The 126,568-nt window shown below is 32.4% G+C and overlaps 1 protein-coding gene across 1 annotated transcript; it reads right to left on the bottom strand.

Moving 5' to 3' along the window:
- Positions 1-53,639: 53,639 nt before the first annotated feature.
- On the bottom strand, positions 53,640-121,254 carry LOC127734850 (arrestin domain-containing protein 3-like). The gene is made up of 7 exons (XM_052244889.1): positions 120,986-121,254; positions 108,785-108,925; positions 64,428-64,651; positions 59,563-59,745; positions 57,886-58,065; positions 56,513-56,705; positions 53,640-54,586 (listed from the first exon to the last, which is right to left on the bottom strand). Exons 1-7 carry the CDS (start codon positions 121,101-121,103, stop codon positions 54,426-54,428), a joined length of 1,200 nt encoding a protein of 399 aa, XP_052100849.1. The 5' UTR covers positions 121,104-121,254; the 3' UTR covers positions 53,640-54,425.
- Positions 121,255-126,568: the final 5,314 nt, after the last annotated feature.

A 126,568-nucleotide genomic window follows, 5' to 3' on the forward strand; every position in this document is an offset into this window, starting at 1 on the left:
AACTTCCTTATCAATCTCATGTTTGTCCCAAATAAGTGTAAATTAAAGAATCTTTGTGAGCACGCTCACATACCCCACGCCTGCATATTGTCACTGGGCAAACAAAATCTCACTTTACAAGTACTATTAACACTAACAAAGGCTTACCTTCACATCTTAATCCTTAATTGAATGGCAGCATGTTGGGAATATGGAACAGGGATTACTCTAGCATCATATACTTTGTCCTTTAGTTTATATATATATAAAGTCAATACAGGAGCCAGATATATGAGTTGATGAATGCACAACTTGACAGAAATCTTTTGTAGCCAATGCTTTTATTAATAAGTTATTTGATTCTTTCAAAATATTGATATTTAGGTCACCTTTAATCAAAATAGGAAGGCTATCTATTTTGTCAATAACTTGTAGTAAGTTTCTACTGAAGTCTTGAAGAGCAACCCATGGAGGTCTATACACATTAAGTACCAGAATTGACGGTGAATCCCTTTCTGCCTTGAAAAGTTCGTTATCAAGTCCTTGGTTCTGATCATGTAATAGCTGTAATGCCCATTGCATTGAAGTGTAAGAATAAACACCTCCATAAGAAAGTTTTCTGCTATGTATCTGATAACTGTTGTGACATGATTCTCTGTCAACTCTTAGAATGATGAATGAATCCATCCTCAAAGAGGAATCAGAGTGTATAAATTATTCAATATTTCTGCCGGTAGGGGACACTGTATTGAATATTCAATACCTTCAGAATTACACACTATCTTAATTTTCTGTAAGGAGTTAGCTTTTTGTTCATGTAAAATTGCAAGATCAAACAGAAACTATAGCTGTGTTTTTTGGTATATTTTTTGTTTCCTAATTTTGCATGACTTGTTTAATGTGCACCCTTACAATAGTGCATCCTTTTCGTGTATATTTACTTATGACTATTTATTCAGTAAAACAAGTTTGTTTCACCGTGTTACTGTTTTTGTTAAGAAAATTCCAATATTTAGTGGACATGACGGTTTGAGTTACTGTTCTTTCTCCACACAGTGACACTTTTTGTGTATACATGTATATCAACGAAATATTAAACAAACAAACTATCCAAGTATGTGCACATGTATGAGATAATTACATGTATAAATGAAAAGGTAATTATCAAGGAAAAGAATTCCAAAAAATAAACTCTGATGCATGATTAACATTACCATATATCTGATCTTATTCGGATTGACACAAAAAGATAAAACTGATATTTCTATATTCACCATTTCCATGAAAATTTAGGGTATTACAAAATCGGAGGACTGACCCACCTGTCATTTATTTGAATATTTGGTTTTTATTTGACTAAACTATAATTATCTCCAGAGACGTTTTCATTAACTTGTTGGGAGCTTTTATACAGGATGAATGCTGACACAAAGTAAAAGCGATAACAGCAAAGTCTTAATGTAGTTACAAGTAAGGGACAAGAGAAAAGAACTAGAAAACTGCTCACAACGGGCATCTGTGTATGGGTTCCTATAAAGTGCGAAACGAAATAGAAATCAAAAGAAATTAACGGAAATAAAAAATAAACGTAAAAAGATTCTACAAAACGAAACGAAACGAAAAGAAATAAAATAAAATTGTTAAAAATGCTGAACGAAATAATATAAATCAAAATGTAGCGTAACGAAATTTTGTAACCATGTACATACATGTATGCACTAAAAATAAAAGTCCAATTATCGGTCAAAATACGGACCATTATTTTTTTCTCACATCCTGTCGATACTTAAATTTTTGCACTAAGCATGGTCATGCTTTCTCAGTCGGACTGTCTATGACGTCTTTAGACTAAATCCGTTGGTTGTGTACTGATTGATAATTTAGGATATGAAAACATAAGTTATTCGTAAGTTGTAACGCGTTTAACTAGCAATAAGTAATTTATAACTGCAAGTACGGTAACCTATAGTTACTAACATCCACATCATTTGATTTCTGGTGGATAGCTGTCTCACTGGAAATCATGTTATTTTCTTCTTATTTTTATATTGAGGTCAATTCATGGTTCATAAATTGATGGATTTAGGCTCACGATATTTCGGACCTTATTTATTAGGATAACAAATTTCGCAGGGAAGTGTTATTGACAATGTTGAGGTCTCCGATAATAACGTGGCCAGCCGGATTATATGTGAATTGGGAACTAGCACAGGTGCATTCAGGAGGTTTAGACTTGAAGTCGTCAATGTTGAGATCCTGCAAAATGTGTTTGTAATTGAAAATTTTAGTTGCAATTGGTTTGGTATAGGTATAAGAAATTATTGGTACAGACTGATCATTAAAAAAGGAGGTATTTTCGACTGAACTAATTTATGATGAAGGATATTGCCTAAGTTGACGCCATCGAGACCTTTGTTGGCAAAGGAAAGTTTAAGAAAAGATCTTTTCTCTTTTTCATCTTTTCCAATGCAAACTGGTTTGAAAAGTCTGTGACTTGCAATATCCGAAATGATAGCTGTAAGTTTGTATTGGTTTGAATGAGGGTTTGTAACAGTGGTTTCCAAACATAAATTGAACAGAGAATGGAGTTTTGAAAGGGGTAATGAATAAAGTTTCGTGCGAATGTGATGAATACCTAACGGCTTTTGTATAAATGGCAGCAAGTCATTATTATTAACAATGAAATTATTGGACAAAATATGGTAGTATTTGTTAGATAGCTGTGCCCGTTATAGTCTATTCCTTTTTTGTGATATTATGCAACACATGTGTATAAAATTCACATATATAGAGACATGTATCTATAAATTAGAATCCTTAAAAAAAGAGACCGTCTTTGGTGAGTTATGAAATATGAGCTTTTGTTCTTATGTCTTAAAGGTCTCACGTTGACTTTAAATTTGAGACGACAAACAGCGGCAAAAGCGCTGTTACTTTCCATTTGGGTTTGTCAAGGTCTATAAGGATTTTTGGAATTAATACGAATGATTAAAACGCCCGAAAAAAACAAAACTATAATTTATTTCGACTTCATCGCAGGCTTAATTTAAATCTAAATAACTACAGAAATGCAAGAATAAACCCCAATACAAGTTTTTGTCAAAGAAATGTAAGACAAACAAAACCAAATACAGAAAAAAAACGAAAATTTCAACACGTGTTGTAAGAACAGAATCCGAATCATACATTTTTGTTATCGTAAATATCAGATTCTGGAAATTAAGTTTTGTTGATTTTATACAAATCTTTCAAAATAAACTTTGTATGTTTTAAATTAATCTCGATTTCGAAAATGAACACAACATTTTGGAAAAGTTGATATGACGACAGAGTACATAAAAAAATTAGAATTATTCGGAAATCATGATTCACGCAGTGCATTACGCCAGTGTGAGTCTGTTAAGCATTTTCTGATGGTTTAAAGAAAACAAATGAATGCTTACACGATACGTAGAGTCAAAAAGTACAACAAATAGATTTCTTCCTTTTATTGTTTTTAACATGCGCTGGTCAGAGATCATATACTGCTTGATGATAAATATGAATGAATTAAAGTTAATTTGATATAACCTGGCTTGATGCATATCGTAGGTATGTATGCATATTTTGACCAAAGTAAGGTTTCCTAGGCTGAGTCAACAAAGTGAAAATATAAGTGATAAGCATTCTGATTAAGGATCCATGGGTTTGTAGTTGCATTATCTAGTTACTTCAATGTTTTAATTGTTATACCACTGCAGGCGATCGGAGCTTGTGTAATTGGCTTGAAATTGAAAGCATTAATGATGAATGTATATATAAAATTAATCCAAAATTACAGTGTCAGGTAATTACTTAAATTGACGATCGTTTTATAAAATCAAATTCTCTCAAACTCGTAAAATAACACATAAAAGGACGAATAATATCATTTCGAGTAAGAGCCTTTAAAACGGATTTTGCACAATCTATGAACGTTTTATAGGTTAAATCAATTGAGATTGCCCGCTTTCTCTGTTATAGACAGTCGGCATCCTATAGGAACAAACGTCACACCCTCTTTTTTGAACTCATGGGTTAAATGAGGTATAGAATTGTAGTCACCCTTGGACTTCTCCAGGCAATTAAACCCATGTCCGTTTGGCTGTGAGGGATGTATAGATACGCAGAAACGTCCAGTCTAAGTGCGGAAGTTAAATCGTATGCCTCGTGTATGGAAAGTGCCACGCTCTCTGTGTTAAAATAAACCTTTGAACAACTCGTTGATGGAGTTGTCGTTGATCTGATGCAAGGCTTAACTTTTTACCTTTACCAACACCTCAATTTTCCGGAGGCAGTTGAAATGCCCGCCCTTCATTACGGTTGATCGACCTTGTAGCAACTTTAATTTGTATTTGACCTGGATATACATGAAATATTTGCCACTATACGTCAAGAAAACAACAACCAATCAATCAATCTTTAACTCGTAAGAATTAAGATTTCAAATATGAATTTCTCAAGAAGATTGAAAATAAGTTATTACTTTCTTTTTAATTAACGTTCCAATTTACAAATGAATCATTTCACTGAGTGTTTCAATGATTTTTGCCATTAAAATCGCTTCTATCCCATTTAAATTCAAATAAAGGATGCCTCAAATACACAGAAGGCCGCTTTCATTCCTCAATCAACAACTGGAAATTGATAGTGAGGGAAGGTGGAGAAATAATAAATTGTATTATTTATGTATATGTAAGAGCGATCATTCAAGCTACATCGCTCAGTTGTTCCTCTATCTGATGCTTTTGTTTCCTTTTAGGATGTTGTTGGATAAGATGATAGAAATTTACAAGGAAATTTTAATCAAGTGTTTTATCAGTTCTAAAAAACACCACTTGGTTCACAAAGGGAACTTTTTTCTGGTATTTCTTGGTTCCAAATCAACACTGCAACTACTGGCATAACTGAAAAATAATCTCGACTATTGAAGTGTGCAAATTTCTTTTTTTTGTTCGAATATGAAAGGCGCTTTTAACCATTTGAGTGGAAATTGTGATATTGTAATATGTTTTTAATTAATATTTATGTCTTCATTCTTTAGCAGTTTAATGTTTACACTATTTTAGTTTCTCAACTAACTTGAGATATTTGACTCGTCCGTTTGACACCATTGCCTGAGTGAATATGATGACGAATGATGACGTGTTAAGCCCACCGACGCATCTGGTCACATCCCATTTGAAGTTCAAGCAATTCCGATTTTTTTTGGCTTGACGATTGTCTGTTAAGACTTGGTATTTCAAATAGCTTCAACATACTGTGTTCATTTAAAACCTTGGTGACTTTCTAAACATCATCTTCGGCGACGTAAAATGATATGAAAAAGCCACTTGAAAATATATGCATCTTTAAATAAATATTCTAATCCACCGCTCAATCGATAAATGATAGAATGAAAATAACCAACTGTACGTCATCAGAAACAACTCTTTCCCAATACGAAATGAAAAATCACCGAACTTCCTTATCAATCTCATGTTTGTCCCAAATAAGTGTAAATTAAAGAATCTTTGTGAGCACGCTCACATACCCCACGCCTGCATATTGTCACTGGGCAAACAAAATCTCACTTTACAAGTACTATTAACACTAACAAAGGCTTACCTTCACATCTTAATCCTTAATTGAATGGCAGCATGTTGGGAATATGGAACAGGGATTACTCTAGCATCATATACTTTGTCCTTTAGTTTATATATATATAAAGTCAATACAGGAGCCAGATATATGAGTTGATGAATGCACAACTTGACAGAAATCTTTTGTAGCCAATGCTTTTATTAATAAGTTATTTGATTCTTTCAAAATATTGATATTTAGGTCACCTTTAATCAAAATAGGAAGGCTATCTATTTTGTCAATAACTTGTAGTAAGTTTCTACTGAAGTCTTGAAGAGCAACCCATGGAGGTCTATACACATTAAGTACCAGAATTGACGGTGAATCCCTTTCTGCCTTGAAAAGTTCGTTATCAAGTCCTTGGTTCTGATCATGTAATAGCTGTAATGCCCATTGCATTGAAGTGTAAGAACAAACACCTCCATAAGAAAGTTTTCTGCTATGTATCTGATAACTGTTGTGACATGATTCTCTGTCAACTCTTAGAATGATGAATGAATCCATCCTCAAAGAGGAATCAGAGTGTATAAATTATTCAATATTTCTGCCGGTAGGGGACACTGTATTGAATATTCAATACCTTCAGAATTACACACTATCTTAATTTTCTGTAAGGAGTTAGCTTTTTGTTCATGTAAAATTGCAAGATCAAACAGAAACTATAGCTGTGTTTTTTGGTATATTTTTTGTTTCCTAATTTTGCATGACTTGTTTAATGTGCACCCTTACAATAGTGCATCCTTTTCGTGTATATTTACTTATGACTATTTATTCAGTAAAACAAGTTTGTTTCACCGTGTTACTGTTTTTGTTAAGAAAATTCCAATATTTAGTGGACATGACGGTTTGAGTTACTGTTCTTTCTCCACACAGTGACACTTTTTGTGTATACATGTATATCAACGAAATATTAAACAAACAAACTATCCAAGTATGTGCACATGTATGAGATAATTACATGTATAAATGAAAAGGTAATTATCAAGGAAAAGAATTCCAAAAAATAAACACTGATGCATGATTAACATTACCATATATCTGATCTTATTCGGATTGACACAAAAAGATAAAACTGATATTTCTATATTCACCATTTCCATGAAAATTTAGGGTATTACAAAATCGGAGGACTGACCCACCTGTCATTTATTTGAATATTTGGTTTTTATTTGACTAAACTATAATTATCTCCAGAGACGTTTTCATTAACTTGTTGGGAGCTTTTATACAGGATGAATGCTGACACAAAGTAAAAGCGATAACAGCAAAGTCTTAATGTAGTTACAAGTAAGGGACAAGAGAAAAGAACTAGAAAACTGCTCACAACGGGCATCTGTGTATGGGTTCCTATAAAGTGCGAAACGAAATAGAAATCAAAAGAAATTAACGGAAATAAAAAATAAACGTAAAAAGATTCTACAAAACGAAACGAAACGAAAAGAAATAAAATAAAATTGTTAAAAATGCTGAACGAAATAATATAAATCAAAATGTAGCGTAACGAAATTTTGTAACCATGTACATACATGTATGCACTAAAAATAAAAGTCCAATTATCGGTCAAAATACGGACCATTATTTTTTTCTCACATCCTGTCGATACTTAAATTTTTGCACTAAGCATGGTCATGCTTTCTCAGTCGGACTGTCTATGACGTCTTTAGACTAAATCCGTTGGTTGTGTACTGATTGATAATTTAGGATATGAAAACATAAGTTATTCGTAAGTTGTAACGCGTTTGACTAGCAATTAGTAATTTATAACTGCAAGTACGGTAACCTATAGTTACTAACATCCACATCATTTGATTTCTGGTGGATAGCTGTCTCACTGGAAATCATGTTATTTTCTTCTTATTTTTATATTGAGGTCAATTTTTTTTAGTTTGAAAAAGTTGGACAAACATTTAACTCCATATATCAGCAAAAACACTTTTGATTCTGGATATAATCTTATGAACTTTAAAAGCTTTTGCGAAAATATTTACAAGTTCAATACGATTTGATACATGTGTTGAAGTTCCAGAAAATACTAACTGGAGGTCTTATCAAATGTGAAGCAGCGACGACCAAATTTGCTTCCATGGTGTTTACTTCTGTCGCATGCGATGAAAACAGCTAACTTTCTGACGTACACAATTTTAACCTGGTATCTATGATTTTTTTTTTCTCCATTTTTGGTAAACTTGTAGGGTTGTCTACTTTTTTGACGTTTTTTCGGGAGCACCTGGGATCAACGCCGGTTTTTGGTGATGTCCGTTGCTCAGTCTTTAGTTTTATATGTTGTGTGTTGTATACTGTTGTTTTTCTTTTGGTTGTTATTTGGTTTTTTTTTGCCATGACATTGTCAGTTCGTTTTCGACTTATGAGTTTGAATATCCCTTTGTTATCTTTCCTCTCTCTTTTTCATTACATTTTTCTTTATTGATATGCAAATAATTTAAGTTTTTGTTAATTGAAACAAAAAAGTTGATCATTATACATCCATTTTTTGTGTACAGGGATACATGTTTATGTTCAATAGAAGAACCCAGAGAAATCTTTAACTCAGTGATTGATGTATATTATAACCTTGATAATTTTTTATATAACTTTACTATATTTAAACAGTCATTGTGTATCTTGCTTTGACAAATATTCCTTATATTTGATTTTTTCGAAAAGCATATGTAATATTTATTTCAACTTAATGCCTGCAATAAGCAGCTTGTTCTGACCAGTTCATGTATAATGTGTTTGTTCAACGGCAACTGTCAATTGCGTTCTGTCAAATCTATATACCTTTTTGCAATACGTGTAGTTTTGAAATGAAAGTAAGCAAACTTGGATTTTGTTTTCTTGGTGCCATGCAAAGTGTATTCTCTTTGACAGAAGTGACGCACCCCAAATCATTTTGCTTCTCTTCTCTTCCGAATTTGGTATGGTAACGGTTGCCTCTCTAGATCTTCAATCTAGGTTGGTTTAGTTTTGTCCTGCCACCTTAAAGCTTTTGGTTTGTTTACCTTCCTATCTTTTCTGAACGGATATCCCCAATCAATAAATTTATACTGTCAACATGATGTATTCTTTCGTGCGCGATTCCAAAATATTTTAATTCTCACATTTTATTTTCAAGAAGTGCTTGGTGCAGTAACTAATTGCGGTTCGATGTTCTCCATCTTTTGAGAATGCCGAACATATCTTGTAAAGCGGATTTTTAATCTTTCGATTGTAGAATTATATCCGCCGTTTAAAACTGTTACAGCTCTTTCAGTAAGTTCATCGATACACCATGAATTTCTAATTAGGAGTCACTGCAGGAAATTCCAAGTTTGAAGAGTTACCGTTTTTTGTAATGTCGGCATTAAGCTATCAGATTTACTCCTTTTTCAACATGATTGCCAGTAAAAACTAAACTAACATTTTCTTCCTTAGACATGGACTTCAAAAATTGGTTAATAATTTCTTTTTGTTCTTCAGTCCATTCTAAGCGTGTTTCTCCTTTCTCAAATAAGTATGAGTAAAACCAACATCATTGGCATCTTTGGCCATTTCGAATTCCTGTTGTTGAAACGTTACATATTCCTTTACTTTACTATAAAAAAAAAACCGACAGTGTGACTCTACCTGATCTGCCAACCCAGTCCTTTTGTGATTTTTATACTCGATTATTACAGAAATGAACTTCAAGATGTGGTTGGTCAGTAACTTCTTTTAAAAGGTGTGATTTGAATTTGTCAGACTCGTTTGCCACAAACCATGTGGGGAATGTAGAGATACAATACAGTCCAAAGAGGCTTTCAGATCTCCTACGTGACTATTAAATTCCCATGTTGTCTCACTATCAATAAGACCTTTTCGTACAACATTCGTGCCAAAGATGTTGGAAAGATATGCTTTGTGGTTAGTGATGTTGTTTTCATTTAAATTAGTTTATATGTGAAGGACGGATAGAATCTGCAAATGAATGTACAGAAAAAAACAGACAAAACGCATGCTTGAGATACCCTAAAAATATTATGGTAATCGTCCAGGATAAGACTGTAAAAGGACATTGCATGGCTTCAAAACATGGACATTTGGTGGCTGATTTACTTTTTTTTAAACTTCAGATGTTTCAACTGAAAATGAATATATCTCTTTACGTGCGGATAAATCAAATTCAAACCGCGAAGGGTCATGTTTTTTTTAAGTGTCAGGGTTTCTATCAATCAAATTTAATCGATTACAGCAAAAATTGTAATGTAATCATCGATTACTTTTCGATTACATTTCGATTACTTTAGTAAAATAGTTTAATGAAATATAACCTAGTTTAAAAGAAAATATACAACTGCATTTTTGCATCAGACTATGTATAAATATGACTTGAGAGCTCTATCAAATGCCTTATTCAGATCTGTTGTCTGAAGCTGCATTATGTTCAACCAGATCTCCTAGCAAATTTTACTGTATTTCTAGCTTTTGAAATAAATTAAATAACTTTCAATGTTTGTCAATAGATTAAGACCTTTTATATTAAAACTAAGAAATCAGATTAAGATAGAATAGATAAACATTTGATTAAGATGGATTACAAAATCCTATTTACAATGAACAAATGCATTGAAATTCTTGTTCAGTAATTGATACATGTATCCAATTTTGACACTAAAAATATGTATTGTGTATGATTTTGAATAGAGTATAAAGAATTCTTAACTGCCATCTTGTCTTTACTAATTAGATGATCAAATACTTCTAATCAATGCGATGCAGATTTTGTTTTGATTTCAATTATGTCTTAGTATATGTAAGAGAATGATAATCCCTTCCTGCATGATTAAGTACGAGCGTTAGCGAGTACGTACTTATCATGAAGTAAAGGATTATCATTCTCTTACAAACTTAGAATATTGTAAAGTGCTCAAGGCTCAAATGATCTCTTGATTGGTTGTATTCAAGAATTAGTTTCATTGTCAGTGCAATGTTTATAATTGATGCATGACTTCCTTTTTCGGCATTTCATGTATGGATTAGTTTTAGTGATGAAAGGACTTTCTTATAATTTGGGAAATATAAAAAAAAATGCGTTATAGACATTAGGTGACACAACAGTACAAAGAAAAGGTAGGAATATGTTTCCTCATTGTGAGTATGATTGTAAATCATGTAATATTTTAGTGAGGAATTATCCTTTTTTATTTACAGTTTAAATCAAGAAATACATTTGAGTTACAACTAATTTTATTCCACAGCCAATATTTTGGTCCGGCTTTTTAATTCAAATACAATTTCATTGTGTCAGGGGAATGTTCAAATAAAATGCCTTTAAAAGTTTTAAATATATTCAAAACTTAAATTAAATTCCTGTTTGTTTTTTTTTTTTTTATTTTATCGGAATATTGGAAATAAATATTCTTCCCAACCGCTGGGCCAGTAATCAGAGTTTTGGAAAGCTAAAGATTTAGGTTATTTTTTATTTTGAAACTCTTTTTTATCTTTTTTTTTTTGCATTGCTTTGATATTATTTAATTTTTTAGTAATTTGAAGTAATTATATTTTCATAATAACATTAAAGGTACCAATTTTACTGCACTAGTAAACTTCAACTTATTTTTATTTTTTGTTTGTTTCACAATTCAACTTTTAGACAGTTTCAATCACGGCAAGATATTTATCACCACTCACTCATGTTGATGAAAACAAAAATTTCAAGAACTTTTAAGATATTTCGGAACCTTGGTGGGAGCTTCCATCTAGAAAACAACTGTCAACATAACATTAAGAAACTTTGCTTTATATGCTGTTTTTTGTAAAGTTCTGAATTTCCATTATAAATATATGTTGAGCAACATAAATGTGTTTAATCTTTTTATAATTTTGTAGCATGTAATGGACAGTAATCGAAAAGTAATGTAATAACTTTTGATAAAGTAATCGATTGCATCGATTACATAAATCCTTCAAGCTAAGGCTATTTTCGTCACTATTTTCAATGTAGTCTTTTTACTGGCGAAATCCCAACTGTAAATATGTCTGATTTACCCTACAGAATAAACATTTGATAAAGATTCTAACCATCAACGTCAATTTGATATAAGATAAATGAAATTTAAACAGATTTTTTGCTGTCAAAAATTATACATTTGAGTTTAATTTTTAAAAGCAGATGCAGTTAAATTAAGTCTATACAATAATTTTCTAGAAGGTACTAAAAAGGTATCGTTACTTTTGTTTTGATAGAAGTCCAATATCATGATTTCACGTGGAAAAGGGGTAATATTAGTGTTCTTACTATTGAAGTACTTTAATACTATCTTTATTATCCGATTTTTCAAATTCTTGTTTCTCAAAAACAAGCATTCAGACTTATACTTACTATGCCGTATTTTTAACGTACACCTCTGTAATATACGGTAGAAGTAGTTCCTAACCCAATTACATATTCATACATCTACAATGATATGAATGTTGTATTAAATATTGTATCGATTCCTGAAACGTAGTCTCAAATGACAGACACATAGACACCTCGACACATAGACACCTTGACACCTCGACACCTCGACACCTCGACACCTCGACACCTCGACACATCGACACATCGACACATCGACACTTCGACACATCGACACATCGACACATAGACACATCGACATATCGACACATCGACACATCGACACATCGACAAATCGACATTTTAAATGACTATTAATTGTATATTAAACAATACTTCAGAGAGTTGAAGAAATACGGTGGATTCATTAATATTCGTTGGATACCAATTTTCGTGAATTTCGTGGGTACAGTGGAACCACGAATTTAACTGTTCAACGAATTACAAGTTTTCTAAAGGAATGTATGCAGACTTTGCCAAAACAACGAAATTAAATATCCACGAAGAAGCTAGTTTTCCTCAATCCACGAGAATTGGTATCCACGAAAATAAATGAATCCACAGTAATACATCTTTATTTTTTCTGTTAACCATGCCTACATTTGCGTTACTCATTGAGCAACTGGAATGTCTGACTAATTAATGTTTTTGTTAATCTCAATCTGATGGAATGACTGTAACTGGCGAAAAGGTAGCAACGTCTTCAATAAAATTATAAAAAAATGTCACCATTTGAAAATCCCAATTTGTATCGGTACATGAATTCATCTAAATACATTGGAATTTTCGATGGTAATATTCCTTTCATCTTTTTCATCCTAAGCTTAGCCAGTCCCCACAGACCTTCTATTGCGTTGGTACAACACCCCTCATCGCTCTTGAACTCTTCACTATGGTTAACAGACAAATGTTTATAACCATCTTGTGATAGAGTATCGTACGCTGCCCATTTGTCGGAGAAAATGGTTGATCCAGGTTTTACATAGCGCTTTATAATAGGAAGCAATGTATTACGATCTCTTCTTTCCACTAATTCAAGAACACTGTTTCTTGTACCGCGCTCGGTTATTCCAAATACCCAATACTTTTGGTTTCCTGTTCCACTATGATACTTCCGCTTCTTTCCCAATAAACTCTCATCTATCTCAACTATGTTGGTGTCAAAACCCATCTGTTGCCTCACCAAGGACAATCGGTTTCCTCAACATTGCTGATGAACATACATCTCTAAATAAACAGTACCATTCTATAACGGTTTTTTCATCCAGCTCTAGAACCAGTTTTAAGCATTGATAGACTTGAAAATCCAGACTAAAGGCATATAAAACTTGCATTATATTGATGAGAGAGAGTTTACTTTTCTGGAAAAAAAAATGGAAATCAAATTTATGATAAATTGGAAAAGATGTATTTGAAAAAAAAGAAATTTTCTGTAATGTCAAGAAATGCCATCAGATAAACATATTAAATAAATCTTACACTGTAGAGGGACTTATTTTCGTCATGATAAAATTTTGCAAATTGAGGAAAAAATGTTTTCGCGAGTTTTTAATTTCTCGTTTTCAATGTTTATGCCCGTTTTTCACATGATTATTGCATTTTTTCGCAGTGGTGTGTTTTCGCGTATTTATTGTAGTTGCGGAAGTAGACTCTTGACAGTAATCGTATTTCGGCTAAGTATGTTTATAGTCTTCAAAGATTATAAGTGAGTGTGTATATCTTTAACATATAGGTTATAAAGAGAATAACATTTACTGTAATTTTGTATTTCAATAGTTCCTTTATAATCTACGAAATCAATGTTTGCTTAATGATGACACGTGGGTTAATACAAGGTTTTTACACTTGGTAGTTTAAAGGTTGTCTCATCTACACATTGCCAATTTCATTCTGTATTTGCTCATATTGTTGTGGGCTTTGTGTAAAAAAAAATGTTGTACAGTTATAGTACCTCAAAAAAGCTTCCAGTCCGTATAGATTTTCTTTTAAGGCAGGTGTTGCAATTCCAACCTTGTCCATCACTGATGTCTTTACGTTTGTTGGTTGTCATCTTGGTTCCGCATTCACAAGTAATTTCTGGCTTTAACAACCCATATTCCCTCATACATGATATTCAAGTCTCTGTTGTAAGTAAAATGGTGCTGATAAATATCCTCATCCCCGGTGCCGCTTCGCCCTTCATTTTCTACAGTTTTGAATCAAAGCAAAACGTCATTGACGGCATTGTCTTCAAATAGCACCGTCTGATTTTCCCAGAAAAAAACGACGTCATAGGGCTTTGTAATAACAACGTTCATTTGAATCGTGTTTGAATTTACCGTCATGGCGTGTTCAAAGCTTTCACAGTGCGATGAATTTGAAACATACAGATCTGCTTATTCGTCTAGAATTGATTGGTCTGAAATATTTGAAGATGACTTCTGAACTGGCTAAGATTATTTGAAAAAGGAAAAAATTGTTCTTTGTTTCTAACTGTTCCAGCCCTTCTGTCCATGACAGCAGCTCTTCTAGGACCAAAGACAAGAATAAAAGGACAATCCAATGGTTTTACAACTAGCACGAATTTATACCTTTTAGCCGTTTGTGATCCTGGAGGTGACAAAAGTATAACATATGAAAATGTAATAGAACCGGTAATGAATAATATCTTGGAAAAAACTGGAAAAAAGTTATCAACAGAGTCATATACGACAGCAGGCCTTCAAAGGCACCAAATAGCCTCTGGAGGTGTAGGTTTAATTACAACAGATTAAGGTCACAGATTCCTGGCATCTGTGAATGCTAAGCAACTAAAAGGGGAATCCGAAAGATCCTATCTTTGTAAATTATGGAGCGGTAAAGGAGATTTTGTCGATTTGTCAAATGGGAGTCGAGGGTTCAAGAGAACTTCTATGTCCTTGTGTCTTTTCATACAGCCTCACCCATTGTTGTCTGAAATGGCTTGTTTCACAGGGATGGATGGTTTCCTGGACAGATTTCTTTTCATGGTATCAAGGCCATTACTGTTCCCCACAAAAGTTGTAAAAGAGAATTTTGCAGAACTAAGTAAAAGTGGAATGAAAGATTTTGATGAGGTATATTACAAAATGTACCTCAATCATCAAGACGGGAAAGAGTACTACTTGTCAGAAGATGCACAAAAGGAATATGATGAAATGGTTGATTCGTATGCAGATTTATTAAATGACAAGTTCATGGAGGTGTCAGGTAAATATGTTATATGTGTTTATTAAAAGTAACTTCTGTAAAATGTTTATATTTTCCAGGGGCGTTTCTAGTATATTTGAAAGAGGTAGAATGAATTCTGGACTTTTTTTTGCTAAAAAAACATAACAAAATTTTCTTTTGAAAAGGAGGGGGGCGTAGGACCATTACGCCATCACCTGGACCTGCCCCTGTTTAGGACTGCTAACTTGACTTCACAAACGGATACCGGTTATGTCCTTCAAAATTTCAAATACCTACTTTTTTCAATAAATGTGCATTGTCGGAAAATATAAAATTTATTTGTAACAGCTTTAGAAACAGAGCAAAAACGAGGCTCTTTATTTATTTGTCGGATCTTTAGAAATAGAGCAAAAACGAGGCTTTCCGATCTTTTTTCCTACATGTACATATAAATTGTTTTTATTCAGAAATTTACTCCCAACACCTGAATCTGTATTCTAAATAATTGTCTCTTATTTCTTTAAGAATTCTACATAGTTTGAACGCGTACCGCGAAGAGAACCACAAAATGAACTGTTACTGAAAAAAAGAAATATACACATTACCGCTTGTTTAACATTGAAGCGGGGTAACAGGAGACTTTATTTGTAATAAAAGTAAATATAAAGCAAACATATATTTGTATACCTGTAATTTGTACGCTATGTAGCTAATTCCATGATACAAATAAATGCATGCCTTTTTGTAAAGGAAAAAAAAAAACAAATAATTTAAATGTAAATTATATTGTTCATGTTGTTAATTGGAATAAGATAAACATGTAAAAGGATTATAATGTTCCTTTTATAGAGAAGATGTGGCCTTTTTACATTAAATGTTATAAAATATTGTTTCAGAATTAGATGAAGAGGAAAAAGAGAATAATCACTTATCAGCTACACAGACTAATTTATGCATGACCACTAGCAAAGACACAATACATGTTATAAGACTGGCAGCCGCCCTACAGATTACGTCATCTTATATCAGAGCTACCTTAACTAAAACTGAAGTTGTAAACGATACTAAAATAACTGTTGAATCGTTGAGGTGTGGAAGGAAGCTGTATTGTTTCATGGCTGGCCAGAAAGCAGTATTCGCACAGGTATATATCCTCTATAAATGTCCCAAATATAAAACATACAAAATGTACAAATACTTTTGCGGTGTAGTTCTTTAATGTCATTAAAAGGAACCAAACACACGTCCATCGTATTCTTGTTGTTTAGTCATAGAATCGTGTGCAAAACAGTGTAGCCGAGACCATTGATTGGCGCGCTAAAATATCCCATTGAATGGGTCAGATTAGGTGAACGTTCGTCTGTAACGCCCACAACTCACGACGTATTTATTATAAACATTTATACTGTGGGGTTGCCAAAGGGTCTCAGTATATATACGAACTAAGTGCACAGTATATTATATACATATTTTATTTGCGATCATAAAATGTACGAAGTCGTCCATTACTATGTAAATTGGGTCGATTAAAAAAAAAGCTGAATATGTTTCTGTTGCGTTGAGACCCTTTGGTGACCCCACAGTTTAAATGTTTATAATAAATACGTCGTGCGTTGTGGGCGTTACAGACGAACGTTCACCTAATCTGACCCAGTCAATGGGATATTTTAGCGCGCCAATCAATGGTCTCGGCTACACTGTTTTGCACATGATTCTATTAATTTCCATGGTTAACGATGTTATGTAATTAGCGATTTTAACAAAAGTTCCATAAACATGTATGTAACTATTGTTAGCTTAAAGCCAAACCGTAACACTAAACACCCACCCTAATCTATGTCGCTAGATGGCCTGAAACACAGCCTACGATTTATGTAGATCCCTCCAACGTTGGAGCACACACAGGTAGATGTGTTCCCATAACTGATTTGTTTTTTAATAATGTTAAAGTATTCACAAGTTATTCCAATTTAAAATGTTGAAAAGTATCTTAACCGGAACGTTGCACAGGCACAAAATTTATTTACAGAAATGTACATGTTATATACACGGAGAACCTATACGTTCTCCAGGATGTAGGTTCAATGATAAAAGCAATGTCTAGTTTTGTGTTATTGAATGTAGTACGGTTTAATAGTATGTATAAATTAATGAATGTTGCGTACATGAATATATTTCAGGCATTGAACACGCTTCAGCAGACTGATTCAGTGAAATTAAAGAAAGTGATGTCTTTCAAGATCAGAGTGATTAAGGCTATTGTTTCCAGTGAGGGACCTGTGATTTCTTTGAGGTGCTTACAAAGAAAACTGTATGGATCGTTGAAGGATAGTGTTATTCGTAAGTGTTGTATACTATTTTTTTTAATTGTAGTCATGCATATAGAAAAAGGTAAAAATAATATCAACAATCCTGTATACAAAATGATTTAATGTTAATAAATTGCTGATTCTGTACCAAATCGTACGTATTACACGTTTGGTTAATATGAGTAACGTGAGGGTACCCAAATTGCACCTATTTTGACAGATTTTTCACCTACGTATATTTATGATCTAGACAAAAGTTTCCATTCTGTGATTATTTTGTAGATGTATCCTTATTTACTATATAGTTCCACCAATTTAATTTTGAATCCATATTGAATCATAGAAAAATGGGTTTGAACAGACCTCCAAACGATCAATGATTCTGTAATGAGGAGTACCCAAATTGCATCCATGCTTAAATTCACATCCTTAAAAGTCGAATAACAGATGTTTTGTTTTATTTCTTTAAATATTTAGAACAATTTGACATTAGTCCATGCTTACTATTCATTTCTTAAGAAATGAATGCTTGTAACATATTTTATTTACTAATTTTTAAAAGGTGACTTTTTGCGGACGTCGCATGGCGACGATTCCGTACATTTTACTTTTTACAGTGAACACTTCATCTATTTATATATACTGTGGACTTTTTGTGTATATCTAAATATGTTTACCTATGTTGAAAGACGTGCATAGTGTCAAATCATAAAAATACAAATTGTTTTGTCTCTAGGAAAACTTGTAAGATTTCCTCAGCTTTTTTCATTAAATAGGTGCAATTTGGGTACTCGGTGCAATTTGGGTACCGTGACGTTAGATGTATTTAATTCCTATTTACGGTCAAGCTAATTTTAGCATATTATAGGTCATCTAAAACATATCATTTAGTAATCAAAAACCTTTGTAACTGAATTAAATATGATACTAAATAACCTAAAAATTACAATTGGAAAACTGCGGAGTACATCCTGACTAACAAAAATGTAGGAGAATGTGTTACAAATAAAGAAAAAAACAAAAATAAAATATTGTAAGTTACTGTAGTTTATACAATAAATTTCTACTGTGTTTTTTTTTTGAGATAATAAAATAATCTAAGTTCGAGTAATTTCTGTGTTTTTCAAAGTCAACCTATTACATGTTAAATTTGTACAAACATTTGTAGAAGAATTGGAAAGAGAAGGTGCTGGTATGCTGCATAAAGTTGGAAAACCTAGGAAAGAAATTTTCTTAAAAGCATTCCCAGGACAAATGCCAAATGAAATTCTTAAAAAGGTGGACATTTCCGTAGATGATTATATGATTCGTTCTAAGTCGAAGAAGGAAACTGATGGAAATCTTATAATGATGTCTCTTCCTAGTCATCCACAGCACGATGAAATTGTAGACTGGTTTTGTTAAATGCAACTTGTATGTCATATATGTACTGAAACCAAAATGTAATCCATTGAAATAATGTAAAATAAATATTGGAATGTGTCAAGGCAATGTGTTTTCAAATCACATTGGTGATATTATGTAACATGTGTAATAAAAGATTTGTATTGTCTTTTATTTGTTGCAGTTTTCCATATATAATTCGTCGTACAGCCTGCGGTGCTAGATTGATGTGTGATACAGCATATGTTGATAAATTGCTCTTTAAATCAGACGACGCCTTTAAATTGATGTTTGACGTTGATACAGCCTACGGCGTAAGAATGCCTATTGACACAGTATACATTGTTAAGATATCTTTTCATAACATTAATCCTAAATTGTAATCATAAACATATCTTAACCATAACCTTTACCACTAACCGAAATCGTAACCCTTACCTTAAACCGCTACATTAACTATATTTCTCTTTGACACAGCCCAAGGCGCTAGATTACCATTTGACACAACCGACCTAATTGTATGTAGCCTACTGTGGTACATTGCTATTTAAAGCAGACTACGGCTTACGATTGATGTTTGACACAGCCTACGGCGATAGTTTGCGAATTGACACTACCTATGTAGCAAAACAAAACAAACAAACTAACAAATATTTGAGATATAGCTGTATTACACTTTGAAAAAACTAATGGTACAAAATAACGCTAAACCCTAACATGAACCCTAACCCTAAACCTAACCTGAACCCTATCTAAGATTGCTCTTATACACAGCATACGGCGCTAGCTTGCTCTTTGGCACAGCCTACTGCGATAGATTGCTCTTTGACATAGCCTACGGCGTAAGATTGCCATTTAACACAACCAACGTAGTTGTATGTAGCCTACGGCGTTAGATTGCCATTTGACACAACCAACGTAGTTGTATGTAGCCTACAGCGTTAGATTGCCATTTAACACAACCAACGTAGTTGTATGTAGCCTACGGTGTTAGATTGCCATTTGAAACAACCTACGTAGTTGTATCTAGCCTACGGCGTTGGACTGCCATTTGACACAACCAACGTAGTTGTATGTAGCCTACAGCGTTAGATTGCCATTTGACACAAACAACGTAATTGTATGTAGCTTATACGGCGATAGATTACTAATTAACACAGCCTACGCCGTAAGATTGATGTTTGTCACAGCCTACGTCGATAGTTTGCCAATTGACACTACCTACGTAGCAAAACAAAACAAACAAACAAACAAATATTTGAGATATAGCTGTAGTACACTTTGAACAAACCTATGGTACAAGATAATGCTAAACCCTAACATAAACCCTAACCCTAACTTGAACCCTAACTAAGAGTGCTCTTATACACAGCCTACGGCGCTAGATTGCTCTTTGACACAGCCTACGGCGCTAGATTGGTTTTTGACATAGCCTACGGCGTTAGATTGCCATTTGACACAACCAACGTGGTTGTATGTAGCCTACGGCGTTAGACTCCCATTTGACACAACCAACGTAGTTGTATGTACAATGTAGCCTACAGCGTTAGATTGCGATTTGACACAATCAACGTAATTGTATGTAGCTTATACGGCGATAGATTGCTAATTAACACAGCCTACGGCGTAAGATTGATGTTTGTCAAAGTCTACGGCGATAGTTTACCAATTGACACTACCTACGTAGCAAAACAAAACAAACAAACAAACAAATATTTGAGATAAAGCTGTAGTACACTTTGAAGAAACCTATGGTACAAGATAACGCTAAACCCTAACATAAACCATAGCCTAACCCTAATCCTAACATAAACCCTAACCCTAACCCTAACCCTAACCCTAACCCTTTCTTTAACCCTAACCTTAACCCTAACTAGGATGGCTCTTATACACAGCCTACGGCGCTACATTGCTCTTTGACACAGCCTATGGCGCTAGATTGCTTTTTGACATAGCGTACGGCGTTAGATTGCCCTAACATCAACCTTAACTAATATTGCTCTTATACACAGACTACGGCGCTAGATTGCTCTTTGACACAGCCTATGGCGCTAGATTGCTCTTTGACACAGCCTACGGCTCTAGATTCCTCTTTGACATAGTCTACGGCGTTAAATTGCCATTTGAAACAACCAACGTAGTTGTATGTAGCCTACGGCGTTAGATTGCCATTTGACACAACCACGTAGTTGTATGTATCCTACAGCGATAGATTGCCATTTGACACAACCAACGTAGTTGTATGTAGCTTACGTCGATAGATTGCTAATTAACACAGCTTACAGCGTAAGATTGATGTAAGTCACCGCCTACGGTGCTAGTTTGCCTATTGCCACTACCTACGTAGCTAAAGTACAATTTGCAAAAACCTATGGTGCAGGATAAGGCTAAACCCTAATAAGATTGCTCTTATACACAGCATACGGCGCTAGCTTGCTCTTTGGCACAGCCTACTGCGATAGATTGCTCTTTGGCATAGCCTACGGCGTAAGATTGCCATTTAACACAACCAACATAGTTGTATGTACCCTACGGCGTTAGATTGCCATTTGACACAACCAACGTAGTTGTATGTAGCCTACAGCGTTAGATTGCCATTTAACACAACCAACGTAGTTGTATGTAGCCTACGGTGTTAGATTGCCATTTAAAACAACCTACGTAGTTGTATGTAGCCTACGGCGTAAGATTGCCATTTGACACAACCAACGTAGTTGTATGTAGCCTACAGCGTTAGGTTGCCATTTGACACAAACAACGTAATTGTATGTAGCTTATACGGCGATAGATTACTAATTAACACAGCCTACGCCGTAAGATTGATGTTTGTCACAGCCTACGTCGATAGTTTGCCAATTGACACTACCTACGTAGCAAAACAAAACAAACAAACAAACAAATATTTGAGATATAGCTGTAGTACACTTTGAACAAACCTATTGTTCAAGATAATGCTAAACCCTAACATAAACCCTAACCTTATCCCTAACCCTAACCCTAACTTGAACCCTAACTAAGAGTGCTCTTATACACAGCCTACGGCGCTAGATTGCTCTTTGACACAGCCTACGGCGCTAGATTGGTTTTTGACATAGCCTACGGCGTTAGATTGCCATTTGACACAACCAACGTAGTTGTATATAGCCTACAGCGTTAGACTGCCATTTGACACAACCAACGTAGTTGTATGTAGCCTACAGCGTTAGATTGCCATTTGACACAATCAAGGTAATTGCATATACCTTATACGGCGATAGATTGCTAATTAACACAGCCTACGGCGTAAGTTTGATGTTTGTCAAAGCCTACGGCGATAGTTTACCAATTGACACTACTAATATGAACCCTAACCCTTACCCTTACCCTTACCCTTACCCTTACCCTTATCCTAGCCCTAACCCTAACCCTTACTCTAACCTTAACCATAACTTTGATTGCTCTTTAAACACAGCCTACGGCGCTATATTGCTCTTTGACATAGCCTACGGCGTTAGTTTGCCAATTGACACTACCTACGTAGCAAAACAAAAAAAAACAAACAAACAAATATTTGAGATACTAGTAATTCAAAATGTCGATGTGTCGATGTGTCGATGTGTCGATGTGTCTATATGTCGATGTGTCTATATGTCGATGTGTCGATGTGTCTATATGTCGATGTGTCGATGTGTCGATGTGTCAATGTGTCCATGTGTCCGTATTAGCCATTAAATGGAACGCCGATTCACTCATAATAATCCGCTGATGAGAACTATTTCTTCCGTATACTCCAGTTGATCCCAAAATCTTCCGTTTATGGAATTATTTTCATTCCTTTTCCTAAAAGCAAAATCCTAAAACAAAAGCAGTCTAACCAATACATCGATTCCATCCAAAAAATCTTATTTATCGATGAAAGTTATGTAACAATGTAATATATATGTATGCTTCGGGTATGAAATTCATGACAGCAACCATTAAACATCGGATTTATTCAATGTTTATTATTATCAAATAATCCAGGTTTTAATATCATTGTTTCCTAGTTAAAATTATGGGAATAGACTATTCAGACCGACCAGACATATCATAAATATTTGCTTAAATTGAAACACAATCTTTTACATCTCTGAAATTTATTGCAATGCAAATTCTAGGCTCTTAGAACTAACATAATTTTACAATAAAATGGATTGTATTTTACCGTGGCAATACATTTTATTTCAAAATTGATTTACTGTTTAATTATTTTCATTGAAATTTATATTTCAAAACATGTTTAATAAAGAAGAATCAATGACTATCAAACAATAGTCCAACATTTATTGTTGAAAGGAGGTCGTAAAACGTCTGTACTTGATATGCATACTTTATTTTACAGTACTTCCAGACATGTATTTATTCTTGTGATATAAAACGTAAAATAACAAAAATACCGAACTCCAAGGTAAATTCAAAACGGAAAGTCCTTTATCAAATGGCAAAATCAAAAGCTCAAACACATCAAACGAATGAAAAACAAATTTCTCCAATGCAAACTTGTCTAAATCTTCCTCGATTATAAATTAAGAAATGATTTACAAACTAAGGTTTCAACTCCCTCAGGTAAAGTTGGTCATAGATGGATTTTGTTATTATCTTATGTCGGTCATATAGCTCTTCAACTGTTTCGGATCGTATACATCCATGGCTTCCGTGTGCTTTTAACGTTTCTGATGAAGGTAAATCCAAATCTAGAAAAGCGCTTCGAAAACATTAATTGTAAAAACGTTGCTTTCATTCTTTTAGGTGTTCATCCTTTTATTTTCACGTTAAATACATACTTATTGTTGATATAAGTTCTATGCGTACTACTTCGCTGGAAGTGTCCTTTCGTTTTTTTTTTTTGTTAATCAAAACGGGCATGCTCTTTTTATGTACTTATCTAACAGACTGTTGATTTATCCCTTGGTTGTCTAAATGTATTATTATTAACAATGAAATTATTGGACAAAATATTGTAGTATTTGTTAGAGAGCTGTGCCCGTTATAGTCTATCACTTTTTTGTGATATTATGCAACACATGTGTATTAAATGCACATATATAGAGATATGTATCTATAAATCAGAATCCTTTAAAAAGAAAGAGTCCGTCTTTGGTGTGTTATGAAATATGAGCTTTTGGTCTTTTGTCTTGAAGGTCTCACGTTGACTTTAAATTTGAGATGACAAACAGCGGCAAAAGCGCTGTTACTTTCCATTTGGTTTTGTCAAGGTCTATAAGGATTTTGGAATTCATATCTTTCCATTAAGGTATCTGGTTACATAGAAACAAAAAAAAAACATGTGTATTAATAATCATCATGTCATGACACCGAAAGTTGTCGGAAATACAAAAAGATTGCGGAAGATACCAGTTGGCTTATGAGTTTGAATGTCCCTTTTACATCTATTTGTTCCAAACTAGGATAGTAAGCAGTTTCTTCAGGATTATCACAAACCAATAGGTGTAACAACTCAAAGTAGTGAATAATAGTATCATCTGAGAATACAAATTTAAACTGAACCTTTTTTTGTGTTTAATCTAAACAAAAATAACTTAGATTACGTTTTACACATTTACGTTATTATGAATCAGGGGCCTTTCTGGCCGAATGCCAGCAAATGGTCCTAGTAGCTCGTCTACAGTGATCACTACCCTGCCAACGATGAGTTTGAAACCCGGATGTAGCAGCTACGCCTGACTCCGATCTTAATTGACAAGGATCGCCAATTATATTCCGAAGGTCGATGGTTTATTCTAGTTACTCCGGTTTCCTCCAACAACAAAAACCTGACCGCTGAGACTTAGCTAAGAGTGTTGAAAGTGGTAATCAACATCTGAAATCAATTAATATGAATGATTAATGACACTCGAAAAAAAAAACTATAATTTATTTCGACTTCATCGCAGGCTTAATTTAAATCTAAATAACTTCAGAAATGCAAGAATAAACCACAATACAAGTTTTTGTCAAAGAAATGTAAGACAAACAAAACCAAATACAGAAAAAAAAACGAAAATTTCAACACGTGTTGTAGGAACGGAATCAGAATCATACATTTTTGTTATCGTAAATATCAGATTCTTGAAATGAAGTTTTGTTGATTTTATACAAATCTTTCAAAATAAACTTTAATTGTATGTTTTAAATTAATCTCGATTTCGAAAATGAACGCAACATTTTGGACAAGTTGATATGACGACAGAGTACATAAAAAATTCAGGATTATTCGGAAATCATTATTCATGCAGTGCATAACGCCAGTGTGAGTCTGTTAAGCATTTTCTGATGATTTAAAGAAAACAAATGAATGCTAAACGATACGTAGAGTCAAAAAGTACAACAAATAGATTTCTTCCTTTTATTGTTTTTAACATGCGCTGTTTAGAGATCATATACTGCTTGATGATAAATATAAATGAATTAAAGTTAATTTGAATCAGATATAACCTGACTTGATGCATATCGTAGGTATGTATGCATATTTTGACCAAAGTAAGGTTTCCTAGGCTGCGTCAGCAAAGTGAAAATATAAGTGATAAGTATTCTGACTAAGGATCCATGGGTTTGTAGTTGCATAATCTAATTACTTCAATGTTTTAATTGTTATACCACTGCAGGCGATCGGAGCTTGTGTAATTGGCTAGAAATTGAAAGCATTAAATGATGAATGCACATATCAAATTAATCCAAAATTACAATGTCAGGTAATTACTTAAATTGACGATGGTTTTATAAAATTAAATTCTCTCAAACTCGTAAAATAACACATAAAAGGACGAATGCACTTATAAACTTGTAAAATTGCAAGATCAAACAGAAACTATAGCTGTGTTTTTTGATATATGTTTGTTTCCTAATTTTGCATGAGTTGTTTTATGTGCACCCTTACAATAGTGCATCCTTTTCATGTAGATTTACTGGTAGCAAGTCATTTCGTACCTTGGCCATTTCGTACCTCTGCCATTTCGTACCCACCATAAAAACCATTTCGTACCCTATGGGCCAAAGGAATCTACCATTTCATGCCTCATGGCCTGAATACACATAAATTTTATTACAAGGAAAACGAACGCCAAAATGATATGATTTCCGTATGCAAAACACGTGTTTATTGAACGACCTTCATCAGATACCTTGTGATCAAAGGTCGAAATCATGTGTTCTAAATACGGAAAAAGCAACATGACAATTGTAATGATAAGTTAAAGAAAGATATACAACGTAATGTTCAAACAAATATATAAAAAAACGACAAGCGTATAACAAAAATTTCAATTAGAGGAAATACTAGTTTACCGATGTTCAAATATTTTAGATCCATATTAAGAAGATTCAAAGCAAGAGCGTAAAACAAAAGTGAGGGAATTTCATGAACTCTTAAAGAACGAAAACGGGAGCGTCGATAGTGTAAGTGTGATCGTCCGCCACACGAATCCAAGCTCAAACAAAATGTCAAAGACGCAATCGGTAAAAGTACAGATCAGGCGACTAAATATATAAAGGTCTAAGATCTCGAAAATATGTCGCTAGAAAGTTGGAACAAAGATACGTCCTATCGCTATACCAATTTGTGATATGACCGTAAAATGTATGTATTGTTTATTTCAGTCGTGCTTTGTCATTTCTGCATTGGAACAGTTTATGTGTCAGATTTACACCTGTGTAAAAGAAGTCCAGATAGGTAAGTGAGATAGGTAAACGTCATACAATGCGGCAGAGAGTGTGCTACTGTTGAGAAATGGGAAGTTGACAATTGGAAAGTTGAAATCATCACGTTTATTATACATTCTAGTTTGGCATCATCTATCTGTGTCAATATCAAAGAAAGGATCAAAATATGGTGCTGAAGTTTTAGTGTCGTTAGAATCATTAATTTCAAGCTACTGGGATAGAATCATTAATCCGAAGTTTACTTGGATATAAGAGATGCTAGCACTCAATGAAATAGAGGTTATTAAGTGATAGAACATCTTCAATATATATGAAAATGAAGTTAAAGAACTTTGCATGATGTATGTATGAATATTGCTTCATACATGTACACGTATGAGTATAAAAACAAGTCGGCGAGTAGGATTACACAATTTTTACCCTCAGGAATACCGACTGTCTGTTGAAATATTCAACAACTATGCCGTCGATAAAAAAGACAAGTATTTTGATGATATTTTCTTCCATATATATATATTTGTAGTTGGAAGCAGGAATAAATCACAAAGTAAGATTTTCATGAACTAAGACAAGGAATTTGTAAGAACAATTCCCATTTTTGTAGAGAAAAAGCACGGTTTTACAAAGTACTATCAGTATGAGAAGGACGAATGTCTGTTAAGAACGTAGAAATACTGAAAGTTTTGACACTACTGATAAATTGTAAAAGTTGTGTTTGAAGAATTTTTTGAGAAAATCTGTAGAATTTTGAAAAAAATCATACCTGATTGAATCTACCTCATCACAATATTACTGAAAGTCATCTTTTACAGTAGAAAGAATAGTAGTAAGACCTTTAGAATAATGTTTAGTCGAACGTGTAAAAGGGCACAAAGTTCATGTTTAGCTCGTGGCATCCTTGCTGTTGCTCGCAACAAGTAAAACATGCTGGTTAACAATGTCGTGGTACAAAACAATGTAGCACAAATATGTGTATCCTGAATAATGAATTTGTCGTAGATATGTGTGTACTGAATTATACTGAGGACTAACCTTGTTTGTATTAGATACCTAAGATTCACAAAATTCCGTACAAACAACGGTAAATTGCCGGCTCATCTGCATGTTCTACAAATGAATTGTTCATTAGATTGACAAAAATTCTGTTCGCAGTGAAAGAAGGTCTCCAGAAATACTTGAAACTTTATTCGCGTAGTGGTATTAACCATATGTGGATTCTATAAAAGTCTAAAGAAACTTCTGGATAATTCAAATCTCGACCTTTTTCTGAAATTAATTTAATCAAAACCTTTGATTTATCAACCCTTTATACCACCATTTCCCATGTGAAATTGAAAAATCGTCTAAAAGAAATGATCTACAATGCTTTTCAATATAAAAATGGTAGCATATAAATTTATTGCTTTGGGATACCATACGGCATATTTTGTTAATAGTGAACAAAGAGGTAAAACATGCTACACAGAGGAACAAGTGATCAGTATGCTAGATTTTCTTTTTGACAACATGTTTGTTGGATTTAGAGGTAGATGTTTTCAACAAATTGTCGGCATTCCTATGGGAACTAACTGTACGCCTCTCCTTTGTCAAAAAAGAAGATTTAATTTCCCATTCACATATATTGATGATGTTTTTTCTATTAACAATCAAAACATTTCAGGTTGGGTTCCATTTATGTATCCTCCATAAGCGGTCATCTCAGTACTAGAATATTTGTATACTGAATTATGAATTTGTCGTAGATGTTTGTATTCTGAATGTTTGTATACTGAATTATGGATTTGTCGTAGATGTTTGTAATCTGAAGTACGGAATTGTCGTAGATATGTGTTTAGTTAAAAATAAACGGTTCTAATTCTATTATATCTTGTCTCGCCCACTATAATTTAGCTATCCCAAAACGTCGAAAGAAGGAGATATTATATACACGTATAACTGCTAAATGTTTAATATCATCAGCATTTTTTCCATTCCCTTTCGTCTTTCTAATCAACACGTTTGTCACCAAACTCTTTTATAACAGTGCTACTCATAATCAGCCACATAGCTCATCTGTCTGCAATAATCGATTTTTTTATCCGCTAAATAATAAAAAAGAGACCGTTTTACAAGCCCTGTAGCTCGTTTACTATATGCATTTCTTTAGCCTTCGATACAGACTTTCATTTGAGTCAATAATAACCTTTTTACGATATTCCAGGGCTTGTAATTCCTATCATGATTTCCTTGATAGAGGGTTGCTGCTCACAAGGAACCTATTAAACCAAGAGTTCTAAGTGGTGAAGTTGAAATCATCCCTTCGTTAATGTTACAATCCCGTCCTCTTTTCCCCGAATGTGACCTACCGAATTAGACTTATTACCGGGTTTGTACTAACATGAACAACACGATGGGTGCCACATGTGGAGCAGTATCTGCTTACCCTTCCGGAGCACCTGAGATCACCCCCAGTTTTCGTTGGGGTTCATGTTGCTCAGTCTTTAGTTTTCTATGTTGTGTTTTGTGTACTATTGTTTTTCTGTTGGACTTTTTCTTTTTTAGCTATGGCGTTATCAGTTTATTTTCGACTTATGAGTTTGAATGTCCCTTTGGTATCTTTCGCCTCTCTTTTAAACATTAAACGAAACCAAACGTAACACAGATAACAAAAATAAGTTAACCTAGAATTGAAGGTATCATCTGCTTTGATGATAGATCAACGTAATAGCTGTAAACTTCATGACATGCATAATTTACACATGAAGAAAAGAGACAATCTATTTTTCTAATTTCTACAAATCATAGTATGTTCTTATAGAAATAATTACCAATGGTATAACATTAACATTAATTTTTAATAGTAATATGTTGCTCTGTTCGATTTTTATTTCCATTAAAGATATAAATATGAATATTTGCAATATCAAATTAAGAATATTTTTAAACGCTATTGTATGAAATGGTGCGTATACATGCGATCAATTACAATTGGAATAACTAATAAGGGAAAGGTGAACATTAAGCCTGAAAACTTAAATTACAAAAAAAAAACAAGTGTTGCTATTTCAACCGATCTTTATGGAACGCCAAAGCTGTCTATTTATGCTCATTTTCATTATATGATGTGCATTTACCTTTATATGATTTGCAAAGTTTAGGTTTAATTGTTGGGTCTACACTAATTAGGCTAGCATACGGTTAAAGTTATTAAATCATGGGTCATCGACTGTGTATTGAGCACCTGGAGTTCAAATATTTGATATACCAGAGGATATTCTGCATTTTTTAAATGCCAGTTTACTTTTTCTGATCTAGCAGCTCCAGCCTCGTATCTGTTTCCGAAAGTGCATTTTATAGAAAAACTGCGACAGTGCAATTTAACAAAAATCAACGTTTCAAACATACATAAGTATACCGGTATTGATGATTGATTGATTAGTTGGTGTTTAACGCCACTTTCAACACTATCGTGCTATTTCCTGGCGGTCAGTTTATATTGGAGGAGGAAGCCGTAGTGCCCGGAGAGAACCACCAACCTTCGGTAGGAAAACTAACACTTCTAGTCAATTAATATTGGAGTCGAGCTTACCTGCCTTCTTGTGCGGGATTCGAACTCACAACCTAAGTGTTGACAGGCTTGTGATACTGTAGTTCAACTACTTAGCCCACTCGACCCCGGTATGGATGAAAGGAGATATGGGATGAACTTCAACTTGGTGCATTACATTTGCGCACAGCTTTTTATTACGTTTTCGTGCATTTATTCTACAGCTTCAACTAGACAGTAACCCGCAACATAAGAAGTTTTCTCGAGAAGCCGCTCATATACACCTCCAGACTCCAGAACTGTAAACAGGGCTAAGGTACCGACCATTCATCTTTTTTTTTGGGGGGGGGGATGTTTTTAAATGTTTGATTCCAAATTTCTTAAAAAAGGACGTTATTTGTTTCAAAAGGGAAGCAAAAAAAATAGTTTGTTTCCATTGAAAATGTCTTTCCTATTTAGAGGCAGTTTCTTCTCTAAGAAGTTGATACATAAATTTCAAGTATGTTCATTTTTTGTAAATTTTGCCTTACTGATCATTTTAGCTGTTCAAATTTCTCTTTATATATTACTTTTCTAAAGATATTAGTAAAAATAGACACAAAAATGGGCAAAAATCGGACATTGAAAGGGCAATGACTCCTTTAAGGGACCGGTCATTTGTAACCCCAAAAAGGGGGGATAGGAAGAAATTAAGGGGACCTTGATTTTTTTTTTTTTTTTGAATGGAAAGGTGGTATTGAATATTTTATATTTATAAATTGCGGCCGTATAATGGTATGGCGATGTCGTCGTTGTCCGAAGACATTTGGTTTCCAGACAATAACTTGAGTATAAGTGTTTGGATCTCTATCAAACTGTACCACAAGGTTCCATACTGCAAAAGAAAGTTTGGGATTGATTTTTGGGGTTATTGTCTTAACTGTTTAGGAATTAGGGGCCAAAAAGGGGCCAAAAACAAGCATTTTTCTTGTTTCAGGACAATCACTTGTGTATAAGTGTATGGATCTCTATGAAATTGTACCATAAGGTTCCATACCAAAAAAAGGAAGTTTGGGATTAATTTTAGGGGTTATGGCCTAAACCGTTAAGGAATTAGGGGCCAAAAACAATACTTTTCTAATACTGTATAAATTGCTTATTTCTTGACCAATTTCAAAGGGGTTTAATTCAAAGTTTTTTTTATTTTGTGCCCCGTTTTCAAATTGGTCCACATTAAGGTCCAAGGGGTCCAAATTAAACTTTGTTTGATTTCATAAAAAATTGAATTATTGTGGTTCTTTGATATGCCGAATCTAACCGTGTATTTAGATTTTTTATTTTGGGCCTCGTTTTCAAATTGGTCCACATTAAGGTCCAAAGGATCCAAATTAAACTTTGTTTCATTTCAACGAAAATTGAATTCTTGGGGTTCTTTGATTGCTGCATATAACCATATATTTAGATTTTGAATATTGGACCATATAGGTAAATGTCGTTTTGACTCGAAGACATCTTTTTTTTTATCCCTAGCTCCGCTCGCCTCAATTGTTAAGACCTAAATCCTCAGTTTCAACATGTTCTTCCAGCAGAGTATTTTTCATATGAAGCTAACATTGAATGCAGGTGTGGTAAATATCAACGAGACCATAACCGGCATATCCAAATTAAGTTTCCTGAAGTTGCAAACAACTTCCACATTTGAAGTTCTAGATCCACTAATGACGCAATATTTTATACTTATAATAGCATTTTATTTGTTATTACGAACAAAAGTATTGAGAAATGTGTGTGTGTGGGGGGGTTGAAATGTTTATGCCTATGGAAAAGGGGGGGGGGTCTTGAATTTATTTTCCTTCTTCAAGGTGGGGACTTGAAAAAATAAGAGAAATTTCCATGTTTCCTCCCACGTCCCACGCACAATTAAATAAAATTACCCTGAGTAGTTGATTTATGATTTCAGTCATGTTTAATTATTTATTTGTAAATCTGTTCTTGTCTATACCATTTAGCAAGGAAATGTTTCTCTATAAATAAATTATCAAGATAATCGGCAATAAAACAACAAAACTCAAAAAAGTCCAAATTGCCCAAATGGGACCTTTACTATAGAGCATATTCAGGCTGTTTTCATTGCACTATTCTTTTTTTTAATCAATTGTAGTTTTCAAGATAAACGAAAAATATTAAAAGCCGCCGCCGCAAACTGAATCTCCCCGAACTGAACCTTTATCGAAAAAAACTTATTCAAGGGTTCAAAATTCTAGAATGCTTGGAGCGACAAATAATTACAAAGCAGTTATTTTTTTACTTGAACAAATGTGTTGAAATTAAGAATAAGATACTCGAGTCTTTATCCAAAAACAATATGAAAGGTAGGACTAACTATTTGGACATTACTCTAGATCGTGTATTGCTCACCATTTAAACTGTTTACAGTTTCTACCTAAAAACTATTATTTAAAACCAATTACTCCTACAAGGATTCATCGCCGGAATAAATTTGGTGGACATAGAAAGTACATGTAGGTATAGATCTTGACATTCTGCGCAAGTTTTTAATGAAAAAGTGGTTTAATAATACTATTTCCGTTTGTTTTTCAATGGAAACTATGTGCCACTGTGAACAGTATTGGCAATCTATCAATAGTAAATGGTAATCGTTGAAAGGGGTTTACTCATCATTAATCATATAGAGTTTCCAAATATATGGCTTTGCAGTTTCAGCGAAGGGGATTTTTAAAAAGTTGACCTGTCAAATTCAAAGATTGACTCTGGTGGTATTATTTTGTACCAATCGGAACTAAATGACGATCTTTTGTATAGGACTTTAAATACATTATTCTTGCAAAAATTTATTAAAATTGGCTGAGTGGTTTCAGAGAAGAAGGTGATAATGTGAAAATGTGAAAGTTTATGGACGACGTATGCTTAAAGACGAGAGTAGCTCACATGGCCTTACAGGCCTGTATAACAATAACAGTTACTGTTGGAAAACTCGACTTTATTTAAAAAAAGATATTTTTAATATCCTCAATTGCAATCCTCAAGCTTTAATAATTACGAAGCCTTGATGGTCTTGAGATGTAAAGTCCAGCGCTGGATGTAAAGGAAATTTATATCTACAGCGCTTCACTTTAAATCTATAGCGCTTGAGTTTACTTCTGCAGCTCTTCAACTTAAAAATAAACAACAAAAACACAACTCTCTATCTGTGTGAGACCAACAGGCCTCAGTAAACAATAAATTAATGCAGTTTTTTGTGTTCATTTATACACCAATCTGATTTAAATCAGATCTTGTGTGTCCAAGCTTTGCTTACAAGGATCTGAAAACGCTACATTTTATTTTTCTGTTTTAAAAACCATTTGCTGATGTAATAATTACCAGAATAGAGAGTAATGGAGTGGTGTCAGATCCTTGTAACCAAAGCTTAGACACAAGATCTGTATCTTAATCAGATTGGTTAGGTACCGACTATTTATCTTTTGTGGGCGGGAGAATGTGTATTTGTATTTCTTTGTGCTCAGGACAAACATATTTTCGACTTTGATAAAAAATAAACTTTTTTTAAATTTTTTAATTTCATTATTGTTTTATTTTTTCCCTCATTTTCAATGGAAACAAACTATTTTTTCGCTTCCCTTCTGAAATGAATAAATAGATATAGGAAGATGTGGTATGAGTGCCAATGAGACAACTCTCCATCCAAGTAACAATTTATAAAAGTAAACCATTATACATGTAGGTCAAGGTAAGTCTTTTTCAAGAAACTTTTGGAATGAAACATTTAACCCCCCCCCCCCCCCCCAAAAAAAAAAAAAAAACAAAAACAAAAACAAAACAAAACAAAACAAAAAGGTGAATGGTCAGTACTTTAGCACTGTTTACATACGTATATACAAAACCTTTTATATTGCGGGTTACTGTCTAGTTGAAGCACCGCCTCGGTGGTTTCGTGGCAGCGTGTTCGCCTCGAGTGCGGGAGGTCGTGGGTTCGAACCCCGAGCCGGGTCAAACCAAAGACTTTAGTTTAAACAATATTTATTCAGATAAATCAGCACATAACGATATAATACAATTAAAATAAATATTTAGGATTTTCCCGCTAAGCACACGACATTAAGGAGTAGTAAGGTCTAGTCTGGGACATAATATATTAACATATATTAGTATAATAGTCCCAGATCTAGTTGAAGCTGTAAAATAAATGCACGAAAACATATTGAAAAGCTTCGCGCAAATGTAATGCACCGAGTTGAAGATCATTCCATATCTACTTTCATCCATACCGGGGGGCCTCGGTGGCCGAGTGGTCTAAGTAGTCGAACTACTGTATCACTAGGTTGTGAGTTCGAATCCCGCACAAGAAGACAGGTAAGCTCGACTCCAATATTAATTGATTAGAATTGTCAGTTTTCCTACCGAAGGTCGGTGGTTCTCTCCGGGCAGTACGGCTTCTTCCTCCAATATAAACTGACCGCCACGAAATAGCACGATAGTGTTGAAAGTGGCGTTAAACACCAATCAATAAACCAATTAATCAATTAATCAGTCAATCAATCAATCAATCAATCAATCAATCAATCATCCATACTGGTATAATTATGCATGAGTATATAATGTTATAGCTATTGTTATGAAATACTTTTAAAAATGACTGTGATTTAATGGGTGTCTTTTACAATAAAAGTTGTTTTATCATATTTTCGCAGCAGCAGGGAAATTCTTTAGCTAGCTCCTATATTAATTGGACTTAATCTTCCTCCGAAATGTATGAAACGTTCTTTTTTGTTAAAATGCACTTTCGGAAACAGATACGAGGCTGGAGCTGCCAGATCAGAAAAAGTAAACTGGCATTCAAAAACAAATGCAGAATATCCTCTGGTAGAGCAAATATTTGAAATCAAGGTGCTCAATACACAGTCGAGGACCCATAATTTAATAACTTTAACCGTATGTTCATTATTGTAGACCCATCGATTAAACCTAAACTTTGCAATTCATATTTTGACAATTTCCAACAATTATATAAGATGTGATGTTTCCGTCTTTAAAACGAGGTTTCAACGTGCCAATGTATATCTCTTTTAAAATTTCAATCATTTTCCAAACGATAGCTACAGATTTGAGCCGGGTTTGTAGTAAATTATTCTTGAGAAGCAGATCAGAATCAGTTATGACGTAGACAGTAAGCGTTCTAATCGTAATCATGTTCATTGACCATAACAACGATGAAAGCACATCATATAAAGACGTTTTGAAATCATATAATGAAGTAAACCGAACCACATTTTATAATGTTACAAGCACATAATATAATGACACAACTACATCATATAAATAAGCTTGTACATAATATAAAGGGAAAAGCACCTCATATAAGGATATTTGCACATCATATAAGTATAATTATTGGCACATCATATAAGTACATTTGCACATCATATAAGTACATTTGCACATCATATAAGTATATTTGCACATCATATAAGTACATTTGCACATCATATAAGTATATTTGCACATCATATAAGGATATTTGCACATCATATAAGTATGTTTGCAAATCATATAAGTATATTTACACATCATATAAGGATATTTGCACATCATATAAAGGTGTTTGCACATCATATAATGACAATGAAAATGTGCATAACAAGACAGTTTTGGCGTTCCATAGACCTTCCTTTTTCAGATGTTTTCTTTATTGCGATTTTCCTTCCAGAAGTCAAATAACTAAAGTCTCACCGCAAGCAACGTTTACTTATAAATACTAAGTGCTTCACGAAACTCTTTACAATTACTAACTACTATGATATCATCATTTGAAGCCAGTGGTCCTCCTGGCTGAAAAAAAGTATATTATTATGAAACCACTGTATTGTATACAGATATTTGTAAATATATGCATATTTCTGCACATATTTTGCACATGATATTTTGCACCTTCTCTATATCTATCTATCTATCTATCTTAAATGGTAATAACAATAAAGATAGATATTGGTAGAGAGCTGATGCGAGTGCTTTGGGAGAGGAGTGTAAAACCAGATATATATGTAGATTATAAAAAACATCCATATTTTTTATACGCCCGTCGAAAACAGGACGTATTATGGTATACTAATGTCCGTCCGTCCTTTCGAACCTCCCTTTTGATTTTTTAATTTCCGGAGTTCCATATTTATGGGACTTTAAATAGTCATACATTAAGGAATTTTTCCATGTACCATAACTTGAGTTTGCTTTTATTCCTTTTAATGAAAACTTCACGTAAATGTTGGAATTGTTGAACATATGGTTAAATGCCTTCGAAATATCCCATTTTATTATTGCAACAATTTCAATACGCACAATAAGTGCATATCATGCGCTCTTGACGCATCTGTTTATTTTAGCGCATTATACAATTAAAATCTCTTTATGAAATCTTATTGCAGCATTTGTAACGTTTTGAAAGGTTTTGTATTTTCAAATATTTCGGCCTCGAGAATCACTGAAGAGACAGTGATTGTCGAAATGCGCATTTGGTTGAAAAAAAATGGTATCATAAATGTTATTGACTTCCCTGTCTTTTACACAGTCATTCCTCAACTTATCACACACACACACACACACACACACATACAGAATAAAAATCTTATTTCAATTTTGCTCATATAAAAGAATGGTAAACGTAAAAACAAATAAACATAACTGAAAAAAAAACGCTCTGATTTTAACAAAACGTACTCTTAAAGTGCGAAGTAACTTGTTTTTAATCTTTGTTGGATGTGTTTTTGAACAGTCAGATGGAATTCCTGTTTGGACCAACTGAACTTCATTTTTTTCATCATCTCTTTCTTTTAACACTTCAGTTCAGGCTTATTCTTTAGAACGACAGGCAAAAAGCTATAATATCATTTTGCTTGAAAATTCCCTAAAGAAATAATTTCTTTTCACTGAACAAATCAATTTTTTTTGTGATAATGTTAATCGAACTTAACTACTACAAATATTTGCAATAATATCTCTCCAATATTCTCTGTTATATTTACATGATTACAAATACTATTTTGATGTTCTCGGGTAGATAGATATACTTGTAATGACGGTAGTCTGAACCGTAATAAAAAATATTCTGAAATCAAATGTTCTGTAAATAGAAACCTTAGTACATGCGTTGAGATGTGATGCAAAAGAAAATAGAGCTTGTGTCACTGTAGTTTCTTTCCGAAAGACGGCGACAATGCTGGACATGAGAGTGCATCATAGCGTACCTTTGCCTAATATGTCTGCTATCACAACGAAAATATGCATTTGCCATAAGTCGAGGATAAAAATCAGTGGAATATTAAAACGAGTATCGACATAAAAAAAATAATATCTACAATGCTTGCGAGAACCAGATTCAAATCGTTCATCAATTGAGATGAATACGCGTCCTATTTTAAGATACAGCTCTTAAGTAAAGTATATATTTGAAAAACTGCGTAATATGAAGAGAGAGATTAAGAAAATATATATTCTTTCATTCAAAATCATAATTATCGTTGAATATAACGCTGTATGATAGGTTCTCAGATAATGTTGTATAGGAGTATATAAATAACACATAGCTGAGAGGGTGATAGATCAGATTGTTTCCCCGAGAAAACATTGTCAACTGAGGCAAGCCAAGGTTGACAATGTCTTTTCGAGGGGTAACAATCTGCTCTATCACCCTCTCAGATATTTGTTATTTAATTTATTATACTGAATGTTCTGTTATTAGTGTCTATTAAATATGTCTTGTACATAACAATCATCCGTATTTATTAAAGCGTACACTTGAGCAAGCGTCTCCGTGTAGGGTAATAGAGTATTTGCCACGGGATAGAGTAAATTGTCTCCCTCGTATTAACCAATCAAAATCTGGCATTTTGACATGAAGTATGATAATATCTGTTATTACACCAAAGGGACTGGTTCTTACACAAACACACCACGAGCAAACAAAATAATTGATATAATGTCACTATAATGTTGTTTTTTTTTACACTTCTTTGTTACTTTCATGCAACAATTGTTTGTCAATTTGTCACGTATGGAACAAGAATTCCGAATGTTTGCTAGTACAGTTTAATGCACTGAATACTCAATCTTGCTAGCACTATAAGTAAACAAAATAAATGTCATAGCTTCATTTTAATGATGTATAGCTGAGATTAATTAAAAGTTAGCCTCTACGGTTGATATAGTATGAATTCATTATGTCAGCAGTGTTTAAGGTAAGCGAAAAAAAAATTTGACAGCAACAACTAATGTAAATGCACTATAGTAACACACTGAGTTTGGATATTAAGCATGGAAAAGAAAATCAGGGAAATGAAACACTTTCCAGCAATGTCAACACAAGAAACAAAAATATAAGCGATGTTTCTTTGGTTAATAGGTAATTCCAAGTACTTCACGAATATCACTCGCCTCATTTGCTTCCAAATTAGTTTCCAGTATGTCTTCAATGTTTTTACACATCGAAAATGTGTTCCCGTGCTTTCAGATACAACTTGTATATGCAGATGATTTTTTTCCGATTATGTAGGTTTTTTTGTGATATACTTCTTTTAGATTACATCATTTTTACTATTTGTTGTTGTCATTTCCGATTTCAACTTTTCTATGTCAAGTCTTTTTTTTACAAAAGTCATTGATAAGTAATTGATTGCCATGGCTATAATTTCTTTTTCGGTTTACCGTTGATTTGGTTTATAAAAATTCCTTACACATTAAACATGCAGTTCATTGATTATTTTCATCAAATACATGTAGTAGTTATTAATGAACATGTAAAAGAGAGGCGAAAGATACCAAAGGTACATTCAAACTCATAAGTCGAAAATAAACGGACAACGCCATGGTTAAAAAAGAAAAAGACAAATAGACAAACAACAGTACACAAAACACAACATAAAAAACCAAAGACTGAGCAACATGAACCCAACTAAAAACTGGGGGTGATCTCAGGTGCTTTAAAATAACCGCCCAATTAAGTCACAGCGTACGTTTGTTTGTGCGGGATGTATAAATACGCATCTACGTGATCTGAATGGGAACGCTAAATCCCATGCCTCGTGTCGGGTGAGTGCCATTGAAAATAATATCCTTCACTAAGATAGCAGCTACATCCGGCAAAGTTAAACTTTTTGTACTGTTCCGTTTTTGATCCTCTTTGGTTTTATGCTCTGATATGATTCAATACTGCCTGTCGATCCTTTGGCTTCGAATTTACCTGTAGTCTTATCCAGTCGCACTGAAATTGGTTGCTTTCGTGATCGTTTCTATTTGTTAACATGATTCAAGGGAAAAAATCATACCGACTAAAACAGGAATAAAGTATCCAATAATTCTATCTTTTAAGTTCTTTTGAAGCTATTAAATATTAAGTCGACCATCAACATCGTTATTGCTTCTAGATAAAGGCTATGGTTTTGTAAATAGATAGCAATTAGACAAAATTCCTGCAGTAAAATATTGCCTGTTAAAAGCCTATTTAATGGATAAAAGGATTAATAACGAACAAATATTTTTAAATCGAAAGTAATCAATAAAGGAAGACACAATCTTAAAACATAAAGGTAATAATATCAACAAAAGCAAACCTTGACAAACGTGTCAAGAGTTAATCTATTTACAACAACATAAACAAAGGTTGCGTGTACTTTGTTTGGCCTTTGTAACTTTTTTGATTCGAACGTCACTGATGAGCCTGGCGTACAAAATGTTATCCTGGTATCTATAATGAGTTTATTATGAAGCATTATCGTTGTAGATATCAGGAACGAGATGATTCATGTAAATGTTAGTATGGACGAATGAATATAAAAGGCTTTCAAGTGGTTCAAATTGTGTCTCTCCCCTCATCGACTTCATTGCTTACATCCACGCCATTTGAACTCGGGTGAATATGTGTCTCATTGGCAGTCATAACACATCTCCTTATTTTCATATTAATTGTTGGAAGCAAAATTTAACAAAATATTTTAAATGCTGATTTGATATTTTAATGATTTCATTAATATGATTGCCAAAGTCATAACAATATATAATTTTTCGTTGTAAAATATTAGAAACGAAGTCATGGGACTAATTCCCCTTGATTTCACAATGTTTACAATGTCTAGTCTTTTCTCTCTTAATACGTTGCAGGTCAATGAGATTGAACTTTATCATAAATTAATATAAACCATCAATAAAATATTAACACCATCGCGTTTCTATTGAGAATTTTGAATTAAGAAGGCCGAATATTGACAACCCGGATCAGAATTGTATTGCATTGTACATACACACACCTGACGATTTTAATTTTCCTATTGTCAACTTCATTGATATATAAATAGTATACTTATATTAACTAGCGTTATAAGGTTACATGTCTCTACTGATAAGTTGTCTTGCATACTCATTAGCAAACGTTTTAAACATATTTTGTGTGTTAGTCCGGTTGCATTATATTAGTCTGGGCTCTTCACACAATATTATCAATCCTTTTATCGTAAGCGGACTTCCGATCGAATATTTATATTTGAAGAATTCTTGAGAAATCGGAAATATTTCAGCAGGATACCAGGATTAGGCAGGTTAGGTTGCATCTTTGCTGAAAGACATCAAACATATAAATGTATTTATAATAAACGTCGAGAAAAAGCTTTAAACAAATACCTACAAAAAAAAGAAGTGAAAAAATGGCTGAAACTGTATGAATAAAGTAAGGACATGTTAATGACAACTAGACAATTATCCATCAACGATAAAATTAACAAGAAGAAATAGTCGCACTTCAGCGTACCGCCGTCAAAAATGAGCAAGGATACATACATGTGACAGGAGAAACCATAAACAGCCACTGATAAACTAGATTGATTGATGTTGGTGACTAACACCACTTTCAGCACTCATGGCTATATAGTGGCGATTTTGTGTCATGCAAAGGCCTTTTACAGTGTTGTAAGATTAATAGGAGTTGATTACACCCTCATCGTTTCGTCTCTGATGGATAGTCGTCTCATTTGTAATGAACTATTCGAACTCCTTGTCAAATATTTTTTCAAACCGCACCATTGCATTTACAGGTTTGAAGTTACGTCTAAACGAATTTTTCAAGGAAGAAAAAAATCTTTTAAAAATGTATTCACCTTTTCTGATATTATAGATAAATGAAAGTTGAAAGGTTTGCAATTTACAACTTACACTTAGAATAGTAAACTTATGAGTGATGATTTTAACATTAATTTGTTATATTAAATGTATGATGATATTAACGCATTTCTGTTATAATTATGATTGATTGATTTTGTGTGTTAAAGCCGCGTTCAGTTCTATCAACTGATTTTAATTGCAAAGGAAGATGGAATGCCCGGAGAGAACGACCTACCATCGGCATGAAAACTGACAATCCTAGTCATTTAAGATTGGAGTGTTGTAGGCCATCTTCGCTAGCCAAGGGTTACGATCCAGTCCCCTCCTCTCCACTGTAATGACAAAGCTGCACCATCTGCCTGTAGATAAAAGTCACGCCCATGCCAACTTCATCAGTCTTGACCAATGGCAGCACTTAAACTCTCTTCAATGTGGAGGTGTAAAATGATTGTGTCTAGTGTTTACAAATTTAGTGAAGCAAAAACCGAAAATATACGTTGACCTTCCAACATTTGCTTGTGAAACATACCCATGAACTTCAATTAGTTGATTTTGAACTTTAAAATTGTCACTAAATATCGTCCTATGTTTTTGGGGTAAATACTTGTTGCACGATCAACACGTGGCAATTGTTTATTTACATTTTCTACATTTACATGTGATCACCTTAAATGCGCTTTTTGATTGGATGCAGCCAGTTACAACTGCGACCAATGGAAATCATTACCTCGTGGATCCGAAATTCTACCTTAATCCGCCAAGGGTGGAGAGGAGGGGACTGGATCGTAACCCTTGGCTGGCGAAGATGGTTGTAGGCTAGTAATATAGAAAATGAACTATGTATCATACCGCATATCCTTATTTTTATACTGAGTCCACCCAACCACCAAGGTCCCTATTATAACGAAGATATATGTTGTTATATCTTTTAATTAAACAATTGATATGATGATTTAAATTTCATAACATAACATGGAACCTGTTCACGAACAGTTGGTTTAAAACAGAGCATCCTATTGTTTTTCTATTCTATTGTGTATAACATACGTAGTCTACTAGAACTATAACAAAAGAAAGCAAAATTAGTGCTCTAGTTACCAATTTATTTAACAAAATCATACCTCTTTCGGAGCAAGCTCCAAGTTCCTGTACTGCATTTTCATACGTCCTACTTATATTGAATTCTAATGCCAGTCCCTGGTCATTAATTCTGGCTTCACTGCTGTGACTTGTATAATTATGCAGATGACAATACCCTTTCAAAATCTGGTTCTTCCTTGGCATTAGTTATTAAATCCTTGGAGAAAGACAGTGGTTCACTAATTTCATGGTTCTCACAAAATAAAATGCAGGCTTATCCAGAAAAAATCTCAAGCCATAGCGATTGGCAGCAAAAACACATAAAAACAACATAGTCTTCAACTTAAATGGAAACAACATCAAATGCGATGATGAAGTAAAACTACTTGGATTAACCATTGATTTTAAGCTCGACTTTAATCAACACATATCTAACATCTGCAAAAAAGCAGCCAGACAGTTAAACGTTCTGAAAAGAATTGGATCACACTTGAACAAACTGGCAAAAATGACAATGTACCATTCTTTCATCATGTCAAACCTAAGTTACTGTCCACTCACATGGCATTTTTGTAGCGAGCGCAACACCAAAAAAAAATTAAAAAACTGCAAGAACGAGCGCTCAGATTCATCTACAATGACTACAATAACTCATATGAACAATTACTTGAACAATCTAAACTACCAACACTTAAAATCAGACGCATGAGAACCATGGCATTAGAAACCTACAAAATTTTGACAAAATCCATTCCAGAGTTCTTACACGATATATTAAATTTTAAAGATAACTCATATAATTTTAGATATAAACTCACAGTTGATTTACCACAACCTAGAACTACAAGGTATGGCAAAAGGAGTTTTAGCTTTGAGGCAGCAAAGTTGTGGAACTACCTGCCTAACCATGCAAGGAGCCTCTCAACTTTGGGACAGTTCAAACATTTTATTTCAGCATGGTGTTCTTCAGAAAACTGCTTCTGTAGCTCATGTAGACAATATTAACTTTGCTGTCTCACAGCTGGAATCTTCTGGCCCTGTGTTCTGTTTTTTGTTTATTGTTTGCTTTTGTTTTATTTATTTGCTCAGCTTTTGTCTTTGTGACAGTTAAAGCAAAATTTGCTTTTCTTTTCTTTTTAGCTTGCTTGCTTTGATTTATGCATGTTTGCTTAGCTATTATATTATGCATGTGTTTTTATTTGTATGTGTAGTTTGTCAAATGTGCTTATAATTTGTTATTTGTTTTTAAATATCAAGTCGGTTAAGAGCTCTACAGAGCTCATGTTTATCTTGTTGAATTGTACATATCATGCCCGACTCTAAATAAAATTTACTTACTTACTTACTTACTGCTTAAAATGATATCCAGAGCTTACAATGCCACGACCGGGATTCGAACTCAAAACATCAGTGGTGATAGCCTAATGATTACTGTAGATGAATTACAAAGAACACTTAGCTAACGAGGCCCCAAGGTGAACTAGATAATGGAGACACATTTATCAAAAGCCGCAATTATAACATTAACAAATATAAGGGAATATGAAAATCCTGCACAGTTGAATGCGTACATGTGAAAAGAGAAAGTTGAATGCGTACATGTGAAAAGAGAAGACGGCAATCAAAAACAACAAGTCGACGAAAAACAGACAACAACATAACAAAAAGAAAAAAAACGCCAAACGCGCGTTTCGTCTACAAAAGACTCACCAGTGACACTCGAATAAAAATGTCTATACTGAAGTGCTTTCTAATGTTCCAAGTATCATAAGAGTTGAAACAGAAGTGGACAGGTATTGTTTAGAAAAACAGGGAAAAAGATATACTGTATTGCTGTAACTTCTATCTCATGTTTGTAATTTCACTGTTTAGCTCCGCCTCTTTGGCCTAGTAAACAATGAAATCAATAAACATAAAATGTCCTAATAAATTTAAACAAAATGCATACACAACAATAATAAAAAAAAAAGGGGGGGGGGCGGGGGGTAACCCTAAAACTAGTGAAACTTGTAAACCTTATAAATTAATGGATACTTGTTTTTACCGTGTCAAAATGAATATTCCAAAAAAAATTGTCACTGGATTTTTAGTCGTTTCATTTTCTCCACTTTTTAAAGGTATAATGATCTCCGTGAATTGAGCATGCTTAGAATATATATCTCTGGATCTTACGTAATCAACATCCCATCTATTAATCGATCATTTTCATTGTGTCAGGAAAGGCAGAATACCTTCACAATAAGTTTTTAAAAATTTACTTCGTTTACCTCTTCTAAAGCTACACGTCCTATTGGTTTTGAAAGCAGGTAGATGGTTTACATCTAACAATATTTTGCATCTATCCACTCAAGAATTTTCACCTCGGGGAGGGGGGCACTTCAATAACGGATAAATCGCTCTCTGGACATTAAACCATGATGAAAGTATCACGGCAACAATTCATTTACATGTACATATATAAATAAATCAAATTCTACTAAAAAGTCAGATCCATGAATTCATTTTCTGAAAATCAGAGACATTTTTTCATATAAAGCGTCACTATTTGATTGACATATTTAATTCATGAAAAGTACAGTCGCCCATTAATGTTACAAATCATATATAGCCATGCCTTACTCATTAGCATATTTAATCCACTCAAAGCTACGCTTTTCGTGAATTAAATACGTCAATTCGTAAAAGGCGTGCTATATAAATATATAATGTAGAAAACAATCTGGAATCGGATGCGAATTGATTGCAATATTTTTTCTCAAATGTTTATACAATTCAATTGGAAATAGACTAAATTCCATTTTGCTGTTTTTCTTCTTTTGGTTGCTGCCAAATTGAGATATATCTAACATTTTCTAGTATTAATATTATGAAGTAAAGATCTGTTTATTTGTGAAATTAAAGAACCTTAATGACATTAACATTTTTGAGAAATTTCCAGGTAGTTATCCAGTTTTAACAGGTTTGATCGAGAAGTATCTGCATACGCATTGCAATTTCTCGGAAACTAAAATAGCTTTAACAACTCAAAAGGGACTGATTTTGGAGAAAGAATATACAACTGTTGAGCTATATCAATCTTATATACCATGCATAACATTGTTGATAAAGACGGAGGACTAAGAAGTACATTATTAAAGTGCATTCCATAGATTACAAATGTAAAAGGTCATACATGTACAAAAAAAAAAAAACAAAAAAAATCAGTAACTTCAGGAACAAAACACCGAATAATTTTATCTAAAAAATGCTACGAAAACAATGAAAACATAATATCTTGTTTAATTTTTTTATTATCAATATTATATATTTATATGTATTATTGTTATTATTATGATATTCAATTATAAACTGTTGTGGTAAAATTGATAGGACGATAGTGAGTGTATGCTTTTTTTTATATGCAGGTTTATGAAAAATTGATAATGGTTTTGAATCAACATAAATATATCCGTCCATTTCGGGCAACTTTATCGACTACATATTTTTATAGGTTTCACAACGAGTGAGAATTGAATATCGCTTCATATCAACTTGGGAAATTTGATTTCTATTTAACGATAAATGAGACTTTGGCGAGTTCAATTCTCACGAGTTACAAAACCTATTTCTCTTATGGTAAAATTTGTCTTTGTTTTGGTGAAATATTTCCGACACCACAAGCTTCGCCGAAATTATATTTCTTGGAATTAAATGCGACAAAAAATATTTACAGGTGAAACATATTAGTATTTTGCATACTATTGAAGAATTCACAAAATCGCCATTACCAGGAGGAAAATGTGACCTTTGAAAGTCATCATAGACCTTACAAATAGCAAATGGAAATGTCGCAACTTCGTAACACATTCTAGGATAAGACAACCAAACTAGCGCATTTTTCGTATAACGTAGTCATATTACACTACGCTCAGGATAATGCAGAACGATATAGACAGTATATCTAAAGTTAGCTGTTAAAGTATAGAACCACCAAATTGGGACCGGTCAGAAAGAACATACAAGAAAGTAGTACATGTTTTAAACAAAATAGTACCTACGCATAGCTGTATCTTTGTCAATAGGTGAAATATTTGGGTAGTTTTGGTATCAAATGAAAGCTTGGGGACTTGAGAATCACTGTAGAACGCCTGTTGAAAGTTTCTTTTGAATAATAAAAAAAGGTGTATAAAATTATAATAGACACTTGTCGTGTTGTTCAGATCAGAAGTACCTGTTTTTGTACTATCTAACTTCCGGGAACCAGTACGATCTAATATGCAATTAAAGGTACGTTGAATTTTTCAGCACAAGTCAGGATAAGGTATAGTTTTGACATGAAATGACTGCCACTTTATTTGAACTTAAGACAGCCATTCATGCTTGACATTGCAGAATTTAACATAGAAAGCAATGGCGTTATGCATTAGTGGTTTTATTCCTTAATACAAAACATGGCTACTGATGGTGAACCTTATATTCATATTTATTTATGTTTCAGTCATTAATGCACGGCACAATAACGCTTCTTAATACATAATATATAAAGGCAATATTTTTGTTTGTCATACATGAAGAATATAATGCTTTCTCAAAATGTGCTCTGTTCATATTATTGACATCACAATAATATTAATCATCGGCCCACTGTCCCGGATCACATACAATACAAGAGTCTGCTGATGTTCAAAAGGTAAATAAGAGCACTATAAGTACATTTACTAAAAAGTATTAAAGTTTGAAATGTAAATATCAAAAGGACGATACACCTTTATTTCAAATACAACACTAAAATGTTTTATCAAAACAAGGTCGGTGAAGTTTTTATCTGTTTTGTATTATGTCAAAATATTTCCCAAGTTTACCAAACAAGCAAAACATGACCTGTTTGAAATTGGATGGGGATATATTATTTATTGTTTTGTTTTTTCTATCTGCTTATAATGCATTTTTGTTGGATGGAAGAACCCAGACATCATTTAGTACGAAGAGAGTAGTCGCCAGCGACCAATTTAACTTTCTGAGGGATCTGATTATGGAGGAACGTCAGGCACGAACTCTATTGCAGAACCAGATGGGATTTCTACAAAAACAACTTCGTGCACACCAGGAAAAACACATCCTCCTGTTTAGTAAATTTACTCAGTTAGAAAAAGAGCTTGACAACCTGAAAAATCAAAAAGAATCATCCGAACTGAAGATGATAGGAAATCATACCAAATCTTTGGAACAACAGTTACAACGTATTGATAAAACGCAAAGCAACTTCCACCAATTCTTTATTTCCGAAACTAACAGATTAAAACAAGATATTGTGACACTTTTCCGAATGGAGCAGAATTCTTCGAAAGAAATTGCCATGACACACACAATGTTTGCAAACGTAACGACAGTTCTTAACCAAAAAGTTCAGAACACTCAATTATCAATAAGACAAAATTGGAACATGACAAAGACATTTCTGAATGTCGTTTTAAGTAATGAATTCAGAACTAATGACCGGATACTTGCACTAGAATCAAATATAAGTAAGACGTATGCCAATGTAGTTCAGAAACTTGGAGCATGGTCGGATAGAGGTAGGATTTTGTTTAATATAACTGTAACGAGACCACCGTGACGGTTTGACATTTTCTATTGTAATTTCTAGAAGACTATGAATGTTGTAAACAATTCGATAAAAAATTTATAGGGTGTTCTGTTGTTCGAAAAAACTGTCCTTGAAAAGAAAAGGATGAAACCATCACTTCCGTGTATGGTAAAAAAAGATAATCATCATTTATCAATTATGATGAAATATGTTGATATCATCATATATTTATTATGATAAATTAATTATGTTGAAACATCACACATTAGTTTTAACGATTTTAATTGTAAGTTGTAAATTGTAACACTTTAAACTTTCAACGTTTCTGATCTATAATTTCAGAAAAGGTGAATAAATAAGTTCTAAAGTCTGTAAATATAATGGTGCAGTTTGAAATATGTTTTCCCACGCAGAATTTTTAATATCAGGAAATTCGAATTATTCAATAAAAGGTAGAGATGTGGTATGATTACAAATGAGACAACTATTCAACAGAGACGAATCGACAAGGATGTGATCAAGTCCTTTTCAGATTCAACAATAAACTAAACCCACACCATATATTAAAATCTAAACGGCCTCGGTATGACAACAACAATAAGAATTTAACCACTTCATTTAATAATTCAACAACAGTCTGTTTAATAATTCAACAACAGACCGTTTAATGAAAGCAATCATATAAGCCACACAAAAAATAACGAGTGTCAAAAATTGCATATCATTCCCTCAAACAAAAACTATAGATTACGATAAACCTTTTAGATTTTATAATTATGCAATATAATATATTAATAAAACATAAACAAATCCATCTTGATCCCCAATTGAGTTTGAATATTTCAAGACGTTTCGGATGAACAATCGGGCCTAGGCCGTGCAGGAACACTATTATTCAAATTTTTCAAACAAAAGACATCTAATAAAAGAGTTGTATACCTATATTTTTTTCTAATTTTAATTAATTATTATTTGCATAATTTACAGCATTGTTCTCAGCATGGCCTGATACTCAAACCGTTCAAGCTGGCGAAGAAATTCCTTTCACCAAGATACAGACCTCTCGTGGAACCAAAGACGTATCAGCGATAAGGAACCATGGGAGATTCATTTGTGAAAAAGATGGATTTTACCTTGTTTCGTGCTTTATCAGGACAGACACCAGTAGTGCTAAATTTCGTATCGAAAAAAATAATGACATAATAGCGGCTGGTACAAAACATGGGGATACTGGATTTGAATCTCACGCCGCCGTTGTAGCTGTACAGCTAAACGTGGGAGATGTCCTTCATGTTACTGCTGGTGACACAATGGTTGTTGACAGTAAATTTGATTCAGTTTTTACAGTAGTACAAATAATTTGAAACAATAAACATGTCTTCAATTTTTTAATCTTTGAGGGTTATGCTTTTTTTCAAGACATATTCCATTCATTCATTGAAAAGGCCGTTTAGAATATATTATAAGTTAATGAGTATCATATTTCAGACGATTTGATTTAATCGTCTGTACTCTCCACGTTTAATTTTTGTTCAAGAAGAATAAAACCTTGTATCTAAATAATTAAATATATATAAAAAATATACATATAAAACTGTTATATGCAATTCACATTTCCCTGTATATATCCCTTATTATTTTGTTTAATATATTATTTAGTTTCATCTAAGAAGTTTGAGGTAAAGTTGACTTTACACGTGTTTTCCTGTTCTGTTTATGGCCCCTCCGTGTTCACGCTTCCAAAAGTTTTGTGGTTGTTAAACAAGTCCTAAGGCTTTTAGATTAGATGCTATAGGTTGTTACGGATACGTGTTTCGTATCCTCTATTGCCAGTAGCTTAAGATGGTGTTAAAAGTAGAATAAATAGGATCAATATGTACCATTATGTAAATTTGTTCATGTTGTTTTCGTATTGCTTTGGAAAAGAGAGAATGACATTAAAAACTATATTCGGAAAGGATATACAACAATATAACCAAAAGTGAAAGATACAGGCAAAATTCGACAAAACACTATAACAGGAACAAAAGAGTGAGCAACAGCAACCTGTACCCCAATTGAAAAAAAATAGGAATGAAATCAATGCACGGGAAGGACAGGCATTTCCTGTTCCGCTAGTGGTATCTGTCGTGTTACTCATGGTAACTAAAAAATCCGTTGATGAGTCACATTTGATTATGTCATAAATAGGAAGGACGCTAAAATTTGCTTGAACGCAAGAACTGAATATTTTCTTGTGAGAATGAGGTAAAGGCAATAAAAAAGACTGCTACAAAGTCTGGTATATATCGGATTGAATTTCATTAAACTGAAATGGGGCATATATGTTCGAGAGTGCCTACACAATGTCTTTCCATATAATTTATATTTACATAACTGCAACAAAATATTTGAATACTGACTTTCTATGTCGTCGGAAAGATTGCTGAAGTTAACCTTTGACTTGAATTTCAAAACTTCTAACTCCGAGGCAGAAGGTGAGTATGATATTTATCGATATGATATCAAGGGGAATAAGCTTTTAAAAAATAATTAATCGGCTATGGTTTTCTATTCATCCGAGATTTCGCACATTTAACCCTTTTTTGTAAATATATCATTTGAATTAATTGAGAAATTATGATAGAGAGTTGCTGCGAAAAAAAGAATACTATTGAAATAAGGGTTTTCGTCGTTTTTCCTTTTGGTCATGATATTTGCTGTTGTTTTTTAATTACGGATTTGAATGTCTACCTGGTACTTTCTCCCTCTTTCTTATTTTGTTGGGCAAGACAGCACTTACGAGGATTATACCAGGCAATGGATTAAACGCGAGAAAGAAGACATAGATACTCTTTCGGAATGGATTAAGGCCGTGAGGTCGTTTGATACAAATCAGAATTAAAAAAAGATGAATGGGTCTATGAACACTAATGCTACATCAATCTTTAAAGAATCAAATGTGCCAAAACACCTGTTCTACATGTACCTTCATGAACAAATATGTTATTGTCCACGCAAATAAAGCCCCAAACACCATCGTGTTTGTGTGTAAATCACATTACATAAACTGATTGATAAATGAATTAGGTATTGACAATTCACTTGGAAACTCAACATATACCCCCACGACACTTACCAAGGAGGAAATCCTGGATAATCATAGGTCTGTTTTATGTTCCTTTGGAATTTTAACCAAAGATGAAGAACTGGATCTTTCTTCACTGTATTAGATACCTAAACTACATAAGTGTTCTTACAAACAACGTTATATTGCTGGGTCTTCCAAGTGATCACGAAACCTCTTCCTAAATTATTAACATCTATTTTATCAGCAATCAAAGCCGGGCTTCAAAGTTATCGTGAAACTACATATTCTAGAGGTGGCGTGAATTAGATGTGGATCCTAAAAAATTCCAAAGATCTTTTAGAGTACATACAATCTAAGATTCTTTCATCTTGCAATAGTATTAAAACATTTGACTTTTCTACACTTTACACAAGTATTCCCCATTCCAAACTAAAAGACAAATTGAAAGAGTTGGTCATGCTTTGTTTCATAAAAAAAGAATGGCTTACGTAGATACAAGTTTCTTGTCTTAGGGCGGGATAAATCGTACTTTGTAAAAACTCACCCCGATTCAAACAAAAAATTCTCTGAAGCTGACATTATCAAAATGCTTGATTTCTTGATTGACAACATATTTGTTACGTTTGGAGGACGTGTTTTTCAACAAACAATCGTCATTCCCATGGGAACCAACTGTGATCCTCTTCTTGCCGACTTGTTCCTTTATTCATATGAGGCTGACTTCATACAGGAACTTCTCAGGAAGAAAAAAAAGAAGTTAGCAGTATCCTTTAATTTCACCTTCCGCTATATAGATGATGTTCTCTCACTAAATAATTCAAAATTTGATGACTATGTTGAACGCATCTATCCCATCGAACTTGATATAAAGGATACAACAGATACAGCTAAGTCTGCCTCATATCTTGACTTAAATCTAGAAATTGACAATGAGGGTCGGTTGAAAACAAAACTTTACAACAAAAGAGATGATTTCAGTTTCCCAATTGTGAACTTTCCATTTCTATGTAGCAACATTCCAGCAGCGCCTGCATATGAAGTAATATATCTCCCAGACGATACGATATTTCAGGGCTTGCATTCCCTATCATGCTTTCCTTGATAGAGGGTTCCTTATTAAACTGTATTAAACCAATAGTTCCAAGCGGTGAAGTCGAAATCATCCCTTCGCAAATTTTACAGGCGCCATCACGAGTTGGTTGACCGTTATGGAATATCTGCTTCACAGATGACGAGTATATATCTCCCAGTTGATACGAAATTCCAGGGCTTGTGTTTCCTATCATGATTTCCTTGATAGAGGGTTGCTGCTCACAAGGAAGCTATTAAACCAAGAGCTCCAAGTGGTGAAGTTGAAATCATCCCTTCGTAAATGTACGGACGCCATCACGAGTTGATTGACCGTTATGGAATATCTGTTTCACTGTTGACGACGGATACGTTCCAATTGTCGTAACTACAATCTCGTCCCCTTCCTCCGAATGTGACCTGCCGAATTGGACATATCACCGGGTTTGTACTGACATTAGCAACATGTGGAGCAGGATTTGCTTACCCTTCCGGAGCACCCGAGATCACCCCCAGTTTTTGGTGGGGTTTGTGTTGCTCAGTCTTTGGTTTTCTATGTTTTTTTGTGTACTGTTGTTTGTCTGTTTGTCTTTTTCTTTTTTAGCCATGACGTTGTCGGTTTATTTTCGACTATTATGTATACAAGCGTTGTTTATTCAAGACACATCATAGGATGCATGTGTGAAGCACATGATTGGTACTGACATAGCCCTGGCTGCATGAGCACTTCTTATTTGGTCATGAGGCATGAAGTGATACAGACGCTTCTAAGGTTTCCCCTGGATGCTAGATAGTTTTCAGTTTGAGTTTTGTTTGCTGACAGGGAAAGTCATACATTAGTTTTATCATAAAAAGTAACAAATTACCAACCCATCTCCCCTTCAACTACTCACTGTATATGAGAGTTAGAGTCTCAGCAAACCAGTGGCATTTCTTGAACTTCTTCAAGCTCTCTTTCGAAATTGACCACTGGTCTAATTTCTCATTTCCCCCCAAGTCATTATATGTAATACATCTACATGTAATACATCTACATGTATTTCTCTCTTCACCGTCATTCTGACCCCCTTTTATCATCGCCACCTGCTATGATGAGAAACTTTGTCACGAACTTGATAATTTAAATCCGTATGTATCAAAGCGCTATCCAAGTGGGACGAACATATCGACTGTTGCGATTAGCTACTGGGCGAACAATTATATAAATTACTTTGACACAGACAAAGGGATTTAGAAATCAATTTATTAAAATATTTATGAACTAGTGATATTTATAATAATTTTGAATATGCTCAGATATATCAAGGCTCGCTTAGAACATAAAAACGATTTTTTTTATATTTATTATTTCAATTGTCGTAACCACAATCCGTCCTCTTTTCCACGATTGTGACAGTACCGAATAGACTCAACACCGACTTTGTACTTACCATGAGCAACACGACGGATTCCACTCTGCTATCCCTTTCGGAGCACATGATATCCCCCCCCCCCCGCCCCTATCCCCAGTTTGGCGTTGTCAGTTTATCGCGACTTATAAGTTTTTAATGTCAATTGGTACCATCCACCTCTTTTTTCTGTTACATAAATGTTTAGATATTTTTCTTCATGCCAGATATAATTCTGTTGTTTTTTTATTATCTGTTCTTAAAAATCAGATGAAGATAAAAAGCTAAATCTTTTCTTGCTTTAATAAATGACATAACAATCATTAAAAATAATTAAATATAATTAAATAGATATATTATAGTTCATAACAATGATAAAAAAAAGTGTTGAATTATAAAATGCCATTTTATATTTACAAAATGAAATCAATGATGTACAATATTATTAAGTGAATATTTTAACAAATGCTGATGTATCCTCTACAAACATTCATCACAGTGGTATATTTCAAATACTAAATTCCAGAACGAATGGACATCTGACACATACACATTTTCGTGACTCCTTTACCATGTTTACAAATCCCATTGCCAGAAAATATTCGTTTTAGTGAAAATACATATTCTTTTGCGGCAATGAATATTTTCTGATGGCTTTTGGTGTCTTTTTTCAGTGCAACTTTCATCAGGTATGCGTGAGACAAAATTTCGGTAAGCCAAATACATGTTTATAAACACATTTAAACATTAAAATCCAATCAGATCTAAAGTTTAAAATAGCTGGGCAGAAATGCAGTCTCAGTTTTAGTGCGTTTATTAGTTTGCTGATTAAAACAAATATATCAATTAGACAAGACCAGAACTGAACCCCTGATCATACACAGACGATTTCCTCGAAAACTGCTTGTTGAGTAGGAGCAACACAAACCCCGTTCCAATATACAAAGATAGAATACCGATCACATATAATACTATAATTCCTCGAACTGTACCGACGGTGCGTTTATCTTTACTTCTAAAGAAACCGTTTAATCTCCTCAATTTTGAAAAATAACTCACTAACGCTACCCATTATCGTGGAGGTATATCAACGCAGAATATGTCCGTACTCTGTTGAACACTAAAATAGGGATATACTGGTGTGTAAACAATTTTATCTTCTATATTGTCTGATTCTTCTTCGTCTTCAATAGTCACCTTTCCGATAACACTCTCCATAAACGAAATACAGCCTGAAAATTTGAATGATACCTACTGTTATATACATATTCGTCAGTGGCGTTTTTCTTTACTTCACATACATGTACTAATAAAACTAAACTCATCTTCATTTGGTATCAAATCAAATATGAATTAAAAAAAAAACTAGGTGAGCTTTAAAACTTTGAAGATGAATAATAGAAGACAATATGATGAAAGCTGTTATTTAACGCAGAATTGGAGAAATTGTTTTTTTTTTAATTCTCTACCAATGTTTGCTTGTATACATTTGAACACAGTAATATGTTATGTCAAATATAATGTTTAAGTACACCCTTTAACTTAATTATTATAATATGAATGTTTATCAAAAGTCGTCAATTTGTTCAGTGAGTAACAACCGTGCCCCTTCAAATATTTTAATTGCATAATGTTCTTTGAAAAATATATCTTGTAGCAATAACATCTTGTTGGGAAAGGCTACATATAATTGAAGTAATTATCGTTATACTTTCCCTTAATCCCAACAATTGAGATTTCATCCAACACCGCTCTAATGTGTCACAATTGATAGTTAACCAAATAACTAATATAATGAGATAAACTACAAATAATCATACATTTAGTTACATTGTACTGGGTAAAACATTACTTTGTCATAAAATTGAGAATGGAAATGGGGAATATGCCAAAGAGACAACAACCCGACCAATGAGCAGACAACAGCCGAAGGCCACCAATGGATCTTCAACGTAGCGAGAAAATCCCGCACCCGTTGTGTACTAGTTCAGTGAAAATGATACCTTCTACTGGGTGTTCCTATTTAAGTTGAGACAGTTAAGACAAGTAAGTATTAGTATATTTTCAAAGTTGGAAAGGACTGCATATGAAATTTGAAATAAAAAGTGCAACTAAGCAAAACACACATTACATTACTTTTTACATGAAATTCTCGAGAGCATAAAGAAATGCTTTTAAATCCTAGCCATGTACTTACACATGAAATTCGTTCTGAATTTGATTAATAGGTTATGTCAGAAAGGTTCGGTTTTAATATCAAGACACAATTATATTTTCTTATTTGTGAGAGTCTAAATGGGGATTTTAGATTGATTGTTTGATTGATCGGTGTTTAAAGCCACTTTCAGTACTATTATGCTATTTCGTGGAGGTCAGTTTTCATTAGTGGAGGAAGCCAGAGAGTTCGGAGAGAACCACCGACCTTTGGTTTGAAAACTGACAATCCTAATCAATTTAGATTGGAGTCGAGCGCACATGCCACATGCGGGTTTCGAACTATTTATAGAATAGTTAATAAATGAGCAAAACAATAGAAAAAAAAATAAAACGTGGAAGACATTAGGTACTCTGGTAATCATATCCTGCAGAAGGAAACATTTGCATGGTCAGACTTTCCATGAGCAACACGATAGGTGCCAAATGTGAAGCACGATCTGTTTATCCTTCCAGACCACCAGCCGTGGGATCACCCCGTTATTTTATGAACTGATGTCTTTTCGTCGTTATTTGTTTTTAATCATGGTATTGTCGGTTTTTCTTAAGTTTAAGATTTTTATTGTTCCTTTGGTGTACTATGCCTTTAGAAACATAGTGGTGATATAAACCTTGTCTCTTCAGATAGCCATGACATACGTGTTCATAATTTTATTCATAATTTATATTTAAAGATGTCGGTTTGATTGAATATTTAAGTGAGTATGCTAAATGATTGGCCAACCTGACCAAAAGCAACCAAAATTAAAAAAAAAAGCATTTCTCGACTCTAATCGAAAGCCTGTTCAGAAAACATACTTACAATTTGAGAAATACACCTTAGTTTACAAATTTATATGTTTGATGAATAAATTGGGGAACAATTCATCTTCAATTTACATTTTAAATCACTAAACAGTCGTACCCAGAAATACTAATATACTGATAACAAACGGAGTACTCACTTTTTGGATTTGTAGATACAACTAAGCCATTTTTTACTTCCTTTTTCTGTATGTGATTCTCTTCATTTGGACTAGACGATATAATGGTGGACTGAGTTAATGACCGAATTGTTGATTCCATTGGATATGTCCCTACTATTAGTTCCATTCTGACGGGTATATCAAAGGCTAATCCCGATGGTTGTATAATCACCTCAAATAATAAAGGTTTACATAACAATAATATTAAGTTGCTGACTACCATTGAATGCGACTTATAGCCGAATACTATAAGACATTATAAACATAAACCACGAGCAATACGACGGGCACACCTAGATGAGTAAGAACTGTTTAACCTTCCGGAGCACCTTAGTTTATTCCTTTTTATCTAGGGTTCTTGTTGCTCAGTCTCGTGTTTTCTGTTTGGTGTTTGGTATACTGTTCTTCTTTTCCATTGATTCCTTGGTATCATTTTACTTCTTGTCTAATTTTCAATATAAATGTACTAGTAAATAAGAAAAAGTAATGTAATTTTTATGTTTATAAATAATTTCATATTTGTTGAATTACGTTTTTTAAATGTGTTCAAAGTACATATCAATTAAGACTTACCGTTTTGAAAGTAAAGGTCACGCATTTCATTTTATAGTAGTCGTCAGTAGATTTCGCATGCTATATTTTAATAATTACATTACATGTATGTTTCATTATAATCAGTAATTTGGATTGGCTTACAACAATTGCGAGGCACTCCAATATCAAAATTTATTTTCGTATGAATACAACAATTTTAGAATGAAGCGCTTTCGCTTTCGCCCTTCATACAAAATGTGCTTCGGTCAAAGCTTTTTGGATATTTGGGTGTTTCTGTTAAATTTATTCACAGCTTTTATTGACTCGGGACGATCAAGTCCTTAAAGCTAGCCATATTGTGTAAACACCTGTTTAAGGTTGAAGACTTATAAGTAGATACCTTTTGATTCTTTTTGTCATTGGGTTGCTGGTTTTTGACGTTAACCCCACGTGCCCGTTTTACTGCATTACACATGTGTGTACGCTATTTTTGAATGAAATAAAATGTGTTACAGCTCTCACATTTAAATTTATGACTTTTCACACAAGAATTGTAACTAGAAAAATATATGTAACTGGAAACACAACAAAAACAAAAAAATACATTAAATGAGCAAGCAATAATCGATCTATGATTAAGTTTTTCAACAAAATATAGAAAATACTAGAGGGTCAGTATATATGATCCTTATTTTTGTAATTTTTAAGCCACTTTTCTTTATTCTAAATTGTTCAGCCTTTTATTCTCTATTTTTTGCTCAACATTCTGTATTCTGTAAACCTTTACCTGAGCCCCATACTAAAATCAATTTACTCACTTCCAAAATGTAAGAAATATCAATTATATTACAGCCATTAAGAAATGAAGGCGGGATGGACGGTATCAGTAGCTTATTCTGAAGGACATCAGCTTCATGCGACTTTGACACTTTTCTTTTCATAGCGGCTATTACGTTCTGGTGTGTCTTTGACTTCTTCTGGGTATGATATCGAACATTCTGTAACATACATTAAAATTTGTTTTTTTTAAATGTATATAGGTTCTTTAATATCATTAAGGATTTATATTTCTATTTATAAGACAATGTTTTTGTGTAAATTTAATATTGATTTTTATATGGTTATAGATTTCCAGGTTCAATTATTTTTATTTTCTTGGTAACTTTTAACGAAATACAATACCATATATGAACAAGATGTTGTGTTTTTTACAATTAAGACAAATAAAAAGTGTAAAGTAGTAAATGTATACACAATATAACAATAAAATATGTGTCTTGTTATACTGGACCAAGACACTATAATGTCTTTCTAAGGAAATAAAATGTACAATGTAGTATCCTCCTCTAATGCTTAGTAGGGGTTGTATTTTTCAAATATGTTTGCCTTCTGTCTTGTTTGTTTCTATGTTGTGTCGTCACGCCACTCTCCCAGGTATTTGGAAAGGATGCGCTAAAAAACATGTTTAATGGTGCCTGAATACTTTATGTGTCTCTGCAAAGTCAAAATCCTGTAATTCAGTGGTTGTCGTTGGTTGTTGTCTGCCGTATTTGTTTTTCGTTATTGTTTTTTTTTATATATATCAGGCTGTTGGTTTTCTCTATTGAATTGTTTGTCATGTAAGGGATTTTTATAATACATGTAGCTGACTATATGGTATGAGTTTTGGTCATGGTTGAAGATCGTACTGTGCCCTTTAGTTGCTTAAATCTACGTCATTTGGTCTCAGCTTGATAGCTGTGTCATTGGCAATCATACCACATCTCCTTATTCTTATATTTTATGGTATTTTAATTTTAAAAAATGTTTATGAGCGTACGGTATGTTGTTCTAGAATAATCTTCATCAGATATGCTTCAGACCAAACGTTTTGAAAACCAGACATATAAAGCAGTTAAGAGCATAAAACTCAGAAGATAGAACAGTCAAACCCGTTAAGGGTCAGCTTTGCAAAGGAGCTGCAGTATTATGGTTTTCTTTGTAAATGAAAATAATACTATATTAATGTAGTGCGTCTGAATCTCATTTCTGGATTTACCTTTATAAGGAATAGCCAAACCTTAACATTTCAAAGTCAATGATGTATAAGATATAAACACGTGAAGAGCTGTATGATCAAAAGTGACGCAGAAATAGCCAAATTCCTCTAATGCCAACTTTGCCCGAGGGAGTTGTACCGTTTTTGTAGACTGTTGTTGTTCTTTCATCGTTTTTGTATTTTGCCATGTGGTCTGTTTCTCTTCGACTTAGTATTTTTTATTGTCCCTTTGTTGTCTTCTTTCTGTAGACGTTAGGCAACCAACAATCAATCAATCAATCTTCCTGTATTTTGCTTAAGTGCTAAACTCTCGACTACTTGACGAAAGGTATTCCCGGTCTCTTTTACTGGTCTCTATCAGTTTCGATATCTTACATCAATGTAATTGTTAATATATAGTATGTGGCGTTTAACCACCACAATGCCTCAACGTTCTTGTTTTGAAGGATCTACTCACCATGTGCAAGTACGCTTTAATGACAGAAATCTTTCTCCGACTTAGATTTAATACTTCAGTAGTTATAGGAATAGCTTGACCCGGAACAAATCCTATGTTTTCAACGGATATTTTGACACTAATCGGATCGGACTTACAACACAAGCAACAAAACGTTGCTTCGTTGATGGCTTCGGATTTTTCCTGAAAAGAAAAAGGTGATAAAAATAGATGCATTTGCAAATTAAGGCTTTACGCACACGATTTATCATTTGAATTATGATTTTAATTAAAGGACAAAATGATGTTGTAATAATTGGCTCTTTCCCGTGTCTTTTTATTTTGTAATGCGCCATTTAATTACTTTTTGAATCTCAGGTATGACGTGCAGAATGTAATAAAGTGGTTGTATAAGACACAAATGCACATTAACTCTGTTTCAAGTATGTTTTTCCTTGAATTCAATTTGTTCTAATTGCATTGCAGTGTTCTATTATGTATTGGTTTCCTTTTGATCTTTTCCATGATTACCATCTACAAGTCAGTATGATTGAATTTATATCTTTAGAAATTTATATCAATACGATATCATTTGAAAGATGGTCAGATTACTGACATGTCTCAGCTCACATGTTTTCGCGATCTTAAATCTTAAGATACCAGAATAGTATGGGAAGGTTACTGATGGTCATCATATTTGAAATAAATTCGAATGATTTACACATGTCAAGAAAGTTGATATCTTTAGAACGTTGGCGTTTCTTTGCGTATGATATGGCTTTTGAGGAAGAAAACGTTTATTTTTTTTTCACATACCAGTTTCTGCTTTTATGCCAGGTAAAGGAAACCGAGAAACGGAATAAATTGAATAATAATAAAGCCTCTGAGGAACGGCCACCTCAATAAATTGTATGATTATCGCAACTTTGATACTGCTTGACCATACCTCAATGCTCTTCAACATCGCACTTTATTTGGCTCTTTTAACTTTTTTTTGTAGACGAACGCGCGCCGTGTTCTGGAGTACACAATTTTAATCTTGTTATGTGTGATGAGTTTAATTATACATAAGAGGGAACGATAAACATAAAATCTTAACTAAAACTGAGAAATCTTTTAAACTGTATTTCTAGCAACACTTGTCTTTTAAACATATCAATAAGGGGCCACAAAATTCAAAAATAAACTTCAATACTTAACTGTTACAATACTAAAATGAGAATTTATGTCTTAACTTAATAATCATACAAATATTTTTCCTTTTTGTTCTGTTAGTTTTCTAACTTAGGAGGGGTTATGCTGTTCATCATATTCGAATTAATTTAGAATGTTTTATTAGGAAGTTGATAAGGTTAGAACGATGCAGATTTTGATCAACTGTGTAGAATTCGTCGGATTTTCCGACAGCCAATTAGAAAAACTCGAAATTCTATTAACCGCTACTTATAAATTTATTTGCCACTAGTATGCAGCACAATTCAGTAAAAAGATAAAACAACAGTTATAAAGATGTTATCCAAGTCCTTTAGTTTCGGATTTATTTATAATAAAAATGTACTTTCTTTCTTGATAAAAGATGATAATTACTTTGAAGATACTCGGCTTTCACAATTTACTTTTTGAGCGTTCTATACAAAAGTAAAACCAGAAAAACCCTCAGACGCACCAAATTATAAAGTATCTAATGCGCTAATTTGAAATTAAGAATACTATAGAGACTACAGCGTCTGCTTCATACCTCGACATAAGGAGCTACCTTTTGGTTTTTATGGACCCCCCCCCCAATTGAGATTTTTCCTTTCAAGCTTACTTTTCATAAGTTATGAACAAAAGGAGGTTTGGGGTATATGTAAATGTGACAACCAAACAACGCCAAAAAAAACCAACGGACAAAAACAACAGACAAGTGTCAAGTGAATAAATTAAACAGAAACAATTCTCCACAAAGCGATCATCATTAAGATATGACATATGACAACAGTTGAAAATGTTTCTGTGTTTATATAAAACATTTTGTTCCCTTCAAGAAAGGACTACGTTGACTACTCGAAACAACACAATCACAGTTACGTATACATGCTTCACCAAGGATAAAAATTATATTCAGACTAAACTGATATTCGTCACTGCAAATCAAATTAGCGATCCCTACAACAATATGTTCAATTATTATCATGTGAGTATACGTAGTTGCAAATGATTGAAAACACATTTTTCCTTCACATCCTTTCGCCGATTTTGACCTTTACCAAATTTAATTCATAACTGGTTATGACCAATGTGTAAAACTACGATGGTAGCATCCGAAGCAAGTTATCATTACCTTTCGGGCGCCTTAAATAACGATCGTTCTTTTTTTTGTTTTGTTTTTATGGGAATACAAATTAGCCGAGTTTGTAGATCTAACATAAACTGTTCATTGCTTGTTTGTTAAAGTGCTTGTCAGTTTTTATATGTTTACGTATGTTTTTCAGTCGGACGATACAACTCTTAATGTCTACATTTTTACAAACGGGTAAACATTCCGGTTTTTATATATACCGAATGTCATAACGTTCCCAATACAATTGTGATGCATCGAAATGATAAATCTACAAAGGTCGCTCAAGTCATTATAGAAAAAAAGAATACATATAAAATTGATATTGGTGACAAATATAGTTGAATATCTTTACAGTTAGCTTTTTATTCAATTTTATGTTTTCAGTTGATCGTGTCAGGAAAACAAATGCATTCCTCTGAAATGAGACAGAAGAATATGTAGTTGTGAAAACAATCCAAAAATGAAAATGATAGAATATGGTATGATTGTCAATGAGACAACTATCTAAATAACGAGGGCAAATGACGAGGGTGTCATCAACTATAGGGCACCGTACGGCTTTCAACAATAGAAAAAACCCTGACCGTATAGTAGGCTATAAAAGGCCCCGGAATGACAAGATGTGAAACAATTCAAAAGAGAAAACCAATAAAGCAGACAGCAACCAACGACAACAGCTTGATTGGTTACACGCCCTTCTAGGAGTAATGTTTTACAGTTTCGATAAACCGTGTTCATCGTTGAAATCAATTTACAAATTTAAAACATATGAACATTATGTACGACAGTTGGGGCAAAAAGAAAATTGAATTAGTTATAAATATGAATTATGAAGATTAAAAAACTCATCAAAGATACCAATATTAATAAAAATCATGTGTGTTATGATTTGTAAAGCGGACCAATTCACTCACAAACAAATAAAAGTCTGACAAATGTGTGTTTATACACAATCTCTGAAAAATGGGTTTTTCCTATTTGTTTTTCTAGGTTTAGTGATGTTTAAACTGGAGCAATTCAGTCTACTTCTTTCTTAAAAGTCCTTCAGACGTTTTTGGTTTGTGGGTGAGTTGATCTAGTAAACATCTAGATAAACTGCGAGTAATTGTGTTAAATCCTATGCTATTTTATAAATCCATCAATATTTACAATATTACATAATAGTGTTTATGAATATATATCAGCATCTTAGAATTTTGCCATGTATTATTCATTTATAATATAAAATTATTTTCTTGCAGAAAAAGGTAACTGCGTGTGTTCTAAATTTAATCTATGGTGTATTGAATATATCATAGTACTTCTAAAGTTAATTGATTAAATGAGAAAAGAAAACATCAAAAACGTAACTCATTATCATGCTAAAAAATGTATGTCATAAAGAGAAAAAATGTATCCGTGCATGTAAAACGTATGAGCTTATCTGGATATAAGTACGCTATGATTGATGACAGATATTGAAATCAGATGATAGAAAGACAGCAAATGCCAAAAGCTTAAAGCCCTTGAAGTACATAATACTAAATCAATACGCACGGTTTACCTCGATAGTTTCCAGCAACTCATTGTTGATTCATACATTAAAGAAAGTATGATAAGGTCATTTTAGGGTAAATTTATATATTTTTGAATTATGTCTTACATGTTTGCTTCATTTGTTCAAATTTGTTGCTTTAAATTCAACACTGCAAAAATGGACAAAATAGCCTTAATTTGAAATGTCGTCATTTAAAATATTAAGAAATGAGCCATGGCCTTGCTCAAGAAGATATTTTGCGACTGTCACACAAGTGAGAGGTTTAGCCAGCTATAAAACCAGGTTTAATCCACCATTTTCTACACAAGGTAATGCCTGTACAAAGTCAGGAATATGACAGTTGTTTTCCATTCGTTTGATGTGCTTGAGCTTTTGATTTTGCCATTTGATAAAAGACTTTCCGTTTTGTTCCTTGAAGTTCGGTATTTTTGTTATTATACCTTTTGTTACTAGATGTCTTAAACAAATACGTTAAAGTGGATAGAATATATTTTTGGGTAAGGCCTTGGCTCCTATCTTAATTTGTGAATAACTATTATATAATATGACCCATTTTGGTAAAATATATGTATGTCGATTTCAACAATTTCATGACATCAGAGTGACATCACAATGAACCGTTTGTACTAAAAGTGTTAAGATCACATTATACTATCCATTTATCAATGAAACTAACATTATTTTGAAATAAGGGGAAAAATCATAATTTTTTGCAATATCAGGAGGCAGATAGTTGCTCTTAACATACTACCATCCTTACAGTAACATAGCTTCGTCAGTGATTTCTTTGTTCGTAAACAAGAAACAAATAAAAATTTCAACACATTTCATTATATGTTATTTATATAATTGGGTTTCTGTTGCAATCATTCATATTTTCCTGTCCATTCAAGATGACCTGTATATTATTTTTGGAACGACTGTACTAGTAGATGATACAAAATATATGTTAAGTCAATGTTCAATTCTAAGTTAAGTTCAATCTTCAATATGTTTAATGAAATACTAATTTGATAAAACTTTTACCTTAGCGCGAGGGTCTTTGTTCAGATCCAGTGGATTAATGACAGTGAAAGGTTTCAGGGTCGATATATCAGATACCCATAGCTTCTCAAGGGTAGCGGAGACGTATGTCCTAACACGTCCAATGGATCCCTCGTATGTAGTTGGACAGCCAGTTGGTACAAAGAATTCAAATGGAAATTTGTGCACTCCTTGTGGAAGATAATGTGTCTCTGCTTTGTTGGCACCTACAAGAATATATAATTTAACAACCTCATTATCGTTTTCTTAGAAATTTATTTTCGTAACAACAGAATGAAGTTTGAAAATCTTAAAAAAGGCAAGAGAGAAGCACTGTCAAAGTAACATTACCTTATAATGCCATAAATCTATATGTGAAATATACATATTAGGGTGAAGGTTGGCGCCTGTTAAAACGTTTAAACCCGCTACATTTGTTTGCACCTGTCCTAAGTCAGGAACCTGTTTCAGTGGTTGTCGTTTGTTGATGTGGTTCTTAAGTGTTTTCGTTTCTCGTTTTTTATATAGATTAGACCGTTGGTTTTCCTGTTTGAATTGTTTCACACTAGTCATTTTGGGGCCGTTTATAGCTTGCTGAGCTGTTCGGTGTGAGCCAAAGCTCCGTGTTGAAGGCCGTACTTTGACCTATAATTGTTTAATTTTTACACATTGTGACTTGGATGGAGAGTTGTCTCATTGACACTCATACCACATCTTCTTATTTCTATATAGATTTTATATCCAGCAGTTAGCATGTATCACTACATGACAAATCCCACAAAATGTTAAGTATATTAAGCTTGGATAATATAATCTTAGACTTCATAGGTATTTTCTACTCCTGTGTACCATAGAAAAGTACCCTGGTTACTTTTACTTGATCAAATGGCACCCCAATTTATTTGTTTTTGTGAAATAGTACACAGGGTAACTACGAAGGACAAAAAGTACCCAGATCAATGGGAATTATGCCGTTTTTATAAGTTTCTATAGATTCTAGGTAACTGTAAAACCATCCAATCATTTTCGACTACTTTCATAACGACTGCCATATCATGCTGTTAAGATGCAAGTGTATGGTGGGTTAAACATCACCAACAAACTAAAACAGTACGAAAACAATTGCATGATATCTAATCTGGGTACACTTTTAAGATCGGGTGTTCACCTGGGTACCATTAACAACTTTTATCCTAACATGGGTACTTTTTCTAACTTAAAACATACTCAGTGTAAAGTTGTTATAGTACCCAGGACGATAATGACCCGTTGTGCCATCTGGTATTTTCTCACTTCGGTTCCTGCTTATCGGTAGATATGATATAATGATTGACGGTATTTTCCTCAATAGTTTTTCCTCATATAATAATTTTTCTTGTGCAGATTGATACTCATATTTCAGGATAAAAAAAAAACTTATTGTAAACCCTTTCATCTGTGTCATTTTGATCAGCTCGTTAGAAAAGGTACCACAACATTTGTTGAGCATATCAGTTTAACCAGAAATTATAGAATACGTCATAATGCTTAACAGACATTGATATTAATTTACTCAAATGTTATCGTCAGTAAGCTTGTCACAAATAATATGGTTTATATAATGAATATTGAAAAACATTCTGAACATTCTGATGAAGGTAAATCCAGAAACGCACTTCGGACGCATGAAATTTATAAAGTGATGTTTTCATCTTTTGTTCAAATAAACCCTTGTTTCCCAGTGCAACTGAAATTCCATGAACCTTTTCTCGGTCAATATTTCATTATTTGTGATCGTAAATTGGTTGTATATTTTATTATATTCACTAAATTGTTTATTTGTACTAAATTTCATAGAAGTTATATTCTTCAAACAAACGAAATCAAATGTTTTTCATCTCTTCATTATCATCCTCGTTTCTTTGCAGAATTCATATTGAAAAGAAACGCACTGGACAATGCAAATCAAAGATTGATGAACACGTGCTATTATGAAACCTTAGTTCATAGAAATTATTACATTCGTAGGAATAAAAGATATTGTAAATCATTGTCTCTACTTATTTCTCAGTTCATAGAGATCATGACTAGTCGTAGAATAAAAGGTATTGTAAAACAAAGTCTTCGTCTATTTCCCAGTTCGAAGAGATCATGACTTGTGATAGAATAACATATATTGAAAAGCATTTTTCCCACCTATTTCCCAGTTCGTAGAGATCATGACTTGTGGTAGAATTAACGATATTGAAAGCATTGTCAAAATCATGCATTACAACAATGTAATCATAGAATGTGTTGTGCATTTTTCCAGATCAGATGGTTTATTCCATTCCAAACACATTAATGCAAAGATATAATCGTATATCCAATAATTCTTAAATAAAAGTTTGAATTATGTTGTTAAATAAAGTACTTCACTTTATTTCAAAATGTCACTATGTAATATTGCGACACGGTGCTGACCTAGTAAATCACAGTTTGAACCATTCTCTTGATAGACTTGCGATTTCAGGCTTGATTCTGCTTGTTTAAGGATTTCATTTAGATTAATATGAATTAATTAAACAATTTTACGCCATACTTTTCCAATAGAATGGGGGAAAAAGATCAAAGATGAAGTTATATTGTCGAATGAATAAATTGAAAAGCGAATTTATTCTAGATTAACCACAAAAGAGTTTGGTGTTAGTGCATTTATGATGCATTATTATTAAACGTGGAACAGATTCAGAATTAATTGGACTTTTGTATGTCTTTTTTATTCTTCTACCTGACTGATCTTTATCTTCAATGAAAACTACAATACATAACTACTCTTCAGATTCAATCATATGTAGCCAAGGAATTTAGTTCAATAAAAATAAGGACAAAGAGTGGTTGTAATAGGTAGCTTTATATATGTGATAGTTAAGTGCTGATCCTTACATGTAAAAAGTGCTACAAGTGCATTTATGATATAAAAAAAAAGGAATTGAAAATGAAACAATAAAACCAATTCTTATTTTTTTAAGGATAATGTTTAGATATGTATGTTATGAATCATGTCAGTGGCGAAAAATTGACTAAATGGCTGACGATACTCTGCGGACTAATAGTCAAACACCAGCGACATCGACTTCTTACAAGAAATGAATAATTACACTTTATGAATATAAAGATAATACTCTTCATTCTTTATTGATCAACAATTTGTACTGTATTCTGCTGCATGCATAGATTAATTTGTTAAAATGGGTCAGGATACAAACCAGCAAAAATCGAATGTTATTCAATCAGGTAACTTGGTATTGATAACGTCTACTTAATTTTCATGAATGGCTACAGAATAAACTTGCAAACTTATAATTCGCAAATACTCTGACAATTTTAACGAGAAAACAAAACTCTAAACAAATAAATTTGGTGATAAATATATGATTTGTTAAAAATAACGATATATCATCGAACGAAAATGCAAAATTTTGAAATTATTTTTTTCTGAATTCATGCATTTGAAAGGAAACTTGAAAAGTATACTTTTGATAAAATACAATTTCTTATGTTTTTTGTTTTTTTTGGAAAACTGCAACATATATAACTCCTTCATTATTTATGACTCCTGGGTGTCAAGTTAAAACATAATTTCACATTTGGAGCATATCTGATATAAGTATCTGGTGTACAAATAGTCTTCGCCAAAAGATGTGTTTCTATATATATTATATGTAAAAATTCCTATCTTCCAAAGTTTTTTAATATTTTTTTGCGAACAATATAATGAAGTTTTTCCATGACTTCAAAAAAGTTTTTCACACGCAAGACATAAGTAATATCGCCATTACCATTAGCTTTTTCATAATATTTTAGAGCTAACGAGTCTCTTGGTAGATCTAATCTTCGAACTGAAGGTGTGACCACTCAATTTAGGACTGTGCTCTTTACTGTAAGTAAAAAAGTTTTTACTCGAAATCCACCGAAACAAGTGTTGTCTAATAACACAATATAAATTAAGGCGACAGCAGTTTACCGATGTTCAAATCTCGTAAATCGATTAGGAAGAGACAGATCAAGGTAACAAACAAAAACTGAGGTAATAGCATCAACTCCACGACAACAGTTGAATTTAATATTTTTTTTATTACATTTCTATCTTCGTTTGTGCTCAAATGCCTTGTTGTGACAAATACTTCATTTGTTTGCACCTGTCCTAAGCCAGGAACCTGTTTCAGTAGTTGCCGTTTGTTGATGTGGTTCTTAAGTGTTTCTCGTTTCTCGTTTTTGATATAGATTAGACCATTGGTTTTCCTTTTTCAATTGTTTTACATTAGTCATTTTGGGGCCCTTTATAGCTTGCTGTTCGGTGTGAGCATTGGCTCCGTGTTGAAGGCCGTACTTTGACCTATAATTGTTTACTTTTCACACACTGTGACTTGGATGGAAAGTTGACTCATTGGCACTCATACCACATCTTCTTATTTCTACTTAACATCTGATTGACGAGAAATGAAATAACACTCTTTTTTTAAATTTTTGAGTCCGAAGCCCTTCATCAGGATCCCTTATAGCCAAGGAAATGAAAGCCAAGAATGTATAAGTACCGAAACAAGTGAAAAGCTTTATGACCAAAGGGACTATATATAATAGCCAAAATCCACCTGTGGTCAACTTTGCCTGTTCCTAGGAGTTGGAACCTTATTTTCTTAATAATTTCGTAATTTATTAACCGATAATTTAGGAAAAACATGTCATTATCTTGTCAGCACAGAAACACTGACTACTGAGTTGATGATACCCTCGGGAACTAATAGTAAATCAACAGTGGTATCGACCCATATGGGATACATCTACCGATCAGTATCGAGAAATATATTAAAACGATAACAGGTTGGGTGAAATGATAAAATGATTGCAATAATTAGTAAATGCATAAACTAATATGTAATATGCTTTTAATCCAAAATGACTGTAAAGATTATCATCTGTTAATATTTTTATTAGAAACTAAAGTTATTCATGTACATACAATGTTATACATTTTTCAACAAAGCACTTGAAAGTATTATTAATAAGGTTGCATTTATGTCAAACCCTTGTACATTCAATTTTACAAACCAAAAGCAAGCAAGCTACAGCACACTAGATACAACTATATAAAGAAGTTTTTACTTGAATTAAAAATAAGTAGAAATTACATAAAAATCATTCCTGGCAATGTTTAATTTTTAATTAAGAATAGTATTCAATAAAGTAAATTTTCAACGTTTATCGATATTATGACTCCCATCATTGTGTATATGTATATATAGCGTCAATATTCATGGTTTATGAGTTTTTATATATATAGAAAAAGAAACAGGGAATCATGATACATCGCAATTTCTTATCCATCAGCGTATTCCTTTTGCGTGTAGGTTTTTATAATGTTGAGTGTCAAATTAATGTAGTATCGACTAATGGAAAAAATTCATTAAAATATAGTAATAACAAACTATCACTTAGTTAATAGATGAGTATACGTTTTGTATTTCTTTTGGTTTTATTTTTGCAGTGGGAAGTCGCACATGTGTACCAATTATTGGTAAAGATTCCCCTTCTGTTGTCAGTTTCTATTTGCACATGCGTTAATTTTTTTCCATTCTTGCAGATCATAACATATAATTGGCAAACGTTATATTGGAATAACAATGCAAACCAAACTTTTTAAGTCGATATCCTTTTATCTTACGTTTAACACTGCCTATTATAGAGGTTTATCACGCATTAGATAAGGAATCAGAAATACTACCGTACAAAGTAAAAGACCATAAAAACCATTAGAGCGCAATATCGGAAACATTAAATCTATAGATACATTTAAACTCTTGGTATCATACAAGCTTACTATCGTCTCTCTGCATTCCACAAGATGTCAGTGTTTTCTAACTTATTATTTAATCATCTCAGATTCACTAAGGTGAAATTGACTCTTACTATCTAGATAATTTTCTGTTTACGTCCTTTATCATTGGTAGTCCCAAATGTTTTATACTTTGATTTTATGCACACCTGATAGTTATTTAGAAATCAGGTATCTTAATGAGGATACAGTATTTTTATAAACAAAACCCCCATAGGTTTAAAAGGTCTTGAGTGTTAAGATGTTCTGCGTTTTTTCTACATATATGATACATTTTTGTTACTGAAAATGTGACTCTTTAAATTTTTCCCGAAAACGAATACACTTTATTAATCTGTCAAAGACTAAAACATATTGTTTTCATATTTTCGTTTATCAATATCAGACGTAACTCATGTGTTAAACTCCCGATTTTCTGATGTTCAAGTTTTTCGCCTTGCATTTGTTTATATTTTGGGTTCGCGTTCATCTCTGAATTTTCAATTTGATTAACTTATTTGATTTAGTACTTGTATTTATTTTCAATTGTGTACTTTTCCTACTGTTATGTGCTAATAAAGATTATTTTTTAAATTTTACGATTTTTCTTCCAATATTTCGTCCAATTAATTGATTTTGAATACAAAAACATATCATTTTAAAGTCTTCAAGGGTTTTCATAACCGAGGAAACAATTCCAATAAATAATTAATTAGTTTTATTAGAATATTGTGTGTTATTTCAATGGTGATTTTAATTGTTGAAAAATTCTGCGCAGTGCAATCTTTGTTAATTATTCTTGCTCGTTGAAGTGAATCTATTTTTTTCTTTGATATTTTAGAAAAAGAATATGAAATTTAAACGTATTGCACTCAAAATTTACAATGTCAGAATACAGAATTGACAGGCTGTACTTGTTCTTGGAACATGCTTTTTGAAAAATCCCGATTTCTGCACATTCAGATATTCCAACGGATATTTCATTAACCCAAAGCAAGTGCATGTATATACATAATTTGTTAAAAGTTTTACTTCCTAAACTACAAAAAATATATCAATTGAAAAGAGTCGAAAATTTCCATTACCTACTTATAAGTAAAATGACTAAATGAATGCATGCGCTTTATGGATTTAGCACAAATTCTGTATCAGATTTGAAATTGCATATAAATTTAAAACCTCGAAAGTCTTCACGACATTAAATGGATGATCATGTTATAAATGATACCTATTATGACAATGCACGATAGACGTGTTCCATCGGTCGAACTAGAATTAGATTGTACAGGGCTTAGATCACAAATAACATATACTTCGTCTGAAATAAAGTCGAAAATGTAAGCTCTGAGACGTCCATTTTTTGTCTTTCTCCCAATGGGTTTTATGGCAACTCCTTCTGCACTGTGCCCAACGCCTTAGATCAATCTACCAATAAGATATACATGTATAACAAATAGATTTTGCTAGTGTAGTGAATGTTTTTTGGTTTTTTTCATCTAGGTGTGCTACAGTAACACAGTATATTATATATGCTGTCATGTAGATGGAATACCTCACAGATCAGGAGTGCTTGTCAGTCGTAAACATTGATAATAATTCAATGCAGTGATATCAATATGTTTTCATTTTATACGTTTAAATAAACACATTTCTACGACAGAAATTCTCAATAGATCTAGATGATACAGGGCATAGATCACAAATTGCATATAGTTCGTATGAAGTCTAACAATCTCAGATCTGCAAATTCGCGGTAGCACTTTGTTTGTCCATCACTCAGCGAGATTTGACTCCATGATACCATAGAATCATTTGTTCAAACCCAGCGGAAGAAAGAAAACATTTGAAGTTTTGAATCGGCTTTTTTCAGGGTCCCAATTATATTTCATTTGTTTTGTCAACAAATGAAAATCAAGACATAAAAATAAGAGGCTGTGGTGTGATTGCCAATAAGACAACTTTTCACCAAAGACGAAATTACGTAGGAGTTGTCTTTTCTAAACATGCGAGTCATACACTCTCATATGCTACGACTTTGAATACGTGATACTGAGTTTTTAAGAGTTTGAAACAAACGATATTGCGACAGAAGACCAAAGCTTGTTATTTGTAATATTCATAAATATGTCAGTTCCGGTGTTAGAACAAGGAACACCAAAGAAACATATTTCTCATCAACTTCAAGGCATTGACCGTGAAATGCAAACCCAAATCTTGAATTGCTACTAGAGACCGACAGAATGAAGGAACAGTATTTATAATATAATATGTTTTGAATAAAAATTAAACAGATCTAGTCAATAATGATGCGCAGTTGGTGATAACAGGAATAGTGATAGTGAATTCTCCTAATGCACTATCAATCAGAAAGCTGATTGCGGTACCGATTTCAATACGCTAGATATTTGTTTCTACAATTAAAGAACCTTAGTGAGCGCGCTCACATACCCCACGTCCCCACATTGTCATTGGATAAATAAAATAAGTGTAAGAAAACAAAATTGAATCATAATTTCCTGTCAATATGCAAATCTACATAGTATGTCCTTATTATCTACAAAGTTTCATGAAATTCTGTTGTGTGGTTTCAGAGGAGTTGTGATGACAAACTGTTGCAAAAGTACATTGAAGCAAATAAGTTCAAAGGGGCGTAACACTAAGAAAAAAAATTAATCGTAATTTCCTGTCGATATGCACAACTACATAGTATGTCCTTATTATCTAAAATGGTTTCATGAAATTCTGTTGTGTGGTTTCAGAGGAGTTGCGATGACAAACTGTTGCAGTAGTACATTAAAGCAAATAAGTTCAAAGGGGCGTAACTCCTGAAAAAAAAATTGAATCTGAATAGCCTGTCGATATACACATCTTCGTAGTATGTCCTTATTATCTGAAAAGGTTTCATGAAATTCTGTTGTGCGGTTTGAGAGGAGTTGCGATGACAAAAGGTTGCAGTAGTATATTGGGCAAATAAGTTCAAAGGGGCGTGACTCCTGGAAAAAATTGAATCGTAATTTCCTGTCGATATGCACATCTACGTAGTATGTCCTTAGTATTTGAAAAGGTTTCATGAAATTCTGTTGTGCGGTTTGAGAGGAGTTGCGATGACAAAAGGTTGCAGTAGTATATTTGGCAAATAAGTTCAAAGGAGCGTAACTCCTGGAAAAAAAAATTGAATCGTTATTTCCAGTCGATATGCACAACTACATAGTATGTCCTTACTATCTAAAAAGGTTTCATGAAATTCTGTTGTATGGTTTGAGAGGAGTTGCGATGACAAGAAATAGGACTAACGGACTGACGGACTGGCGGACGGACAGACGGACGGACGGACGGACAGACAGACGGACAGACGGACGGGTCAAAAACATTATACCCTCCGCAACTCGTTGCGTGGGGTATAATAACCTGTATCGGGTACGTTCTAAACCAGACGTTACCGATGTCCCATAGATAAACATTTGTGAGACAACTAAATGCCACTAAACAATACAGCCGAAAACCGATACAGGGAAAGATTTTCTGAGTAGTTAAAATCTATCTGCAATTTAAAATACAATGATATGAAAATTTATAAATGACAATATACTGTCGAAATGTACCATTTAATACGTGACCATACCGAAACTCTGGCTACTTATCTGGTTTCACCTTTGGAGACTGGCAGTTCACAAGAAGCGGTAGTAAAATAAAAACAGGTAAAGATTTCTGTGTACATCACACATGTTTTGACAGGTGACACATGTGGATCAGTATCTGCTTATCCTTTGGAATCACAGGAGTTCATCCCTAGTTTTTGGTGGGGTTCGTATTGCTCAGTCTTTAGTTTTCTGTGTTGTGTTTTGTATACTGTTGTTTGTCTTTTGGTCTTTTTCTTTTTTTTTCGCCATGGCGTTGTCAGTATATTTTCGACTTACTTATGAGTTTGAACGTCCCTTTGGTATCTTTCGGCTCTCTTTTTCAAGAATAATCAGAAAAGGTTAGTACAAATAAGCCAAGAATACCTTTAATTAAAGTAATTTTCACCCCGTAAGTTTGTGTAAAGCCTTTATCAGACAATACTGACAGAGAACTTTCATTTCCAATGTGTTTGGTATCCATCAGAGTATAATTTCTCTTCACCAAAAGCCAATGTATACCATATTTTTTATTTGTATATGAAGTTCTAAAATTTGCAACCTTTTTAGGCATCTCTTACTATGTAAATATTGTCCGAATTGTAGATACACATGCAAAACGTACTTTGGGTGAGATATAAACATTTTCGTTTTGATGAATATGAAGAGGTATCGTACGATTATGAACAATTGCATTAGGTTACTGTGACTTGACTGTAAGTGTTGCTCTCCACCTATTGCAACTTATTCAAAATTCTGACCAAATTGCAATTTGTTTTATAAAACCAAACTGTTCTACTGGTCAGAATTTTTAACAAACTGCTGTAGAAAACTACAGTCAAGTCGTGAAAGTGCAAGGTGATAAAATAATGCATACTTACAATCCTATAAGACTTTAATTCCACTTTAATGTTATTATGAAAAATCAGTCTAACAGTTTGTATAGAAATTTTATTGTTATTGTCAAGCTTAAGGTGATAGGTAGTAATTTTGAATTGCTATAAAAATGTCCAAAATAAGCTTTCATACAATTTTTCTTTCGAAAAGTCTTCTATATTCATAAGAATCAGACATCATTTGAATTAAAACATCTTATATTCAGTATAATGTATGTGAAATTACAATACGTTGTTAATAAGTTTCCATGGGAGATAACCTTAAACATTATTCTTTTGAATATAAAAAACTTTTCGAAAGAAAAATTGATTATCTCCCATGGAAACTTCCTAAAAACGTATTGTAATTTTACACATATTTTACTGAATATAAAATGTTTTGTAATTCAAATGATGTCTGATTCTTATGACTATAGAAGACTTTTCGAAAGAAAATTTGTATGAAAGCTTAGTTTGGACATTTTTATAGCAATTCAAAATTACTACCTACCACCTTTAGCATGACAATAACAATAAAATTTCTATACAAACTGTTAGACTGGTTTTTCATAATATCATTGAAGTGGAATTAAAGTCTTATAGGACTGTAAGTATGCTTTATTTTATCACCTTGCACTTTCACGATTAGACTAGTTTTCTACAGCAGTTTGTTCAAATATCTGACCAGTTTAACAATTTGGTTTATAAAACAAATTGCAATTTGGTCAGAATTTTGAATAAGTTGCAATAGGTGGAGAGTAACACTAACAGTCAAGTCACAGTAAAGTAATTTTCACCGCGTAAGTTTGTGTAAAGCCTTTATCAGATAAAACTGACAGAGAACTTTCATTTCCAATGTGTTTGGTATCCATCAGAGAATAATTTCTCTTCACCAAAAGCCAACGTATACCATGTTTTTTATTTGTATATGAAGTTCCGAAATTTTCAACCGTTTTAGGCATCTCTTACTATGTAAATATTGTCCGAATTGTAGATACACATGCAAAACGTATTTTGGGTGAGATATAAACATTTTCGTTTTGATGAATATGAAGAGGTATCGTACGATTATGAACAATTGCATTAGGTTAATAGGAATTTATTTGAGATCAATTCTATTGTAAATTATTCGTTAAAATCAAAACGGTTTTCTTTTCGTCTAAAGCAACTACAGTCTATTTGGAAGACTTAAGTACAAAACGTATTGGTTGAAATTATTAAATGGAATAGCCTAGTTTTGATCCCATATATTTTTCAATAAACAATCAGCAAATGAATATGCATCTCGTTTAACTAAAATAATTTTCAGCGTACTGTAAAATTAAACAACAGATTTTTAGACCTATAGAGAAACAAGCCTATTTAAAGACTGAGTTTAACGTGCGGTATGGATGTGTCAGTTCGCTATAAAGTATTGTTTTCGTAAACCATTAGAAAATAAGAAGTATTTTTATCTAAGAAATTGAATGTTAATATTATAAGAAAATGTTGAAATAAATTTTGAATTTACTTGATTATTTTCATATATTAACAAGTACACAATTTTGTAATCCATCATGAAGAGAACATAATAACTTTATGTTAAGGGTTTTGTATGTACAAAAAAGACAGTAGCATATGAAGATTTTGTATGATTGCCAATGAAACAATTATCCCCCAGAGAATAATAACGTAAATATGAATAAAGTCATGATAACCGGAAAACCAACTCAAACGAGAACATCAACTATCCTCTACAAAACAATGAACGAAACTCGATATGACACACAGCAACCAACGACAACCACTGAATAACAGGCTTTTCCAAATCTTGTTTGCTATCTTCTTTGTAAGCTATTATGTTATCTATTTCCTATAAGTGACATAGGTTAGAGGAATGTATGTATGATTTACATCTAAACAATCGAATCCATATGAAGTGAATCACCACTTCAGAACAGTCAAATGGAATCATAACATGGTACGTGCCAAATAACAAAGAGAACAATTCGTTTTGTAAACTTCCAGAACAGCAACAATGCAAAACGTCAATACGGCCTTGCCTAGTGAAGAGAAAGAGGTGGGTTGATGAATCTATTTACGCAGCATAAAAGAGACAGGAGCCTGATATAAACACCTCGCAATTGACTTTTTTGTTGGTTCCTATTAGTGATTTTGTTCTGCAAAATATATATTTGAATTGTTTGTAGGAAAGTCATAAATATTTGATCTTGCAAAAACAATTCTAAAAAACAAAGGTTTCTAAAATAAAATCTTTCTGGTTTCTATGTTAAAAAATAAATTTGACAGATATCGTTATAGAAGGTATGCTCAGGTTTCCAGTATTCATATAGTCATTTAATTATTTACTTGATACATGACGTCATTAGGGCTTAATATTTCTGATACCCCACTATGACTACCATGTTAAAAAATAACATATCATATATAATGTGATTAAAGTATAAAAATATTGTTAAGAAAACTAATAGTTAATTAAATCCAGTAGAGATGTGAATTAAAAACCCAGAAAACAACCAATCGCTGTCAAAACGATTGGGCGACGTTGTTTTATGGTGTCACATCATTAAATACGCAAATCGTTTGACCCATGGCATATTATTTCAACGATTGTCCCAGAGTAATTTATGCAGAATAATGTCGTTAATCAGACGTTAAACTTATCCCAAATTGCTTAATTGTAGCACAAAAGACTAAACCAGTAAACAACATTTTCCTTACTGAAAGGCAAACAATTCTATATGATCTACATTATATTTTGACTTTTAAAAACTTTTATATTTCATGATATAATTTAATGCGTACGGACACTCGTACTAAAACTTAAATGTTTGTTTTTTTGTTTTTGACTCGTTACAGTAGCACTTGACACTCAGTACATGTTTTAAGTGCAAATTACACTCTTGTCGTCGCTTAAAAAAAGAGCAGAAAGATACCAAAGGGACATTTAAACTCATAAGTCGAAAATAAAGTGACAACGCCATGGCAAAAAAAAAAAGAAAATGACCAAATGACAAACAACAGTATACAAAACACAACATAGAAAACTAAAAACAGGGCAACACGAACCCCACCAAAACCGGGGAAGATCTCTGGTGTCCGGAAGGGTAAGGAGATACTACTCCACATGTTGTATTAAAGTATACATGAATATCAATTAAGTTTCACCAAGTATAACACATATACTATTTTATACAATAAAATTTAATTGCTATATATAAAAACAAAAGCAAACAGAAAAATTAAAATAAAAAAATGTCAAGTAAATCACAGAACAGTTTAAAAAAAAAAAAAAAAAGAAAAAAAAAAAAAAAAAACAAGGGAAAATTCAGTTTTGTTTTAAATGAAAGCTTATTTATTTGCAAAACTATTCTATTCTAAATAATGATAATAGTATTTTATTCTAAGCATTGAACATAGAAGTTAATATTGCTGGATAAGATTGCCTAGTCAAACAGATATTTGCGACAGCAAAATCAAGAGTTACAAATCAAGTAGCTAATGCTAATATCCTATCCTGGTTCCTAATATTTATTTTGACAGCCCTTTCCAGTAGGCATTTCGTTACGACCCGAATATTATGATTTTGCCTTGAATCAAAAAATCCAGAAACTTCTTTTAGAACAATTACATACTTTTTAATTTTTAATTTAATTTTGGAATTTACGATGTTGAACTTGTATGAAATATTCAGTTAGGCATAATACATTTTTTTTTATAGAAGACCTTTCTATACATTATTCCCTTTTCGATTCATTGGTTCAGCTGACCCATGTTATTTAAGAGAAGATGTAAATGTAATTGATGTTTTATTGGAATATAGGTGACATCAAATATATTTCTGTTATTGGAACCCTTAATGTGAATTCTGGTCTGTATTTTTTGTTACTTTGTCCTACTTAACACCACCCCTCAATTCTTTGCGATACTTGCAGTATTATGGTTCTTTTCGTCTATAGCTACTGGTTGTATAATACTGTTTAATTCTAATTAACTGACCAATTTAGACAGACATGGTATGCAACTGTACAGAACTCTCCAAAAGCTTTAAAGTATAGTAAGACTATTTTGAAGACTACTTCAATATTGTAGATGATAAAAATACTGTTTATTGATAAAATATTGTTTATTTTTGTAGATTTAGAACTATGAACCCAGAAATGCCTTTTAAAATTGGTAGATGGCAAATCGTATGTGTTCTGTATGTAATTCCGGTCATATTGGCTACGAGTTTTCGTTATATTTTGTAATTTTTGGAAATAGAAGAAACCAATAAAAAAGTCTTTTAAAGCATCGTTTTGTCAACAGACCAACTATTCTAGAATTTAAGTTCTAATGAATGGCAACAACCCTTCTAAACTAAACACGTTGTACAAATTTATTCGAATACTTAATAAATGCCTAGAGTTTTCTAGGTAACCACTTAATAGAATCGAAAATGGAAATGGGAATGTGTAAAAGAGACAACAACCCGCCCGAGAGCAAAAAAAACCAGCACAAACCAACAATGATGCTTCAATCCAGCGAAACAAAAAAATCCCGCACCCGGAAGCGGGATTCAGCAGGCCTCCTAAACAATAATGTATACTAGTTTAGCGAAATGAACGCCACTTTAAACTCCTAAACATAAACTCCTAAACATACAAATGAACCAAAATATAAAAAAAACAAAAAAACACAAGATTAACAAAGGCTAGAGATTCCTGAATTGGGACAAGCTCAAAAATGTGGCGGGGTTAAACAAGTTTTTTTGTGATTACAAGCCTTCCCCTTTACCTCTAGCCAATGTGGAATAAACAAACACACAGAAAAACGCACAGTATAATTCAGTTCAAAAGAAGTTCGAGTCCGAAATTAGAATAGGTAACAGAAGAAACTAAACAAAATGACAATGATAAACACAAATTAACAAAGAAGTTACTGACATGCCAGCTCCAGACTTAAATTAAACTGATTGATAAATTAAGTCGTTATCATATGAAAATCAACCATAATTCCTCCCGTTAGGGGTTTAGTATCATACCATCATAAATTATACGAGAAGAACAAACCCGTATTATTCCAACAACTGATTTTAAATAAATTTGTTTATTTCCGATGCAAAGACTCTATGAGTGAATCAATACTAATTCAAAAAATTACCATCTCTAATGACTTGACAGGAGTATCGTAACTATATCCTTTGTGTTTAAGTCTGTTTAAAGGTTTGGTAAGTATTAAGTATTTGAGATGAATGACATTTTTTATTTTTGTGTAGAATATTTTCATAAAAGATGGAATGTGAAATACGTGAACATATATCTGCACGTTGATTTATGTTTACAAATGATGTTCTTGTAGCAATGATAAAATTTAGTAAAAGTATTGACAAGTTTGTAATATCAAAAACCCTGGTGTAATAATTTTTCAGTAACACAGAGATTTCTTTCTTTAAATCAAATACGTTGTTACATAATACACGAGTTAATCGAACACGTTGGGATATATAAACACCATAAGATGGTGCCAAGGGAACGTCTCAATCTAAAAACTGATAATTAACATTAGGAAATAAAAAGTCATCTCTTTTATCATAAAATTTAGTATTAAGCTTCCCGTTAGAGAACTAGATATCAAGATCCAGGAAAGGGCAGTGTTCATTGTTAGTATTAGCTTTATTTAAAGTAAGTTCAACAGGATAAATCTCTTTAGTGTACATACTAAACATGTCATTTTTGAGAGCCCAAAATATCATCCAAATATCCAAACGTGGTATTCAATTTTTGCATCTATTGTTTCGATGGGTCTCGTTTGATTTTAGACATAAATTGTGATTCGTAACAATACAGAAACAGACTCGCAGCAAGTAGTGCACAGTCAGTCTTCATTGGAAATCCGATAACTTGGCGATATCCGGAATCTCCATAGCGAACAAAAATGTTACATAGTAAATATGCAAGTGCAATTATAATATCAAAGCAGGTCCAGTTGACATATTTCTTTTCTTTGTTGTTACTAAAAAATGACATAAAAGAGTTTGACCACATATATTTACATTCACTTTTAAAATACCCATTTAATTAGGTATGTGAATTTTTCCTTCATGAGATTATGAGGCAAAGTAGTATGTAGGGTTCAAAAAACCAAATTTCGAACGGATTCGAAAGCACCAATATAAGCATGCAATTACTTCCAACGAATTTTTGACACTCCAAAAGTGATTAATTCAACTTTACGTAGACCTTATATGAAAAATGTATTACCAGGCTTTTGAAGTGTACTAGTAAGTAGAATAGACAGTTTAGTAGAGGAACAATAGCTTGAAGACGAAATAAATGTATATTTGTAAGGTGTTGTTTGCAGCTTCGGAAGCCAGTACATAGTTGTAACTTTCGAGTTATTCTGTTCTGTTTGTAAAGAGGTATCAAACAGTTTATATAAATAAGAAGATGTGGTATGAGTGCCAATGAGACAACTCTCCATCCAAGTCACAATGTATAAAAAGTTAACAGTTTGTTTATGTTTGTCATTTTCAGAAAATTGAGTCAGTTGGAATATTGGTGAATTTGTGATTCCCCTCTACAGAACCTCAAATATGAAATTTACGTGAGACAATCATTGTCAGCCTTATCAGCTGGGAGTTCTTTTAGCTTATGTTTGATACGAGAAATAGGGCTATTTTGGTTGTTGTTAGGAGTAAAATGTTCTTTAAAATGTTTAATACGAATATCAACAATTTTCATTACTGAATTGAAAAAGATTCTAAGGATATTTTGTCAACTTTTTCTCGTTTTATCCATTTTATACAATACGTTTATATCACTTTTTACAGTAAGTTTGGAGTGAATCGTTGATGATGTCACGACACTCATTCCAATTAATTATGTCTCTACCTTGAATTTGTATCGATGTATGTTAATCTATTTGTATATATCTCTATACCATTATACATTGGTTTACGAGAATAAAGATTTATATATCTATAGTATTTATATCATTATTCAATTTGACTAAATTTGATGGAAAAATAAATTGCACTGATTTCGAAGGCATTTGTTTTTTATTTTGTAAATGTAAAACAGGAATCTACATAAATTAACAAGTTAGAAGAATACTTCAACTGGATAATTAATTACTCAAATTGATAAACTATGTGATTTTTTTTTTGTTGGTAATGACATTTTAATGACTAAATAACTCATCAAAGACATACATCTTAATTATTTCTTCTCATCTTACAAAGAAATAACGAGCTCAGCTTCCGTTATGTAAATTATTTGTTCTTCCGAATAGTTTAAGCATACTACAAGATAAAAAAAAAATCATTTTTTTAATGTATTGATTCAACATGATCAGACATTGATTAAAACTGTTGCATAATAGACTATCTTTCTATTTAAGAAAAAAATAAATAATACGTGTCATACTTCAGGAAGGAAAGGAGTATATTTGCTATTATGAATACAAACACAGCTATCTCCACATATCTAATTTAGAAATTCTATCATTTTTCATATTATGGTTGCCTATCCGTGGCTAATTGTTACAAAATACATGTATGCTGATATCTTTGGACAACCTGAAGCATGAATTCAAACACAATGACATTTACTTTCTTATCATTGTTTTTAAAAAACAGCATGATACATTTTAGATAAGTTTTAAAAAATGTTTATATTTGAGGAAGGACAGTACTGTAATTGAAGATTTGCCGTCGGAAATGCATTTTACTGACGACACCACCCCTAATTGACGGTGGCAACTCTCAAAATACAGTGCTGTTCTTATATTTTTATGCAGTCTCAAACAAAATTGAACTATTAAAAAAACGTTGACTGCAATTGGGCAACAATGTTGCCAATGAGATTTCTAGCGTCAACCGTGAAATTGACAGTAGACGTCATTCAATCAAAACAGGCGTTACATAGATATTGCATTAGAATCCCATTTGACTCTCCCCGGATTCTTGAATAGAATTAAGGCCATTCAGCTAGTCTCGTTTCTGATTATTGACTCTTAGGATTCTTAAATGAAACGCCATTTACCTTTGAACGCCTTCTACTATTATATACTAAAAAAAGTACTTGTAATATCATCCGGAAATATTTTAATCAATATTTTCCATGAAATTTAGGCATTAATTTTCTACTTACAATAACATTACTGCCTTTCCATTCGTTTTGACATATTCAAAATATTGGATTTGAGAATCAAAATTAATATTCATGAACAAATAAATCAGAAACCTTTGTAAAAGACAACATGAAAAAAATGCACATGACATTTGATGTTGAAATAACCATCATCAAGAATGCATAAAATCTAAAGTCTTGTAAAATAAATGCGCAGGTTGTTTATAAATACTACAGATGGACCTAAATAGTTCGGCCAAGACTGTCCAATACAAAATTGTCTTGAAAGAGTTTTAGTGTAATCGTTATTTTGGATATGAAAATTAAGTGTAAAATATCAGTTTAATGAAGCAAATGTCGAAGAACTGGCGTAAGGGGGGGAGGGGAATGCTTCGGAGAGGTTCAAACCGACTTATGTTCAACAGCGAGCAAGCGTAACTAATACAAACATTTGATTGTTCTGTCCTTATTATTTCTTACATTTTTTGTTTACCTTATAAATTTACATAGGATTTACAGATCATATGTACATATTCGTCACAAAATCGTTTAAAAAGATTTTTAATATTGTATATATTCTTATATTTCAATTTTAGCGCATGCGTGAGTGTACTGTATCAATTGTGTCATAGGTATCCACATATAGAACATTTGTTCATCTATTATATTAAAATCATTAATATTCTAAATATAAGAATGGAATATTCAGCATAATATTTTTTTTTTCTCATCCAATATAATATGCATAACCTATCAAAACTGATATGTTTAACTACGTGTAATATAAGATTGCAATTTTAAATATATAAAAATAATTTTTTATTCATGAAAATCATTAGACATTGTAGGACTGAGTTTTTTGTCCAAAAATAGTTACTGCATGATTTCTGTGTTGGCTACACAGTAATACAAAAAAATATTTGCTACCTATACTGACAAAAACTAAGTAAATTTAAGCTTTTTATCCAATTGGATACAATATTCCAGAGCTTGCGATAACTTTCAGACTCTACTGAAGTAAGAGTTCAAACAGGTAGTTTCTTCGAAAGTTTTACGAAAGTCATCAAGATTCAAATGCCAGTTAAGAAAAATGTCTTGGCCGTGCCTATGTTGCTCTTGACGTAGCCACAATCCCTTCCTCTTTTCCTTGTTCCTGAATTTCATAGAATGCAATCTTCCATCGGATTTTCTTGCTATGAACAACATAATATGTGCAACTGGAGAAACAGAAACTGTTAATCATTCAAAAGCACCAGAAATGTGTCCAAAGTTTTAGAACGGTTCATGTTGCGCTATCTTTTGTTTTTGTGCTGTACTTTATGAACTGTTTGGAGCTGTCAATTATGATTTAATTTAAGATTTTGATCTATCCTTAGTAACTTCTTACAATTTTTCCTTAAACAGTTAAATTTGATTTACATTGGGCTTACAACCGGGCTGATAAGTCAAGCCTTTTCCAACGTATTATACAGTTTATTTGTATGCTGTGTTGTTACACCAGTATCCCAGATAAAGGAAAGGGTGAATAATTAAGAATCTATTAAAAACCATATGATACTTCAGAAAAAGTTGAATATGTTTTGTTTCTTCAGTGGCTAATTTGTACTATAAAACGGGTGTACATGTTTAAATAATGTCCTCCTGTACTCTACTTCACCAATAGCTTAACCACATGCAGTTACCAAACCAAGTACTTCGACAACCGCACATCGCCAAGTGCGAGGGAAAAACCGTGACGACAGAAAAGGTAAACAAACACGGAAGTTAAATGGTGTTATAATTGATTTTGAAAAAATAAAAAAATAAAACACCAAATCATATAACAACAGTTATGACAAAGTCTAATTAACAAATAGAAATGCATGGGAAATATTTAAAAACAAAATTAAACACTCTATTGCATGTCTATATAATCTCATTTAAGTTTCACCTTGCTCCATGATTCTTTGTTGCTTGTTTATTTATGTTGCGTTCAGTAAACTTCCGCAATAAAACACGAAAGTTATTAGCAGTTAAACTTTTCGCTGAATGAAATATTTTTTGTCTATTAAATGTTTTTGATATATCGTAATAAATCTAAAACAGATCGTGAATACAGGACTTTAATATATATACATGCATTGGTTTAATAATTTCCGCTACGTTATAATTCCAAGAAACTCGTTGTTTATGACTTTAGATACAACATTGAAATTGAGAATGGAAACTGGGAATGCGTCAAGGAGACAACAACCCGACCAAAGAGCAGAAAACAGCCCAAGGCCATCAATTGGTCGTCAACACAGCGAGAAAATCTCACACCCGCAGGCGGGCTTCAGCTGGCCCCTAAAGAATTATGTATACTAGTTCAACTGAAATGGACGTCACACTAATAATACGTTTCTTGATGAATAGTTACTTCATTTTTGTAATAATCTGAAACAATGTAACTGAAGTTAAATTGAAATTACATATGGTTTCACATGGCCTAACAGTTCTGATTTAGCCTCTAAAACATGATATGTCTTACGAAAACGATGTCACTTTTATATCACAATCCTTTACTATGCAATAAAATATATTGATTTGTTTGTAGTATACTTATATGCAGATACATTGTTTGGGATCATTTTGCGTCATTACAACTTTATTCCTAGTAGCTTGTGTTAAATCAAAATTCTTATTAATGTTCATAAATAAGTTTGTTCTGGTAAATTAAATACTCTTCTTTTCTCCTTTTGATTATTTTAAAATAGCCATGCTATATAATATACTTGTCTATGACTATTGTGACATAATCTAGTATCAGTTTAATACAAATAGAAATGATAAATCGTGAAAATTTACAAATCCATATTATTCAATAGACTTAACAAACACAGACATTTTTCAGACATGATGTATGTTATGTCGTGTCGTAATAGTTCTTGGTGCAAAAACGGTTATATTTTTCCGTACATTCCTATCTCTGGTGCACAAGCACTGTATGTGCTTTCTATTTTTGAAGAAGATGATACATTGAAATGATTTTTATGTATAAAAGAGAGGGGACAGATACCAAAGGGATATTCAAACTGATAATAGATATAGAAAGATGTGGTATGAGTGCCAATGAGACAACTCTCCATCCAAGTCACAATTTGTAAAAGTAAACCATTATAGGTCAAAGTACGGCCTTCAACACGGAGTCTTGGCTCACACCGAACAGCAAGCTATAAAGGGCCCCAACAATGACTAGTGTAAAACCATTCAAACAGGAAAACCAACGGTCTAATCGAGAAACGAGAAACACTTATGAACCATTTCAACAAACGACAACCACTGAACATCAGGTTCCTGACTTAGGACAGGTGCAAGTCGAAAACAAACTGACAATGCCTTGGCAAAAAACGATAAACGATAAAAGACAAACAATAGTATACAAAGCATATCATAGAAAATTTTCTGATATTAAACCATATGGAAAATGTTTATTAAATAAAATACCCATGAGTATTTCCTGACAGAAACTAAGTATGACTAAACGAATATATTGAGTATACTTCAATGAGAGAGTAATCCAACGGTACAAAAAGGCATCAAAGATCAACTGATGGTCTTAAATAGATAGGTGTATATACAACATACTCTAAAACTACCTAAGTCTTTAACAATAAATTTTACAGACTATCGAAGTTCTACAAACACCTTCAATTCAATAAAAGACAGAAGAGTCAACATAAAACAAAAACATGCTGTTTTGTATGTTTGTATATCAGCACCTATAATGTTTAAATGGGATTATGACATTCACCAGTATAACAGGCTAGGGTCATACAATATGTGGATATGTTATATTTAACTAAATATGAAGAACTAATTTGATTTCAAAAAGTTTACTGTATGTTGAAAATTGTTGGGATTGACAGGAAACAGCAAACAACAAACAGTTGATAAGGCGAGTGCAATAAGGTGTCAGTTTTTACTCAGTGTTGACAACTTCAGTTTTACTTTGAGATAAAGAACAACATAAGAAAGCGTTATTTCGATGCTTTTGGTATTCTTAACTTCGTGTTGATTAAGATGAACAAAAGTTATTATATCATAGATAGCTGTAAAATTTGAGGTTGGACGAAATGCAAAAGTGTTAAAACAAACAGTAACTTCATATAAAAATGCCAAGCAAGTGATTCAGGTTCTTAAATCATCGAGTTTTGTTCAATGATTCCTTTTCAGCAATATATTGATAATATGCAAAACTGAAATTAATGCTGTCCGCACTTAATAGGCATCATATAGTTTTATATTATCATACGGATCAATAACTACAATAGGTATACGTGTCCTTGGTGCTACAGGAACTATTCATCCTTCCGGTGCACAAACACAGAATATTTTGAACTTAATAAGAATTCAATTCATTCAACAAATGGAGTTTCATTTTTTCATTTGATCAGGTTGAATTCCACCTTTTTCTGAACACGATTTAGACGAATTCAAGTTTTTATCCAACACATTAGACAGAAGATTTAATGGAGAAAAAAAAACAATGACTAACAGCGAAATGTTCAGAATGAAGCATGGATGTTTCATAACCGTACTGTGAATAGTTTTTTTTTCTTTAAATGAACATTGAATTTTGGAAAACTTAATGAATTGCAAAACATATTAAAACAAAATTTGCATACTTTTAATAATGTTTTTTTTTTTCGTAGCATTCGTTTTACAAGATATTTATCAAATTAATAGCCTCACATATCAATACAGTTTAATAAAATATTAAACACAAATATGTTTTTTTTATAGAAAACTTCATAATTGTGCCAATGAATCATAAATTTTAAGAGTCTCTGTTGGCAACATTAATCAATACAATAAGAAATTGATATAACTAACATAGTAACAAAGTGCATGTACTAAGTAAAAAATAATATAGTGTTTTTAAATGGGTGTTTTCATATTAATCCTGTATTATGTTCAAGTACAGCCGTATTGGGTCTAGGTTAGCTGTATTGGCTCGAGGCATGTATTTTCAAAGGTTCGAAGGGTCCTTTGCATATTCATACAACTTTGGTCCAATCAAAAAGGTGCTTATTTAAGATTGTCAACCCTACAAACTTCTCTCACTTCGGACTGCGCCCTCAGAAAAATGATCTTTAACGGTTGACATTTCTGGATATTCACCCTTTTTATGGTCCATAATTGTATATATTCAAAAATTAAAATAGAATATGAAAAATAACTATAACTCTTAAATTAAACTTGTTGAAACATAATTTTCGCGTACAACTCTAGCTCGATGAACAACAATTGAAAACAGAAAAAAAATAATGCAGTTATCTCTTTTATTATCTGAAATATTACTGATTGAATTCTTTCAAAATGGGTGAACATTTTTATAAAAGCACATAAAAATCGGCGAAAAACATTCTTAGATTTGTCTTAAAATCATCAAATCTCTAATTTCTAATACATTTTCTTAAAAACTATATGTTGTTGATACATAAATTTCCGTTTCAATGATGTAAAATAAATCAACAATGAGAAAAAACCATACCGTATAGTCGGCTTTAAAAGGCCTCGACATAATGTAGTTTGGGGGTAAGGGAAAGTAGGACAAAATTTGAAGTGAAAGAAGAGTAAAAATTTTACCAAATAAAACATAGCAGTAATAGTTTTCAAACCATTAAAACAATTCGATTTTAAAGATTTTGAAGCTAAATGTGTTGAATCTTTTCATAACCAGAATTTAAAACAAATGACAATCAAGACAGTGGCACCACAGTCTCAAAAGTTAACATTTTCCTCATTCCTTTTAAAAGTGTTAAGGGATTTTACTCTTCCCTCCAATGTGGCTGTAATTATGATTGAACCTTTCTACTGTTCGGGCCAATATAACAATCATCAAAATCTGATCTGACTATACATTACCTTAGAACATTACAATCTTCCGATTATATTTTGTTTTCAATGTTAATATAAGAATAGGAAAAATGCAAACTAAACTTAATGATCTTCTTGTAACTGATATCACTTACAGACGCATTGGAACAAGTTCAATACAAAATCAGTCACGTGAGTCATACATATAATTTTAAAAATGGAAGAAGTGTTCTGATTTGATAACCAAAAGTAACGTCCTTTATTCCTGTTATTCCTTAGTTCGTGTTGATCAGTCTTTAGTTTTCTATGCTGTGTTTTGTGTACTGTTGTTTTTCTTTTTCTTTTTTAGCCATGGCATTGTCAGTTTATTTTCGACTTATGAGTTTAAATGTCCCTTTTGTATCTTTCGCCTCTCTTGTTCCATCAATCGATGTTCATTCTAAGACGATTGTTTACAGAATTTTAACGACAAGTTTTTTAATATCAACACAATTAGCGTCTAGATCTTGTTAAAAATTGATCCGTATTCATTGAAAATAGTACCAAGTGGATTACGGAACAATAAAGATAATCTGTAGTGTTTTTGTTCATCAAGAGGTGGTCATACATAAAATTATCGACTGCATTTCTTGAAAATGTATTCGCTAGTATTAAAGTAATGGGTTTAAAGATCGTATAAGGGTCAGTACTGTATAGAAAAGACTACAAGAAAACGCTTTTGATTTAAGTATTTAAAAAGTCTTTTCATCATTCGAACATGATTGTAAACACAATGCTTATAATTCAGTTCTTCAAATTGAGCCAGTCCATTTTAAAATGAAACATCATTTTATGTAATTATAGAATACTAACAAATAAATCATAGCTAAAACAGAAATAATGATTAAACTTTCAGAAGATTTGTTCTAAAAACTAAATTAGCAGTTGTTGAAAAATGTGTGAGTCTGAACATTAGAACATTATAAGCAATAATACCTCATATACAAACAGTCGTATTAAATTAAGAAATTCATTTGATACTATCAAGACATAAAAGAGAAATCAAATGTATTTGTTTATTGAAGTTAAAGTTTATGCAAATTTTGTATGAACAAATTGTATGAACAAATTGTCCTACACCTTAATTTTAAGTAATATATTTATTGACGTTCGGCAAAACTTCATTTTTCCAGATTTAACTTATTATAACTGCGATCTTACTCAATGTTCATGGTTTATAAATATCTTCAGATGTATAAAGAACTTGTTTTCTATGAAATGGAAAATATTCCATAAGTATAATGAATAAGAATTGAAACTGCAGAAGAATGACGGATGGCGAATTTCGATTAACTTAAAACTGCAGAAGAATGACGGATAGCGAATTTCGATTAACTTAAAACTGCAGAAAAATGCCGGATAGCGAATTTCAATTAACTTAAAACTGCAGAAGAATAATGAGGAATAGCACAATTCGCTTAGCCTTAAACTGCAGAAGAAGAATGTGAAATTGCAAAATTCGATTTGCTTGTGTTCATTCTGAATTACAAATGTATCTATCTAAACAGTGCGTACAACTGCATGGAATAAGATTAAAATATCTTTATGTCTGGTTTATTTATTCATTGATAATGAAAATCTTATATTATTATTTTAGTTTTTCATTCATACATACAGTGATTTGTGTCATGAATTGATTTACACTATCCTTTTTTTTTCTATTTAAGAAAATCCACAATAATTAAGCCCCAAAGTGATCAGGTTAAAGCTATACTTAGTGGACGAGTTTTTATCTATTATTGTGTCTGTTTCCATGATCATGCGAAAAAGAATTTATTGGATTTAATATCATTTGCACATATATTTCCAAGAGTTGAATAGGAGAATATATGATTCTGAACATCAATTAGATTCATGGATAATTAATGTTTAAGAAAAAAATATGATGGGTTCTTCTTTAATTATTTCTATTGTTTAATTATTTACTTTACCTTATTGTGGTCATTTTGTTTTTGGTTTTAGTAATTATATCAAAGATAATTGTAAAACAATATATCATTTTGAATTCCCATTCATTGAAAAACTTTAAAATAGATCAGAGAAACTTATCAATTTTACCAAATAAGTCGACATTTTGAATAATAATAGCTGATGCATGTACCTTGATAATCCTGTTGGAAGATGAAGTGTGCAGGGTTTTTGTACGATGTTTTACTTCTTCGACACATGGTCTAGATAGACAAAGGGAAAGGGTTGTGCGCACGTATAACTGGTTACATGTAAACCGAACAAAATTTTAATTAAGTCGATCTGGACCTTGTTTTGTTCTTTTTTATTAGTCTGTGGACGTCTTTGTTTTTGGAGTCTAGTGTTTGACTGTTGATGTTGTTTGATGTACTGTCAAATATGTTTGTTGATTTCTGAGTTGTGTTTTAGTGTTATATAAGTTATTACATCGTTATATTTCACATGTAGACCTGTAGTCTTTTTCAATACCGCAATTGGAAAACTTTAACGAGAAATTTTATCTACCCGATTTTAAGACATTGAATTATTATGGGATACATGTCTGCGATCCCCCATTACTAAATGAAATTTTATCACACATCTTAAATTAATCAACTGTTAGTTTAAGCATTAATGTTTTATTCATTTATAATTCCAATAAATCATTGTTGTTCGTTTTGTTCTGGTAAAGTACATAGGCTTTCTTTTCGCCTTTTGATTATTTTAAAATAGCCATTCTATAAATATAGTTTTCTATGGCTATTGTGACTAAATCTAGTATCAGTTGAATACAAACACAATGATAAATCGTGAAAAATTACAAATCTATACTATTCAATAAAATGAACAAACACAGACATTCTCCTAGACAGGAAGCATGTTAATGTCGTAAAGGTTCTCGGTACAAATACGATTATATTTTATAGGAAGTCCTATCTCTGGTGCACAAGTACTGTATTTGCTTTCTATATTTAAAGAACAAGATACATTGAAATGATTTTCATGTATGAAAGAGAGGCGACAGACACCAAAGGCATATTTAAACTCATTACTCGAAAACAAACTGACAATGACATGTCAAAAAACGGAAAACGATAAAAGACAAACAATAGTATAAATAACACATCATAGAAAACTAAAGACTGAGCCATGGATATGCATGGATATGCATGGATATGCATATGCATATGTATATAAAAATATATATAAGACCTGTCCTAAAGAATTTTCCATAGTTGTCTGAAAAATCAATCATATGGAAAGCTCTGCAAGTAAATCCTCAATGAATATTTCCTGACTGAAACTAAGTATGCGTAAAAAATATTTTTGGTATACTCCAATGAGACAGCAACCAAACGGTAAAAAAATGCGTCTAATTTAAGATGTCAACTGACGGGGTTTTTTTAATAGATAAGTGTACTCTAAAATTTCCCGAGTCTAAAAAATGTTGATGATAAATTCAACAGTATATCAAAGATCTACAAAGACCTTCAATTCAATAAAAGGCAGAAAAAATCAACACATAACAACAAAATTGTTCACAACAAATAGCACATTAACGCAAATACCATTAAATATAAACAGTTGCTAGGGGCCATTGCAGTAAGGTGTGAATTTTCGCTTAGTGCTGAAAACTTCACTGTGACACTAAGATGAAGAACAACAACAAAAGCATTGCATTTTTCAATTCGGGTTCTTCTGACACCTTTATAGTGATTTTAATGATCTGTTATTATTTCACATCAGAAGTTTGGCTACTTTCAATAGTGTTCAAGACATGAACAAACCGTTTAACTACATATAAAGATGTCAAACAAGCGATCCAGGTACTTAAATAATCGAGTATTGTTCAATGATTCGTTCATAGCAATATATAATGCAAAACTTAAATTAATTCCGTGCGTACTAAATGAACATCATATGGTTATATATAACCATACGGATCAATATCTACAGTAGGTATATGTGTCCTTACCTTAGTGCTACAAGAACTATTCATCCTTCTGGTGCATAAACACAGAATCTTTTGATCTTAATTAGAATTGACTTCACTCAACAAATGGTAATTCATTTCGTTTCAACCTTTTTCCATATACGATTTTTTTCCCCCAACACATTAGACAGAAGATTTTATGTAGAAAAAACAATGAAAAAACAGTGAAGTGTTCAGAATTTTGCATGGAAATGTCATTATCAGACTGTTGATAGTTTTTTTTTCTTAAATGAACATCAACTAGCTGTCAGTAACTGCGAGTACTCTCAGATCTGTACTTAGTTTCTTTTTTGTTGTGGAGATGTATAAATACCCTGCCACGTCCGGTCTGTGTTTTTGTTACTTGTTTTTCTGCTTTTTATCGATCTGATGAGTTAAGCCCCTTTCAACTAGTTTTTATAGTTTGTTCATATGTTGTGCTGGTACACCATATCCCCGTGTTAGAGGAGGGTTGGGCGCCAGCAAACATATTTAACCCTACCACATTCTGTATATGCCTGTCCTAAGTCAGAAGCCTATAATTCAGTGGTTGTCCTTTGTTGCTGCATATCATATTTGTTTTCGTTCATTGTTTTGTACATAAATCAGGCCGTTAGTTTTCTCGATTGAAATGTTTTACATTTGTTATTTCTTGGCATTTCATAACTGACTATGCGGTATGGGTTCTGCTCATTGTTGAAGTCCGTTTGGTAACCTATAGTTGTAACTTCTATGCCATATGGTCACTGGTGAGATCTGTCTCATTGGCAATCGTACCACATATTTTTATATTGAACTCTTGAAATCTCAATGAATTGCAACACAAATTAAAACAAAATGTGCATACAGTTTTAGTAGTGTTTTTTTTTTTTTTTTGTCGTAACATTTGTTTTACAAGAAATGTATCAAATTAATAGCAGCACATATCAATACAGTTAAATGAAATATTAAACACAAATATGTATTTTAGAAAACTCTATTACTGTGTCAATGAATCGTAAATTTTAAGAGTTCCTGTTGGCAAGATTAGTTAATACCATAAAAAATTAATATTACTAAAAAAAAGTAACAAAGAGCCTGTATTTAGTAAAAATATAATCAATAAATACAAACTATTTTACCATTTTATTTTCATTTTGTACTTCTAATATGAATAAAAATATACATGGGGAATACGTCACTAAGACAGCAACCAAAAGACAAAGGTATCCAAAAAACATTTAAATGATCATTTTGACAATGTGCATGTATTTATAAATATATGGTTGTAAATATAAATAAGAAGATGTGGTATGAGTGCCAATGAGACGATTTGTAAATCCATTTAACAGCATATACTTAAAAATTACCAGAACACATAGATATAGATATAAAAGATGTGGTATGAGTGCCAATGAGACAACTCTCAATTCAAGTCACAATTTGTAAATGTAAACCAATCTAGGTCAAAGTACGGCCTTCAACACGGAGCCGTGGCTCACACCGAACAGCAAGTTATAAAGGGCCCCAAAACTGACTAGTGTAAAACCATTCAAACAGGAAAACCAACGGTCTAATCTATATAAAAAACGAGAAACGAGAAACACTTATGAACCACATCAACAAACGACAACCAATGAACAACAGGTTCGTGCATGCAAATGGTATATAAACTCTTTTTTATTTGAATGGTATATCTCGTGATTTACCAGTGTGTGTTCAATCGATTTATTTAATTTGTTGAAGAATTTAAGGGGAACAATAGAACAAAATTTGAAGTGGCAGACGAGGAAAATTTAAACAACCAACAAAAAAAACCAAAATAACAGAGTAGTTATGTAATAATTTTCAAACCAATATAACAACTCGACTTCATAAATTTTGAAGCTTAAAATGTTGAATCATTTCTTTACCAAGCTGTACAAATTTGACAAGTTAGACAGTGGCACTACAGCCTCAAAAGTGGGGACATTTTCTTCATCCTTTTTAAGAGTGTTAATGAATTTCTTTTAGAGAATTACGGATCGACAAACCGATATAAGCTGAAATGGCTAAAGTCTATGTTTTGGTATTGGAAACCCCGGCCTAATGGAAACGACAGTGCACCCAAGAGAGTAAGATAAGTGAATACCACGTATCAATTAGCATCGTGTTTTCTTGTCATGAGCAGTACGACTGTTACAAGTCTCGGAATCATAAAGAAACTGCTTGATTTGCTTATTATTAAAGTATATTCTACATAGTTTTATATTTACACCTATGTAAAGGAACTATTTTGTTTTAAATATGTACTACTTTCCAGTATGTTCTTATTTGGACCGGGCCCGATTTGGCGGTGCAACATATTACAAAGTCTATCCAAATTATTTTGGCAAAGAATTCCGCTCAAGCCGGTGCTAGGGGCCGTCTTAAACTTGCAGTGGGATGAAAGTTTTTTTGCTCCGTGTTAAAGACCTCTCTGAGACTTTGAGATGAAGAACAGCAATAAAAGTGCTGTTCCTTTGCTTTTGTGTGGTTTTTGCTGTGCATGTACTGATTTTGTGTCATGGATGCACACCCCATATCATATTTTTTTTCTATTATGAGACTAACGCCGGTTTTTAATGGAGTTCATAATATTCAAAATTTTTAAACATTTTTGGACCATTATTCATCGTTTCGCTTTGTTGTTGCCATATGAATTTCCATCTTAATTTTGTAAAATAGTCATTGCATGGGTCACCAGATTCGAATGTTGTTTAATTTTTACTCATAGCGTAGTTATTTGGTGTACAATAGCCCAGAATGTCGAATCAAGCATATGTTATGTTCGTTGTATAGCGTTTTATATGGAATAAAAGGAACTGTTTGTTGTGACAAGATTTATTTTCTAGAGATAAATCTTTGAAGTAGTTATTAAGAACAGATTTCATGTATCGTAATGATAATTAAAAAAACGGCTTTAGCCGTGCCTTATAAACACATATTATATTAGTGTAAGCCGTGCCTTATCAACACATATTCTATTAGTGTAAGCCGTGCCTTATAAACACATATTCTATTGGTGTAAGCCGTGCCTTATAAACACATATTCTATTAGTGTTAGCCGTGCCTTATAAACACATATTCTATTAGTGTAAGCCGTGCCTTATAAACACATATTCTATTAGTGTAAGCCGTGCCTTATAAACACATATTCTATTAGTGTAAGCCGTGCCTTATAAACACATATTCTATTGGTGTAAGCCGTGCCTTATAAACACATATTCTATAAGTGTAAGCCGTGCCTTATAAACACATATTCTATTAGTGTAAGCCGTGCCTTATAAACACATATTCTATAAGTGTAAGCCGTGTCTTATAAACACATATTCTATTAGTGTAAGCCGTGCCTTATAAACACATATTTTATTAGTGTAAGCCGTGCCTTATAAACACATATTCTATTAGTGTAAGCCGTGCCTTATAAACACATATTCTATTAGTGTAAGCCGTGCCTTATAAACACATATTCTATTAGTGTAAGCCGTGCCTTATAAACACATATTCTATTAGTGTAAGCCGTGCCTTATAAACACATATTCTATTAGTGTAAGCCGTGCCTTATAAACACATATTCTATTAGTGTAAGCCGTGCCTTATAAACACATATTCTATTAGTGTAAGCATTATTGTTTGATTCGTTTATTATTCCAATAAATCGTTGTTGTTCGTTTTGTTCTGATAAATTACATAGGCTTTCATATTTCATTTTGATTATTTTGAAATAGTCATGCTATATATTTACTTTTCAATGCTTATTGTGACTTAATATAGTATCAGTTGAATAAAAACAAAATGATAATTCATGAAAATTTACAAATCAATATTATTCAATAAAATTAACAAACACAGACATTCTCCTAGACAGGAAGCATGTTAATGTCGTAAAAGTTCTCGGTGCAAATACGATTATATTTTCCAGGAAGTCCTATCTCTGGTGCACAAGTACTGTATGTGCTTTCTATATTTAAAGAACAAGATACATGGAAATGATTTTCATGTATAAAAGAAAGAGAGGCGAGAGATACCAAAGGGATATTAAAACTCATAAGGCGAAAACAACTGACAATGGCATGGATACAACCGAAAACGATCAAAGGCAAAACACGAACCGCACCAAAAAACCGGGGTTGAAATAAGTGCTCCGAAAGGGTAATCAGATCCAGATCCATATGTAAAAATGTTATTACTTATATACAATTAGGACCTCTAAAGTATTTTCCATAGTTGTCTGATATTACACTAAATGGAAAGCTCTGCAAATACAACCTCCATGAATATTTTCTGACTGAAACTAAGTATGCATTAAAAATATTTTGGGTATACTTCAATGCGACAGCAACTCAACAGTAAAAAATGCATCTAATCTAAGAGGTCAACTGACAATTTTCATTTTGAATAGGTAAGTGTTTATCCATTGATATACTCTAAAATTGCCTGAGTCTTAAACAGGTTGATAATAAATTCAATAGTATATCAAAGATCTACAAAGACCTTCAATTCAATAAAAGGCAGAAACATTAACATATAATAACAAAATTGTTGCATGTTAGTATTTCAGGATTGACAATAAATAGCACATTAACACAAATATCATTCAATATAAGCAGCTGCTAGGGGCCATTGCAGTAAGGTGTGGGTTTTCGCTTAGTGTTGTAAACTTTACTGTTTCTTTAAATAAGTTGAAGAACAATAACAACAGCGTTGTTTCCGGGGTTTTTTTCCGGGTTATCCTGACCCCTTTAAAAAGATTTAAATAATTATTTTACATCCTATATTTGGCTACTGTCAATAGAGTTAAAGACATAAATACACCGTTAAACTACATATAAAAATACTAAGCATGCGATTCATGGTCTTAAAACATGGAGCTTTGTATAATGATTCTTTCATAGCGATATATTATGCAAAACTGATATTAATGCGGACCACTCTAAATAGGCATCATATGGTTTTATAGAATCATACTGATCAATAACTACAGTAGGTGTACGTGTCCTTAGTGCTACAGGAACTATTCATCCTTCTGGTGCACAAACACAGAATCTTTTGAACTTAAGGTAGATGGGGGGTCTAAATTAAAATCCATAGATTTGTTTTATTAATTTGTCAAAAAGTAGTTTATGTCATGTTTTTTTCAAAAATATAATAAAAAGTATTGATCTCCGGGCTTTTTTTCGAGCTACAGGTTGTGCAAAAATTCATATTTTGTATAGATTATGCATGGAAAACCCGATTTTTTTGTGATTAAAAGAAAACTAAACCATAGAATTTTAAGATGAAATATGAGAAGATAGCTCTGATAATATGCTTTCAGATAAGAAAAGAAAAAGCGGGGTCACCAAACTCGTTTTCTTGCTACATCATAGAATATGTAAATTCATAACACATTCTATTATAAAAGTTACTTTATCTGAGTCATCTCCCCTTATGTGGCACAGCTGAAAAAAATTGAATAAAAAAAATCTATTTTTTGTAAAATACAGCTGTAAAATATGATAAAACACATAATTTTCTATATCAACACATAAAGTCTTACACATAAATTGCATACTACTCTCGAAATTTGCACATTTCATTAAAGATCTAGACCGAATGTTTTCTGCTTTTCAAAATCCAAGATGGAGGAAGACACCAGAGCCACCTTAATTAGAATTATATTCACTCAACAAATGGTGTTTCATTTCGTTTCCTAATCAAGTGGAATTCCACGTTTTTCCACGAAATAGGGTGTTTTCCAAACATATTAGACAGAAGATCTAATGTATTAAAAAAACAATGACAAACAGTGAAATGTTATAAAATAGTGCATGGAAAATTCATTACCGGACAGTTTATATTTATTTTTTTGTCTTTAATGAACATTGATTTTTTGAAATCTTAATGAATTGCAAAACATATTAAAATAAAATGTACATACTTTCTTAATAATGTCTTAATTTTTATTGTAACAATTTACAAAAAAAATATCAAATTAACATCAGCACATATCAGTACAGTTTTTAAATTTGAAATATTAAACACAAATATGTAAATCGAGCATTGATATCACGCATTCGTTAGAAAAGTCCATACGTTTGTCAATGAATCGTACATTTTAAGAGACCCTGTTGGCATCATTAATTAATACAATAAGAAATTGATATTACTAAAAAGGTAACAAATAGCATGTAAATAATAAATCAATAAAAACAAATTTTTTTTTACCAGAAAAAGAAGATAGCTTATTACATTGAGTAATTTGAATTAGACAGCATCCAAACCACAAAATTATCAAAACGATATATAAAGGCAACAGTAGTATACCGGTGTTCAAAAGTCATAATTCGATTGAGAGGAAACAAATCCGGGTTACAAACTAAAACCGAGGGAAACACATCAACTATAAGAGAAAAACAAAGGAACAACAGGAACACTGAAGTGCAACAAAAACAAACGCCAACATACATAGAAACGAACTATTTAATAACAACTGCCATATTTCCTGACTTGGTACAAGACATTTTAAGAAAAATGGTGGGTTGAACCTGGTTTAATGGCTAGCCAAATCTCCCGCATTATGACAATGTTAAAAAATATCGCTGATATGACAACACTACGTGACAGAAATATAGCACAAACACATAATATAATAGTCGGCACAACATGCAAACCGCAGAACAACAACGAACATATTCCATCAACGACAGATACCACAGGAAAACAAATTTAAAAGATTTTGATAATGTGCATGAATTCATGATGTAATGATGTAAATCCATACAAAAGAATTCACTTAAAAACTACCAGAATACATACAAATGTAATATATGACTTTAAACTCCTTTTTTTAAATCAATTGGTATAGCTCGTGATTAACCAAAGTGTTTGTACCATAGATCTACATCTTTTACTCTAGAAGTCTGGTGGAAGGATAAGGCAAAATGAAGTTATAAAGAGTAATATTAAACAAATAAAAAAAGAACAATGCAGATATAGTTTTCATACCATTATAACAACTCGATTTTAAAGATTTTGAAGCTCAATATTTTCATTAAAAGAATTTTAAGAATTTGACAAGTTATACATTGGCAACAAAGTCTGAAAAGCTGGGACATTTTCCTATTTTCATTAAAGAGTGTTCAGGGATTTTCCCCTTCCATCAAATGGGGCTTCGCTTGTGATTGGACATTTTAACTGTTTGGTACAATATGTTTTTTAATTTGACGTTTTAAACACCCATAAAAATCTGAATTGCCTAAATTTATAACCTTAGAACATTATAATCCTCCTTTTAGATTTTGTTTAAATGTTCCTTTGCTTTTTGTGTGTTTTTTGCTGTGCATGTACTGATTTTGTGTCATGGATGCACACCCCATATCATATGTTTTTTTCTATTATGAGACTAACGCCGGTTTTTAATGGAGTTCATGATATTAAAAAATTTTTGGACCATTATTCATCGTTTCGCTTTGTTGTTACCATATGAATTTCCATCTTAATTTTGTAAAATAGTCATTGCATGGGTCACCAGATTCGAATGTTGTTTAATTATTACTCATAGCGTAGTTATTTGGTGTACAATAGCCCAGAATGTAGAAACAAGCATATGTTATGTTCGTTGTATACCGTTTTGAATGGAATAAAAGGAAATGTTTCTTGTGACAAGATATATTTTCTAGAGATAAATCTTTGAAGTAGTTATTAAGAACAGATTTCATGTATCGTAATGATAATTCAAAAACGGCTTTTCGCCGTGCCTTATAAACACATATTCTATAAGTGTAAGCCGTGCCTTATAAACACATATTCTATTAGTGTAAGCCGTGCCTTATAAACACATATTCTATAAGTGTAAGCCGTGCCTTATAAACACATATTCTATAAGTGTAAGCCGTGCCTTATAAACACATATTCTATTAGTGTAAGCCGTGCCTTATAAACACATATTCTATAAGTGTAAGCCGTGTCTTATAAACACATATTCTATTAGTGTAAGCCGTGCCTTATAAACACATATTCTATTAGTGTAAGCCGTGCCTTATAAACACATATTCTATAAGTGTAAGCCGTGTCTTATAAACACATATTCTATTAGTGTAAGCCGTGCCTTATAAACACATATTCTATTAGTGTAAGCCGTGCCTTATAAACACATATTCTATTAGTGTAAGCCGTGCCTTATCAACACATATTCTATTAGTGTAAGCCGTGCCTTATAAACACATATTCTATTAGTGTAAGCCGTGCCTTATAAACACATATTCTATAAGTGTAAGCCGTGTCTTATAAACACATATTCTATTAGTGTAAGCCGTGCCTTATAAACACATATTCTATTAGTGTAAGCCGTGTCTTATAAACACATATTCTATTAGTGTAAGCCGTGCCTTATAAACACATATTCTATTAGTGTAAGCCGTGTCTTATAAACACATATTCTATTAGTGTAAGCCGTGCCTTATAAACACATATTCTATTAGTGTAAGCCGTGCCTTATAAACACATATTCTATTAGTGTAAGCCGTGTCTTATAAACACATATTCTATTAGTGTAAGCCGTGCCTTATAAACACATATTCTATTAGTGTAAGCATTATTGTTTGATTCGTTTATTATTCCAATAAATCGTTGTTGTTCGTTTTGTTCTGGTAAATTACATAGGCTTTCATATTTCATTTTGATTATTTTGAAATAGTCATGCTATATATTTACTTTTCAATGCTTATTGTGACTTAATATAGTATCAGTTGAATAAAAACAAAATGATAATTCATAAGAATTTACAAATCCATATTATTCAATAAATCTAACAAACACAGACATTCTCCTAGACAGGAAGCATGTTAATGTCGTAAAAGTTCTCGGTGCAAATACGATTATATTTTCCAGGAAGTCCTATCGCTGGTGTCCAAGTACTAAATGTACTTTCTATATTTAAAAAAAACAAGATACATTGAAATGATATTCATGTATGAAAGAGAGGCGAGCGATACCAAAGGGATATTAAAACTCATTAGGCGAAAACAACTGACAATGGCATGGATACAACCAAAAAACACATCATAGAAAATTAAAGACTTAGCAACACGAACCCCACCAGACAACCGGGGTTAATATTAGGTGCTCCGGAAGGGTAATCAGATCCAGATCCATATGTAAAAATGTTATTACTTATATACAATTAGGACCTTTAAAGTATTTTTCATAGTTGTCTGATATTGAACTATATGGAAAGCTCTGCAAATACAACCTCCATGAATATTTTCTGACTGAAACTAAGTATGCATTAAAAATATTTTGGGTATACTACAATACGACAGCAACTCAACAGTAATACTTCTAATCTAAGAGGTCAACTGACAGTTTTCATTTTGAATTGGTAAGTGTCTATCCATTGATATACTATTATTTTCCGAGTCTAAAACAGGTTGATAATAAATTCAACACTATATCGAAGATCTACAAAGACCTTCAATTCAATAAAAGGCTTAAAAAATTAACATATAACAACAAAATTGTTGCATGTTAGTATTTCAGGATTGACAATAAATAGCACATTAACACAAATATCATTAAATATAAACAGCTGCTAGGGGCCATTGCAGTAAGGTGTGGGTTTTCGCTTAGTGTTGTAAACTTTACTGTTACTTTATTTAAGTTGAAGAACAATAACAACAGCGTTGTTTCTGGTTTTTTTTTTAAATCGGGTTATCCTGACACCTTTTAAAAAAAATTTAAAGGAGCTGTTATAGTTATTTTACATCATATATTTAGCTACTGTCAATAGAATTAAAGACATAAATACACCGTTAAACTACATATAATAATACTAAGCATACGATTCATGGTCTTAGAACATGGAGCTTTGTATAATGATTCTTTCATAGCGATATATTATGCAAAACTGATATTAATGCAGACCACTCTAAATAGGCAATATTTGGTTTTATATTATCATACTGATCAATAACTACAATAGGTGTATGTGTCCTTAGTGCTACAGGAACTATTCATCATTCTGATGAACAAACACAGAATCTTTTGAACTTAATTAGAATTTTATTCACTCAACAAATGGTGTTTCATTTCGTTTCTTAATCAAGTGGAACTCCACGTTTTTCTACGAAATAGGGTGTTTTCCAACACATTAGACAGAAGATTTAATGTAGAAAAAAAACAATCATGACAAACAATGAAATGTTATAAAATAGTGCATGGAAAATTCATTACCGGACAGTTGATATTTATTTGTTTGTCTTTAATGAACATTGATTTTTTGAAATCTTAATGAATTGCAAAACATATGAAAACAAAATGTACATACTTTCTTAATAATGTTTTTTTCTTATCGTAACAATCGTTTACAAAAAAAAATATCAAATTAACATCAGCACATTTAAAATGAAATATTAAACACAAATATGTAAATCGAGCGTTGATATCACGCATTCGTTAGAAAAGTCCATACGTTTGTCAATGAATCGTACATTTTAAGAGACCCTGTTGGCATCATTGATTAATACAATAAGATTAATATTACTAAAAAGGTAACAAATAGCATGTAAAAAATAATGAATAAAAACAAACAATTTTTACCTGAAAAGAAGATAAGATAGCTTATTACATTGAGAAATGTGAATGAGACAGCATTCAAACCACATAATTATCAAAACGATATATTAAGGCAACAGTAGTATACCCGTGTTCAAAAGTCATAATTCGATTGAGAGGAAACAAATTCGGGTTACAAACTAAAACCGAGGGAAACACATCAACTATAAGAGGAAAACAAAAGAACAACAGGAACGCTGAATGGCAACAGAATCAAACGCCAACATACATAGAAACGAACTATTTAATAACAACTGCCATATTCCTGACTTGGTACAGGACATTTTAAGAAGGAATGGTGGGTTGAACCTGGTTTAATGGCTAGCCAAACCTCCCGCGTTATGACAATGTTAAAAAATATCGCTAAAATGACAACACTACGTGACAGAAATATAGCACAAACACATAATAAAATAGTCGACACAACCTGCAAACCGCAGAACAACAACGAACATATTCCATCAACGACAGACACCACAGGAAAAAAATATTTAAATGATTTTGATAATGTGCATGAATTCATGAATATATGGATGTAAATCCATTCAAAAGACTTCACTTAAAAACTACCAGAATACATACATATGTAATATATGACTTTAAACTCCTTTTTTTAAATCAATTGGTAAAGCTCGTGATTAACCAAAGTGTTTGTACCATAGATCTAAATCTTTTACTCTAGAAGTCTGGTGTAAGGATAAGGCAAAATGAAGTGATAAAGAGTAATGTTAAACAAATAAAAAAGAACAATGCAGATATAGTTTTCATACCATTATAACAACTCGATTTTAAAGATTTTGAAGCTCAATCTTTTCATTAAAAGAATTTTAAGAATTTGACAAGTTATACATTGGCAATAAAGTCTGAAAAGTTGGGACATTTTCTTAGTTTCATTAAAGAGTGTTAAGGGATTTGTCCCCTTCCATCAAATGGGTCTTCGCTTGTGATTGGACATTTTTACTGTTTGGTCCAATATGTTTTTTAATTAGACGTTTTAAACAACCATAAAAATCTGAATTGCCTATATTTATAACCTTGAACATTATAATCCTCCTATAGATTTTGTTTTAACGTTATAATAAAAATAGATAAAACGGAAACAAAATTACATGATCTCTTTGCTAATAACTAATCAAATATACCAGGCTAATAATTGTGCAGGACAGACGCGCAGTCAGTCTACAAAAGACTCATTAGTGACGCTCGAATTAAAAAAGGTTAAAAAACCAAATAAAGTATGAAGTTAAAGATGTTCGTTCCTCTTGTTTTTGGATTTTTGCAAGATTTTTCGGAATCCTCTGGTTTTATCCATGTAATGCCATTAAAAATTTTGCCCCCTAATCCCTACTTTTCTTTTCATAATTTTATTACATATATATATTTAGTTTAAAAAGCCATATTTAAAAATCTTATAAAATCCTTGTTATTTTTTCATAGTTTTTGAAAGGAAAAAGGTGACAATGTTATATGTATGAAAAATCTAGAAAAAATCATTTCCCACCAAATTTTCAATGGCTTATATCTCGAAAACAAGCACACGGACCCTTCATTTTTTTTCATTTTTTTTCAGCATTTTTAGTTTCTTTATTTATATACTATCAATTTATATCAGTCTTTTAAAAAGCGTGTTATTTTGAAAAAGAGTAGCGAACATCCTTTTAAAAAGAGCTTTTAGGTCCAAAATAAAATCCGTACAGTATTGTCAAATACAGTTACGGTTATCTATTCCAGGGATAGACAAATGATACATCTTCATGGAATAAGATTAAATATCTTTATATCTGGTTTAATTATTTTCCTTCATTGATAAAGAAAATCTTTAAATGATTCAAACCTGCATATCAGTCTTTTTTATATAACTACGTATAGTGATTTTGTGTCATAAATTGATTCACACTATCCTTTTTTATTCTATTTAAAAAAAAATCCAAAATAACAAAATCTCAAAGTGATCATGTAAAAGCTATAACAAGTCGTTTTTATCTATTATTGTGTCGTTTCCATGAACAGGCAAAAACAATAATTGGATTTTATATCATTTTAACATATTTCACAAAACAAGAGTGAAATAAGAGCATATATGATATTAAACATCAATCAGGATAATGGATACTTAATTGTTCAAAAATAGCTTGAAGTATTATTGATGAACGAATGGATTTTTTCTAAAAAAAGAAATCTTCTAAAAGGGATGCGCTTAAATAGAATGCACTTTGTTAGTAAATGGACACATTTCAACGTAATACTATGATTTCTCTATTGTGCATATAATTACATCATTTTTATTTTATCGACCTTTGAAATAAATAAGACCAGGATGAACAGTTGCGTATACATTTAACAATTGTCGTTAACCTCAACAAACATTTTGATACAATTGGCAATCAGAATCAGGTAAAGGTCAATGGCTTCCTGTCAAGAATGTGTGACTTAGAAAGGTGGACAAAAAGTAATGTTGATCCGTTTTGGACGATAACTTAAACATTGAATGAACGCATTTATACAACTGAAAATAATTAAATACCACGAACAAAATTTTGCATTACTTTGTATTCGTACGTTGCCAGATTTCGGAAAAGAAAATGAAAATCCTAAAACCTGAAAATCATTTTTGCTTATTTTATGTCAATCATGACAATAACATGAAATATAGTCTGATTCGTTTTTAAAAACATTATTCATGCTTTTTGTATACTTTTACAAAATTCAAACTGAAAATTCGAAAAAAGTCCAGTATTTTACTTTATGAAAAAAGAAATTCTCTCTTTAAAGAAATACAACGTGACTTTTCAACTATTGCATTCGTTTATTCGGCCAGCTGAAGCCCGACTCAGGGTGGGGGTTTTCTCGCTGTGTTAAAGACCCATTAATGGCCTTCGGCTGTTTTCTGCTCTTCGGTCGGGTTGTTGTCACTTTGACACATTCCTCATTTCCATTCTCAATTTTATTTAGTATTATACATTTGGCCATGTAGTTTCTCAAGTATTCAATTATTTATACATTCTTGGATTTCAAATTTTGGAGTTTAAGCGATCCTTGAAAGCGCTTCAAACTCATCGAATTTATAATTGTTGTATATTCATTTTCAAGCAGTACTGCTAGCCCTCCAGGGTGACATCAGTGCGGTACGTAGTCAGTGCCTCTACACCGACATGATTCATAACAAACCTTTCTGAATTTTTTCGGGGGTAATTTATAAATGATATACAGTTCCGACTCCCTCAAGCAAAATCGATCTTGGCTGATTCGGCTATTCTTTTTATGTACTTTTTGGGCATATAGTTCCTCAAGTATTGGTTTCCGAACGCGCCAAATTTAATTTTTGTTTAAACATATTTTTATTTGACAACATGACACATAAAGTATGATTGCATTATTATCTAATATTTTATTTTTGCATTTGTTTTTAATGGTATAGTTGTTTCAAAAGCATAAGTTATGATATAAAGCTATATGGACCTTTTGACAGTGAAGCAGGGGGCAGTTGACCACACCTCCAAAACTTTGGATGCTATAACTGCAACATTGCTTGTAAAAAAAGTTTTAAAAAGGCGTGACTTATTTCTCAAGTCATCTTCCCAACCCCTATCATACTCAACTGTTATATCCGCCGCTTGCGAATATAATAGAGGACATATTGATATATGAAAAAAGTTTTTATACTACAGTTACCTCTATAATTATGAACTTAGTAGAATTAAAAGCAACAGAAATTAACAGAAAGGAAAAAGACATAATCAGCATAACGGCATCGATCAAAATATTGTTAAAACCGCTAAAGCTTACTCTGACAAGTGTCATCGATCAAAATATTGTAAAAATATATTGAAAGCCTCTTCTGTCAATAACAAAAACGTACTACAGGTTAATACTACCATTGCTGATATCTGAAGTTTGATCTCCGATAGTGGTTAAATCTGTCTATTCTCAACAACGATTGAAGTCACTAAATATTCCGGAATTTATTCAAGGCTTTTGTTATGTTAATTTCATTGCCTGTGGTTTTTATTCGCCAAAATACCTTTCATCATTTGTGTAAAACTATAATTTAGGGGAATTAGTATCTTTGATCACAAAGATATAAAAAATACAAGTCAAATCGGATGTGAAAAAGACATGAGTTAAAAAAAGAAGATAATACATTCTAGGTTGTATCAATAAATTTTAAAAAGGAGATGTGGTATGATTGCCAATGCGACAACTATCCACCAAAGACCAAAGGAGATGAGGTATGATTGGCAATGAGACAGCTATCCACCAAAGACCAAAGGAGATGTGGTATGATTGGCAATGCGATAACTATCCACCAAAGACCAAAGGAGATGAGGTATGATTGGCAATGAGACAGCTATCCACCAAAGACCAAAGGAGATGTGGTATGATTGCCAATGCGATAACTATCCACCAAAGACCAAAGGAGGTGAGGTATGATTGGCAATGCGACAGCTATCCACCAAAGACCAAAGGAGATGCTGTATGATTTGCAATGAGACAGCTATCCACCAAAGACCACATGGAAAGGATGTGTTGGGAATTGATATAAGCCAGGTGTTACCAGATGTGCTTCCGAAGAATATTGATGCTTGCCTTCTTTATTTATCATCATATCGGTCAGTAACAAGATATTCAGATCCGTGGGAATTCGTGTACTCATTTGTGATTTGTTACGAAAAATTCGGAATAAGACTAAAACCGGAAAAATTGAATCGCTCGCCATGTTTCTGAAGGCGTTTCAGGACCACAGTCATGTATTAACCAAAATCGAGTCTTTTATGAAGGTAGCTAATTAATTAATATTTTCAATCATGTTAATACGGTATTTGTAACTTATGATATCGTTTTCCCTGTGCATGACATGTGTTTCCAGAATAACCTTCGTCTGATTCCTAATGCAAAACATTTATATAACGTTTGAAAACATAAAAACCAAAAACTTTTTGAATACAGGAGTTTTAAACTTTAATATTGAAAAGTTCTGTCATTTAGAGAGTACAATATGTATCTAGAATATTCAGCATCACTTAAACAAATCAGATACAGTTTCCATCAAAACATGCAAATTGGCCGCGGAAAGCATCAGTACAATAATTCATTTGGTTCATTCTCTCTGGTCATTTTGTCTACCACGTCATCAACTTTTATACACATGTAGATGGTTCATGTTAAATGTTTTTGTGCGATAATAATAGATGAAAGAACATTAAGGCAGCAATAGGTAATCAAACATCGAAGTCAATCAAACAATGCCATAACCAAAAGAGAAATAAAAATAAGAAAAACAATTGATAAAATGTTAATATGGTCTTATGAAAAAACATTTTTTTTTCAACACATTTCTTTTCCGCTGCAAACATTAGATGCAATAGTAAAATTATGCGTTTCTTTCGTGTGGTATATATCTCAATTATTTACTAACATGTTGTTTAATAGAAACAAATGTGTTAAGAGTATATTTTTGACACAATTCACAAGCTCTTTTCTTCCTTGTAATTCTGGGGGAAAGAGTTATTTTAGAATGCTTATGGTACTTACCAAAAACGTATGCTGAATGGTCAAAATACTGTTCAACGGCATCAAAGTGTTTCGCTACGGTTCGTTTATTCTTTCCAGTTCCTGATGAGTATCTTTCTACCCAGTGAACACTGGCGTAACCATGGAAACGAAGCCGTATTCCTGCAATTAAAGGTACAAGGAGATTGTTAATCAGTCCAATAACAGAAAGACATTTTACAGATTTGTAATACAAGAAATATAAATGAAAAGAAGATGTGGGGCACACGCCAATGAGACAGTAACCCAACGACGAAAATAAAAACACTAAAAAGATTTCTAGAGGACAACTCGCACTCTATAACAGTAGACATACGTGTACACATTATGTCTAGTTCGAAATTGTCCCTAGTCTATAAAGTGCATAAACCAAACAAAACAATCAAACATCTGCCATCAACAGATTTTCCGATAGACGACTTCCCAAATTCAATTTTATGAATGAACTGTCCCGGTTGACCTGGGGTCATTTTGGGAAAACGCGTCATAGGACATTGTGACGTGAAGATATTTGCTTTGTGACGTCAAATTTTTCCGGGAAAATGCATTAATTGGAAGATCGTATATTAAGAACAAACAATTAAGATATGACATAGAATAAGATATTTAGGACTTGGCACATGCCCATGCATTTGTGGTGGATTTAATTTTTGTCTTTTTTAGATTTCAAGCTTCCCTTTTTTATATTAATTCCGATTAGTGGACTAACAAGACGTACACAAATGAACGCCAATAGAAATCAATGCAGAAAAAGCACTTTACACTAATATAACGGAATACTAGATTACAATGCCTATCTTAACTGTGAGTGCACGTATGTTATCAGGTTTTAAATAAAAAAAATCCATTCACAAAGACAAAACGTTATAGTGCTATCTCACGCAATCGTATATCAATGTTATGTTTGAAACACCATACTAAATTATTGAAATTAGGTGTTGATGATATTCAACTTTTTGTACTTTTTTTATTTTTATATCTGGTTTTTGAAAAAAAAAAGAATTACTTAATAAGGAACCACACAGATTGAAAAAAATATGAAGAAAAAAAAGGTATTGTTGTTAATCATTAATTGATTACGTCGTTTGAAAAAAGGCAGATTATACAAAAAGGGCGTAGAAAATAGAAGAAAAAAAAAACATCGACCAAAAAGGAAAACGATGAAAAGACATACAATAGTCTACTACAATGATATGCAGACAACTAGACCGGGCTGATCTCCGGAAGTTCCGGAAGTGTCAGCAGATCCTGCTCTACTACTGGTATCTGTAGTGTTTATGTGGCAAATGGAATGTATCTGATACACCTGCGATCATCCCTGGTTTTTACGAGGTTCGTGTTGCTCAGTCTTTTGTTTTATATGTTGTGTTTTAGGACGTGTTTGTTTTTTCGTCGTTTTTCCTTTATTGCAAGACATTTTCAGAACGTATTACTAGTAACTTTGAATCTTTCCTTGGTATACTCCTTCTCTTTTTTTCTCTCAAGATACAAGTCAAGAGATGAGTCAGACTTATCGGTATCTGTGGTATCAATTATTCCAAGTTCAATGGAAAAGATGAGTTCAACTTAGTCGGATAAACTTTGAATTGATAAGGGAGAGGATATCATTTATACAGCGGAACGTTATGTTAAGGGATCTTTTCATTTTTCCTGAGAAGAACATGATTTATTCCAGGGATGTTATTCTAAAAATGAAAAAATACATCTTAGATCTCTACTTTAATTTTAACCTCCGCTATATAAATTAGGTTCTTTGTTTTAATGATAATATTTTTTTTTAAATTATATTATGTAATCTACAAAATGATCTTATCTAATTTGGAATCACTCTACTGAAACAGCAAAGTCTGCTTCATACACGGAATTGTAACTATTAATAGCTACAAAGGATGTTTGATAAAAAAAAATACATGTTCGCCTCTCAAGATCTTGTGTCCAACTAATCTTTAGTTATCTGTATAATGTTTTTATGGACTGGTATCTGTCTCTATAGTGTTTTTATGGACTGGTATCTGTCTGTATAGTGTTTTTATGGGCTGGTATCTGTCTGTATAGTGTTTTTATGGACTGGTATCTGTCTGTATAGTGTTTTATGGACTGGTATCTGTCTGTATAGTGTTTTTATGGACTGATATCTGTCTGTATAGTGTTTTTATGGACTGGTATCTGTCTGTATAGTGTTTTATGGACTGGTATCTGTCTGTATAGTGTTTTTATGGACTGGTATCTCTCTGTATAGTGTTTTATGGACTGGTATCTGTCTGTATAGTGTTTTTATGAACTGGTATCTGTCTTTTTGTCGTTTTCCTTTAGGTAATGGTTTATGTCAGTAGTTATTGGACTTACATTTTCGACTACCCCTTGATCTCTTCTCCCTCTTTTTGCCACTGTTGAAATTACAAAATGGCTGATCGTTCAGGCAGATATATTTATCAATACCTTAAATGCCTTACATATTTAATTACTAATTTTGACCAAAACCACATTTTACTGATTACCGGCTTCAAACACTGAACATTACGACATAAATGCGATGAAGAATAAATTTATTCTACCGAATCACTAAATATCAACCCCTGTTTTTGTGGGATTTTTTTTTATAGTTCTGTACATTTTTACTGTTGATTTTGGTTTGATTTGACTAGTTTGTCCTGTGATATTAATTTTTTTTACCCTATCCCTTCTAGTTGGTTTCATATTTACAACACATTTGTCACATGTGAAGCATGATCTGCTTACCCTTCCGGAGCACCTGAGACCTCCACGGTTTTTGGTGGGGTTTGTGTTTCTTAGTCTTTAGTTTTCTATGTTGTGTTTGGTGTACTATTGTTTGTCTTTTGGTATTTTCTTTTTTTTGCCATGGTGTTGTCATTTTTTTTTTGACTTATGAGTTTTAATGTCCATTTTCTATCTTTCGCTTCTCTTTTACAAAATATAAATACACTTAAAATATAAGCGCTTTTCTAGATTTACTTCATTAGGAACGTCCAAACCCAAAAAATTGAAAGCAAATGATATTATATGAATACGTCAGGGGCTATATAACCAACAGAGCCCGTTAAAGAATTAAATAATGTCAGTAATGTCTACTCTGCTAAAGAAAATTCCAACCTTAGGCATGGACCATTTGACTTTCTGGGGGAGGGGGGGGGGGGGGGCTTTGTTTTTTTTGTCAAGCCAGATTTTTTTTTCATCATGCAAACCGAGCAAGAATATTTTTTTTCATTTTTTTTTCATCATGCTAACCGAGCAAGAATATTTTTTTTCAGTCAATCCAAAGCAAGAATATTTTCATCAAATACATCATACATGTCATACTTGCTGAAGATGAAGCCAGAATGTTTTTTTTTAGCAACTGAATAGGCCAGATTATTTTTTTTCACTTACTAATATTTGATGATAATAACTACTAATTAAGTATTTTAAGTATACAGCGGACGACAAGTTGGGTAATTTATTCTATTTCCTTATTTGCCTTTTGAGTGTAAAAAAGTAAACAGTTGGCCAATTGATATTCATTTTTTTCATATTTACAAATGAATTGCAAAAAAGTAAACATTATCAAAGCTATTCATATTGTTTATACATAAAGCTTAATAACAAAATTAGCTGTTCCCTGTTTGACAATCATGTGGTTTTTAATTGGTTATTTGTATAACGAATAGGTTATGGTTTTCTGTATGACGCCTAACGTTTTCCCTGATTAATAAATCCTTCTTTTCAAATAAAAAAAGATTGAAAAATTTCATTGACAGGACATCCCTGTTAGATTATAGTTTACTGAACAAACAAGAAAAGTGTTCAGTAAATAACAATCGATTTATAGTTGTACATTCTGTCATCTCGATATATACAACACTCCAAGGGTCGACTAGGGTATAGAGATATGTTTATCTCTGGATTTCTCACGTCGGGAAGTTAAGGTCAAGTTACAGTAAACGGGCTATGTCAAGGACTTTCTTAAAATTTTGCATACACCTTTGGCTCGTTGAACTGTATCTGAAAATCGAAAAAATAATGCCTTTATCTCTCTTTTTTCCCCTGAAATATTACTGATTAAATTCTTTCAAAATAGGTGCCCATTTGTATAGAAAGCACATGAAATCGGCCAAAAACGTTCTTAAATTTGTCCTTAAATCATCAAATTTTCAATTTTTACTACATAGATTTTTCTTAAAAAACTACATGTTGTTGGTACAAAAGTTTCCGTTTTAATGATGTAAAATAATGATAAGTTCACCGACTTCGTTTTTACTGTAAACATCAATCAAAGTGGTGTACTAGATGAAAAAATACCAAAAAAAAAAACGTCGAAATAATCGTAACGTCATCGCGTTGTAGACCGTAAAACGTCGAATTTTGACCTTCTTTACTTCCTGCAAGGTAACGGATTGGTTAATACACAAAAAACGAAGTCGGTGACCATATGATTATTTTATTAAAACGGAAATTTATGTGTCAACAACATATAATTTTTAAGAAAAATCTATATACTAGTTACTGTAGTAAAAATTGAAAATTTGCTGATTTTAAGGTAAATTTATGAACGTTTTTCGTCGATTTCATGTGCTTCCTTTAAAAATGTTCACCTATTTTGAAAGAATTCAATCAGTAATATTTCAGAAAATAAAAGAGATAAGGTATTATTTTTTCGATTTTCATATATAATGCAACGAGCCCAAGTTACAAGCAAAATTTTACCATAATCTGTGACAAAGCCAATCTACTGTTTACTTGACCTTAAACCCATGCTAAAGTACGGCTTCCGGTAAGAATTGAACGTTAAATTCGATGTCACGTGTAGGAAGAATGCTACGCTCTGTGAACGTTAAGAAAGCCGTCCCAGTGGACAGTAGGTGGCCTGTTCCACGTCAAAAAGTTCTTCCCCCTTTCAACATACATTCAATTTCAAGTGGCAATTTCCCTTCATCCCGGTCGATCTATCTAGCAGAATATAACTATCGTATTTACTGTTAATTTGTCCTTAATAATAATAATAATTATAATAATATCTTTATTTAGAGAGAGTAACTCATTTGGATTATACCAATTTTCAATAAGGCTCTCTTAGTACAATAATAATTACATTAAAAATAAACAATACATATTCAATAATAATGATAAATAAAGATGTAATACAATTTAAATACAATAAACAATTATTATATATGGCATTACAGTACAAATATCATGGAAATGTTAAAAGTACATAGATTTGTAGTTATGTTTAAATTCTAATACTGTGTTTGATTTTTTAATTGAATTAGGAAGAGCATTCCATACTTTTGGTCCATTGTACGAGAAACTAGACTTATACAACTCTGTATTTGGTTTTGGAATTATAAAATTATCTGAGGACGAAAATCTCGTATTGTATTTTTGGTTTGCAGAAGCTGATAAAATAAGACTGGACATATATTCTGGAGCTAAGCCATGTTTTGCCTTATACATTAGTAATGATTTATGATAATGTATTCTTTGTGTAATCGGCACAATGTTACATTCGTGAAATAATTCGCTTGAAGGTTTGGTGTAATCATGTTCGTCTAAAATTATTCTTGCTGCCCTCTTTGCAGTTTTAGTAAACTATCTAATAGAAAGTTATTACAGTTTCCCCATATTGAACAACAATAATTTAAGTGAGGTAAAACGTAAGCGTTATAGAACATGTGTCTGGCTTTGTGATTTAAATATTTCTTTATCCTTTTTAGTAAAGCTAAAAGGGATAAAGAAATATTATCCTGAATATGCATGAAATATGTGCCACTGGAGGTACACAAGCAATAATCAATCAATTATGCAATCAATCTCGATACACAAAATATTCCATAAACTTTTTCGTATGAAAAACTAGGTTGATTTTCCCAGAGTAAGGAGGAATTCTCTTTTTATTTGCTAAATTTGAGAAAAGTGTCATGTTTTTTTTTTTTTTGTATTTGATAGTAAGAAGTATTTTCCAATTAAAGCATGTTAAATGATCAAACTGCCTTTTGTTTAAAAGGCAATAGATATACTAGATTTAAGCGGAGACGGATATGGAAGCTACTGTGGCTCTTTCCTGCGCAGATATTATACCATAAAGTGAAACTCTTTTAAAGACCAGGTATATTATAATCTTTGAGATTCACACAATTTTGATTTACTGACATGTGTATGTATCATACCTATATGTATTTACGCATGACCTGATTTTAGGTTCTCAAATTTTTATCATTTTGTCGGACAGAACTCAGTTTGTTTTAGCATGTTAAAACCTCACATTATTTTAACTTTAACCAATTCAACGCTGTAATTAGATCTTTGAATATTGTTTTTATTGGTATAAATATTGATTTTGTTATCAGTAAACTAAAATTATACTAATAGTTTTGTTATACACATATGCACTTTAACGGTACTACAATCTGTCGATCCTTTATTTTGGCATTGCACATGGTCATGTTTTTTCTCTGATTGTTAATGACGTCTATACACTGGATGTTGGGTGTACTGATTGATATTTTATAGTCTTAGATACATGATTTTTTTATTAGTTGTTATTGGCTTTGAACTAGCTGTCAATACCTGCGAGTAGAACCCTCAGATCAGTACTTAGTGTCCTTTTTGTTATTAGGGATGAGAGATGGATAAATACCCTGCCACGTCCGGTCTGTGTTTATGTATGATGTTTTTCTACTTTGTATCGATCTGATGAGTTCAGCCTTATTCAACTGTTTTTGTCTGTTTTTATGTTGTGCTGTTACACCACTGTCACAAACATGTTTAACCCCGCCATATTCTTTATGTGCCTGTCCTAAGTCAGGAGCCTGTAGTTCAGTGGTTGTCGTTGGTTCATGTCTGTCATATTTGTCTTTCGTTAATTGTTTTGTTATAAATTAGGCTGTTAGTTTTCTCAAATGAATTGTTTCATATTTTTCATATCGGGGCCTTTTATAGCCGACCATACGGTATGGGTTTTTCTCATTGTTTAAGGCCGGCCGGTTACCTAGAATTGCTTACATCCACTTTATTTGAACTTTGGTGGATAGTTGTCTTATTACCAATCATACCTCATCTCCTTATTTTTATAATAATTTGTTTCAGAAGGGAAAAAAAATATTTTGTTTCCAAATTTGATTTCCACGATCGAAGATTTATATATCAAGACCAAATTCCATAAATTGAGAACACCAGCATTCAAGAATTTTTTTGTTTTGATTTACTCGTTATAAAAATAAAGTGAGGGATATGATTGCCAATGAGACTATCCATTCAAGACCAAAAGACAAATATGCGAACAATAATAGATCAGGGTACCTCCCTCAACAATGATCAAAACCAATACCTTATAGCACGCTATCCAAGGTTGGTAGTCTATTTTTGATTAATTTATACACCCTACCAGTAAGTACGTTTTCGAGATATGAATTAGGGCAAATATTTTCTGAATTAATTTTACTATAAATAACTTTTATTCCATGACAGCGTTGACAAGGCCAACCGAGAACAAAGCCTTCACCAAGAGCTTTTTCATTCAGATTTACTTGATATTCTTTATCTAAGTCATTTTGTAATCATGTCAGTAGTGCGTTTTCTAGATATGACTTCTGACGTTTATCTTTTTTTTTTAATTTTTTCTCTTGTTAGAAATGTCTTTTTTATATAAATGAATGTTGAAAAGAGAGTACAAAAAAGTCAAGACTTAATGGATATTGATTTGTATGAATTATGAAGGACACAAAAACCTGAAGATTTAAAAATAGACACTTTTTATGGTGATAATCTTTTCAGTGTTTTCCTTTTTTCATTGTTATTATTATCAGCAGCATTATAATAACTTAAAGTATTATTATACTTATTCGGATTCAGATCTTATAAAAGGATCCCTCCTTTTATAAGGAGAGGAATAAACCACCCAATTTTTGTCAAACTTTTAATGAGTGTATGAACGAAAATCAAGGTGATTAACATGACTTTTCTGTGTCCGCCATTTTTATCGCTGTCATCATTTAGTGTATGCTTGTGGGTATGTAGATGTTTTAATGTTTATGCTATGAGAACAACAATATTAATTTCATTATAAAGTTTTTCCTTTTTTCATATATAATTATTAAACGAATTCTCTGTTATGTGTTGATAAGAGAGTACAAAAAGACTTTATTGGATATTGATGTACATCTATTATGAAGGATACAGAAACGTAATGATTCAAATTTAAAAAAAAATATAATGATAAACTTCTCAGTTGTTTCATTTATTACTATTATGATTATTATATCGGTTCGGATCCAGATTTTTTCAAGGGGGTTCTACCTATAAAGGTTAGCGAGTGAAACAGGCCAATGTTCATTAAATTTCTAATGATTTTAAGAACGAAACTCCATAGAAAAGGAGGAAACCAGTGCGAAATTGTTATCATTTTAATCAACTGGTGTTTGCTTTTGAGTGTGTGGGTAGTTGTTTAAATGTTCATGCTATCAGAGTAAACATTATCGGAATTTCAATATCAACTTTTCCCTCTCTCTCTCTCTATTATTATTTATTAAATTAATGATTAAGATCCATTTTGTTACATTTGGTGATCCGTTTATTTGGCAATCGCCATGGCAGTCTGCAGTGTTTAAGAACATCCGTTGTTCGACCTGCTAGTCAAATGCGTTTTGTTGAAATATACTTTTTCACTTTTTTGGTCTTTTGGAAAATGTTGTTTGTGCTGTATTTAGACCCCTCTACCAAGAAATGTGTTTTGCATGCACATGTATACAAATTGCGGTTTTTATCCAACGCCATCATATGTTTGAACGTTGTTTTCAATTTAGACTTGTGTATTAAATTAATTATATATTACACTTTTATTCAATATACCTACAAACGTAGCCACATTGTGATTCATGCATCGTTAGGGGAATTTCTCTCATCCGTGCAATAATCTGGTCATTTACAGTTGCTACAATTTTCCAGGAAATCATATTTTAAAATTAGCCGCATACTTGACAATGTTATAGCATCAGTATTATGTTAAAAGCAGCTTGCAATCGATATTCAATATTTCATATTGATTGTCAATGGGGATATTTACAAGACTATTACCTCTGAAAATAATGAAATTGATTAGAATTGAAAACAAGGAAATATCAAATTTTGTTTCAAAATTCATAATTTGCATTTTAATGAAATATTACATTATGTGCAATCACTTTTTAAAAAGCAAATTATTCAAATTATGTCTAAATGTTATTTCATTTGTACTTTATTATGAATTATTTAGTAGTTTTGAACTCGACTGATAAAAAATAATTATTTATTTCATAATATTTTAACATTTTAACATTTTCAATTTAAACTTGGCGAATCAAATTTTTGTTATCAATTATATAAATCTATACAATAAATATTTTTTAATTTATTAATGGCAACTTGTTTTTTTACAAAGGAAATGTCGTTTCAATTCACGACAAAATTCATTGTCTGGCTTCAAAAATGAAGCATAAGCTCGAATCGCCCTACATGTTCAAGACTCGATACCGCTTGTAATTACTGATACTTTAATACTGTAATAGATGTCGACGTTATTACTGTACAATGATGAAAAATCGGTCAAATTCAATATATTACGGATTTGACTGGGCAAAGAAATCTAACTAATACTGATACATTTGCCAAACAATCGCATTCTTACATTTCGAAATAGTACACACATTTGCCTGATGCAAATATCTAATTCAGTTTATGCTGAATTGATAAAGTTAAAACCGAAACTGGTTTGGTATACTCTTCTTCTCCCGAGTGCATCTTCAAATCAGCAGTCAATACTTCGGTACTGAAATAATTTATAACTGACTTTTCCTAAATTCTCCGAGAAATAACGAAATTATCAAGAAACTAAATTCAACCTCCTTCACGCACAATTGACCTTAGAAAATTAATTTGCTTATTATTAGGTCCCTTTTAGTGATAAAGCTCTTCGTGTGATTTGGTCTGCAACCTTAGTTTTCATATGTTTGTGTTTGAGTGTTCCGGATGAGGGTTAATTCAGAAAAGCGATTCGGAAGAACGAAATTAATGTAGTGCTATTTTCATTTTGTAACAATCCTTGTTGCTAAATTTTCAATTTTTCTTTTTCTCGCAATAACTTAGTCCACTGAATTGGTACATTGTAAAAGTACGTATTGATGAGAACCTCATGAGAGTCTATTACCTTCAGAAACAACCTTTATATCTAGTAGTGGCAAACGGAGGTTGGGCAAATAAATATTTTCAAAAAAAATTGTCAATCAAGGCCACTTGTTTTACTAGCAAAATAAGGTTCAAATATTCATATTTTACTGGGTTGGCAGTTTGTATAGGTCTTACCTTTTGCCTCACCTATTTTTTTCTCTTCATCAATACTCATTACATGGCTTTTTGATGTCAAATGTGTTTGACCTGGTCCGAAACTGCGACTCGGAGTAATATTACCGACGACAAAAAGGTTTGACCAAACAATTTTATTAGTCCGACCCAGGATTTATCAAATCCTCTTACGATTACTTTGAAAAAACAAAGCAAAACTACTGCTCAAGGCATGGTTATCGCACATTTACAACCCAAATAATCGATTACCAGAATCCATTTATATCTATTTGTAATATTTCAGCTGCTCGATTCATTATGGTTTTTGAGCGCGTTCGCCGCGCTCGCCATAAATAAACGTATGAACCGATTTCCGTGCACACATTTTAGGACTGTCCTTCATCAGGTATGATCGAGAAAAAAACACAAAGGAGTCAAGAATTGAAACGTTTTTGATTACCAAAAACCATATAGGCATTAGTAGAACAATCGTGTCAACTTTGTCAGATGCAAATTGTATCTTTTTAACTTGTTATTACCGAAGATTTGAAGATTTATAGGGTGGTACCATCTGCAATTAAGAGTAGTGTAAATTCAGAAATTATTCTGTGCATTTATTATTGCGACTTTTGAAGACTGCATAAAAATGTGAGATTAATAATTGCGATTTCATGAAAAATCTTCATGCAGATATATGCATCAGATATCAGAATGCAAGTTCTAATTATTGCTTTTTTCACCCAGACGCATTATTAGCAGTAATAAAAAACTCACAGTAATTTCAGAATTTACAGTAAACTATGAGGATAAGTAATTTAAAAGCTGATGACTTTTTTTTAAAACAGCGACAATATTTATGCAGTAACTGTATCCTGCTCTTTTGGCACATTTGCCTTTTCTAAAGTCATATTAACCTTGACTATTGCATTTTTAGCACCAACAGAAATAACTTATTGCCGCTTTAAAATTTCGAATATCTATCTCCCATATATTGGAGCGTTTAGATGAAACGGTAAAACAGTTTCAGAACAAAAAGAAGACCACAGTGCCATAAAGGATTATGAAGTATGATACAATATTAACAAGTCAGGTTAGCGTTATAAAAAACTGTACAACAGTACGTTTCAACTATATAGCAATATAATTTCATATAATAATGTATTTTAACATCTCAAGAGGTTAGTTTTCCGTAAATTATGTATACATAATTAGTTAGTAAAGTAGTTTTAATCATCTATAATTACTGTCGGACAAATTTCGGTTAATGTTTAGTTTCATTTTATTTCAACGTTCTACTGCACTACTGCTGAACCAGATGTATTCACGCATATCAGTGTTTATTATTATTATTATTATTATCATTATTAGAATGTTATGGTATCTATAGAATTTACTTATGTCTTGCTGTTACATGCATCTATATTTCATTTATATGTTGTTTTAATATTATTATTGTCTGTATTTGGATCACGCCTCTCTTGTGCTCTTTCCAATAAATATTGAATTGAATTGAATTGAATTGAATTGAATTACAATTATTATCGTTATTATTATTATTATTATTATAATTGTTATTATTATTATTATTATTATTATTATTATTATTATTATTATTATTATTATTATTATTATCCCTAATAAATGCATTTAAGTCTTAAACTGTCACATTTTTCTTAAGGTTATCTGAAAGGTCTTAACCTTAAACTATTACCATTATTATTACTATCATTATCATAATTATACTAACGAGAAGTTGTCATTTACAGACACAACTCAATCCTTGTTGTGTATTATACTTTGTTACTTTTCTAATCATGATAATGATTTTTAATAGTGCACCTTTAAAAATGGTCCCTTTTTAATTATCCTTACCTTTAATTTTTAAGGTGCCGTTTAAATCGATTACTACAGTTCCTTTAAGAGTTTCTCCCGCATAACACACAATTTTGGAATTGTCAAATTCAATTTCAAGTTTGTTTAACTTTCCCATTTTGCAAAAACCTCTCTACGATTTCTTCTCCATCAATTATTCCAACTCTCACTATTTTTATTAATCCATCACTAATATAACTCAATTATAATCAATATTTCAACACTAACTTCCGTTACTGAAATTTAAATTGCTTTATTGTGTCAACTTGTTGTACACACTGCCTCTTCTCTCAATACACAGATAAAATTTTCATTTAAAATTAGTAAATTTATAGAAAATCAATTAACTGACATATACTTATGCCATCTTGATAATTTATTCATTCTATATGAAGACTGATTACACGGTTTTAATAGCTATATTGTCAGTGGTCGTGTCTGTATTAGAACAACACATCCAATAAAAGACTAATCTCTCCATTAACGTATCTTAAAGGTAAAAATGTCATTAGAATGGATGTTACCTTGATGATATTTTATCGTGATTCCAAACAAGCAAAAAGATACCATAGAAAAGAAAAGACATCAAGCATAGTTCAGATGTAGAATTGTTGTAAGTTTTGTTTCATATATTTAAAGGAGCATTAGCTATGAAATTCATGTTCCCGATGTGACTCAAATTCACATATATTATTTATAACATACTAAAAAGTATATTCAAATTATAAAAAGTCTAAAATAAGCAATTTACGGTGCATGAACTCCATAATATGTATCAGCATTTCGTGTAGTCTAGACGCCATCCATTTAACCATCTAAGTGACCTCCGAAGACTGTCGACGGTCATATACCCCGATATAAACATAAATATAGATATAAGTAGATAGCGAACACGTGCAATTGGATTTTTCTAGGTGTGTTTGGTTTCATAGCATAGGTTAAACAAATATGTTAATCATCGTTTTTACCTTGTATAAGAATGAGGTTTTGTGGATCGAATCAATCTCCGAAATTGTTAAACCTAGTTTTACTTTCAACGTTGACATTATTTTCCTTTTAATAGCTCAACACGTATAGTGCATGCGTAACCCATCTCCAGCTATGGGGTTAATTGGAGGTCACATGAATACGGATTCAATGAGTTTGAATTATGCACTTGCAAGTGAATAATTCATCAGCGATCTTTCTTAGTTAGTTTATTTTGACAAAGTTGAACCAAACTAGCTGATAAAAGCGAATTATTATTTCATTTTTCTATTCCACTTTCATTAATGATTGAACAAAAATAATATACATATCTCGTAGCTAATGCCCCTTTAAACAATTAATGAATATGTCTTTGAAGATACAAAGAAATTTGTATCTATATTAAAATTTTATTTTAAGAATATGTTGCATTATTGATAAATTAAACAAACCTAACCTCCGATCTCTTCGAACATAGATCACAAATTTCACCAAGTTTTTCTCAGGCTCTCTCGATTGAGCGAATTTATATTTCCAAAAAAACGTTGATGGTTAATGGGATAAAGGACACAATTAATTTCATAATACATTATTCGTTTTATATTTGATAATTATTCACCAACACGTCATAACACTTTTGAAAATGAATCGAAATTATCTACCTGAAGATAGAAGTGAACCTGAGGAAATATGCAAACTTAAGTTATTTATATTTTAACGTAATTTTTTTAACTTCATAGAAACGCTGATAGGATTTTTTTCTCATGTATAACATTGCCTTATTGTAAAAAGTTAAATGACAAAAATACTGAACTCCAAAGAAAATTTCCCATAGAATTCCTGTAAACATGTCAAAAATTGGGGTACAGCTTTCACATTCTGTTATGATCTTAATCACTATAAAAAAAATACACATGTCAACAAAGAAAAACAAAATGGCGCATAGACATTCATAGACAAAGCACATAAGCAAAAAAGAAAGACAAGAATACAAAAAATGATCATAGCACAATAAAACAATGGCAAGATGTATAAATATCGAGCCACACTAAAAGGATATTTCCAAAAATGGACTAAACAGTATAGGTTAAAATATACAAAGACAAATAAAAAGAACACTATGACACGCAATTTAAAAGGTGATAAACAACTCAGTACCTAGAATCTTTATTTCAAGAACATCGTGTATTATTTATGAAGTTGATACGGAATATTTTTCAACAAGGTCTTGGTATCTTCTGATGAACTGTTTTAGAAAAAGGACGTTCTTTGACATAACCCTGGTTCATCAACGTTCGGCTCAGACACTGGTGACGTGAAGCCTGAGTTAGAGCTGTACGCTCTTGAATACAGAATGAGTTGGGAAAGGTAAAGTTCAATGCAAAAATTCATCGACAGTATAGCATTACGAAGCGAAATACCACAATGTCATGTGATAATTCGATATTTATTGTGTGTTTTGGGGAATTTAAGAATGCTAGATATACTACTGCTACAACAGTCGCCTTAAAGCATGCACTAATAGAAGATTCTGTTATCACTATAAACATGGATATAGTTACTGAACAATCAAGACTCTATTACTATCCAAGCTCCTTCTGGTATTTTTATAGTTTATGCGTGTCAGTTCTGTACATGCATTTAATCTTCATGCGCGTCCGTCCTCAGGTAGCAATCACAAAAGAGATTCCTTTACTTCGTTCTGGGGTTACATGTCTAGTTTGGGCTTCCTAAATAAAAATGTAATATTTCTTCGAAAAGTTACATTTTCATGCGTTGTTTAACAACTATGAAATACACAATCATTTGTGGCTGTCTTTGTATGCTCAGAATAAGGAAAAGAGTAATTTTACTAAATTTCAAAGCATATTTGTCTTAATGTGTTTGTTTTAATGAAGGGATTTTGAGGTTATTGTTGGTATATTTATCTACGTTAAGCATAATTTCATTTATACATGTTATATATTTTGTTAAACAAGCAATGGAAAACTAATTATACTTTACAATTAGTTAATAGGATTGAGAAGCAATTATATCTTGACAAAATACACGGTAGGTAAAGTGTCCGGCTGATATCGTGTTTTTTTCGAGTGAATCGGTCCACTTTCTAGATCGGATTTTGTCGAGTGATATTACATGCGATCAGCTCGATTTACTGTTATTTCGCGAGTATAATAGTTTTATTCGTGACTAATCATCTTATTCTCAATGGTATATACATGTTCTGATCACAAGCGACGCACAAATTCCTTGTAGTTCACTTATAATTCAGCGTTTCATATTGTCCGTGTTTTTTTCGAGAGCAACATTTTAAAAAAAACGTCCGGGTTTTTCAACAAATGGTTCGGTTTTTTTTTTAATAAAATGTGAATAAGAAAGAAGACATTCTTTGGCTTAAAAACTTACTTTTTTCTACTTTGTAACAGTAATTTAGCGAAGGACAATATTATATATTCTTGATAAGTCACAAAAACATATTACTATGTTGATCAAATTTAACCCTTTTCAATTTAATGATAACTTTTACATTATTATCATGTTTAATTCTGAAAACATTTTACCATTACCTTGCAGTATTACGATATAAATGAAATCACTGGGTCCTTTTTAAAACGGTCTTTAGAACCGAGTACAGGGACTCATAATCCTTTCAATTTCATTCAACGCTTCCTTTTTTTTACATATAAAAATAAGGAGACAATACAGTCAATAATATTAGATTGATATACATTACAGTGACGAAAAAACATGGGAGCAAGAAAACTAAGGAAAAGCAGTAAAAAAAGTCAGATAATTCAATATGAAACCAAATATTCTACTAAAAGAGTACCCACCTCCATAAAAATTACAATAACATTTGAATTGGATGGAATATCTAATAAACAATGAAAACAACACTTTATAAGTTTCATGCGTTCGAAGCGTTTTTCTGGATTTACCTTCATCCGGAACGTTCAAAACCGAATATTTGAAAGCCAAGGATGTATAAGATCCGACACATTTGAAGACATATATGACTAAAAAGGACTTCAAAATAGCCAAATCCATATATTGTCAACTTTGCCTGAGGGAGTTGAAACCTGATTTTCTTTATAATTTTAAATTTATAAACGGAAAATTTTAAACGATTGGTTGCTGGTTGTTTAACGTCTAGTGGCAAATATTTCATACATGTTAAGGACGAGAACAAATAGGTAGGTCTTGTAACAGAGGACGTTCGGATTGAAGGTCGGGACATTTAGACTGCCACTGAAAATGATGGTATATAGGCTATGGAGAGAAATTTTGCCATGCAACAGGCCGCCAACGGATCCCTCAAATAGCTGTTGCAAGGATTCTTAACGTGTAGTGAGCGTGGCACTCTCTCTGCACGCCCCATTCTGACCGGACGTGGCTGCGACCTTGAACATTCCGCACTGCCAAATGGACGCCCCACTTTGGCAAGGGTTTTACTGCCGTTCGGAAGAGGACCTAAGTGACCATATTTCTATTCCCCAGTCCCCCTAGGAGGTAAACAATTTTAGAAAGGTTTGTTATAAATCATGTCAGTACAGCACTGACTACTGAGCTGATGATAAACTTGGGGACTTATTCAATGTATTGAATAAACAACAAAATAAATAATCTGTAAGCTTTAATACGATCCTTTTGAAAAAATAATAAAAAATATGTGTACATTGTATATAATATGCGTACACCTTACAAATATACATTGTCAATTTTTATTCTTTTAATTTCTGATGGAAATGAAGCTATGATGTTGCTTTATTTCTATGTTATCAAGCATAACATATGCTTGATCAGACTGCTTTTCACAGTAAGAGCATGTGAACATTGTTCTTGATTTCCATTTCTAGAACGATAAAACATATTACCATCAAGACAAATACGTGTAGCAAAGGAAAATTTTAGGATGTATTTTCTGTTAAAAAAAACACTCATTTACCCGCTTTACACACTATGTGTACGTAGGTCTCACTCCAACATGTCTGAGCTCACATAAAGACTGTTTACATCACGAAATATTTACTGTATGAAATCCATTCCTTGAGAAGGAGGGGGAAGTCTCAAGTGTTGGACCATAGTTAAAAACCGTTTCAGCAATACCAGAGGCAATATGACGATAGACGCAACACTGCTTTTCAAATAAAATATTTAAATATATAGGACATCATTGCATTTTAATTCTAAAATGGATATTTGTCTATGTCTCGCACTGTCGTGACATTCTTTGCTAAATTTATTTTATACTTTTTTAAACACTGAACGATTAAGAGCTAGGCATATTCAATACATAATTATCTCTTTAAAGACCGAATGTTCACCGTTTATGTTTTTGTTTGTTTTTATATGTCTTTTGTGATTTCAATATATTTTATTTATTTCTGAAATCGGTGCCCATATAAAGTATATACTTTTCTAAAATCTTGTTTAAGGATTTGTTGCCATAGTCCTCATTTTAGTATATTTACTTAAGAAGGAAAATGGTGGGTTGAAGAGCGCGTCAAGCCCCAAACATCCCTTCAATGTAAACAAATTCTAATGATTGAAAACTGTAATGTACCTTATCACTCTCTTGAAATTACGACTTACAATATATGGAATACTTGGGACACA

The sequence above is a fragment of the Mytilus californianus genome, unplaced genomic scaffold (genome assembly GCF_021869535.1).
Source record: "Mytilus californianus isolate M0D057914Y unplaced genomic scaffold, xbMytCali1.0.p SCAF_3, whole genome shotgun sequence".
NCBI lineage: Eukaryota > Metazoa > Mollusca > Bivalvia > Mytilida > Mytilidae > Mytilus > Mytilus californianus.

Bases quoted from the DNA above. Each gene is read 5' to 3' on its own strand.
- LOC127734850 (XM_052244889.1), bottom strand. From the start codon at position 121,103: ATGGGAAAGTTAAACAAACTTGAAATTGAATTTGACAATTCCAAAATT. The intron at 64,652-108,784 runs GTAAGTACCATA...ATATTCTTGTAG, and splicing joins CCATTCAGCATACGTTTTTG to GTGCCAACAAAGCAGAGACA. The intron at 59,746-64,427 runs GTAAAAGTTTTA...TTTTCTTTTCAG, and splicing joins ACAAAGACCCTCGCGCTAAG to GAAAAATCCGAAGCCATCAA.